The following is a 118,424-nucleotide window of genomic DNA, read 5'->3' as shown; positions in this document are numbered from 1 at the left end:
GAGTGTGAATCTAAATGCCTCGAACTTTGGAACGGGAGAATTATTTCGGATAAACATATATATTTTGTATTTCGCCAATGTCAACTAACTTACTTTTTGCTACACAGTGTACCCTGGGGCAGCATTATTTAAAGATAGCTCGGTTTTTCAAGTAAATTCTTATTTCCTATAGTTTACCTGACAAAGCGGGCTTTCTTGAACTTATTGTAGCACGCAAAGTAGCTAATTGCTGCATTTACTTACTTTTGCCGCACTCCAGTATTCCAACGAAACAACACAAAACAGTGTGCTTTTATTAGGCACGTAATACGTACAAGTTTGAAAATACGTTGGCAACACTTAGTGATATTACGACTACGGTCAGCTGTTCCAGTGTTTCCCATTCGTTCAACACTTGGATTTAACAAATCTATTTCAGTACGTGCTGTAAGCCTAGCTTTTTATTTTGTATCTAAAATCGATTTTCGAACGTTCGTCGAATCGATGTTCGTTGTCTATTTTATATGATATATATTTGAAAAACAAAAATGTTTTCCTACAGTCACCCGACAAAGTTTGCTTCCTTGTACCGGTACTGTTTATAGTACAGAAAACTACTAATTGCTGCATATATGTATACTTTGTCGTACGGTTTATACTTTGGCGCACATCAGGATTCCAACGAGACAACACAAAACAGCGTGGTTCTATTATGCACGTAATCCGTGTACGCTTGGAAATAGGTTGGCAACACTTAAAGATAATAATACTATGAGCAGCTGATTGACTATTATAACTAAGATTTAACCTGTCATTTCGTGTTTGTAGTTGATGTTCTCTTTTCGGTATTTCTGAACTTTCTGGACTTTTTCTTTTAAACGTTTTTAAAACATTCCTACGATCTTAATAAACAAGAAAATACCTTTAAAGCATTGTTTTACTATTTTCTCAAGTCGCGGAGCACATGGCAGGAAAAAATAGCGGAGGGATACGGACCGGGGACTACTTTCTCTAGGTAGGGGGTAGGGCACCTATTTGTGTTGCTGCTGAACCTAAAAACGTGTTGTATGGTGTTTGAAAGACTAATTATTTATATGCCTTATAATGACTGTAGGAAAAATATAATGTGTAACACGAGTGCAAAATGCCTTTACTGCACTGCACTCGAGATCATTCCACTAGTTGACTAGTACACAAATAACTATTCCCTTCCACAGCTCCTTCCCGTTGCGACGGGTATGATTAACGGCTAGTTCCCAAATAAAACTTATGCTTAACATCTTTTACTAAATAAACAAGTAAAATGTACCATGTACCCTAAAATAAAGACAATGAGGAAAAGGTTAATTATAAAAAAAAAACACACAAAACCGGTTTTATAGACAGGGAACCGACGTCTAATGACATCATTATCGTCTTACTGTCTCCAGACCTCTTTGCAGAATGTTTGAAATTCGCAGTCGATGACATGGGATATCAAACTCGCGTATTCTACAAAAATTGTTGTACTTTGATTTTCTTTATGTTCAAGACAAGACGAACGGCAGGGCCAATACTCACAACATGTCTCTTTCAACTATGTACCCGTATAAATGCCTGAAAGTTTCATTACAATCTGTCTAGCGGTTTCGGAGTCCATAAAGGACAAACAAACAAACAAACATACATACATACAAACAAACATACATTTGATTTTATATTTATAGATTTCGACTGTAAGCAATCGCATGTATCGAAAGTATGCATCGATTGTGGGATCGATTGTAGCTTATTGTTCTTTAAATAGTTCAACATATCGATAGTCTGTAATGTGTAGGCCCTACACTAACACAATTGTAATAGACGAAACCATTGAATCACTAATCAGCTGGCTATTTGCATCAGCAGAATTGAAAATAAGCTGGAAGTTTTTTTGAGAGGTTATCTTTACACAACAACAATTATTTTGTTTTCTAGCTTAGTTTGTTAATTAATTATGCAATATGACGAAAACATAGTTCACCACCATCGGTGTTCACCCCAAGGGCAAAAAGTTTCCATTCGCTCATTTTCCGACCTCGGCTTTGCCTCGATCGTAAAACTGTACCTCGGGTCAAAAGGAATCACTACAGTCCCTGAGTAATAAAAATATTACTATTTAGGCGTTTTATTAAGCTAAAATACTTAATTACCAAAGCCAAAAAATGTGGAACGCTTCACGATTTTGCGTGTCATCCTTGCGCAGGGGCCATGCTAATCTTCTCTGTATCGTTCCAATTTTAGTATATGTACTGCCGAAGCAAGTACAGAGAACAGATGAAACGGTTGGGTATATATGCAGCTCATCTGTTGTCATCAAGCGTTCGAGTTGAGGGCATTTTCAGCTGTATATTTTACTATGTTACTGTAATATTTTTACTGTAAAAATATTATTTAAGACTAGCTGTGTACCCGTTCTACGCACGGGGATCTTATAATATTCAGTTGAAACCTTCTTATATAACGAACAGCAGTTGGTTTGCATATTTTAAGATATGCTGGCCAAACTATTATACATAGCTTCATTTTATGTTGTTTTTTGTTGTTCCGGATCGGTATGACAATCAATAAAAGGTTAAATTACCTCTGTGTCTGCCGGTCGATCCTATAACGGTAGGCTTACTTTTATTTTTACTATCTGATCTCGTTTGCATGGCTCAATCACGTCCTGGTTGAAGTTCGTTCGCTACGCTCACTCACCTGTATGTTGGAGCTCGTTCGCTGCGCTCACTTTCCTTCAGGTTAGCTCGTTCGCTACGCTCACTTGCCTTCAGGTTAGCTCGTTCGCTACGCTCACTCGCCTCCAGGTTGCAAATTAGCTGTTGTCATAAATGTAAAAGAAATAATAGTGCTAGTGCTGCACCCTGTTGGTAATCCTTGTAACTTTAATGCTATTGAACATCACAGAACAGAACCAACTTGTTTAATTGAAACAGCTGTTAAGATTCAATAATTTCATTTCTCATAAGGTTAACATGGGCTTCCAGAAATTCCACGTCAAAAATCGACAAAAACTTGATTTTCAAGGGTTTACTGTTAAATATCTAACTGTCTCATATTCGATGAAATACGTCTAAAACCATCTCATATATGTATAGTATTTGGAAAATAAGTTTCAGGCGGGACAGTGCTATAGTTATTGAGGAGTAGTTGTAATAAAGTGCGTATTTTAGCGTTACCAAGAGAATGACAGATAGACAGACAGACAGACAGACAGACAGACAGACAGAAATTGAGATAAGGTTTGATTCGGTTTCTCTGACCTATGAAATGTAAAAATAACCAAAAAGTTCATTATTCTAAGCAATGTACAGACAAAACTCTAATTTTATTTATATAGATTAGATTATTGTGGTCTTAATCGTCTAGTATACAATTTATATATTTTACTTATTTGTAAACAGTTAAATAAATTAAACGAAACTCGTTAGTTCTCGGGTTAAATATCGACTGCGATGGTAGTGCTACCTTTACTCGAACTAACAGGGTGGGGTCGCTGTACACAGAACGTTGCTTTGGAAATAACAGAGAAAGCAGTATCAGAAACGTTTGAACTATTTTTAAACACAAAATTAAGAGTCCGAGGGAGAAAATCCTAAACAAAATACAAAATTTTCGTTGATTGTAGTTTAAACACAAATGCCCTCACAGTTTTGGCAAAAAAAATACAAATACAGCTTAAAATAGTATTAGGGTGTGTCTGGAGTGTCCCATGAGTAAAGTACTGTCCTACACTTCAATAAATGGTTAATATGAGCCAATATAAACAAAAAATCAGGAACGAACATTTTTCAAACTTTTTCAAATCATGTAATTGTAGTTTTCCATCTTTTACACATAGTTTTATTTTTGAAATTAATTCTTAAACCATTTATTATGAAACTTTGTATTTATGAAGGAGGAAGAAGAAAAATGTATTTAAAAAATTATTTCGGAAGAAGAGGCCTCCTTTAGAATAAAGTTCTACTTGTTTCCATTTAAAATTCATGTTGTTTTAGTAATTTTCTCCTTAACCATTAAGCGCGTAACAACTCTTCAATATAATACATTTTTCAAACTTTTTCAAATCATGTAATTGAAATTTTCAATCTTTTACACAAAGTTTTATTTTTGAAATTAATTCTTAAATCATTTATTATGAAACTTTGTATTTATGAAGGAGGAAGAAGAAAAATGTATTTAAACAATTATTTCGGAAGAAGAGGCCTCCTTTAGAATAAAGTTCTACTTGTTTCCATTTAAAATTCACGTTGTTTTAGTAATTTTCTCCTTGACCATTAAGCGCGTAACAACTCTTCAATATAATACATTATTTGTTTTTAAGCTCTACAAAATGGTTTAGAAAGAAATTACGAATTTTTGGGTGAAATAGGAAAACCAAATATTTGCCAAGTTTAATAAAAATATATCCACGAGTATTGAAACTATAACAGTTTACTTATTCTCCATAATAATAAGGTGGGAATTTTAAATTTAATATATTTGTTAACTTTCTCCGTATATAATTAATGCTTCGATTTATTAAATTATTGGGATTTTAAGACTCTCCAAAATTGTTTAGAGAGAAATAGAACAATTTTATGTTTTGATGGTTGAAATAGAAAAGACCAATTAATTGTCGTTGTTTAAACAAAGGGTACAACCATAGTTCACAAAATATATCTTTGTTTATATTACTAAAGTAATAAAAACTAGTGGCTTGTAGGGACATAAGTCCCTAAAAAGCTCAAATGGAAAATAAATTATTGTAATATTTAAACAAACTCAGAATCAAATGATATATGTGTCAGGATAGATATCCCAGTACAACATATCTTTTGTGTAAAAAAAACAAAAACAGTTTGTTATTTGTCTTTGTTTGCTTTTGTTGATGTTATTTTCAATAATGATTCCAGATGTTTAACTGCTAAAGAATAAATATTAGTTTATTAAAGTAGCTTTGGTTTTTTTGGTTAATGCTGATAAAAAGGCTTCCACGGTTGAAATACAGTATTGGAAATTGTCTTCGTCAAATAAGAAAAGGCACAAAATGGTGTGTTGACATAAACTTAGTTCTTGGTCAAAACCGCCAAATTAGCATCCCTACCCTACCCAGTTATTATTTCTAAGTCTATGCTCATTTTGTAAAGGTTTAACAAAATTAGTCTTAAGTAAAGGCATCCCATTGACAGAACTTAACCCTAAATTTGTTTCTGATGAACATTAAAAAAAAACCACTATTATTAGCCTTGTGTAAGTATATGTGGTGGTAATCCTCCTTAAGGTGCGATTGATTTACATATTCTACAAAAAGGGCATAATCAACGCTTAATTACCGTGACCGTACTAACCATTTTGCGACTGGTTAGGGTTCCATTACCCAGTTATCGAAACTAATCACGACATAAATACTTTTTGTTAGTTTTAAGAAACGTATATTACCTCTATGTTTTACTGTTATATATAGGTGCTTTCTTTTCTACCGTGCATGCTAGGCTATTAGAACAAGAGCCCATGAGTGCCAGACCTTCGTTATTTTATCAGAGCTTAAAGTTTCTGCGTATAATAATGGTGAGACAGAAATGTTGTCTCAGCCTCACTCGTTATTCTGTGGCATTAGATACATTTACAAAAAAACTTCTTGAGTGTATAACGATTCCAAAGACTTTTACCATGTGGTATTTTCAAAATTTGACATTTTAATTTTGTGTATGTAAATTAGTACACACCCACAAAGAGTCTGAAATCAGCTGTAAAAATCTTACGAAATTATACAAACACATTTCAATCGTGTGACACTTCAACCTTAGTGCAAGTGAGATAATAGTGTCTTCCACGCAAGAAATTCACTTGTCCAAAGGCGGCAAAAACATAGTGTAAAAAGATGCAGACCCATTAAAGGATGTGATCCTCGACAGTGAAGAATCTCACGGGCTTTAGCGTAACAACTGTCACTCCTGGCGGAGGGCGTGGGAAACCGGTACAATGCAAGGGCGAGGGCGCCCTTCCCTCCAGAATGTATTCGTTAGCGCGCACGCTCCCTCGATATAATTATATTTGTACAAGACCAACGGGCCTGGGAGCAAGTGTAGTCGATAAATGATCATGAATCAACGACACAATAGAAGGCAGTGGCTGCCGCTTGCCTGCTGACGTCATTGATGTCTCAAATCGTGGGAGCAAGTGCGCCGATGTAGCGGTTACTTCCCCAGGGGTTGCTAACTAGATTCTGTATGTAATTAAACTATTCTCACGGCACGTGGGGGAGATTTGCGGCTGCCCTGTCGACTTTAGCCTGCGGTGTTATGATAATTTTATGACTGTTATCAACCCTTGCCAAACATTTGCAGCGCTGTTCAGTGTTATTTTTCCCCTAAGGAAAGGGTGGGATATTGAATTTAGTTAATAAATCAGTTATTCTATGATTCAATATTTCATTAAAGTGGAAATTTCATTTTTAAAGTAGTTAATTTCGGACTTTGCTGCACATGAGAGATATGTTTACGCACGAGCCGCCCGCAAGTGTTGAAAGTTTCTCGAGTGCAACAAAGGCACTTTGCACTCGTGTTACACATTATATTTTTCCTACAGTTACTAAAAATTATATAATTAGTCTTTCAAACACTGTAGAACACGTTTTTAGGTTAGGTTAAATCCAAACATTGAACGAAATGGGAAATGCTGCATCAGCGATCATAGTCGTAATATCTTTAAAAGTGTTGCCAGCTTATTTTCAAGCGTGCACGTATTTCGTGTCTAATAAAAACACTCTGTTTTGTGTTGTTTGGTTGGAATACTGGAGTGCGGCAAAAATTAGAGTGCGGCAAAAGTGATTAAATACAGCAATTAGCTACTTGGCGTACAATAATCAGTGCAAGGGAGCCCATTTTGTCAGGTAACTGTAGGAAAACGTTATCAAACAAAGGATGTAAATGTAATTATGTATTTATACTGATAATATTACTGATTCCTTGTTTATTAAGATGATTACCTTTATTCCACAATCAGAAGGAAACAAGTAAATCTCCGTGGTGAGACATTGTCTTTAAAAATAATTCTATAACACCGACTGACCGACAATCTTAACGTTTGAAACACGATTTCCGTTGATACCATTATCAACCACACTTTGCAATATTATAAACGACAGCGAGTTTATCGAAACATTACATTCATTGACTATACACAAACATAGTTTATATAATCATGGTACATATCACCATAGATGCACTTTTTTATTCGTTTCATGTTTATCATACTGATGGATAAGCTGAAGACAACTTTATTGTTCGTTTACAAGTGCGGCTAGATATTTTTTTCTGATTAATTCAAACGAGTATTTTCTAGCAGAGTTTCTAATGCTCGGTTCCCATGGAGTTAGAGCGCGAGACTTCGGTCCCTGAGGTCCCGGGTTCAAATCCCGCCAAATCACCAATGGATTTCATCTAAGTGATAATGCCGCAACCCCTTGTGTAGCCTGAGGTAATGTGAAAAACAATTCCTGGCTAGTGCCTAGCGTCTTCAAAAAATGCTCGGTTCCCGCAGGGCTAGTTTACTCACTGGTACTGAATTGGTAGTTCATCATAACATATATGAAGTAATATTACATTACTTCATCCATGGTATAGCGCCAATACTAGCGTCGTCGGATCGAGCCTAGGTGAAATTGACAAATTTTAGCGTATTTACGTATATCTAGCTCTAAATAAATATTTCTTCGCTACTTTAAACATATTTTATTAGTCGCATGAAGCGTTACGATTGCCCTACAAGGTCGAGGGTAGTTGCGGGTGTCTAGGCCCAGCAGATGCCGCCCCACCTGGTCCATTGTGCCCTTCTGGGAACCATCTGAATGCGGCCAGAAGCCAACCAGAACGATCAAAGCCTACAAATTCCAGGTCTCACGGGAAAAACACAACAGAGTCGGCACAATTTAGCTCTCTGCTCCACTTTTCTGGCAAACCTTGGGAATTTGGTAACGCTACAAAGTCGTATTTAAGTTATAAAGGGTGATTATTTTTGTTGTGTGGTTTTTGAGTTGGTAGCATTGCTAAACACAACAAATTAAAATGAAACAGCTGTTTAATGTTTATCTTATGTCATTTCAATAGTCGTATTTTTAAGTTAAAAAGGGTGATTTTTTTTGTGTGGTTTTGTTGTGTGGGTAGCATTGCTAAAGACACTGGGCGTCATTTGGGGGGGGGGGCATTTGCCCCCCCCCCCTGGTTCCTAGGCTAGAGAAAAAAATATGCTGTACTAGCTAATATACAAATATTTTCTCCTGGCAAATACTAAACAGCACGGCAGACAAAAATCTGCCTATTCTTCTACAGTAATTTGAAACAAAAATATTTTTTTTTGTGTCTCAGTAGCATATTCAAATTAATTGTGTCTTATTATTTTATTGACAATAAAATTTGATTTGCTTTTAAGTACTTAAAAACCAAATTAAACTGTTATAAACTATAAGCTTTGAATACAACCGTATTCATTGCTATAGGTCTAAATGTTGTACAAGAGAATTTGGTCATAATTCTAATAACAAAAATAATGTTAATACACCATGGAACTATTGATCACGTTTCTTAGATGACTAACATACCAACATATTACTATGTTTCGACCTGTTGTCAATAATTGTTAGTTTCACTAATTTTCTGCTAATATTTAAATAAATTTTACTGATAAATTGTTTTTATTCGAAGTGCTTTTGACAACTAAAATAAGCTTAAACCCCTTTTTTTGTTTCAAAACTGCTAAAAGTTGCCGACCCCAACCATGAATAGACTTACAAAAACTGAGGAAAGTTTGTGAATTGTGCAAATTTATTTTGAAAACCGTTGTTCAGTTCGGGTAATTTACCGCGCACTTCGTCCGATCTACGGACCATGTGTTTTTGTAAATTGTCTACGCTGACAAACCCAACGAGCACATAGACCACAGACTCTAAAATGGTTTGAAAGTCAACTTTCGTTGAGTTCGCTACGTCCTCAGCTGCTGAAGAGGGTGTTATTTAAATAAGTCTGGTTTGTTTAAGATGTTTGAGGATTCACAGAGGATACGCGTCCGGTAACCGTACGTCGATTAGACGTCCGGCAATGACGTCATGGGGTTGCGGGAACCTGGAACGCCTTTACTACAACAATACCATCACCAACCATCGGTGGTCGTGGTGTAGTGGATAAGATGCTCGGCTGATATGCAAGAGGTCCAGGGTTCGAGTCCCATTGGTGACATTAAATTTTTGTCGAAGATTTTGCATTGAATACCATTTATTCTTAACTGTACATCTTTAATTAGAATTTTTGGCATTTATAATTTTCTAATAGAGAAAGAATTTAACCTTAATTCGATTTTTTCATTATCAGCAAGTTTGGTTGGTTAGGTTAGGTTATGACAGTAATTGCCGGACGTCTAATCGACGTACGGTTACCGGACGCGTATCCTCTGCGTTGAGGATTTTTTAAGGCAATCAGACAACAAGACCTAACCAAAAACAAACTCTTCACTTCTACCAATCGTGTTACTAGAACTACAGGGACATCTGCCGAAGAAAGATTTAAAGTCCTCGCCCAACAAATGTCACTTCTAATCTCTCCAACTCTCGTCTAATGTATTTTGGTAAGTGCAGCATTAGGGCTCGTGCCCAGCACAAAAACAGCCATATCCTCGACATCCTGTTATGAATCAGGTAAAAATAGACGGTGGGGGTGCGAAGGATACCAGATGGCCGGAAGGGCACGCGCGTCTAGGGCATCTGCCCCCTGGCTCCCTACAGCTGTAGGGCTCCGCCCCGTCCGGAGCCCTAGGTCTACCTCAGGCAGCATCTGGTCTATTCTTACAAACTGGTTATCTCAGGAGACAATCCTCACTTGCTTCCGTTTTAACAAAAAGCCTGCCTAAATTATTGCAGTGTTCCGGAAATCGAGATTTCATTGAGTTTCATACATTTGGTACCGTACCTTTGTGATGTCCTTTTCCTGCTACCATATTTTTTAGTTATATTTTTTACTAACTGATTTATAATTTTTTACTACTGATTAATCAAAGCAGTTGGATTTTTAGTGTTTTTACAGCTAAATTCATGCCAAAACGTGTAATGCGGTGTGCAAAAGACAGCATGAAGCACTGCATCATGAGGGTTTAAATATGACAAACCCAAAGAAACAGTATCCGAAATTAAAGAAACACATAGGAACGAAAATACATCGATGTATAATAGTTATTATACATCGATGCGAAAATGTAGATTGTGTCCTTTGCGGCTTACATCTTTTAAAGAGTTGCGGCCTTGTCAGATGTTTTGGGTTTCCCCGTACACTTTTAGTTTCAGGGAAATTACCGAAGTTTATTTCAAAGGGACCGAAGTTTATGAAGTCAAGGGCATCATGATTGACTTTGTTTTTGTCAGCATGAAAAACCAATTAGGCTAAGAGTCGTTTGAAAACAAAACCAGACTTTTTCACTGAACGGTTAACAACGAAATGTTATTGTGGTTTATTCCTGCTAGGTTGTCTAAGTCATAGTTTTAGAGGAATTGCTTATACAGTACTCAGATATTTATAATCTTAATCTATATAATGCTTATAAGCAGTAGTTTTCTGTCACGGCCACCTTTAACTCCTTCAATTTTACCAAATATCTATTATCTATACTTATTTAATACGCAAGCAGGTTTTTTGTGACAATTACTCCTCCGAAACTACTGTACCGATTGACATGTTTTTGGTGTCATTGGAAAGAGCGTAAAGTGAAGTTGTGCAGGAAACTTTCTTTTTAGGGAAATAATTAGGGAGTGAGGCCCTGGGGCCCTTTAAAGTTTTGTATTTCTCCTTAAGATTAACATGGGACACAAACATGGTTATGCAACTCCAGCTGTTGTCAGAAATTAAAAGTGAGAAGAAAAACATGTTAATTATAAAATTGTGACAGAGATGTTATGCAGAAAATCTGGTAGTTAATGGTTATTTGGTGCTATTAAAATAAAGACTGAAATTTGTAAACGTACTGGCGACAATGGGTGATACCATGCGGACTACATTATCATTTGACAAGGACCAACATGGACAACCAATTATTGCGGCTATAAGGGGGAAACATTTCTACAATACACTAAAAGCCAGATCAGCTTTTTAAAAATGATAAAATATTTATAATAAATGTTGATTGTATTAAACTGTTAATACATTGTGAGTATTATTATTAGTTACGTAATCTTTGAGTTGACCCTTTTAAACTCATCGGAATTTACGACTTATTGTTCTTGAATAAGTTTTTTTTTGTTTTTAAATAACTCCTTTACTATTGCAATTGCTCGATTTCGAGCAACATGTACACAAATGTAAAGTAATGTTTCATAACACAGTCAATATTATGGTTATTATTTTGCTAATAATTTTAGTTCTTCGTAAGTTGGAAGAGTTCAAACTCTAGGAAAGATTTTTTTGAAGCAAATAAAAGTACACCTTCAGAATAGTAGCCTACCTGCATGTTTATGTCGAGGGATCAATATTTTTCAATAAATTAATTTAATTTAGCAAGGAACTTGAAGATAAAATTTAATAACTTGAAAATAAAAAAATAGCTTTTTAATAAATGCTCAGACAGCCTTGGAGATTATGTATGGATAGGTTGAAGGTATTATTTGAGTACCTTGATCGTTTGTTCGCATTAACATATTTTTCAAAATTTGACATTGACATAGAAGATTAGAAAGTAGGTTTTTGTACTTTCTATGTTGGTATTTTAGCATGGTTTGCTGACACAAGTTACTTCACTTTTTACGATTGGAATGCATGCATTTCTTTGACATTTAATTTAATTTTACCTACTCTTAAAAATACCTTTCCTGATTTTAAAACATCTACCTATAGTCCATATAATATTGTATTTCTATTATACCTGTCAAAAAAATACAAAATTGAGGATGCCTGTTTTGAAGTATCTACACTGACTATCTGTCAATCTACTGATGTTATTATACAAATTTACGATACAAATCAATGTAATCTAAAATTGTTTAAATTAACGTCTACTTTTTTAGGATCCGACTACACCGTAAACTGAAGCAGGTTTCAATCTTTACTTATTCTTAATACTTAATCTAAATAAATGGGATTGGAAAAATGTGTATGTAAAAATCAATATTATGTGGATTAGCGAGTACAGTTTGGTCAAAATATCTTCAAAACTCGAATCTTATTTGTTTAATGGATGTCATGTGCTATTGATAAGAGTTGGATACATTCTACTATTAACATACTCATTTTTTATGTTGCAATTTTTTTTATACTTAAATTATCATGACTTTATATTTTGAAACACAGGATATCATCATAACAATAATACATAGGTACTTTGCACATAGAAAGGCGTAAATGGAGCATTAGTATCTCCTAGTCTAAGTTTAGAACTAAAAGAGAATTAGCATGTTCGTAAGAAACTTCATTTTCGTTTTTTTTAAACATAGGCTACATATGTGTGTATATCACATTTCACATTACCGTCATGGAAATACTTTAATTTCAATTTCTCTATGCGGGTTTCCAGCTTACCCAAGTTGAGAAATGGCAGACATTCCCTTCTTATAAGACATAAAAGTATTAAATTCATTCCTCCGAATAAATTTGATATTTTTATCCAATCCAAATTAAACAGAGAATCCTTTTCTTACACCTACTTCCTCCTGAGTTGCTTTTGTAAACAGTGCGAGTGCAGCTGCCGTTTTCAGTGGTGGGGATAGAGGAAGGATGGGGAGGGGGGTCACGTGATGCTGGTCAGCGCGATAGACAGACAGACAGACAGACAGTCAGAGTGTGTACGTCGTCGCAGGAGGGTGTGTCGGGTAATTGTTTGCGAGTTGGAATGTTAGGTGTGAGTTTGTACAGTTTTAGCTAACTTTTGTATTACACATAGTTCTGCGAGTCAAGATGGAGCGTTGACCTTCACTACTTCCTTCTGTTGGAATTTATTCACGAAATTTCAGGTAAAGATTTATGTTGTTACAGTATTAACCTAAATATACTTTTCATTCCAATCTGCAGTATTTACAGTTATATTTTACAATGACAACACCGTAGTGTATCTAACAGTAATAGGGTAATAGTCATGCGCATTTCGCATCATTTCTGAACGTAATTGGAGCGTAAAGTTTGCAGTGTTCTCATTGGTTGTCTACGTCACCGGTGCGTTGTTAAAACATATATTATATAGGAAAAGAATGAACTGAGCAACCGATGGCAATTGTTAAACTTAACTGCGCACATTGTTCATTCACTTTACCGTCCTGTCATTCCATATAGGTCTTGTCATGCCACTTTCCACTTGTATTTAATACACTAGTTTGTTAGAACATTATTTTAGGTTAGGAAAAGAATCAACTGACCACCGATGATAAGTTGACTGCGCACATTGTTCATGCACTTTACCGTTTACCACCACTGTCATTCCAGAGGACTTCAGCTCGTGCTCGGTGTTTACTTGTTTTACATTTGTTATTCCATGTTATTTTTGCTAGCTGGACTAGCTATTTGTGTATGAGCGCAATGACTGTTTGTGCTCGTAATAACTGTACACAAAAGATTTTTCCTACCACCATAATTTAACTTAAAGCATACGGTATATAATAGCCATAATGACACACAGGATGATATTTTTACATGTAGGCCTACAGTATAAAAAATTAAATTTTGATTTAGGTTATGTTTGCTTTCTTAAGGTTTTCATATTTGATTACCGGTCGTTAACTAACGCAAGCCTGACCTGATCCGTGGCTGAGATTGGTGTTGAGATGACAATTCCGAAATCAGCTGATTAGCGTGCGGGAATGAACCATTCTCGCTCAAGAGCGGCAATGAGCTATTTTGCGTTAGCATACGTTTAAACAGGTGTGGCAATGTGATCATTTCCTTGTAGATCATTACCGGTACCTTTCACAGATTAGGCCTCTCGCCCACTATACGATTTCGGTCGTACGACACTGTGTCGTACGATATTCTTATCATATGTGTGATCCTCGCCCACTTTACGACACTTTGTCGGATAAATGGCCAGTTGCTCGGTAGCCATGGAGGAGTGGGTGTGTTGCGCAATATCTTAACCATGTTTTTTTGTCAAACAATGGATCCGTTACGTGTTGTTGCTATGTGGCTGCTATGGCGTAGAATTAAGCGTCGTAGGGTTAAGCGGAAGTATTGGATTCACCCTATTAATCAAAGTAGGGAACACACAGGATCATTTCAAACTCTTTTTGATGAACTTCGGCATGATGATAACAAGCTTTTCAACTACTTCAGAATGTCTGCTGCATACTTTGATGAATTACACCAGAAAATAAAAGCTACAATTGCTTACCAAAATACTAACTGAGGAACTGCATCACTTCTAAAGAAAGTCTAGTTATTAGGGTACGTTGAGGTTAGTAAGATTACATTTTATATTTGATACGTTTTGTTGGAAGTGGTCAATGTGGGGCTACATCATTAAAAAAGTAATTTTTTTTATGTTTAGATTTTTCCTAAGTTAATGTAGGTTAATGTTAAGTTAATGTTCCTATTTAAAGACATCTTAAAATTATACGAGTCCGTGCCATTTAACAAGTTTTTAACATTACTTATGTTTGTCATATTACTTTCATAGGTTTTGGGATGGTTTTGGTCAAAGGTGTGTATGTTCGAACAGGTTTTGTATTGTTTTTAAATATTAATACTATTTGTTTAAACATATAATCTGCAAAAAGTAATACTTAGGTATCTTAGACAAACTATTTAACACAATATAATTAATAACAATTGTTATACAAAAATTACGGAATAATAAAAGTCGCATTGTTTTATAATTTTGTTTAAATATTTACTTATAAGTAATGCAGTGCATTAAAATAATATGAAGAAAAAATATGAACGAACTGTCAGGAATACAGACAAAATCAAAATCACGCAAAATGTTGGCTGAAAAGACAAAAACTAAGCGATATATCAAACATTATAATAAACAAGTAGCCTATGAATTAATTGTAAAAAATATATGCATGATCAAAATTATGCAAAAAAACTATTTCAAAAGACGAAAACCCAATTTTAAATGACAAAACTTAAATTAGCGAAAGTCATGCGAAGTGAACAGCGTGAAGGCTCAACGCGAAATAGGACTAGGAGGACTTGGGGAGAACGCACGACATACGATAAAAATCGTATAGTGGGCGAGCGCCCATTTGATCATACACGCCACTGCGAGTTAGACAGTCGTACGACAGTCGTGTATCACAGTGGCAGTGGACGACTGCTTCACGACAGTTTATCGTAGTCGTGAGATTATCGTACAGTGGGCGAGCTCTCATAAGATCCAATGGTTCACTGTTGAAATGTTGTCGTTCCGACACAGTGTCGTACGACCGAAATCGTATAGTGGGCGAGGGGCCTTATTCAAATTTTTTTGCAGAGAGATCTTGATGAAGTCTTGTAGAAAATTGAGAGAAAAAAACAGTAACCTTAAATTACCCTAAACTGTCGTGGTTTGTTTTTTAGAGATTCTGTAAATGGGATACACAGTATATTAATGCTTCTGTACCAGCAAACCAAAGTAAGTTACGCATGAAAATTAAATGTTGATTTAATTAGTGAATGTCCAACCAGGTTAACTGCAAAATTGCCTTGCAGATGCTGCAGGATTACTGTGGTGGGGGTATTTTATAATTCGCCAAGCTTTGCAATACCTCGGATAATCTATGATGGCAATGCTCATACTGTATTTATAAAACGTCGAGTTGAGGGGTTATCTAAAACTACGCCTTTCATTTATTAATTTCCATTTGCTAGATCAAAGAGGCGAAAGTTCAACATGTGGTTTCCTTGGGTTATCTGTTGTGGCAGCACTGGCCTTCGACAACTAGCATTTTATCAGCTTTTCGAAGGCGAAGCTAATTTTGTTGAATGTTTCCGTAAGGATGGAAATCCCTTTATAATTTAATCTATAACCTCAAAAGAGAATAAATACTCACCACATGACAACGCTTCACTCAAAGTATCTCCACTGAGGTATAAATTACGGATTACGTTCTACAGCACGTCGTGTCCATTGTCCAGTCAATATCTCATGAGTTATGACCTTCTTCATCATTCGTCTCCATCAGTGAAGCAATTTGTAACGACCGTAACGAATATTAACGCTTTTCTCGTGAGTACACACGTTTGACACGCCGGAAGTTCTTGATCGTTGCCGGATTTCCGGTAGATAAGGACTTTTGACCGTTGTGGCCGGTGCACCATGCGTTATCATGGCGTTATACTAGTTGCGATTTTTTGCTTGAATGTTTTTAGAAAGGTTTTATGGGAGTATCTTGTCGTTGCCACTCCAACTATATGGACCATGGCAGTTGAAAATTAGACATCCTCGATTTTGCTTTGAAGTTGAAACTCATAGCCTTGGTTAGTGAATAGCACTTGTAATAATATGATCCATTGCCGGTGGCGTAAATAATACGATGTCAGTATGACTTTGAACTTCGAAACAGCTGATTACAGTTGCTTACAGTGCAGCTGGTTTATAAATGTTACGAAAAAATAGGCACTTTATTTGATCTTAGTCTATACCCAAACCCAAGATTATTTTGCAACATTTTCAACATTCATGTTTTCCACAAGCAAAAAAAAAACAAACAATCATCCGACCTTTTTTCTAGCTTCAGGTTTTATATTTAAATCGAGTTCTATATACATAAATCAAACAAATTAAATTTCAAAATGTAATTTCAACTCGTGAGATGTTTATTACGTTGAAGGAGTGTGATCGATCCAACTTTCTTAAAACTGTTAAAACAAACAAAACAGTTCGGTATAGCTAATAGCTAAAAACAAAATGGAATCAGTTTTGTCACGAATGGGGGAATGCATGTACTACCCAGGTACTACCCCATCGTGTTTTGTTATTTATTAAAATAAATGGCGTACCGGTAGTTTTACGAATAGTCCACCAAGCAAACCAATAGTTTCTTTGCGAATCTTGATTATATCACAAACATGACCGCTATATTGGAACTTGTAATGATATGAGTCATTGGTGGAGGTATGTGGGTGAAATACTGTATACCATTTTAAAGCTTGAATCGCTCTTTCAATATGTATACTGTACTGGTCGAAGGATACAGCCAACCGATTCTTCTAGCTCAGCCCTTGTTGATCAATCTCTTCAGTTCAGCCGCCCCTAGTCGATTCCCACCCCTTGTCCAACGGCCAGTAGCCCTATAGCCTATTTTGCCGCCTGTTGCGCCATAATTGCCGCGTTCCGCCCTGCGCCCAGCTGTTTATTATTGTGTTGTCAGGTTCGATGCTGCCTATTGTAGCCAACTCTGATCCATGACTTCCCATGTACAGAACACCGGATAAGTAGGCCTGGGGGGTTTGTATGGAGGTATTTTAGAGGGGTTTGTGTTGATTGATCAAATTACTCAGATTTGTTTAGCTGAGGGAACTTAGAACTTTCTGTGTACTGCAGGGGGAGGGTTGTGATTGGTAATCATTGTTGTGGGCCTTGATTGCACAAGTTTAAACACTAGACTCACTAGGGTGGGCTGTGATTCTTGAATGCTTAAAGTGAGTTATGCAGTACGTTTTCTGTGGTTATGCCCATGTAAAGCAGGGGGTTAAACCTAACATCGGTTTAAATTATTTCTCATGTTTAATTACAGTAGGTGCTTAATTATTGTGTATTGTGGTAAAGAAAATTGAATTAATTATCCCATCGGAAAGTTTTTAACAAAATGTTTACTAATTTTCATATTTTTTTATGTGCGTGTGTTGCATAAATTGTGTAGGCGATGATTTAAATTTTACCCCAAAACGTATTGTCCAAACGATCTATAGTCATATTTCGGTCAAGCGAAGACAATTGGAAAGTACACAACTAAAAGGGAAGTACAAAATGTAAATATTAGAGCAACATTTGTAAAAAAATGTGAATATTTACCAAAAGTAATTCAAATGTAAAATTATTCGCAGAGATGTATGCACTGTAATTGTGTTTTCTAACCTTTGACTTTGATCAATGCAAATGTCATATAGCCTAATTTTAAAATCTTTTGGTCATTAGCACGCAACAAATTACCAAACATCAAGACGTTAGAATTATAAACTATATGGCAAGTAGTACTGTATATTTTCACCGTTCATTTTGTTTTAAAAAGCATTACCATACTTTTCCACGATTGAGTGGGGACGCACCCCATTTGCGTATTTTAACCTTCCTTAAAGGACAAAATCGATCTGTTCTGTGGCTTGTCCCGTTACAAAAATGATCGTATCTATTGTAAGCCGTAGAAAAAACACCCTCCAAACCTCGTTATAAATTAAAGTCTGCATACCGTATCCTAATCCTCCTACAGATGCCAATAAATATCTGTCGTCCTAAAGCCAATAGTTTTCTCAGTATCTGCCTCCGCCCTCTAGCAGGCAACCCTTTAGTTTTGTTCTCGGGCATCGCCCCACTGGCTTGGCGACCTGACTCAGTTCTTGGTACCGGTCCAAGACCTACTCGCGTCGTCTGCGCTGAATAAGTGATTACACACAAAATGGCGGAGTCGCACCTAGGTTTGGCCACTCTTTTGTTTTTGGGCTTGGATGCCTAGAGAGAAGGTTACTATTACTGCTACAGTGTTCATGGTAAATCGGGGTTTGTGTTTAAAAAGTGCTTTATCAACGTTTTTGTAGATTTATTTTATTCCCCGGTAAAGGATAGAAGAAATCGGATACCGTTGCAATTTTACTAAGCAGTTTGTCTTGAAGTTTCTACAACGTATTTTGCGCACCCTAAGAAAATTTTAGGCCTATCTACTAAGTAGGTTTTAAGTTATTGGTGTATTTGTAATTTGATAACCCCGAGCTCGTACATAAGTTCAAATTTTATCTTTACAAGACGATATCTTTATCCATTTTTACCCCCAGGATTTTTTACACTCGCTACAATTAAGTAGATTCTATGCAAGAGTCTGCGTGTTTTAAGAACATTCCTTTTAGACGCTGTTTGTATGTAAGGTACCGCTGTTTGTAGGTACCGTTCCAAATCTTGATCTTGTTACAGTATCATCTAAAGTCAAATATTTTCCTAGCATCATTATATAGTCCAATGACGTGTGGTGTCTCTGGTGAAAAATTGACTCCACTTAGAATCAAACCAGCAACCTTCATATATGTAATCAATAATTCAATATACGTATCCCTCCACCCGTCCCATTAGACCTACAGTAAAGAAAATGTTCGTTGTTTGACCCATTGTTATACGCGTAGTACAGTAATAAAATAAACAACGTGCTGCAAGTACACTTTTACATTATAAATTGTGATTTTTAGAGTTTTCATGTGTGTTTCACGTTAGTTCCCATATAATTTCTTCAAGCCTAAGAACCATTGTTCGGTCGAAATAAGATTGTTGCTGTTTTCTCCTGCCTAGTTACAAAGTACAGACCATACACTATTGTGTGTCTACAAAGGTTTGCGAGCGGCCCTGTGCTGATCTGAGTGGGATGTCTTGTAGGCATATCTCGTGTGTCGAGGTCAACCATCGGCGACTGAGGTCTGGGCTATTCTGGCAATAGAAAGTTTCTCTGCGTGAATGTATAGCACACACCACAAAGTCAGGAATAGAATATATCAGTAATTGCTTTGTTCGTTTAATTAGCGCTGTGTTTTGCCATCCTATTGCAATTTCTAAGCCACAGATTTAAGAATTTAACGTTTTCGTCCACGTGGCATTGCCTACTGATTACAGATGGTTTAGTACACAATTTTACATTTGCCTCACTCCAGTATTCCAACCAAACGACACAAAACAGCGTGCTTTAAATCCGTGTACGCTTGCAAATAGGTTGGCAACACGATATTACGACTACGATCAGCTGTTGCAGTGTTTCCCATTTCGTTCAACGCTTGGATTTTAAAAACGTTTTGTATAGTGTTTGAAAGACTAATTATTTATATGCTTTATAGTAACTAGAGGACAAATTTAATGTGTAACGCGAGTGCAAAATGCCTTTGCACACTAGTTGCACAAATAACTATAGTCTTGTATTAGAGACATGTTTTAGACGATGCGATACAACAATAACACTAGTGTTGTCTTGGCTACAACCAACAGGAATGTGTCAGGTATATTTTATAGCTTACTGAATACTTTGCTTCTGCTTATAGAATACTATGAATCACGGTTGTGGGTGTGTTATAGCATTGGCTATAGTCAATGATTATAATCTGTATAGTGGACCCTGTCTCATACCCTTCGTCTGGGGACTAGCCAATGGTTTATGGCCCGAGCCAGTGAACAGGAAACAAGTTCCATCATACCATAGACAACAATAATTAAATATAGATCGTAAGCTGTGTTGCGGTTACCATAGGTTCTGGCGCACACCGTTGGGAGCGCCATGTAGTTACGGCGTACGCGCTACGTAACTACACGGCGCTCCCAGTGGTGTGCGCCAGAACCTATGGTAACCGCATCCACAGAAAACATACTTAGGAGGTGAATTGAATGATCTGCGGTGATTGGGTGAATCTCACAGCGTGAGTCATTCCCAAGGATAATCATCACGAAGGCGACAAATCACAACCAGTCTAGAGCTGACCACACTAACACATGTGGGTACTCACACAATAACACCACTTAGCTAACATGGCCACATGGTCACGTAGGCACTACTGTAGGCAGTAGCACATATAACTTGCTGGCCTGAAACTCACCCATTGACTTTGGATACTGGACGCAAATGCGATTAAAGACCTAGGTGTGCAATTTATTCACTTTAAATTTTACTTTCTCCCTCTATACATGGTATATGGAGAAGGTATTGTTTACGTAAAAATTTTCTAGTTTGAGTTTTGAGTGTATATACCCGTTGTGGGTCCCCTGTACCCAAACAGGTTGTTTTTGAGGTGAGGTCCGTGTATGTGCGGATGTGTACAGAGTCCAACCCTGTTGTCCGATTTTGATTAAATTTGGTATGTAGGTTTTTAAAAATTTTTATTTTTAATCGTGATTTTCCCATGAAACCCATAAAATAACGGGAAAATCGGATTTTCTAAAGAATGGCCCGAACGGTTTTGATAGACATTTTGTAGGTTGTAGCCCTTTAAATTCTGAACAAAATTGTAGAACTCCCCTTTCTGTAAAAATTACGGTTAAAAAGTTATTGTGAATGAAGTTATTTTCCCATAAAATAACATATTTAGTATGTTATAGTCCTTTAAATTCTTAACAAAATGGGACCAATAACATTTCCTTGAAAATTACTGTTCCATAGTTATTGTAACTTATGTAATTTTCCCATAAAAAACCCCCATCAATTAACAAACATCGGATTTTAGAAAAAAAAACCCGGTTTTGATGAAAATGAATGTGTTATGTCCCTCATTAGTCCAGTCAAGGAATGAGGTGTTGAGTGCGTGAGCAGGTAACTAAGCGATTCCTTCAGAAACTTGTTCAGGGGGCTTAGGGTGTTAACATACCAAAAGTCCTGACTCCTATAGTCTGATTTTTACCGGAGTGCGGCTGGAGTTCAGACCTACCTGCGAGGGACCCGACTCACGCACGCACACTCACCACCGTCCTAATTGCCTGAAAGCCCCGATCCCCTATTCACTAAAGAAATATAATATCTGTTGTATGATACCTCAAAATTGCAATTCATTTGATGTTAGATATACAGTAAAATGGTTAGTGTTAGTAAATTTGTTGTTTAATTCAATGAAAAATGAGTCCAAACACGAAATGATTATGACAAGTAGCTAGCTAATAAAAACGTGTTAAAATATTCGTAGCTTTTACACTTTGTAAGCAAAATATATATTGTTTGGTATCATTTTACTAAGCATTTTGAACTGAAGTCAAAAGCGTCACCAGATTTTATAACAAACGTAAAATTAAAAAATTGATATTTTAATTTCCGGGAGCCAGTGATGACTCGCGCGGCAGGACAATAGTCCGCCCCACGTCCGTCCTAATCCCTTGCGTCTGTGTGTGTGAGGCCTGCGTGTGTGTGAGTAGGGTCGACCCTTCAGCCAGCCGCTTTCCGTCAGCAATCACACTATAGGTGGTGAGCCAGGGGGTGGAGGGGGGAACAGGGGGGGGGGAAAGGTACGCATTTTGGGTTTTTTGATTATATCTCGAAAACTATCAACTTTTTGTATACTATAGTAAATTATAAAATTGAAGAAGATTAAATTTTCTACAAGAAAAGTATATAATGTGTTTATTTTGGTTCAAAACAGATAACGAGTTATAACTTATTTAATTGATATCTTATTAAAATCTTCTTCCATAAGAAATACATGTAAATGAGTATGCGAAATGGGGCGAATCCTATCCGCCCAAATGAAATATAAATGATATTCTGGAAATATTGACAAAATGTCCAGTAATTTGACACTTTAATCATTAAAATTGATCCAAAATTAAGGCGAGGGCGAGGTAACAAAATTTCGAGTTTTGGTGTTTTTTTATTGGAAATATAAAAAAAACCTTAAATCATCCCATTTTTAAACGCTCACCCTCGCTTTAATTTTTGACAAAATTTCATGATTAAAGTGTCAAATTACTGGAAATTTTGTCAATATTTCCAGAATATCAGTTATATTTCCTTTGGGCGGATAGGATTCGGCCCATTTCGCATATTAATTTACATGTATTTCTTATCGGAAGGAGTATTTTAATAAGATATCAATTAAATAAGTTATAACTCGTAATCTGTTGAACCAAAATAAACACATTATATACTTTTCTTGTAGAAAATTTAATCTTCTTCAATTTTATAATTTACTATAGTATACAAAAAGTTGATATTTTTCGAGATATAATCAAAAAACCCAAAATGCGTACCTTTCCCCCCCCCTTTTTCCCCCCTCCACCCCCTGGCTCACCACCTAGGAGTCAGGACTTTTGGTATGTTAACACCCTAAGCCCCCTGAACAAGTTTCTGAAGGAATCGCTTAGTTACCTGCTCACGCACTCAACACCTACTTTTGGATCATTCATTGACTGGACTACATCCTAAACAAAATAGAGCAACCCTCATTGCTGTAAACAAGTACGGTTCAATGGTTATTGCAACTTGTGATTTTTCCCAAAATATCATAGTGTTACTCCCACCACCCATAGGTTGTTGACCATCTTATGGGAGAAAGTAAGTCAGATTGCTGATACCGTTTATTTTACTTCGCATTTCAAGAGTATCCTATAACTGGCAATTTTGTTGCGGTCAAACAGATGGTCACTTTGTTGAGTTTTCCGCGTGTTGTGGTACAGCTGTGAATCATCCAAGGATGTACATGAGTCAAGTAGTCCTCATTCACCCCAGATTGTGTTGACGCCGTGTATTTCTATCCAATAACAAACAAGTCGTTAGCTTACCTTATATAACCTGTCTCGCCTTACAGGATCTTGACTCGTCTTGTCGTCTAGTCAAAATATTTTATGTTATGCTATTGCGGGTTGAAATCTGTTGGGTGTGTCCAAATGCAAAATCCAAATTGGGTCAAGATATGTAAAGAGTAGTTTATTTAATTTTATAATTTCCATCATGATATTGTCATATTTCTTATTCAGAATTCGTTTGCAGCATATAGGCCTACAGTCACTGACAATTTTACCTGTTCCAGCAATTGTGTACGATAGCAAGTCTAATCCATTTTTCACTACTGTTATGTTAGGTATCCCATAACGCAAATTTTAAATCGGACAAAAAACTCGTGGTTGTCAGTGCAGATCTCAAAATTTCGTCATATTTCTATTCCTTATGTCATTTTTTGTTGTACTGTAATTTTTGTAATTGATCACAAATTTTCACGATTGAATTATTAAATTTTAATCTCGGATGAAATCAATCACCCTACTTTATAACTGAGAAAGATTGGATGTATGGATAGATGGATGGATGTTCTGGTGACAAGTAAAATCGAAAAATACTAAACCGACAGGGTTGAAATTTGGTATCACATTCCCGATTAACATACAGACATATTCTTATCTCAAAATTCATTTCGGGCTCCTCGGCTCCTCCCAGGGCTACGTCCAAATTCACCAACATTTTTGCAGTCGTTTCTAATGTCCAAATTCACCAACTTTCTACCTGGAGCAGGTACGATATTTCTCCCGGCGGGCGGGTAAGCTGTGATTGTTTCAGGCAGCTTTAGGTTAGGTTTGGATAGGTTAGGTTAGGTTTGGTTAGGTTAGTTAAGTTAGGTTAGGTTACAGTACACTCGTGCCAAGACGAGACGGAGCAGGCGATGGCAAACTATTCGGAGGGAATTCCTTCCCCGCCCGCCGGGAGAAATATCGTACCTGCTAAAGGTAGAAAGTTGGTGAATTTGGACATTAGAAACGACCCCAAAAATGTTGGTGAATTTGGACCTGGCCCCTCCCAGTGGCTCTAGAGTTATTAGATTTGTACTTTTCTATGGTATATGGTAACATTACTAATAAAGCTAATATTAGTATATATAACTCGCATGTTAAAGTTTGCGTGTTTGTTTGTTTGAAGTTCAATTACGCATTAAATTCTGGTCAGATTGGGCTGAAATTTGGTGTGATGATAGCTCACGTTCCCAATTGACATATAGACATATTCTTATCTCAAAACTCCTTTCGGGCTCTGCCCCAGTGGTCCTGGAGTTTTCCATGTTAACCTTATGAGTATTTATATTTAAAAGGAATTAAAGAATTCTGTCAGCTATGATAGTAAATAGCATTAAAAAGTTATAAGGTTCACCAACAGGATGCAACACTATTAATTTGCATTTATGACAACAGCTAATTTGAACCAAGCAGCTACAAAAAGCAACATTATGGATATGGTAGACAAACATTAGACAAACTAGTAACGTGTATTGGATACAATCTACAAAATAATTCACCACAATCATCAATACTAATTCATAATGATTCAACAATAGTCCTCCATCTTGTAGCTGGAGTGGCCTTGAAGCTGGAATGACTATCGTTTTTTTTTTCACTGAAATACTTCATCATTGTCATTGTAGTTTAAAATGTTTCGTACAGTAGCAAGCCTAAAATCCCGCAGTAGTATCAGTTCAATCAACCAGTTTATCGTTTTCAGAAGACTACATTTGATTTGTATGAGAAATTGCTGTTATGGTAGTCAAAGCGCCGAGAGTGCTGGGTACGAGTCCATCCAATCACAAATGGCTTTTAATACAGTACCGGTAGTATGATGCCTAGTGCCTACAATAATGTGTCCGTTAGCCTACCTTGATATTTATATACCAGACTTTAAGGCTGCTAGAACTTTCTCTTCATCAGAGAATCAATACGAACCGCCTTTGGAAATGTGATAATCATCGTTACATTGACAACACACACCTAGAACACACACCTTGCTGAATATGAATACGAGATGGGTGAATGGAGTTGTCACTGGACCATATCTTTGGCCATTATTTATTGAAAGCCTTAAATCACTAAGCTATCCAGCTATCTATCTATATTATTAAAAGAATTTGTTGGATTATTGTGTGCAGAAAATCGACCCCTAAATACTTATTTTTATAGGGATATTAGGTATCAATATAAAGCTGCTCTTATCCTCTAGATGTGCTTTTTGCGGATTTGGACGATATCCCGTGAAAGCCCTTCGTCCTATACAGGGCCTGATTACCCATTAGGCTAATTAGGCTGCAGCCTAGGGCGCCAGTCAGCCAAGTGTTTTAGGGGGGGCGCCAGACAGCTAAGACTTAAAGTTGGGACTGGTGGCGTAAAGGCCCCTTCTAAAGGCCCTAATAAAATTGTTTTAGGCCTAGGTGACAGTTAACTTAGAACAGTTAATTTAGAAAGTACGTATATTATTGTTTGGTTTTTTTGATATTTTACGTTAGGTCTACTTTTAATTTAATACAATCATATGTTGAATAAACTGTAAAATAAATACATTTTTTTAAATCTAAAAGTTTTACATTCCTTGAACAAACGATTTGTTACTATTTTAAGCCTCGTTCGCACTAGTGCATCACGACACGGATTGGCGGCTATCATGGCATTTGTTTCACATTGAACATAAGGCAAAAAATTGCAGGTTGTCCGTTGCCGGCGTCCCTGGGGCTGCCAGCATTTTCCACCATATGTTCAATATGTTTAAAAATTGTGTGACGGCTGCCCGTCTGTGCCGTGCCGCCCTAGTGCAAACGAAGCTTTATAAGGTCGTACTGTGAACTTGGTTTAAACTATGTCTTTACCTTCTGTATCTATATTTGACCAGAATTAATAGTGCCTATGACTATGTCATATTGTTTAGCTCTTGAATTAAAAATATTATCTCAAAAGTTGAAAGATTTGCAGTTTTAAAAGTTCCTAATCAAACCATGCATTAATTTATGATCAGCTTTCTTTTGTTTTTAAATAAACTGAATAGTAGTACCTATAATGCCTTAGGTAATTTTTAATTTTTGAATTCAGAATTAGTATTCATACTTTGAAATTTTGAAAGTGGTGGCAGAGAGGAGGGCTAGCGGTAAGGAGGGGGGGGGGGGGCGCGAAAAAACGTCAGCCTACTGGCGACTAGAGCCAATCAGGCCCTGGCCTATAGGATTTTAAAATTTCATAGTTTTAAAAAGTGCTGAATTCTGTTCGTTGTCAATAATTTGAACTTTTTCAAGTTTACAATTGTTTACATCAAAACAGATGACCATGGTACAATTTTCTTTACATCCATGCGAAAATGGGGTTATCTGTTGTAGTGGTGGTGTTTCAGTGAATGCAAGTAAAATATTGTAATGTTATTTGTGTAAAATGTAATGAAGAAAATTACTTACGTTAGATATTGTGTAGTGAGAGGATTTTTGTGTTTTCATAGTATGTTTTATTAATGTTTTAGTGAATTCAAGTAAAATATTATAAAGTTATTTGTGTAAAATGTAAAGAAGTGTTTCATGACTTACGTTAGATTTTGTGTTTTCATGGTATGTTTCATTACTATTTGTAATTTTCCTAAGATCCCTAGAAGAGACCAGTGCAGCAAGGAAAATAGGGACACAGACAATATAGTTGTACTTTAATGTTTCTGTTGTCTGTGATAGGGATATGATGAGACATAATCGCTTTCACCCTTATCAACTATATAAAATATATCACGGATGTTGAAGTCACGAAGTGACACAGGTTGCTAGTTTTATTATTAATTACAGGCTAAACCACAAATTCCCTGAACAAAAATGATCAGCTCCACCTTACTGATATTGAGAGATGGCCTACATTGTGAAGCATAACATTTGGAACGCGTGTCCGAAACAAAGATGAAGTTGCGCAAACATCTTTGTTTTGGTCCGGTAGCTCGCGTCCCCCTCCACCCTAGGGAACCCGGATCCTGAGGGAAAGCGACCCCCTCCCCCTCCCACTTCCTCCAGGCTGTGGTTTGGTTATGTCACCTGATTGTGGCGGTTATCACGCCATAACCTACAACATCTCTGTTCTCATGCGACATGTTATTTTGGTTTTTGTTTGCTTGCATTGTAGACAATCTTCTCATTGTGCTGCCGGTTAGCACGCTTATCTTATCATTTATGACGACTAGTCTGTTATGACTAGAATGTCTGTGGATTTTCTCTTGCTTGCATCCTTGATTGGGCTTCCAAACGGTTCCCACATCTGTTCTTGAGTTAGTACGCTAAAAAGTGCATGTATTCGAAAAACCTCTTTTAACCCCTTTTATCATGCAGCGCAAATAAACTATAGGTAGCCGAGAATAGTTTTTTTTTTCTTCATGACTCGCCAAAAATTGGATGCTATCTAATAAAAATTCGAGGTTAATAAGACCAGTGGTTGGACGGTTTCTTTTACAATTATGTAAACATTGCCAACGGCGGAAAACATAAATAAAGTCAATATACTTCCAACAATTACGTTTAATAATATATTAACATTATCGTTAACAATAGGATGAGACAAGTCGACTTATTTATATTCTGTGGCCGCTGGTAGGAGGTTTGGAAGGGCAATGAACTATAAGCCAGGTGCCAGCTCAGCTGCCCTCACACCTGCCCTTGCCTAGGTTCTCTCTCCTTCATTAGTAGATAATGTTCGAATTCTTTATTCTCAGAAGATTCATTTGTAAAGATTCGTTCGAATTCTCAACCCTTTTTGCGGTTCTATCGTGTGCGTTTAAAAAGTTCTAAGAGTGTTTTGAGGGAAATTTCAAATTTTAAACTGGGGGTTTCCAAATTGTTTTGGTAGTTTTTATTTGAGTTGAATATTTGTTTTTTTTTTGTTTACCAGCAAAATCGAGGCTAGGCTAATCTCATCATTTACGTGTAAATCGGTTGTATGGATATCTCATGAAGCGTTGTTTCCAAATATAAGTATGTGTGCACAATATTTTACTAAGGATTTTTTCGCGCTCAATCTAATCATAAATAATGGACGTTTACTCCAACTATGTCATTTGCCTCCTCCATTTCAGTGCCTAAAGTCAATGCACTTAAAACACACAGTTTGAACAACTCTTTTTGGGCGTTGATGAGTCGCTGTTTTCATTCTGGATTTACTTAAGCCTTAGTCTGTTAAGGCTTAAAATGTAAAATGAAATATTTATTTCGTTTTATCATGTTAAAACTTAAATCAAGAAGTAGGCTAACTTATTTTGTGGGTTTAAGACCAAGTTAACTAAATAGGTCTCTAGCACTTTAATTATGATACAAGCAGTGAATACAAGGAGTGAAATTTTTGAAAGACATGCAGGTGCGCTGCTTCAGGGGTTGCTTACTGTTGGGGAGTATCAGGTGAAAGTATATTTAAATTTAGCCACCAATTCCACTGCCTTTGTGAAGATTTGCGAACACAGTTATTGATAGTGATCGTAAGATTTGGGTTACGCGATTCTCTGCAATAAACGTCGCGTTGTTTTAATCCTAAATACCTTACAAGCTCTTCTAGCTAGTTTTATACACGTTTGCAGTAAATCTGTTTAAGCCTAACCCAAAGTAATGTATTAAGAACTAGACGGATGAGATATTTAAAAAGCGTGCTACTTTCTAAGTTCTATATTCTCTACTGTTTTTAAACGTAACCAATGGAGTCGTAAAAAATTAGTACAACGGATATATCTCATTTACACTAATCCTTCACTTTTACTTGGGCTAAAAGACGCTCAGTTACACCCCTTAATCAGTTAATTGGTAATATTATTGACAAAAAGTTACTTTTACATGATTAAACGGTCGGTATATGAAAGAACACGACATTTAGCAACACTCACTCGGTGGCCAAAATTAAACAAAACTAGGTACAACTTGTTGGCATGGTTTTTAAATCGTCGAAGTGTAGTCTGTTCCCATAATTTATTATCGAGGTACCTCGATACCGGGTATTTATTATAGTGTGATTGTTGACGGAAAGCGGCTGGCTGAAGGGTCGACCCTACTCACACACACGCAGGCCTCACACACACAGACGCAAGGGATTAGGACGGACGTGGGACGGACCATTGTCCTGTAGGTCCGTGAAGTTGGCGTACCCATATTAGCGTATCCACTTTTGATCATTCCAATCGTTAGTTCATCGTTAGTTCTCGATAGTTCCCAAATTTTGTCGTTAGTTCCCAAAAAATAAAAAAGTTATAGCCGATAATAAGTGGGTACGCTAACTTCACACTTCCGGGTTCTAGCGCACGCCGTTTCCTGATGAGAAATGTTTACATCTATATATCAATCGTTAGTTCTTCGTTAGTTCTCGATAGTTCTCCAATATTAACGTTAGTTCTCAAAAAATAAAAAAGTTACGAGGCATACAAAGTGGGTACGCCAACTTCACAAATATAGAATTTCCAGCGGGCACACTTTTTTGAATAAAAATGCTTATATCTATATACCAATCGTTAGTTCTTCGTTAGTTCTCGATAGTTCTCCAATATTAACGTTAGTTCTCAAAAAATAAAAAAGTTACGAGGCATACAAAGTGGGTACGCCAACTTCACAAATATAGAATTTCCAGCGGGCACACTTTTTTGAATAAAAATGCTTATATCTATATACCAATCGTTAGTTCTTCGTTAGTTCTCGATAGTTCTCCAATATTAACGTTAGTTCTCAAAAAATAAATAAGTTACGAGGCATACATAGTGGGTACGCCAACTTCACAATTATAGAATTTCCAGCGGGCACATTTTTTTGAATAAAAATGCTTACATCTATATACCAATCGTTAGTTCTTCGTTAGTTCTCGATAGTTCTCCAATATTAACGTTAGTTCTCAAAAAATAAAAAAGTTACGAGGCATACAAAGTGTACGCTAACTTCACAATTATAGAATTTCCAGCGGGCACTGTTTTCTGACTAAAAATGTTTATATCTATATACCAATCGTTAGTTCTTCGTTAGTTCTCGATAGTTCTCCAATATTAACGTTAGTTATCAAAAAATAAAAAAGTTACGAGGCATACAAAGTGGGTACGCTAACTTCACAGTTATACAATTTCCAGCGGGCACACTTTTTTGAATAAAAATGCTTACATCTATATACCAATCGTTAGTTCTTCGTTAGTTCTCGATAGTTCTCCAATATTAACGTTAGTTCTCAAAAAATAAATAAGTTACGAGGCATACAAAGTGGGTACGCCAACTTCACAGTTATAGAATTTCCAGCGGGCACACTTTTTTGAATAAAAATGCTTACATCTATATACCAATCGTTAGTTCTTCGTTAGTTCTCGATAGTTCTCCAATATTAACGTTAGTTCTCAAAAAATAAATAAGTTACGAGGCATACAAAGTGGGTACGCCAACTTCACAATTATAGAATTTCCAGCGGGTACACTTTTTTGAATAAAAATGCTTACATCTATATACCAATCGTTAGTTCTTCGTTAGTTCTCGATAGTTCTCCAATATTAACGTTAGTTCTCAAAAAATAAAAAAGTTACGAGGCATACAAAGTGTACGCTAACTTCACAATTATAGAATTTCCAGCGGGCACACTTTTTTGAATAAAAATGCTTATATCTATATACCAATCGTTAGTTCTTCGTTAGTTCTCGATAGTTCTCCAATATTAACGTTAGTTATCAAAAAATAAAAAAGTTACGAGGCATACAAAGTGGGTACGCTAACTTCACAGTTATACAATTTCCAGCGGGCACACTTTTTTGAATAAAAATGCTTACATCTATATACCAATCGTTAGTTCTTCGTTAGTTCTCGATAGTTCTCCAATATTAACGTTAGTTCTCAAAAAATAAATAAGTTACGAGGCATACAAAGTGGGTACGCCAACTTCACAGTTATAGAATTTCCAGCGGGCACACTTTTTTGAATAAAAATGCTTACATCTATATACCAATCGTTAGTTCTTCGTTAGTTCTCGATAGTTCTCCAATATTAACGTTAGTTCTCAAAAAATAAATAAGTTACGAGGCATACAAAGTGGGTACGCCAACTTCACAATTATAGAATTTCCAGCGGGTACACTTTTTTGAATAAAAATGCTTACATCTATATACCAATCGTTAGTTCTTCGTTAGTTCTCGATAGTTCTCCAATATTAACGTTAGTTCTCAAAAAATAAAAAAGTTACGAGGCATACAAAGTGTACGCTAACTTCACAATTATAGAATTTCCAGCGGGCACACTTTTTTGAATAAAAATGCTTATATCTATATACCAATCGTTAGTTCATCGTTAGTTCTCGATAGTTCTCCAATATTAACGTTAGTTCTCAAAAAATAAAAAAGTTACGAGGCATACAAAGTGGGTACGCCAACTTCACAATTATAGAATTTCCAGCGGGCACACTTTTTTGAATAAAAATGCTTATATCTATATACCAATCGTTAGTTCTTCGTTAGTTCGTAAGTTGTGGCTCACGGAAATTAAACTATCAATTTTTTTAAATTTTACGTTTGTTATAAAATCTGGTAACGCTTTTGACTTCAGCTCAAAATGCTTAGCAAAATGATACCAAACAATATATATTTTGCTTACAAAGTGTAAAAGCTACGAATATTTTAACATGTTTTTATTAGCTAGCTACTTGTCATAATCATTTCGTGTTTGGACTCATTTTTCATTGAATTAAACAACAAATATACTAACACTAACCATTTTACTGTATATCTAACATCAAATGAATTGCAATTTTGAGGTATCATACAACAGATGTTATATTTCTACTTAGTGAATAGGGGATCGGGGCTTTCAGGCAATTAGGACAGTGGTGAGTGTGCGTGCGTGAGTCGGGTCACTCGCAGGTAGGGCTGAGCTTCAGCCGCACTCCGGTAAAAATCAGACTATAGCTGACATTCACGCTTAAATCCGTCGTTAATCTGAAGTTTGTAATTATTTTGGACTCTATCGACAGACAATATTGATTGGATTTATAGACAATCTCTTTTAAGTGTGGTTTTGTGAGTGGTTTTACAGATCACCTAAAACCCACTTAAACCGCTTGCAGCAAACATAAACACATCTGAGCTCTATTAATGATATTGTGATAAAATGAGGAAAGTTTTCGGGTTTTGACGTTCCACTTCGATTTTCTTCGTTTATTCGTAGTTGGAAATAATAAAAAGGTTCAAAGTATTATTTACGGCTATTTTCAATAACCGATATGTAAAATGTAAATTTCTCGACGTTTCTGAATTTGAAATCTGATCGCGTACAGTATATAATTGTAATTATAAGCTTCTTATATTGCAGATATTATTAAATGTCTGTATTAATTGGCCACTAAAGCGTATGCATTAGTACAACATTATTACCCTATATATTGAACTAAATTATCTTGTGGTCAGTATTGTGTTGTGTTTATGTAGTATTAATCAACAATCAATCATGTTGTCCATTTTTGTGTTTTCCTCAATCGTTTAAAAAACAAAACTACTACAGTTTGGATGTAGAAATCAAGCTTTCCCAGTTCAATAGAATTTTTATTAGTATTACAATTGTTTAATTTCTATTACTATAAATTTGAATTAGTATACTAATGTAAAACTGTAGTACAAGGTTGTAAAACAATGTCAAAAGAGAATATCCATTTCTGGGTTGATCAGTTCAAGTTACTTTTAATGAATGTTTTTTAACTAACACAATAAATTTGTTAACCCAAATCAAACAAAAACCTGAAAGAATAGTAATAACTCACAGATTTTGTTTGAGTTATATTATTAGAGTTGCATTTAATCTTGGCAACAATATTGACAACAACGCCAACAATATTGAGTGAGAATTCCGAAACACTCTGGAAATAGTTGCAAGAAGACACTTCTGTGATTTTCCTTATCTCAATAACCTATTTATTTTTCTTGTGAAATTCGTGCCAAGAAGCTTAATTTCAACACAGCTTTTTTTTACAAATGTAATACATACTAAGCTATAAGTTGACAATGAAATAATGCATGTTTAAGTGTATTTCACTGTAGGTTATCATTTTACCAAACTTATTAAACAAGCACACTTTGTGAATCGTATGAAGACCCTGATTATGACATTCCTAAAATTATAGGAAAGCTGCAGCCCTTATCAAAGTTTAATGAATGCAAGAAGATAGAGCCTCTGATGTGTGATTGTGTGAAAGAGGCCCAAAAGGAATTCGAGAAAAAAAAACTCATTCGTAGGATGTGCTCCGACATTTGAACGTGTTTGCTGTAGAAGGTGCATCGCAGGCTTTATGTCCGGTGGAATAAGCACAGGCACAATCCTACCTTTACCTAATATTTGAATCAACGTGTGGTTGCCAAATGCTGTTCAAGTTTGAACATTGAATTTGTCAGCTCAAGAGACACTATCTTAGGTGTGTTGGTAGACCAAAACACAGAATGTTTCAGGATTATTACAAAACCCGCTGGAAAACATGTTAGCTGAAAATAACAGAATACCATTACTTTCCCACCAAACATAGCATACGGAGCATTTACGTTTTATTTAAATTTTTAAAGTTAGTTTTTTTTAATATCCCATTTGGGCCCTTCTGACCCTAAAAAGTGGTTTAGGGATGTGTGTGTGGATGTTTACAAAGCTGCAGGCTACCTGTGGTTCGGTTCTCATGCCATTTGGTACTAATCCATGGTATTTCCTGGGTATTTTTTCCTATTTTTGAAATTTTTATTTTCCTGTTAAGCCCATAAAATAACGAAGGGATCGTATCAAAAAAATTCTCGATTTTGACTAAGATTTATTATTTTATGATAGTTTTAACTCTGAATAAAATGGTACAACTTCCAACATTACGGTTCAAATTTTATTGTTATTTTGGGATTTTATTTTTTACCCATACATATATATATATATCATATTTACTTCTACTACTTAATTGGGTGAACCTATGTTTCAGTTTGCTGATACCGTTTTTAATAAAATAACAAAAAAAGACAAAATATAAAAAGAAATCTATTATAAAACTGCACATTTTAGCAACAGTAGAGAAACTAATCCATTACATTATTATGTTACTTTTAACACACCAACGTTTTATAGATTGAAGGCAAAACGATTGTGTTGTTTGTTACCATACTAATTACCGAGATAACCTATCCATTCAGCAACCTTAACATTAATCCAACAAGACGCAATTCGTTGTCGTACTTTGGATAGAATATACAGTTGTTTTGACAAGTATAAGGAGAATCCAAAGTAAAAGCTTTGACTACATTGTGTTTCAAAACCGAAAAGCGCCCTGCAGACGGGGCAATTACTGGCGGCCACAAGTAAAGGCCAGTAGTGGCGGCCAGTTCTACTGGACAGGATGAACCCCTTCAGACGGGGCAAATAGTGGCTTCCAGTAGTTGCGGCCACTACCGGTGTAGTGGCCTCAGTTCTGCACTGAGATGTGAGCACAACACATCGTATACCATGGAGGACGTTGATGTACAATTCGAAAATTCTGTTTGTGAGGTTGTTAGTGAAGTTGTTAGTGAACTTACAGTGTGTTTGAGTGAAGAACTCAAAGATCTGTTGAGTAAGAAAAGATCTTGTTGGGTAAGAGAGTGGGTAGGGCGGAGAGAGGAAATGGGGGCCTCCAGTACAATATTCCGTGAACTTGCAGAGGAGGATCCTCTTGAATATAAGAAAGTTATGAGAATGAGTGTGATGCAATTTAATCACCTGTTAACTTTAATTGAACCAACAATTTCTAAACGTGATACTGTAATGAGGAGCGCAATTCCTGCCCGTACAAAACTAGAGGTCGCTTTACGTTTTTTAGCTACTGGCGACAGTTACCAAAGTCTAGGACTTATGTTTCGTTTACCAGCCAACACCATCTCATATTTTATGCCTTCTGTTCTAAAGGCCATTATTTCTGCATTACAAGATTATTTGAAAGTAAGTATGTAATCCTAACTTATTCATATAAACTATAGATTAGGATTTGTAAAGTAGTATTAATTTACACAGGTTTAGGAATTCGTAAATAAATTGGCATCAGAACTGTATCAGAAACTATAATTTTTAGTTAATTTTTTAATTATTATTCAACATTTTTAATTATTATTCAAGTTGACGATACAGGAATGGCCCATCAGTTGTATACGTTTGTTGGTCTGTTGTATATTCATCATTGTCATCGGATAAATTGCCATATGAAGACTTTCCTGACAACATAGGAGAAGGTGATGACATAGGAGGTTCTGGTGATGCCAGCAATGCCAACCTCTCTTTGGTTAGCATCGACTGAATTTTTTCTTGACAAGTTAGTCGATTCCTCAATGGCAATTCTTTTAATTGTGCTGCTACATAATTCCCGAAAAGGTCAACCTCGTCAGCAGAAACATTGCTTGTTGTGGATGCCCGATTATTGGCTGTTATTTGTTGTAATTTGTGAACCGTTGATTCAATCCTTGCCAACTTTGTTACACGACGTATTTTGGTCCTAGGCTTCTGAAAATCGGCACCGGCATCGGATTTTGATGTGTTTTCCTCATGGGGATCATCAATAGCACCCTCATCCTCTTCAATAGCACCCTCTTCAGTTTCAGTATCTGCAGTAGTTACATTCATTTCCTCCTTTGAAGTAGTTTGATTATCCTGAAAATAAATTTTATATCTTAGATATTACATTATTAAGAATGTTACTTTTTTTTAGGTTCCAAACACTGTGGAGAAATGGGTGGAAATTCAAAGAAATTTTGAAGCTAAATGGAATTTCCCGCTATGTGTTGGTGCAATAGACGGAAAGCATGTAGCTATAAAACGACCGCCTGGTACCTGTTCTGAATATTTTAATTACAAAGGAGGTTACAGCATAGTGCTTTTAGCATTAGCAGATGCTGATTGTAAATTTATTTACATTGATGTTGGATCAAATGGTAGAGCGAATGACTCAACTGTTTTTAGACAGTCCACACTTAAGTCAGCAATAGACAAAGGAGAACTAAATTTACCTACTGATTACTTCTTGCTGGGTGATGAGGCGTTTGCATTGACTCCTACCCTAATGAAGCCATACCCAAAGAAGAAGTTTTCATTAATGGAACGTATATTCAACTATCGGTTGTCACGGGCACGCCGAGTAGTTGAAAATGCGTTTGGGATACTAGCAGCAAGATTCAGAATATTTGGTAGGGAAATTGAAGTTGATATCGAAACTATTGACTTGATTGTGCAATGTGCATGTACGTTACATAATTGGCTGCGAACAACATCCCCAAGTACATATTTTGAAAGAGGATGGGTGGACTATGAGGACATAGACACTGGACTTTTCCATCCGGGTCTATGGCGTTCCAGTGGTACTGAATTACCTTCATTGAATGTTAGTCGTCGAGCAAACTCATATTCCATTAAGGCCTCAACAACAAGACAGCGCCTTGCTGAATACTTCAGCGGAGATGGACGTGTACCATGGCAAATGAAAGCTATAGGCATGTAAATATAGAGGCTAGGGCAACATCTTACTATTAAACGTGTACTTATTTCATATTGTTCACATTAACGTACACATAAGAGTTATGTGTATTATCAAATAACTTAATGTATGAAATAAAACATACATAAAACACATTTTTTGTTGTCAGTTTTTTAATAACTACTAGGCCTACTTCTGTTATTATTATTAAAATACATATTTTGGACATTACAATGTTTTTTTTTTTTTTTGGAGGGGGGGATAAAATGAAACAATAAACCAGATGGAGGGAAAATGCAAAAATGTTGTTTATCTCAACATTATATGCTGTAATTATGAAAAAAGGTTAAATGTATGTGTATTAATTGTTTATGAAATATTTTAGGTAAATTTCCGGCGTTCAATTGGAAATTTGATTATGTGTATATTTACAAATCGCTACAAGTCCATGGTTACATTAAACCTAGATATTTCATTAATATATTACTTACCAAATTAGACTTTGAGTTCCTGGTGATGGCGACCTCCCTCAGAAAACTATCGGCTAGTGTGAACCACTGCAATTTTGGTACGTATATCTCTTCTGTGCTTGCACCAGATTTTTTCGAATCATTAACTTTTGAGAGTTCACTTCTGTATGTTGTTTTTATTGTTTTTATTCGGGCACGCAAAAATGCTAAGTCGGGAACTTCGATTCCGAGTCCTTTCAGTTCTGCCTGTAATTTCAACATTGCACTTGTTCTCTTTGTTTGATTTGCATAATCAGGATGACGCGTATTCCATAATACCTCAAAGTTTATATATGTTTCTAAAAATGTACTGATGTCATCTGCATTCCATTTGACACACTTCCTTTTCACTGGTTCTGGTTTTGCAGCCATATTTTAAACGCACTAGGCACAGCAAATATTACACGCACAACGTTTCTCATTCGAGTCATCCACCCTACTGGCGACTTGGCGACTGACTGGCGGTGGCCAGTGCCTCCTCAGACGCGGCAATTAATGGCCGCCACTAGGTCACGTGACCAGCTATTGGACGTCAGGCGGCCAGTAAAAGCAAACTCGTTTGCTTTCAAGAGGCGGCCAGTATTTCGTTCAGTTTACTGGCCCTTTAGCAGGAGTACAACCATCAGACGGGGCAACTTTAGTGGCGGCCATTAATGGCCTTTACTTGTGGCCGCCAGTAATTGCCCCGTCTGCAGGGGGCTTAAGGCCCCGTTTATGCACCAAGAGCGGAGCGGTAGCGACAGCGGGAGCGATTTCTAACACCATTGAGTTAAATGGGGCTGTTTAAGCCGGGTTTACACTATGTAGCAAAACCTGCTATATAACTTTTGCTATATAACATTGTTATATAACTTTTGCTATATAACATTGCTATATAACTTTTGCTATACAAAAAAGTCACAGACAATTTTAGTGATTCCGGTGCTCGAGCTATATGTTATATGTAGCACAACTTCATTCGTATTCTGTATCGAAAAGTCACGCCGTAGAGGCTGCTGCTCGCGGTAGCTATCACGGCGATCCTTAGGTTTTTTTGGAAGTCAGAGGCGGAAGCAAAGGTTTTAGGTTCGACCGCTTCTTCCTCCGATAAATAAGTACAGTGTAGCAGATTTATCATGGGACCTTAATGATGACGATCACGCTGACGATCCATAATTAAGACGCGAAATAAGGCTACGAAAAAGTAGCCTCAAAAACGTTTTACGTATTACCACAACACCGGTATTCCACGGAACAGTTCAATTAAAGTTTATAATAGTATTCCGATCCCCCGCACTGTCACTTTCCAGTCCTTCCATTGTAAACAAAGATTGCTGAGCAAAAACGTCCGTACACAGGAGGCTACAACTGTGAACTGATGACACTAAATGCTACATATAGCATGTAGCAGATGCTAGACGTAAAATATTTGTATAACATTGCTACATATAGCAATGTAGCAAGTATTAGTTAGATGTAAGTAAGTAGTTAGATGTAGCAAGTATTTCTTTTGATCTTTACCGACTCCCAATGGTTAGCACAATTTTTGCTATATTTAGCAGGATCTGCTACATATAGCAGTGTTATATAGCACTTTTGAAAAGTAACTTTTTCTACTTCTAGCAAATGTTATATAACATTGCTAGATGTTACACAAATCTGCTATATAGCAGGTTTTGCTACATAGTGTAAACCCGGCTTTATGCACCAAGAGCGATAGCGATAGCGGTTGACCTCCCGCTGCGGTTTCTAATTCGCCCGCTGTGTAGTTAGAAATCGCAGCGGTTGCTTGGGATAGAGCGGTTTTCAACTACTGTACATTGAGTCAAATGGGACTGTTTATGCACGGCGGGAGCGGGAGCGGCTGAAGCAGGGTTGCCAACTTGACCCACGCGCACGTGCACTTAGGACAAATAGTTGTGTTAATTATTTGGCAGAGTTTGAGTTGGCAAGACTGTGTCCCCATTCCATTCTCCTTTAACCAACCGCTACCGCTTCGCTCTTCGTGCATAAATAAACAGCCCCATTCACAGCGGGAGCGGGGCGATAGTTGGCCCGCTGGGCGACAGCCACGGCGTTTCCAATTCCAACTATCGCCCCGCTCCCGCACTTGGTGCATAAACGGCGCCTAACAAATACTCGTACAATAGGCTATATACTTCAAGGACGGCTGTACTTCTTCTCCTTTGTACTTCGTCAATGATTGATAAAAGTAAATTTATCTTAGGTTCGATCAACCAAAAACAAAAGTCCAATTAGAGTCACATGACAAAGTGGGCTTCCTTGCACTGACTGTACAGAAAGTTAAAGTTGCTAATTACTGCATTTACTTACTTTTGTCGCATTCTTTTTACCGCACTCCAGAGTTCCAAAGAAACAACACAAAGCGGCGTGCTTTTATTAGGCACGTACACTTGAAAATAAGTTGGCAACACTACGACCAGCTGTTGCAGTGTTTCCCATTTCGTTCAACGCATTGATTTAACCTAAAATAAAAACATCTTGTATAGTGTGTGAAAGATTAATTATTTAAAGATAAGTTAAAGATAATTTAATAATAATTTAGATAATTTAAAGTAACTGTAGGGAAAATACAATTTGTAACGTGGGTGCAAAATGCAGACACAAATATATATTTCCGAAGATATTTATCCTGTTTTGCGTTAATAAACAGTTTGTATTGTAACTTTTTAATACACCGTTTTCTTGTGTACTAGACTACGATGTTTATTAATTTATCGTCCTGTCATTCCATTAGGACTTTTAATGATAATTGGTACAATTTTTTTATAGCTGTGACGATTTCAAATAAAAGTCTACGTCCAAAGATGGGGTTTTCGTTGAACCATGTTTATATTACCCAAACAGTTAGGGGTTTTTCAAGTCCTGTGTTTCCCGCTATCAGCTGATTAGTTTCTGACGCGCCGTCATGTTGTGAAGCCACAGTCGAAGGTCACAACTGGTCAAACCGGCAGCAAAGCACCAACCAGTCCCCAGTCTTGATTCTCGGAAAGTACAGAATATTTAAAATTTCCTAATTATCAACATAAACTATGGTCATATCGGATTACCCGTCTAATATTGCACAAAACATTCAATTAAACTAAGTTACTAATACTGTATGGACATTGTGTTATTCCCTATTCCGCGCACAACCAAATTTGAATTTGGACAATAAAAATTATAAAGTAGGCTTAACGTGGTATTTTGAATGTAAAAACACTGAACACAACAGAACACCGACTTTCCTTCTACGAATTTTTAATTCGACATTTTTAAGCAAAAATAACTCTTCATCACTTGATGAAGATACTGTCTTACTAGCTTGAAATGCAACCTTTTGTTGACAAAATTTCACGCTGAAAATATGTTACTTGTTTACAGCTTTCTTTGTGAACGCACCCAAAGCACCAAAAACTTGGTCTAGACGATGTCCTCTTCTGGACTTATCGTTTGTATTCCAGGATAAAAGGATTACATCCTTCAAGCGTTATTTTCGTCGAGAACAGTTATTCATTTGTTCGGTTTCGCACAAATGGTTGTCCTTCCAAGGACAAACAGTAAACTCTTAAGCTCAACAACAAAACGACCGTTGGCTAGAAGTTGGGTCCTGCATACCTGGAAATGTAAAAGCTGTGTTGTGTTTTCAAAACCTTTTAGCTTTTAAATCTCATTATTTTATTCTAGTTAATCTTCTTAGTTGGTGGAGACAAATTACGGGGTTTCTTAACAACCATAGATTTTTTTAAGAATAAATGGTATACTAATTTAGAAGTTAGTTACATCGATAGACTATGTAATAAGTTTCTCCGGGATGACATTTAATTTTCCGTGAAGTTATGTTGGTAACATTGTTTAACACTTGATGGTATGACCGCGGTTGATCCATTCTCAGAAACCTTCTTACGTGACAGTCTGAACTCGGAATATATTTTCTACTGGCGCTTACTTATCAGTCGTTGTTGTTGGCAGTTGTGTTGTGTTGGCTACCCTGGTACCACTCAACTGACCTTGGACAGTCCACCGCAACTCTTCTGCAAATCTCTGTACATACTTCGTGTACGATTAGTTGTCGCAATTCCAGTAACTATGAAATATTCAACGCATTCAATCAAATATCCTCTATTGAGTGCACATTGATTATATTTTTCTTAATAGCTGAAACGTTTTGGGAGTCAGGATTTTTATTGGGCCACACCATTGCAGAATCACAAATCTGTTATGTGAAATATACAGGGTGTTCAAGAAGGTGGGAGACATAATTTACGTAGTGAATCCTTGGGTCAAAATAAAGAGTAAATCAAGAATGACATTTTTTCCAAAATCGCTTTGTTAACCGCCACTTTGTATTTTTTACATACACAAATTTTTCTCTTTGAAATTTTTCAACCGATCCATATGAATAATATATAGATTGAAGAGGCCTATGTTTGAAAAAAGTTCATCTTGATTCTACTTAAAATTTCAAAATGGCGACCATTTAAATTTTTAAAACTTAAATTACTCAAAAATGGCTGATTTTATGAAAAAATGTCAAGAACACTTATGTTTAGCATTTTTAATTCCCTAAAAAGATAAAATAAGTATAATAGCTGAGATGTAAAAAAAAATTATTTTTAGTTGTAAAATGGGGCGACTATACCTCTCGCCACCCTAAGTTGAGGCAGCCCAGATGGACGGGCAGGGTCATTATCGGCCGGTCCCGCCCGACCCTTTATAATCCGATTAGTGACACTTCCGTGAACGTTCTAGTTCCATAATTGTCATTAACAAAGTTAAAAACCGATGTATAAATTTAGTCTTTTACATTAATAACGTCGATTTAACAAACATTTCCGTTTTTGTCCCATCAAAATCGGACAATGTTTACGGTTTTTGGATTTTGGGATCTACACTACTTTGTTTAGCTCACAAACCGTAAACATTGTCCGATTTTGATGGGACAAAAACGGAAATGTTTGTTAAATCGACGTTATTAATGTAAAAGACTATGTTTATACATCGGTTTTTAACTTTGTTAATGACAATTATGGAACTAGAGCGTTCACGGAAGTGTCACTAATCGGATTATAAAGGGTCGGGCGGGACCGGCCGATAATGACCCTGCCCGTCCGTCTGGGCTGCCTCAACTTAGGGTGGCGAGAGGTATAGCTTAGCCTTATTCTACCACATTTTACTACTGTACTAAACATTCTCGTAAATAAACAAAGTCAATAATAATTGTGGTATTTGTTTGTTGCAGGATGGCAGACCTGATAATACTGTTGGCACTGCTGGTATCAGCTGTTTCAACAATATCCACTGGTCACTTCAATTGTGCCAACTTGTCATCATCTGCCAGCCCATGCAGTTGCTCCAACCAGTCTCCGACACAGTTTGAAATCTTCTGCCCTCAGCTGGATCCCAAGCTCGCTCTACAGATTGATCTCAATTCATCCCCAAGTGTACAGCTCCAATGTACAACAACCAACGACCCAGATTTCTCAATCTTACCGAGTCTTCAGATTGGCGATGTGGACAACTTCTACCTCCGTCATTGCCCTAAACTACCAAACATCTCTATTAGTGAATTGATGTCCAGCTTCGGAATCAAGAGAATCAAAAATCTTCAAATTCAATCCTATAATAGCTATAACAACACACTGAAGAAAAAGCACATGGAAAAGCTTAACTACGTGACGAATCTGAGTTTAGGCAATAACGGACTCACTTCTTTGCCAGGCGACATATTTGAAGACATGGGGAATCTTACTTTTCTAGATATGAAGTTCAATTACGTTGACTTGCCTAAAGAAATATTTTACTTTACACCGAAACTGGAAGTACTGGAACTCGGAGGCAACAACTTGACGTATTTGCCGCCGGGAATTTTCAAGAATTTGGATCGTTTGAGACTCTTGAATCTGTGGTTAAACAGGCTCAATAACCTTACCAGGCCTGTTTTCTCAGGTGTGCCGAATCTCGAGACTCTAGATTTAAATTCAAACCAGATGGAAACCATCAGGCCGGATCTCTTTTCCGATTTGCTTAAACTGACACATCTGAATTTGTATGGCAACGCATTCATTAGTTTGCCTCAAGGGCTATTGTCAAGGAACACCGAATTGAAAGAGTTTCAAATGCATGAAAATAAAAGACCAATTCACTTACCTCCGGGATTTTTGGCGAACCTCACAAAGATCAAGACAGTCAGACTGAGCGGATCCAAGATTACATCTTTACCTGAAGACATGTTCTCTGGATCCATCAACGTAGTGGATTTGCACTTGAATCGCAATTTGCTCACCACATTACCTGATAAGATTTTTCTAGATTTGGAAAATCTTGAATATCTTGATCTAAGTCAAAATAAAATCACAAGTTTACCAGGAGGACTATTCAGTAGAACCGGTAGACTGAAAACATTGAAGCTGTATTACAATCAGATAGCGGATTTACCATCGTAAGTAACTTATCTTGTATGATACTGTCATTAGGTATTTCAAAACGAAGGGTTAATGATTAACATTACGTAGGTCAATGTCAAAACGATCAAATAATAGAATCCTCATTTTATTTCTATCAGTTTTTCAAGTTTTACAATTTTTACTTGGCCTATTACATATTCTTCTTTGCCAATTACTCCAGTTGCAGCAATACAATTAAGCCAGAGTAATATAGCTGATTTAATTTGTATCAGTCTTGGACCCTGTAGTAAACTATAAATATAAATGTTTTATCCTGTGGTCAGATGTTTCATCTGCCAGGTTCTGAAAGCTGACATTTTCCTCTCAAAAACTCTTTAAATTATTTTAAAAACAAGTTATATAAATTGATTTGCCAATATTTTTTACAACTTTCCTCAGAGGAATAGTTTGTAATGTTCCTGTGTTAATCCACCCGCATTGGCACAGTAGGTACCTTCTAAGAACTCGACAAAATATGGACAAGGAGGGTGCTGAATTTAAAAGAACCACGCTATGAGAGGGCTACAAATTAAAACGGAGACTGAACGTAGATATTTTCCTTTTATTTGTCATTTATAGCTAATGTACTCAACACCATACCCCTAACAACAATAAATTTGAATAGAAAGAAAATATATAAACTATTTAAAAAAAATCTTGTTGTGTATCAATGCAGTTTGAAAACTGTAGCTAAAAGTGTGGCAATGTAATCATTTCCATGCATAAAATAATAGTGGTTTAGATACCTTTACTAAACTTATTTCCATGCAGTGGTAGGAAGAAAAATTAATTTGTAATGACGGGTTTGCGAGTTAATCTTCAGTTAAGCGGGACTGACGTGTCCCAGTCTTAAGTAGTTCTAGGTACAAATAGCAAACACGGTGTTTTGTGGTATCCACTAAAGATACCAAGTTCTATAGTTCACCACCAGGAGCATTGTGTTCTGAACAACTTGCGTTCAACTTCCTTTTCGATACCTGAAACATTTGCATTGAAGGGTTGTCAATTGCTGCACTTTTTTAACGACTACTACGAATTGATTCTGTTGTTTTAGCAATAGCTGTAGCCACAATCTATTTATATTTGACTGTTTGATGGTTCCTACAAATGTAAAATCTCAAGTCTGTTAGTCTGTCTGTACTATCTGTCTGTAATACATAAGTCACCATTTTAGCAATAGCTAGAGCATGCACATATCCTATTTCTATATTACTGTTTCAGAAATCTTTTCCTCCAACTGAAAAACCTGGAGTTTCTGGACCTGAGGTTCAACAAACTGAGGGACATTCGAGGGGATCAGTTCAAGACTCTGGACAAGCTGAGGTCTCTGAACATTTCCGACAATCAGTTGACGACTCTAGCGCAGACTTTGCAGCTTGATGACTATGGGACGTACTCGGTGTTGGACAACTGCAAACAACTGGAGCATCTCCAGCTGGCCAATAACTCCCTGACAGAGATCTACGGAGACTGGAGACTGCTCTTTACCAACTTGAAAACTCTCAACTTGTCCTTCAACCGCTTCCAGAAAGTTACGGTGAGAACCTGCGTTATCAGATTTATTATACCCTTATTTCAAATAGAGGAATGAATGAATGAACGAACGAATGAATGAAGTGCTTTATTTTACAAATAAACTTACCTCTTAGAATAATATAAGTATACTTAAAACCAGTGCATGATTTGGAGGGGGGGGGGGAGACAGCGGAACGGAGTTCCAGTACCTCTCATTCGGAAAGATAAAAATATAAACATCAAAAGGTACAAATCACATTATATAGGCTAGGTTACAGTTCGGGCACCTCATTGTGATTGCGGATGATGTAGGCCTACTCGATTGTACACAGACCGCGGAAGACCTTCATGATTTCATTGGGACTACTGAAGACGTTATAAAGTTTTCTGTGACTGCAGAGTATGTTAATTCTTGATTTTACCGTGACCGCGGAAGATGTAAATGGTTTTGCCAAGATCGTGGTGGTGGGTTATGTTCATGATTTCAATATGTTCTCTATCTTGCCTTGCCTACTGAAGGTGTTCTCAATTTTACCTTGACCACGGAAGATGTATAAAATTTCGCCTTGGATATGTACCCAATTTTACACTGACCGCGGAAGATTTTCATGATTTCACCGCGACTACTGAAGTAGATTTTATGAAGTTTGCTGTGACTGCAGAAGATGTTCTTGATTTTACCGTGACTTGCCGAAATTGTGGTTGTGGATTATGTTCATGATTTAATTGTTACTATGGAATATGTTCTCTATCTTGCCGTAACTACTGAAGGTGTTCTCAGTTTTCATTACAGATTTTTCTTTTATTTTGATCCATACAACTAAATCCTAGAGATTTGTACTGTGTGTATATCTAAGCATTATTGTATTCCTATCTTCATGTTGACAATCTATTTTCAGATCTCAGAGTTGGACTTTCTCAGCAACGAGGTGATGATAGATCTTTCCAACAACAAGATCTCTCTGGTGAACTTCTGGGAGTTCCTACTGGTGGCTAACAATCACCTTCAGAACTACACCACATCCTTTGAGCGAGACAGGGTCAAACAGCATAAAGTCAAGCTCGACAACAATCCTTTCAACTGCAACTGCCTTCTTCTGCCTTTTGTTCAATTTTTGCAAAACGGGCTTTCCCCCGAAATTCAGTATCTTTTCAATATTCCCTCCCAAAATTTGAAGTGCTTTGAACCCATGACGTTGGAGAAGCAACCTCTAGCTTTCGTTCCTCAGGACAGGCTGATGTGTGAATTGAAAACACTCGGCTCTTCTCTTACTTGTCCTGCCAATTGTAGTTGCCTTTACAGACCTCTAGATAGAGGCAATGTTTTCAATTGTGAGCACCAAGGATTGACAAACCTCCCAATTTCACTACCTCTGATTCCCAACACTGACCATTCTGAACTGAACTTGGAAGGCAACCAGTTGCACAGTTTCAAACTGCCGAACGGAAGAGGCTATGAGAATCTGACACACCTGTATTTGGCTCATAACAATCTCACAGAGTTCAACATGACTGGAATTTCTCCAAGAATTAAGGTAGGCTAAATGTTTTATGATCATATGTAAAAATGCTTAGTCTCATTGATCAATGTAACTTTATTTCTACTGAAATTGTGAAATAGCTATTTACCTTACAAGTGTAGTAAGAGCGTTTTTACATCACGCAGGTGAATGTTGTGCAACGAGCGGAAGCGAGTTGCATAATTTACCGAAGTGATGTAAACACGCTCTTGCGTAACGTGTAACGTACAAGATTTTACCTGACCCGACAATATACAGGAGGTTACGAACAATATTTTTCATTATCCATTTCACTCATCTCCTAACAGTAACGTTTATTTACAAACAAAAGCTAGGTTAGGAAAATTCTTCAAAACATAACAATAAAATTCAAGTGCACAGCTGATTTCTAGCTGAATTGAACGTCGTTGGCTCCATAGAGGTATATTTTTTAAGTTAAGCACTCAATGTTATTTAAATGGGTTTCATTACATCACAGAGGGAGTTTTTTTCAACTTTACATCACTCGAGAGGTAACGAAGTTATATACATCACGCTTGGGATAGGGAAGTTTAACATGGCGGGTTAGGTAAAAATATTTTATCACATTACATTTTCTATACTACTATATGGCAATTCAGGTACAGTAAATGTACTACAGTAGAGTCCCGCAAACTCGGCACTCGATAACCCGGCAGTCTGGATAACTCGGCCATCACCTGGCACAGAAAATTTGTGATTTTTGAGTCCGAGTTAAACATGGACTCAAGCCAGCTCGAGTCAAATCATTCACAACTCGTACCAAGGATTTGTTGTACTATATCTGATGACTTAATACTGACTTGTAATATAAATATAAATAAAAAAGGCGGTTAAAAATTATAGTGTTTTTATCTTTAACCCTAGTTCTTGATAACCCGGCATTTCACAAACTCGGCACCCTTCCAGTCCACATTACGCCGAGTTTGCGGGACTCTCCTGTACTAACTTACTGGCGTTAAGTAATTCGTTGAGTCTCACTTGCGAGCATTAGTATATCATTTAGTCTTTAGTGGCACTCATTCCGGTTGGCCAACGGTGGCGTGGCACAGTAGCTGAGTTGACCATGGCTTTGCTGTGATGAGTGTTGCTCTGAGGTACATGTGCAAGTTAGATTCCTGTATGTGTACAATTCATATGCTACTAATGTGGTTTAGCTGGTTTTTATGACCCACATTAAATAAACGGTGTCCAGTTTGAATGGTAAGACGGATTTAGTTAGTTTAGTAGGATTGCAAACAACCCCTGTTCTGCTTCTTTTTACATTACTATAAGAAAAGTACACATAATTTTAGGCCTTTTTTAGATTAAGTACAGATATACATATTGTGTTGATAAAACAAAATAACTTTTTTTAAATCCATGTAAATTTATTTCATCTTATTAATTTAATTCATGTGTCATCTGTGAAAAAGCATCTTGAACACCTCTTGTGGCATCGAAAATGTATAATTTTCTTCATTTTTAACATCTTCATGTTCAAAAGTCGTTGTACATTTTTTGAGAATTAATATTGATGAAGCATTGAGCCACCTGCAGAGTGTGCTGACGTAAATTCTGATTGCTGTCGAACACGCCGATTGACAGAAAATATATTTTTGACACTCATTGTGGCTGATTCAACTATCTTCTTTTTGTAAGAATCGTTAATGGTTCTACCATGTATACAAATACACTGAGTATACGTGCATACTCAATGGTTCTACTATTCACATCTCCTTAGATAAAATTCTGTTCGCATGTTCAACAAATTTATGCAAATCATTTGCGATCTTGTTCTTGTCTTCTTGTATTGTGGGTAGCTTTTATCATATAATTCTAAATGTTAACCTTGAACCGATCTGTGATGCAGGTGTTGGACCTGAGCAACAACAACTTGACTGGACTAGCCTCAGAGACAATCACACAGCTAGAGTCAGCTCCAGAACTGATGTATTTGTCATTGCACAACAACCCTTGGACATGCGACTGTGATGCTTTGCCTTTCATACAACTAGTCAAGAAAAGCTATAAAAAGGTAGTTCTGAAATTAAATTCTTTGATTCACAAATAGGGGTCACTGAGTGGTAAACATCTTGAGAAAAGTCACTAGCTTTGGTTGAAAACTGAACTCAGTTGACCTTTCGTAACCAAATAGTAGTTATGTTACGTATTGATAAGCCTGTAAAATCTTTAGCCTAAGTTCTTGGTTTAGGGTTAAAACAATCAGCTCGTTTTCACTTACTCTTATTTTATTTTCCCTTGCTCTTTGTCATGTTTTATCAATAATTCTTGTGACTGCAAGTGTTTCTTTTCGATATAATATTTTGTAATGAAAATTGTATGTTTTATTGGTTGATAATATTATAACTTCAAACAAAACAAAAATTATCCTCGACTTGGTATTTTCCATCCTGATTAAGTTATCATTTGTATTTTTTTTTGCATTTTTCTTTTTGTTCCTACACAAAAACATAACTTATAATAGACCAGCTTTGCATTGCTTAGTGTATAAACCTTATATGCCCTTTGGAAAGTTTTAATCACGGTACGAGTACCAAAAGTAAACACTTTCATGATAATGTTGGAATAATTCTTTTACCTACGACTGTTTTTCTAAGGTAGCTGTTTCAGTTCAGTTCTAAGAATTGAAAAGTTTCACATAACAGCATTGTTTTCTTTCATAACAGCATATTTTTACTCATAACAACACTGGTAACGTTGAACCAATGAGGTTCAAGGATTGAGAGAGAAGAAGTAAAATTGTAATGATTCAAACATCAACTAATCAGCTGTTCAGGCCAATTTAATTGTTGAGTGGTGCAATTAGTGTTTGGTACATGTTTGTTGCATCACTGTCAGTGACAATGAGAGGTTATAAATGAAAACATAACCTCTCTTAGAAGTTATGGGTAGTGATATTTAGTAAATAAAACACTGTCGAAGGTAAAGTAGTGTACGCAACTCGCGTAAAAAGTGTTAACGGCACTCCGTAGAAGTTTTTAAGGCACTTGCCAAGGCTCGTACCTTAAGTTTTCTACTCATGTTGTTACAGTGGTTTACGCAACGATTGCGTAAAGATAGTGTTAACGACACGGCTACTTTACCTACGACGGTGTTTTAATTACTAAAAATCACTACTCATAACTTCTAAGAGAGGTTATGTTTTTGTTTATAACCTCTAATTGCCACTGACAGTGATGCAACAAAACATTGGATCAAATACTAATTGTACCAATCAACAATTAAATTGGCCTGAACAGCTGATTAGTTTAGTTTTGAATCATTACAATTTTGCTTCTCCTCTCTCAATCCTTGAACCTCATTGGTCCGTTACCCGTGTTGTTATGAGTAAAACTATGCTGTTATGAGATACTTTTCAATTCTAACAACTGTACTGAAACGGCTACTTTAAAAAACGGTCGTTGGTAAACTTTATTTTAACGCAATTAAAGTACTATAAAAGTCCAAAAATATTGATGAATTAAACTTGAGGTCCTGATAAGTTTGTTTGTTTAGTAGAATGAAGACAAATCCTAGTGTCTTTAGAATATTTCATCAACTTAAATAGCTGTGTATCTGGGTGCTTAGTTATATCGCTTATCTTATTATCTGTTGGTCACCAGTTTGATCCTGGGTATTTTTTAATGGTTCAAAATAGCTGTCCTTGATTACTTTGCTTTCAATAAATTACTACTGGCTTGTAGAGGCAGAAACCCCTGAAAACTCTGATGTAACATTAAATATTGTAATCATAAATCAAACAAACTAACAAACAAACTCTCTATGTGTCGTGATTTATCTGTAGCCTACACTATAATTTTAGTGTTGGAACATTCTCTTTGGTTGTTATTTTCATTTATTTATTTGATTCCACTTGGAGTTTGAACTCTGCTAAAGCAAAGTTGTCAGTGAGTAAATATTGGTTAAGTACATCCCAGCTATGTCGAAGGTTTGACCTTTTGAATCATTGATGGTAGTAAAAAAAGCAAGTCTTGATTCGAAACTATAGAGAAAAGCTTAAGTTAGTTTGGGATCATACTGTTCATGGTGGACGATTTTACTCAAAGTGCAGGAGGTTCACTTATGGTTGAATTACAAGGGTGTCCAGCCGACCTGTAAACCGGGAATTGTTGGTAAAATTTTATAACAGGGGAAAAATCTGTGAATTTTGTAAAGAATCTGGAAACTAAATTTTTGAATAGTAGCCAAAAATTGGCCCGAATTTTTCTCGTTTTGCATATTTAGTAGAAAATTGTCTTTGCGATTTTCTAGAGGGAAACTAACACGAATAACGGAAGTTGCCGCGATCACAAGAAATGATTAGTCAAAAATCATCACAAATTTAACCGCGATCACAAAAATAGTCACGTGTGTTGAGGTGATCACCAATGTTGCCGCGATCATGTGAAATCATCACAGGTGTTGTCAATATTGTGGTATATAATCACAATTTTGTTTCCCCAATCGTGAAAATAATCAAAGGGGTTGACATGATCATCAGGAAAATGAGTGCATGTTGCTGCGATCGAAAGACATTACTGTATAACCTGTTTTGCCGTGATCATGAGAAATCATCAACAGTTTTGTCACAATCATAAGTAATGAACAAGGAATAGCTGCAATTGCAGAAAATCATCAGAAACTTTGTAGCAATTTTAAGATATATTCACGGATGACCTGTTAATGAAACAGCTGGTCTTGGTCAATAACAACACAAAGCATAACCAACTTCACTCATATTTTGGTTAAAGCAAAATTATACCCTTTTGCACCACCATATTAATTGCGACTGATAATGATAAAAGTAATAATAGTAATAGAGTAGATTTAAATAGTAAATAATTACTAATTCATATTTTTACTTTTCAGGTAAGCTACAACGTAACCTGCGCAGATGGACGTTCAGTAGATAAAGTGCTTGAAAGCGAGCTGTGTACTGAGAAAGCAAGCTTGATCATCTTTGGTTGCATTCTTGTTGCAATTTTATGCTTTGTTGTCGCACTGGTAACCACACTTTACTACCGTTACCGAACAGAAATTCACGTTTACTGTTACTCGAGCGAATGGAAGGCACTTCAGTGGCTGGTGTCCAATCCGGACTATGACAAAAACAAGAAGTACGACGCTTTTGTCAGCTACGCCAACGAAGACCATGATTTTGTTGTCCAGAAGCTAGTTCCTTTCTTGGAAGGCGAGAAGAGTTTTAAACTGTGTTTACACTACAGAGACTGGGTTCCCGGCGATGGCATCCAAGAACAAATTTTGAAATCGGTTCAAAGCTCTCGGAGGACTATTGTCGTGCTGTCTCCGAACTTCTTGAACAGTGTGTGGGGAACTGTCGAGTTCAAAACGGCTCACGCTGAAGCATTGGAGAGTGGAACTTCTAAAGTCATCGTAATCGTTTACGAGGACGTAGGTTCATCTGCCGATCTAGACGAGGGCCTCAAGGCTTACCTTCAGATGAACACCTACCTCAAGTGGGAAACTCCGTGGTTTTGGAAACAGCTGGTTTACGCCCTCCCCCACCCTCCAGAGAAGGGTGAAGATCTGAAGTCCATCTTCGGGCGTCTCCCGAAAATCAGTAGTGACTCTAGGAATCACGAAGTTTTGAAAAATGTGCAGCTAAAGAACGGTGAAGTGCATTACATAACCGAGTCGTCTGAGAAGGTGAATGGGAAAGAAGGGCTTACTTCTCCAGCTAATAACACTACTTTGATGATTGAATCTATGATAGAAGAAACTAAACCTAAAAAAACCTCTCCAGAGAAGCAGAACGGAGCTGCAATGGTAGCTATGTAACCTAAACAACGACCTGGTAAAATTTGAATAGCTTTAGAAATACGAGAACTTTTAATGTCATGACTTCCACGCATCAGAATCTTCATTTTTTTAAGATTATAAAGAAACTGTGTAAGTGTTTTGAGAATGAATGTAATGGAAAACCAAAGAGCATTCTTATCATGTGGAGGAATCTGAGGTTTTATTACTTTGAACTTTAAAAATAAAATGTGATCTAGTTTTGGTTTTACTTTGATCTGTGCTAACCACTTTTGAATGATGCAGTTCATTGTTCGATATCACGTTTATCGGTGAGTCATGAAAATACAACTTTTTTAGACTCAAATTTCAAGATTCTTAGATTTATATTTTGTGAGGCCAGAGCTTTACTAGACTGTCAAAAATCTAAGATAACCTGATGATCTGAGAGATGTATATCTCCCTAATTGTAAATATTGTAAATAATGTAGATACTGTGTAAATACTAAGTATTGTAAGTCATAAAGCAGCCATTGTAACAGGCAATTCTCATTAATCGATAGGATTTTACTCATGTACCCATTATTGTGCCAATTGTTTTAAATCATTCCACTAACTAATAAATTGTAAAATTAAGTGGTGTTTTTAACCAAATACGCAATCTCATTTGTATCAAGAAGTAATATCTGTTTAAAGATCTTTATTACAGCTGTTTGGAAGATGTTTAATTTTTAAACGAAATACCCTAGTAGTTGTACAAAAAATTTTTCCAAGTCTATTTTTTGCTACACTACTGTGAAATCACCTGTTTTCGTTATATATTTTTATCGCCATCAAAAATTCATCATTATATTGTTTAACTTACTTTGCAAAAAAATGTTTAAAATCTTGTTTAATTTTCCGGACATTACAAACATTTTTTATTGTTCCATCAACTGAAATGGACGTGGGAACACGGTTTTAAATAGTATACTTAACCTAAAAAAAATCCTAACTGTAATAAATAAATATTCCAATGTCTGTTTTAAATTTAAAAAATAATTAGTTATTGTAGTGTAGCGAAACAACATGAGTTCAAAACATGAGTGAAAGAGTGTCATTACATATTTGAGACCATTATGTTTGAAGTGCAAGATCGAGCACTTTAAACATTTAATGACTCACTTTCTACTCTTCTTATAAAATATACTATTACAGTAGGCCGTGTATAACAATGCTATAAGTCATTTTGAACTAAGTTACCACCATGCTATGTCAACTTATAAAACAATCTAAAGATCTTTTTTTTACTTCTGCAATTGCTCAACCAACCAATGGCATAACCTAATTAATTAAACATAGACAATGTAGTAGATATCTAGAATAAATTAACATACTGAACTATGTCATCAATGTAGTCATAAAAACTGAGAAAAAGGTACCTCTTTTGTTGTTGAAGTTCATAATCTATAACTCAAAATACAGAACTATATTTAGCACCTATAAATTTTTTCATTGACTACTGAATCGATTAAGTTTGTTTCTGCAGTTTCGTATTCAATTTTAGTTTTAACTCTTATTGCAATTGTAATTGTATTGTTTTCTCGATAATTGGCAAATCTTAAACTTAAATTTTAGCTTTCTTCCATTTTTGTTTCTGATACAAATTATACATTGAACTCTATAAATATCTAAAAAAAAAATATATGAATGTATAATTTAGTTATTTCACTTTGTATTTTTATTCTGTAAATCCAGATAAGAATGTCTGATATCTGAGTAATCTTTACGTCTAATGCGTACATTACTCTTAGTAGAATATTTATTTTTTATTGCTATTTTTTTTACAAAAATATGTTTTGTGTAAATACTCTTAGCATTTTCTGCCCAGAATTTCAGTAAATTGTATTGTGTGTAGTGTTTTTATGTACCAAAACTCAAAATATTTTGCTGTGTGATTTAATTTTGATCTGTATGTCATAACTTCTCAATTTGTGTTAGTAGTTACGCTTTTAACATGTTTTAGAGTGTGATAAATATTTGTCAATTAGACTCTCAGGGCTAAGTTTAGTGACTTTGCCCCTTATTGACTTAGTTTTATCTCTGAACGCAGAGACAGTGATAGTATAACAAGGTTTATCTATACATTTGTAAAAGTTCGTTTAAGCTAAGTGTAAATTCAAACTTTGGTCAGATTAATTTGTTAAGACTGATAGTTTTAAGCGCCAAACATAATGTATTTTGTACTAATTTTTGTATGCAGGTGAATACAATATTTTGAACAAGATTTTTGTTTTAGTTTTTATAATTTTTTCCTTCACATTCCCCCCCCCCCCTCGCTCTTTAAGTTATAAAGTAGGAATACTGCTCACATTATTGTTATAGCCTAATTAAATAGTTAAAATTACAACTACAAATTCAATCTACAATTCACAAGACAACAACTATTTACTAAATATCACTTGAAGTCAGTATTTTTTAAAAATGATTTTGGAAAAGTGGATACATATCTTTTTTGTTCCTAATATAATTGTCAAAGAACAAAATAATTTGGAGATATGGAAATTTCCATAAAATAATTTATTAGCTAATACCATGTCTACTTCTTTTAATCTATGCTAATACGGATCTAAACTTTCGAGAGTCGCATACTTGAATGAACTCTTGATGTGAAACTTTCCTGAAAAATATTAGTTTTTTGTCAAACCCTCTGTCCCGCTCCAAAAGACAAAAATATCATGTTTGTAAAAAACATGTTCTTTGCCAGATTTTTACATGCATTTTTGAAAGTACGCATTTATTGAAAGTAGACTACGAAAGTAATTTATGTTTAAAGACTTCACATATAAGCCCCAATTAGTATAGCCTACCGAAATTTATTTCAAAACAAATAGAAGTTTGCTAATAAGTTGACTATAATTTTTTTGTGATGTTTTGCCACTGCAGTGGAAGGCCCCTGCTTAGTGCTTGGAGTCCTCCAAATGCGGTTGGTTGGTGTTCTTTCTTAGTTGTACGCTGTTGCAGTTCAGGAATATCTTGCTTTTCCTTGTGGCTGGATAGTTAGTTATGAAACTAATCAAATGACTTTAAAGTTATCGGTGGATATTTAAAATTAAAAGACACCAATTTAGTTCTTCACTGGGTGCTAGCGACTTAAGCGGCGATTGCGCAAATTACCATCACTAAACTGCTTATGTAGATGGATGGGAAATTCAGATAGGTGGGCACGTTTTCCCTAATACGTTTGTAGGCTAATTATATCGACCAATGAATTGTCAAACCCATGATGTATTTTGCTGTCATTTTAACATAGCCCTACACAAAAAAACTGTATTTGCTGTATTTGTATATTTAAGATATGATAAGCCCAAATAGGCTACTGCAAACTTATCAACAAAACAGGTTTCTAGGATAAGAAGTCTGCTTGATTCAATTTCCAAAATCTACGATTAAAATAAAATGTCCCTTTTAGGCCTAATCAAGATCCAAGTCCTGTTACTAACTGTTTTAGCCATATATATATTTACTTTCCGCAAATTTAATAACACGTACAATGCTGATCAAGAAATTATATAATATTTATACCATATTTATTATTTATAGCTACCATAAATAATAGCTATTACTGTTGCCTCTGAAGTTGTACATGAGACTCAAAAAAGGATAGTTTTGAACAGTTAACAGTTTTAATACTTTGTCATAATTTTACCTAGCTCCTCAGAAAACATGCATAAATTATTAATTCTTGAACAATCAAAATTTATATATATACTCCGTTTACAAAATGTTGTATGCGATTTTTTTATCTATTCCCTCCACGTCTTGATCCAAGGCCACATTAAAAAAAGTTTTTTAGTGTGGCCTTGCTTGATCCTAACATAGCTTTAGCTCAACAGCCAACAGCTGAGAACTGATATTTTGTCAAAACGGCAATCAGCTGAAAAATAGACAGAAAAAGTGGTAGAGGGACCTCCTCTAAAACCGCCAAAATTTTGACACTGATTATAGTAATAAAATTGAATATTTTTATACTTTTGTTTGACCTGACCAACCATAACAAATGCACAATACAATAAGTCATTAACGAAACTCGGGTACAGATGCACGGCATGAACACCAACTACAATGTTAACAAAATGTTAATGCCTTCAATAACTGAGACACTAACTGTGCAGTACATCTAAGATCAGTTGTTGCCGTTCAAAGGCTCGAGCGCAGAGATTACAATCCATCTATGTTTTAAATTTAATAAATAGTTACAGTACTAAGGTTATAAGGATTTTCTTTTATGCTAAACCATAGACCTTAGAATACACAAGATAGACATCACCTATAGAGACGACCTTGTCACTGGCTAGGGGATTACAAAATTTGTACAAACGAATTATGCCAATATTTAGTCCACAGGTCGTTTGATCGAATTCAAACACAAGGACATGGTCAAAAAATTCAATGAGAGGCACGATAGTTTTTATTGAAGGTACTAAATTGAACGAAGTAGGTGCTAAAAGAAGACCAAATTCAAGCATTTTCATAACTCAGTTCAGGTAGAGGTAGCCTACTATTTTTGGTTTAAGGTACCTACTAAATAGACGTAGTTAGATTTTTGTTGGCAGTTTTAATTGCAGAAAAATCATTTTAGGCTAGAAATAAATTATTATTAACAACATTTGAAGGAAATAGTCGAAGCCGTTTTCGAGATCTTTGTGCAAGCATACAAACATACAAGCACACCTGGCGACCAAGCCTAGCCTAGCATTTATGGGGTAGCGGATTTTTATCCCCCTGGAATTTTCCCCCCTGGGCAAACGTGACGTCACAAACCAGGGGGTAAAATTCCGGCCGCGAACTTTTGAGTTTCGCGACATCAGCTCGATGGATTAAACGCGGAATTAAACATATATTTTCACGGTTGTGAATTTAATCAGAACAAATCAAATTATAAAAACCTAGAATGTACGGCCCGGATTTTTACCCCCGGAATTTTACCCCCTGGCCAGATATATAAATTAGTGAGAATGATTAATTTTCTTCATTCAGTTTTAATTTAATAGTTAACATTTTATTATTAAGTAGCCTATCTTAATTTATTTGTAACATTAACTAATCGAACAGGTCTTTAATTTTAATTTTGAGATTTGAGTGTCAGGATTTGATCTTTGAAGCCAACTGTTGGTTAATATGATCAAAATAAAACAGCGAATTCTGTTTACTTAGTTGAGATTACAAAATAAATGAATAAAGATAGGCTACTAAATAATGGCATGTTTACAATTAATTAAAAACAGAAATAAGAAAATCAATCATTCAATTTCTAAAATCGGCCAGGGGGTAAATTCCGGGGGTAAAATTCTGGGGGTAAAATTCCGGGGGGTAAAAATCCGGGGGTAAAAATCCGGGGGTAAAATTCTGGGGGTAAAATTCCGGGGGGTAAAAATCCGGGGGTAAAATTCCGGGGGTAAAAATCCGGCCCGTGCATCTTCAGTTGTCTAAACGCTAGTTATATGGACAGGGGGTAAAATTCCGGTTTTTATCGCTAATCTAATTAATCACGCTCTGACTATTTTCATTAGACTTCCAAATCCGCGGGGGTAAAATTCCGGCCGCGAACAAACTTTTGGCCACTCAGGTTACTACGTCATAATCACGTCAGCATTGCCCAGGGGGTAAAATTCCAGGGGAATAAAATTCCGGCGTCCCGCATTTACCATATCAAACTCACTTTCAAGAAACAAATGGATCAGTGGAAGACAATTTTAATTCTCATGTATGTTTTTGTCCATTAAAGCTAGAGTGCGAGTGCTTTTTTTATTTTTAAAGACTATTGAAGACACTTTATTTATGTATTATTACTACTTCAAAACTACAACTGCTTGTTTCGACTAAATCCCAGTAGTAAAGCTGAGGAGAAACTTTAAATTTACCTGAAACATGCCACCAGAATTGATATACTCAAGCGATTTTATACCAAAGACAAAAATAATTAAATATAGACCATCAGCTGTGCTGCGGTACCATAGGTTCTGGCGCACACCGCTGGGAGCGCCATGTAGTTACGGCGTTAGCGCTAACTGCACGGCACTCCCAGTGGTGTGCGCCAGAACCTATGGTAACCATGGTAACCGCAGCACCACTGACAGTCAATATTAAATTCTTTTGTCTATAGTCATACATAGTAAACCATAGTTCCGAATAATAAGGCAAACCATCATGATGATAGAGTAGGTAGTCTGTTTGCAGTATCAAAATTCATTGCCAGTTTTCTTCTCACTAAAACATTAATGAAAGAACCAATATACATAACATTAATAAGATATGCAAAATATTTAAGAATTTCATCACACAATAAATTAATTGTTAGGTCACTTAGGCAATTTGGTATCTACGGCCAAGGACACGAGACCTTTCCGATAACAGCTTGCACAAGTCGCGATATAAGTAAACTTAATTGACATGACAAGAAAAATAGTCTTGTAAACAAAACAAAATGTAAAAACAAAAACTGTTCCAATTAATAAAAAGTACAACTACCTATAAACAGTAAAGTTAAATCTCTTTTGTCAATGAAAAACTAAAATATTTAAATGCCTAATTTAAGTTACTTTTCTGTATTATTTCGATTACTGATTACTACATACCCTGTTTTCGGTCAAAACAAAAATCAATGAGCTGCCGGAGCCTTCAAACCTAATTAGGTAGATCTATTGTTAGGTTTGGTTTGATCTGGGTATTTGCATAGGATATAATTTTTTTTTATAAGAAAATTAAATAACTACCCGTTGACTAACCAGCTTGCACTTAACGGAGTTAAGGATAGTTAACGAATTCTAATCCAATTTCATAACTATCTTATGAAGATTAAACAAGAATTTATTCTTACATAAAATAAGCCTACAACATTGAAAAACTATTTGCAAAAATGCATTGTCTTTATTTGAATTTCATTTTTACATTCGGAAGAGTGAATGGGGTGGAAAGGGCTCCACAGCGAACGTGGGAGGTGCAACGACCAAGGATAAGGCAGACCGAGACCCATCTAATGACAAACCATAGGAACTTTAAACGAATCCGACCTTGCAGACAATGTCGGAGGCCTTCTGGACGTCCATAGTGGCGAGGATGATGGGCGATGGAGGGAATCGTTGGTTTGGGTCTAGGAGGATTAAACATTAAATTAATTAGGATTATTGGATTAACAGTTAATCCTCCTAGGTTTGGATGCATATGCCATTATCTATGATGACGATTCACCGAATCCGATCGTACATGTTACCATGTTACCATGTTACTGGAACCGAAACTGAAGGCGCGCAAGGGAGGAGGCAAAGGAATTGATAAAGTTGGGGATTATTTTGGAGAGACTTTTCAAAGAGTTTCGAAATTTCAGAGGTGAGACTGATTGGTAGTTTGATGGGTTGCGACGGTCTATGTGGGGAGGTTATGCCGTGGGCGGGGGTAGCGGATTTTTATCCCCCTGGAATTTTACCCCCTGGGCAAACGTGACGTCACAAACTAGGGGGTAAAATTCCGGCTGCGAACTTTTGGGTTTCGCGACATCAGCTCGATGGATTAAACGCGGAATTAAACATATATTTTCATGGTTGTGAGTTTAATCAGAACACATCAAATTATAAAAACCTAAAATGTACGGCCCGGATTTTTACCCCCGGAATTTTACCCCCGGAATTTTACCCCCCGGAATTTTACTCCCCGGACTTTTACCCCCTGGCCAGATATAAATTAGTGAGAATGATTAATTATCGTCATTCAGTTTTAATTTAATGGTAAACATTTTATTATTAAGTAGCCTATCTTAATTTATATATAACATTAACTAATCGAACAGGGTTTTAATATTAATTTTGAGATTCGAGTGTCAGGATTCGATCTTTGAAGCCAACTGTTGGTTAATATGATCAAAATAAAACAGCGAATTCTGTTTACTTAGTTGAGATTACAAAATAAATGAATAAAGATAGGCTACTAAATAATGGCACGTTTACAATTAATTAAAAACAGAAATAAGAAAATCAATCATTCAATTTCTAAAATCAGCCAGGGGGTAAAATTCCGGGGGGTAAAATTCCGGGGGGTAAAATTCCGGGGGTAAAATTCCGGGGGGTAAAATTCCGGGGGTAAAAATCCGGCCCGTACATCTTCAGTTGCCTAAACGCTAGTTATATGGACAGGGGGTAAAATTCCGGTTTTTATCGCTAATCTAATTAATCACGCTCTGACTATTTTCATTAGACTTCCAAATCCGCGGGGGTAAAATTCCGGCCGCGAACAAACTTTTGGCCACTCAGGTTACTACGTCATAGTGACGTCAGCTTTGCCCAGGGGGTAAAATTCCAGGGGGATAAAATTCCGGCGACCCCCAATATCTCTAGAAAATTTCAGTGTAATTGTGGGGTTCACAATTACACTGAAATTTTCTAGAGATATTGGGTATACAAACTCCTTGTCCTCGTGGTCATGCATTAATTGCGCCAAAGAGTTCCTTAATTGCGCTAAGCCCTCAAAGGGTTCCAAAAAGATTTCCTTAGTTCCACCAAGCTCAAGGCAGATAGGGATGACTTGCCGGCAGAAGGAATGTCGTAGTTTACGTGTCATCATAACATAACCTAACTTAACTTAACCTAACCTAACATAACATAACATAACCTAACCTACTGAATTATACAGTCAAATAGGGCCGCCACTTGGTGCAGTCAAGGAACGTATCGGGTGGCTCCCTGGAGTAGTTGGCGCAATTCAGGAATACCTGACTACCTGACTCAGGTCACTTGGCGCAATTAATGCACACCCATCCTCATCACTCTGCCCACAGCCCTCTGCATCTCCGTCCTCTCCTCTTGCTAGGCTACTTCAACAAAGCCTGTTGTGTGGGAGCACGCCCTCGGGGTCGCCGGAATTTTATCCCCCTGGAATTTTACCCTCTGGGCAAAACTAAGGAAATCTTTTTGGAACCCTTTGAGGGCTTAGCGCAATTAAGGAACTCTTTGGCGCAATTAATGCATGACCACGAGGACAAGGAGTTTGTATACCCAATATCTCTAGAAAATTTCAGTGTAATTGTGTTATCAATCATTAGATTCGGTCGCCTCAAAGCATTGACTACGCCCATCATTATCAATGGTCGAAGTTACACTAATACCGAAGACCTCTTTGTCTTCCACTTGCACTCTTCACATCTCATTTACATTGTGTTAACACGGTTCTGACGATTGTCCTTTGTTCTTCTGATGTGGGTCACCTCTCTTCCGCCGTACAACTTCCTCCTTCGGGTGACGAATTTTCCCGTGGTGGTCCTTGCTTTGATTTCGAGTCTTACTTTTTTACCTGAAGTATTTGAGATGTGATCACTAAGAGCGATGAATTTTGTTTCGATTTTTTTGTATTTGACCCCCGGGTTAAAGATATATCGAAAAATTCGCTTTTTGCCTAGAAAACTGCTTATTGTAAGTTCAAAAATGTGCAAACACAGGGAATATTTCATACAAAGATTAACTATTGAAAATACCCTAAAACCCCAAATTAAACCAATAAAAAACATTAAACACAAAGTACTTAGCCAAATGCAGTCTCTCAAACTTGCACTTCCAATATTTATTTGGGAGAGCGTTCAAAAACCAAATGGTAGAGTGGAGGAAGAATTCGCATGCAGGCATTCAGGGGAGCATGACAGCCAACTAAAACGTTTGTAAAAGAAAAGAGAGATAATAATAAAAAATAAAACTGCATTAAAATCAGCGTATACTTAAAAAAATACAGTCAAAATGTTATATGGGTTTGCGATTAGAACTCGAATTTCCAAGAAAATTACAAATAAAATGACAATTTTTGTCATTTTATGAATTCGATATATCGGACAAAAAATGTCGTTGTCTCCTATACTATCGGGATGAATTTGTCGATGGTGATATATCGATATAACGGGTACCAGAATATCGATGCATAAAAAATATCGATATATCGTTGCCATCCCTAACTAGGTCCCTAGGTTCAACTCCCTTTAGGTGAGCACAGGTTCCGGACCAAAAGGGAAATTTTGTATGAGTATTTTGGGTAAAAAATATTCATTATGCTGTGGCTGTAAAGAATGACCATTAACACATGACAGGACCACTAAGCAATACCTATTGTATTGCATTTGATCACTCGTCGATGTATTGAATTCGATATTTTGTATTGCTCGTCAGTATATTTCATTTGATCACTTGTTAATGAATTGCATTTTATCATTTGATCGCTTGTCAATATGTATTGCACATCTTACATCAAACACGATCGCTTTCACCACACCTCCCCCGTTGTTTGTCTCTGTCTCACTCTTGCCCAAGAACTACTCTTGACATTATTTGAGGAGGTTACGACACCGGTCTATGCAAAGAGGTCTTTCAGCGACTCATCACGCACAAGCCACTCTTGTAGGATCTGTACGGTACATATTTAAAATGCCCCCCCCACAGCAAACCTGCAGACTAAGCGAATTTCCATTTACATGGCTGGATTTCTACTAAAATATTCCATAACAATTGTCAGATTTATTTCCCGTTTAAAAAAACATTAATTTTAGTGAGTAATTAGGTTTGCTGCTACAGGTAAGATATTGAGGTGTTTTCATTGCAATGTTGATAGCTTAGTATGAAATAAACAAAATTTCCAAATTTGATTGAAATATATCCATAAACAAGGAAACTAAAACAGTTTATTTATTCACCTTAAGAATAACATGGGATTTCTAAATATACAATTTTTTTAATTATCTCCGTAACCGTTGGGCATACAGCAACGCTTCAATATACAAAATTATTTCTTTTTTTAGGCTTTACAAAATGGTTTGGAAAGCAACTTATGAAATTTAGATTTTTTTAGGGTAAAAATGGGGAAAAACAATTTTTGCCCCATAATCCCCCGTTTCCATAGTCCGATCATGCTGGCTCGTTCGAATAAACGTAGGTTTACACGTTTGTACCAAATTTCATCAAAATCGGATCACTTTTGCTCGAGTTATCGCGCTAACGGACATATATATATGAATTTTAACTGATGGTGTTTTTGGCCTCTAGGGACCTCAAAACGAAAAAAGTAAATCGGTCCCGTGTCCAGGTCTTACCATGAGACCTACGGTAATAGCTTATTCCCTATATGGGAAATTAGCTAAAAGATGTGGATAATTTATGATTCATTTTTTTATTTAGTTCCAGAACAGAGTAAAATTGACATGTATGTTGTAGTAGATAGTACTAGTAGTACTAGTAGTACTAGTTGTGGTAGATGAGTTGACAGTCTCGGTTCCAGTACGTATAGTATTTTAGGTAAATTATCAAGTAAAATAAAACATACCTTTTAAAATAGAGTTCTTAATTACAGAATAGATATGGGTACTCTAAGATGATTGTTTGGTTTGCATTCTAGAATTGTATGTACAATTTTGGAATATTGTGTGTTCCTGCAGCCATTGATGTATTCTGATTGTTCACTAAACTTCAACGTTCTATTTAAAATGAACTTTGCTCTATGCTCTATTGCTCAAAACACCTATTGTGTAATAACCTACCTTTTTTTTTTAACAAGTATTTATTTACAATCTATTCTATACTAGAATAATAAGTAAATTGTATAACCATTTTAACATGGGTTAGGTACACTCCATCAAGTGCACTAACATACAAAAACTTTTAAAAAGTTTAACTAAAAACGATTTGGAAGGTCTATTGGATTAATTTTTTTGAGCCTATATGTAGCTTCACTATTGTCGAGGAGGTTGACTGCCAGGAAATTTGGATGGGTTTCTAATTTTCTTTGGTATTTTTCACTTCGTTTCTTTATTTCTTCTTTAACATAGGGTAATTTTGTATCTTGATGAATTACTTTATTAGTGACAAACCAAGGTGCTTGTAAAATTTTTCTCAATGTTTTCGATTGAAACCTTTGAACTATTTCTATGTTTGAGTTGGAAGTGGTTCCCCAGAGTTGGATACCGTAGGTCCAAATAGGTTTCAATATAATTTTGTATAAAAGTAATTTATTTTCAACAGATAATTTTGAATTTCTACCAATGAGCCAATTTAGTTTGTTTGTTTTTAAATTTAAATGAAGTCGTTTGTTCCAAATGTGTGAATGCCATGTAAGCCGTCTGTCGAGATGCATACCAAGGTACTTAACTTCGTTGGATTGTGGAAGCATGACATTATTCAATGTTACTGGGGGACAAGTTCTTGTAGACATAGTAAATGTAACTTGAACGGATTTTGTTTCATTTACTTTAATTTTCCAATTCTGTAGCCACTGAGACAAATCGTCTAATGCAGCCTGAAGTTAAGTACCTTTTGTTAAGTACTTTTTGTGTAATAATCCTATTTATATATTGTATTTTTAAAGCATATGTTGTATTTCAAATGCAAAACAGTGTAACCTCTTGTAACCACTAATACTTGTGTTAATTTTTTTCTCTCTCCTCAAATTTCAATATTTCCATTTCTCAACATTACTCTCTTGCCCTTCGAGTATTTCTCATTTGCCCTTCCTCATTTTAATCTCTTTTATCTCTATCATTAAATTTATTTTCTTGGAATAAAATGGTATTCCCTTCTTTACAATCATCCATTGGTACTTCAAGCATACCAATATTGTATACTCCTATTCTGAAATCATTCACTAATTATATAGATTAACATACATTATATCTCCTACACAGTGGCCTAGCAAGCTATATATTGTGTATATATATATTGGTTGTGTATAAAAGATTTGTGGTCAGATATATACATAAAATTGTACATACATGTACGAGTATATACATGAATAATCTTGACTATATAGACTACATCGATGTCTGTAGCTTAAGGTGAGCTCTGGACTGCCGGGTCACCGTAATGTCACAAAGCTAAAATTGTGTTAAGCTTATTATTTTGTGTTTGGCGGAATTCGAATGTCATTATTGTAGAATAGTCCTGCTCTCTGATCACTACACCACACCCAGGAGTTAGATTTTAGGCCCTCATGTTGATGTAATAGAGGGTGGTCATAAATTATTGTACACATTTTAAGATTAAATACACACATAATCAAGCAACTTAGAAACATAGGAATGGTTTCATTAAATATCAAATTTAAATGAGTTTTGTACATTAACTGCAAATAAATAATAATAATACCCCCGCCGCAGCAAACCTGCCGTCTAAGCGAATTTCCATTTGGCTGAATTGATTTTCAATTGATCTATTTAAATAACATTAGGTTTAACGAGTACCTAGGTTTGCTGCTACAAGGAAACTAATAAAGTGTGTTTTTAGTAAAATATTGATAGCTTACTATTAAATAAAAAAAATTGCCAAGTTTGATCAAAATATATCCATAAACAAGCAAAATACAACATTTTACAATATTCTCCATAAGAATAACATGGGAATTTTAAATTTACCATTTTTTTTAGTTTTCTCCGTAACCAATAACCGTACAAAACACTTTGATATACTGAATTGTTTGTTTTTTTAAGCTCTTTAAAAAGGTTTAGAGAAAAATTGGGAAATTTTGTGTTTTGAGGGTCAAATATGAGAAAAACAAATTTTTACCCCATAAAACCCCCCATAAAACCCTGTTCCCATAGTCCGATCATGCTGGATCGCGAACTCATTCAAGTTTATCCCGCCTTACACCTTCAAACCAAATTTCATCAAAATCGGATAAAAATTACTCAAGTTATCGTGTTCACGGACACATATATATATATATAAATCTATATATATATATACATATATAAAAATTTGAACGAATGGTGTTTTTGGCCTCTGGGGACATCAAAATGAAAAAGTAAATCGGTCCCGGGCCTAAGTCTTACCATGAGACCTACGGTAATAGCTACTTCCCTATAGGGAAATTCGCTAAAATGGTCCTCAGTAATTATAAAAACTGATTATAAAAATTATTTAAAAATGACCTAACTATTGTTGTAAGTTATTATCTTATATGAGGAGAGGGCCCTTTAGACTGTTAGACACTTCCCGTTCGTTCGAACTGTATGCACCACCATTTTATAGAATTGTTACTCGGAGAATTACGGTCATACTCTAAACGAAGCCTCCTTCGAACAGTTCTTACGAATCTGCTTTCATGAAACCAAATAACACACTTTGCTTTTTCTTGCGCACTAGTCATTTTGATTCTTAGGTCAGTTTGATGTTTGATTCGTAAAATGTCATGTACTGTATACAGCTGGTGTAGAAAGGTCCATTGTTGGCCAGCTGACTATGCCACAACACAAGTCATTGAGAAGAAAACATAAATTACACTCATAGTTTAGGTGATTTTCACAGACTTTTTATAAGCACAATTACTGACATTTTTATAATTTTTTTTTTCAGTTACTGAATAAAACTGCTTTAAATGTGTCATTTCACTAAACAATTCCCATGTTTGGTCATTTATGTATTTAATCTTAAAATGTGTACAATAATATATGACCACCCTGTATTACCATGTGTTGGGATATCTGGTGTGGATTAACGTCCGCACTAGTGAGTACTACGATTATCCGCAGTACTATCCTGATAATTAAACCAATTCTTTAATACCAAGGCAAAAATGTAGTTCGGATTCCACTATGAACTGTAGTTTCCTTAGTTGCCATTAGCTGTATGGGCTATTGATTAACAGCTGTATCTAAGGAATAAGTCGGCCTTAGTCACTAACACGACTACAATATCACGCCACTCATCCTACACTCATCTCTATTCATACCTACTTTTCCGTTCATACCTACGTTGTAAGTAGGTATAAAAGTACCTTTAAGAGAGTATTAAAGTACGAAGCACGAAGCAGTAAACTCGTGATATTTTAACCCATAAAGACCCATTAACATTTTCACGGTTACATCACGTTCAGTGATGCAGTTGACAATCGTACTCTACAACGTGATATATAATACACTATGTTATATTTTGCATGATGAGTTCATCATAATACTGTTATGCAATGGAATTCAACACCGGATTAGCGTAGAAAACCCCGTAGCAAAATTGCTTACATGTTTTTACCCAGATAAGATATTTATCGCAAGTGTTCCATCATAATGATCCCACGCGCCGCGGGTATAGAATGTAGCGGAATGAAGTGGGAAATTCTGTCTATCTAGTATCTATAAAGAATCAAAATAGTATTTGTATTTCATTCATACGTTGGCCGTCCGATCGGCGTAACATTTTCAGAAATTGGTACAAACAGTCCACGAGAAGATTTTTTGTCGAATTTCTCGCACTCTGCTCCTGCGGACCAGAGATAAAGGAACCTTTTTAGGGTTCCAATACGTTGTGTCCGGACTCAAAAAGTTTCATGTTTAGTTTTTTAGAGGTATTTTTTTTCATGGACGCGGACAGTAAGAGCGTTACTTTGTTTACATTTGCTATGTATTGTCACATAGGTGATTAACACAAACCAGACCAAATATTTTGTAAGACTATGAAATATGTCTTTCTGTTGATTTATAGATTGTAAATAATAAAATGTGAAATCATAGGTGTACGTTGCAGTTGTCTGTTTGCAATATTGAACGGAGCGAGCGTATTAATCCCATAGTTTTGGGAAATGTAACCACGAAATGATTGTTCCCTATGTACATCAATGGGATGTCTACTTGCAGTATTGAAAGTCAACGCTACATTTGTTTATCGTAAATGAGATGTATACTTGCAGATTTTAAAGGTATTGAACGGAACATATGATTCGCGTAAATGGCATGTTTAATTACAGTGTCCAAAGTCAATGCTACATCTAGTTTGCGTAAATTGAATGTTTACTTGCAGTATCCCAAAGGCGATGGTACATATGGTTCATATAGGCCTATATGAGTAAATGGGATTTATACCTACTTGCAGTTTTCACAGTCAACGGTACAATGTGTTTCACAGGATGTCTATCTGCAATATCTCAAGACAATGGAGCATATAGGCTCTAATTACTTTTTCATTTTGTAGTACAGTATATTATGTTCAACGGAATTAATCCGATCGTTCTTTCATTTTGTACTGTATTTGTAATGTGCTTGTATAAATTGCCTGTAATAGACATAAATGATAAGACTCTTTTGTTTATACTTTATTCTTATCTTCCAAACCCTGTCATGGCAACCAATCAACCCACAAGGCCCGTGGTAAATTTCAAGCTTCAATTCCCGTAGGGAAAATCCCTGTAGTCATGTGAATGGTTACGATTATTATATTACTATCACATACATAAAAATATTGTTGTTTAGTGGGTCTTGAACCCTTGTCTTCAGCACCAAAGGTACGTACTTCAACTACCCCATATCACAACACCTGGTCAGGTTATAGTAACATTTATTTATGTAATGTTGGTCTTACCCATTTCCCAAGCTCCCCTTTCACCTAAGCTAAATAAAGATAGATTCATAGGATGACAGAAAGTGAAATGCGCCCACTACCGAGCATATGAGAAAGTTGCAAAATATTGTTATTTGTTTTGATGTTTTGATGGTACATTTTGCAAGATTACGATCAACAGAATTTAATTAATGCAATTTAGGATTTTGAAAACATAATGAATCAATTCTTGTTACATTAAGGAGACACTGAAATAAATTGATCCATACAACTATACTATAATAGTAGAATTCCTAATAATCATAAATAATAATCCCAATATGTCCTTAATATTCTAATAAAACATTTCACAAGGGTTCTAAAAAACACAGTAATTAATGCAAGCATTATTTAAAAGCAGCAATTAATTGCCATATTATTTAAGTAAGTACTGTACATGTTATTTTACAGGAATTGCAATTTTTAACCGTTTCGTGTTTTTCAATGGAAGCTCCTAAATTTATGAATGAAAAAGCAAAGAAATAGTAGTTTTTCATATATAGGTAATTTTAAACTATATAGGCCATTTTATAACTAAAACTAACTAGTTTAACACCTATGTTTGTTAATACTAACTTCGTTCCACCCTGTATGAAGTGAAGTCCTAGGCTATAAGAATCTTGAATGCACAAATTTCGTGCAAAACAATTGAATAATTTGTTAAAAACATAATTTGTTCATAAGATTATTCTTTTAAAATGAAGGATAAATAATTTATCCAATCTTATGTTCTGATCATCGAACTATATAACACAACTATATAACACATGTTGTTTTATATACTTCGATGGTTCTGATGCGTCTTCGCTATCAGAAATACGGTAGTCTACATGTAGTGATATGAGCGCAGCACTTCTGTCATTAGGTGCCCGGGTTCGAATCTCACCAATCACCAATGACTTTTAGCTAATAATACCGTGACTCAGTGGCTTGGAACCCATAATGTGTGTCCGAATATCAAGAAAACTAACAAAGTATAACTATCACTACTAAAAAATTGGTTCGCCACCGAATAATAAATTTCTTGATCAGCATCGTACGTGTTCTTAAATTACCTGAAAGTACCATTGGACACTCCAATCGAATTCGATCACCACTTACCATCTTTTATACGTATTTACCATCCTGTGAGTAAACAGTTTAAGTGGAAATATATTATTACTAGTGTTATTTGACATATTTTGGTTAATCACTTCTTTATCAGCATTGTACGTGTTATAAAATTACCCGAAAGCTCAAAAAGTACGTCAAATAACACTTGTAGTAATATATTTACACTTATACTGTTTACTCACAAGACGGTAAATACATATAAAATATCTATTCATATAAAATAATCTTCGCCTATGATTGGAGTGTTCAATTGAAATCGATCACCACTTACCATCATTTATATGTATTTATCGCCTTGTGAGTAAACAGTATAAGTGTAAATATATTACTACAAGTGATATTTGACGTACTTTTTGTGCTTTCAGATATTTTTGTACTTTCACACCGAATGTAAAAAAATACTGCAAAACCTAAGAACACGTTTTGCTGAAAAGTTAGGAAAGTTTTATGTTGATAACTGCCATTCCCGGATCAGGGATCTAGTTATAATTCATCCTCGGGAATTTTGTTATTAGATCTGTTATGTTTTACAAATGACAACCAAGAAGAAATCGTCAAACTTGGAAACCCCAGCCAATATGTTTGAAATATATACTGCTATATTACCGGAAGCTGTATGTGGCATAGATAACTATGCATGTCTCAGTATAGAGCATTTTTCGTCATACTACAGAACTAAATAACTTCATTCTACTGTATCTAGTGGTTAGAGCGCGGGACTCCGGTTCCTGGGGCCCGGGTCCAAATCCCGCCAAATCACCAATGAATTTGATCTAAGTGATAATGCCGTAACCCCTAGATCTAGCCTCCAGTAATGTGAAAAACAATTCCGGGTTCGTGCCAAGCGTCCTAGGAAAAAAACTGTAACTATGTTACAAAATCAGCTCAAGTCGAGATCATTACAGGTTATAGTGTGATTGAAAAGTCCTGGAACGGTGTCAATATATTTTATACTATTATAAAGGAATGATACTTGGTAAATCAATTATAGCCATAAATGTATGGTCTTTTAACCTAATGCTACTGTTTTATCCCTTAAGGGGGACGGCCTACGGGGAGTCAGACGAAAGTCTTAAAGCAGCATCAATCGAGTACGGTATAAAATTAAAGGACTCCATTAGTAAAACACAATGTCACAAACCTAAACTCAAACGGACAATGTAGTCGAAAATAACAGCTGCTCAAAGTTTCCTTGAATTTGCAATGCTTTCTTGAGGGGCACCCGCTAGAAGTCGGAAGAAAATCCTAAACATAGGCATCGGTCCATATGCACATAAGATTTAAGATCTTTATTAGTAGAATACAATGCCACAAATTTGAGCTCAAAATAACAACTGGGTAGAAAAATGGCAGCCGGTCAAAGATTCAAAATGGGGCAAACTCAAGAAATATTTGAACGGCTGTCATTTTTGACTCGGTTGTCCGTTTGATTTCGGGCTTGCGGCAATGTGTTTGACTAAATAAGACCTTTAATTTAAAACCAAACTCGACCTAGGCCTATGCTGCTATTTAAGATTTTTTTCTTACTCCTCGTGGGCCGTCCCCCATAAGAGGTAAAAAAAGTAATACAGTAATAGCTTAAAAGAGTAGACATTTATGGTTATTATTGATGTACCAAGTGCTATATTCCTATGTGTGTGCTATATTCCTAATGCTATATTTTTTTACTAATTGATCTATAATGGTAACAAATATATTACTCCGTTCCAGGACTTTTCAATCACACTGTATTTTGTTTACTTTCAATCCTTGATTGTAATCAATCGAATGTATTGAGAATAGTTTTCGATTGCAATCGATTGTAGATCATTGCTACATTGTTGACGACTGGATTCTATTGACACTTGTTTCTTAGTGTAAACTAACATAATAGTTTACAGACCAAACAGTCATTCCTCTATAACAGGTGTTCGTTATAGCAAATGTGGATTTTCCAATAATTTAATAAGGTAAACAATGTACACTTTGTTAAATCTACCTTTAAGAATGGTAGATTATGACAAAAGACATAGTTCATCGTACGGGCCAAAAAATATTACTCAAGCTTTTTTCCATCTTTAGTTTCGTCTCTGATGCTTAATTATCTTGTGTCTTTAGGCACTGTCACCTCTAATACACCTCTAATGTATTAGAGGTGGTTGTGCTTTAGGACCTGCTGATAAAATATACTTTAGGTAGTTTTCTTTTCTTTTTGGGTACTTAAAATGTAGTAAACTTTAATAGGAAAAGGTCTCAGATGTGCCATGTGAATATGGGAATGAGAGTCAAATAGTAAATTATTTATTTACCTTTACACTGATTATAATTTTTGAGTTAGCTAGACTCCACAAACAAAACCCCCAACAATAATAATAGTTATAATAATAATAATTAATAGTAATTATAGTTAGTTAGTAGGTTGTATTGTTGTATATGAAGCCGCGCAAACTTGGTAAGCTGTTGCATTTGGATTTTGTAACGACAAAACCAGAAGTTATTTGAATTTTAGGGAATTTCCCATATAGGGAATAAGTTATTACCGTAGTACTCATGGTAGACCTGGACCCGGGACCGATTTACTTCTTCGTTCTGAGGTCCCTAGAAGCCAAAAACGCCATCCGTTCAAATTCATATATATATGTGTGTGTCTCCATTAGCACGATAACTCAAACAAAAATGATCCGATTTTGATGGAATTTGGTATAAACATGTAAACATACATTTATTCGAACGAGTTCACGAACCAGCATGATTGGACTATGGGAACGGGGGTTTATGGGATAAAAATTGGTTTTCCCCATTTCTGACCCAAAAGTCATAAAATTTAGCAAGTTATTTATTTTGTAGAGCTTAAAAACAAATAATTTAGTATATTGAAGCATTGTTGTATGCCTAACGGTTACTGAAAAAATCACCAAAAAGTGTAAATTTAAAATTACCATGTTACTCTTATGAAGAATAAAACTGTTGTAGCTTGCTTGTCTATTGACATATTTTAGTTAAATTTATTTTACTTCATAAGCTATCAATATTTAAATACAAAATCTTCTATTTTCTTCCCTATAGCAGCAAACCTAAGTACTCATTAAAATTAATGATATTTATAGAGGAAATAAATCTGACAATTTTAAGGGAATAATTTAGCGGGATTCCAGCCAGATAGATGGAAATTCGCTTAGTCTGCAGGTTTGCTGCGGCGGGGGTATTATAAAATTTAATTTGATTTTAAAATTACCACCCAGGTTACTCGACTTACATTGACATCGAATAGTGCAAGAATACTTCTTAGTTTATTGTAAAATGTCAAACATGTCTGACGTGTGTTTCATGTTGTTAACGTCCAGTGTGCGCTCACGTCGACTAGATTAAATGTGTCCCTCTTAAAGGGTAGATTTTACCACTGTGCTTTACTAGTTGGTTATAATACCACTTGACAAGCAACTAAACAAGATTAGATAAATTTATTTGTTTAAATAGTTGTTAAATATGCCTAAGTACAAAAAGTAATCAACATAAGGTCATCTAATGGAACAATCGTTGATATTCCTTTAGCTAAACATTTAGATAAATCTAGAAAGTATGTTTAATATATGCTTGTAAATATGTCAGAATATGGATACAGTTAAATATAAATTAAAAATTGCGAAAATAGCTTGAAATTTTAGAAAATAAGTAGGTCATAGTCCAATAGTTGTGTACAAAGCCACTAGGCCAATGCCTTCCTCTTCGTATTTTATCCACAATGTTAAAAAGTGTTAAACAGATTTTAAGAACACTAACACACAATGGTATAATAGTAACACCATTGACTATACACCTCTACGAGTAGAGTAACACCGTTATAAAGTACCAAATATTTGCTTAGAATTAACAATTCGGAAAAAAATAAATATTCTGAGTAATAGTCTTCAAGCGAAAATGGGCAAATATCTGAAAGTATAACCAAACAAACGGCTTACAATGAAATCAGCTGATTTACTTCCTTTTGAGTTACAATTCTGTCTCGAAGTTCGGGTAAATTTATCCTAAGAATAAGCTTTTTGATATTTTGAAATTGAACCCAGCATTCCTTGATCGTGGCCAAAGAAACAGTTGTCTCATGCACAAAGCTACATAAGAAATCCCAATTAAGTATCATTTTTTACTCATATTTAGGTTAAAATACGTAGCAATATGTTCCTGGCTCCAACAAATGATGACAATTTATTTTATGGCTACTGGACTCCTTCTGTGTCAGAATAGACTTTTTACGTCTGTAGCCCAAAACTTTACCAAAAATGCAGTTTAATATTTTTGGTGATCTAGCATTAATAACTACATTAGTATGTTACAAGTAATTTGTCTTGATGTTTTGATGCAAACCTTGAGCCTAAAACGTTCTGTTTGCAACGAAACGTGTACAAAGCCTCTAGGCCAATGGCTTCCTCTTCGTATTTTATATACAATGTTAAAAAGTGTTAAACAGATTTTAAGAACACTAACTCACAATCGTATAATATAAACACATTTATAAAGTACCACATATTTGTTCAGAATAATTTGGAAAACACTAAATATTCTGAGAAATAGTCTTCATGTGCAAATATCTGCAAGTAGGCCTATAACAAAACAAACGGCTAACAATGAAATCAGCTGATTTACTTCCTTTTCAGTTCCAATTATGACGCGAAGCTCGGGTAAATTTATCCTAAATATAAGATACTTATAAGAATAAGCTTTTTGATTGTTTGAAATTTAACCGAGCATTCCTTGATTGCAAGGCCGTAGCCAGGGGGGGGTTAGGGGGTCAAAACCCCCCCTGAAATCCCGAAATTTATTAGTAAACATTAATACTAAGCTTAAAATTAAATTATAAAATTTAAATCATAACAGAGGACCCAACAACATAACAACATTGCATGCATACTAATATTTTAGATTTTTCAACTAAAATACAAGATACAAAAATGCACAAGTATAAATATCACATGGATGCAGTAGGTTACTGCCTTACTCCCTGGTCTTTGCCGTGCGCTGCGTGACTGTGGTGTGCGCGTGCGGTGCGATCCAGAATCTAGGGGGCACTAGGTACAGGGATGTTTTCTGTGTACAGGGTGCAGGTGGCAAGACACCAACCAACACGTGCTGGCGCCGCCGTCTAGGTTAAGGTCGTAAATTGGGAAATGGGAGGTTTTGCACACAGTTCTACTAGACGTTAAAACTGGCTGTAGAAAGTCACCCAACGGCTTTTAGGAGGGATGGCCGTAGTCTACAGTGTGTTTTAAAATTCATGAATGCAACCGTCATTGTTTAATTTTTTTAATGTCTATTTGCTCATGACCAACAACAGGTGAAATGGGAGTTTATATGGACAATTGGGCACGGTTTTAGGTGTTAAAAATGGCTTTAGAAAGCCACCAAATGGCTTTGAAAATTCCAAATTTTCCCGGGGGAGGACCCCCAAACCCCCCGGTGGCCACCCTCTTATCAAGGTCCTAAAACCGACATGACCCCCCCCCCCCCCCCCGAAAGTTTGTCCTGGCTACGGCCTTGCTTGATTGTGGCCAAAGACACGGTTGTCCCGTGCACAAAACTACATAATAAACCCCACTTAAGTCTCATCCTTTACTCATATTTAGGTTAAAATACGTAGCAATGTTCCTGTCTCCAGCAAATGATGACAATCTATTTTATGGCTACTGGACTCCTTCTGTACCAGAATAGACTTTTTACGTCTGTAGCCCAAAACTTTGCTGACAAAATGCAGTTGAACATTTTTGGTGATCTAAAATAAATAACTATAATTTAGTATGTGTTACAAGTAATTTTTCGTGGTGTTTCGGTATGCTGCAAACCTTGTGCCTAACAACGTTGTGTTTGCAACGGAATTAATTGGCAGTTTTTTGGCGAAAATGTGCACTACCCCTTAGTAAGGAGCCAATTTAAAGGTTTTTTTGATAAAAATTATAACGACCCTACTAGTTAATGCAACAAAATAAATTTGTTCATAGTTTATTTATTTAACGATTTTCTTGTCACTCCATTTCACTCATAATTCACTGTATTTATATCTCCTTCATTTTTTTTCTATCTAATTTATCAAATAATAATTTGCTTGGAACATCTTCAGTCACCACACAAGCTCGCTACCAATGTCGGCTTATTACATAAAACGATTCAATTTGCGCATAACATTAATGTTATGTGTAAGGTAAATTGTATTTACCATACTATTAATTTCAATTTTTTTGTTTACCCCATTGAAAATTATGTAAAATTCATGTATTCATTCATTCAACATATCCTAAAAGGTTAATGTACGTAACAATATACTTTTCCTATAATTGTCCACACTATGTATGCCTACTGATGGATTCTTAAATCTCAACAGCACTTAACACACACAAACAAATGCAGTGTGTGAGTTTATAAGTCGGTCGACACCGGAATGTATGTAAGTGCTGAGTGTGTGAATATTGGTTAGTTGGTTTGTAGACAGTGACAGTGCTTACAGTGTGTGTGACGCCTGAGTACCTGCTGGGATAGGACAGTCCACGACCACATCTCGCTAGGCAAGCACCTAGGCACCTAGGAGTCGCTACTGATCAGGTATGTACCCTAGTGAATATAAGCAAATGTACAGGGTGTCCCACGATAGGTTTAAACGTTTTTTTTTTATTACTTTCCCATTTATGATCCGAACATTTTGAAACTTAACACACTTTATAAAGTTCGTTTAAAAAATATTCTGGAAAAATGTCAGCTCCCTACCTCTTTAAAAAAAATTGTAGCATATTAAAAAATTATGTATTAAAAATTGTGTTTTTGGTTTGTAAAATATTTGTATTATCACATTTTTGGGAAATGAGGCTTTTTCATCAGGAAATTAGAACATAGCCTAATGAAAACCCTAACAGTAGAGTCCAACATTATTAAATCTGTAATCCATCACTAGTTAATAAATAATAATTAATTAATTAAATAAATATAATTATTTAATAAAAACATTTAATATGCCACCATTTAGTTTCTACGAGGGTTAGGGAGCTGAAATTTTCACTGAATATTTTTAAACCCTACTTCATAAATTGAGTAAAGTTTCAAAATATTTTGTCTATAAATAGGCAAGAAATATAAAATCAAATAAGGGGGTGGTGATGGGTGGTTTAAACCTCTTCGATGGACACCCTTGTCCATCTATTATTATATCTATCTATTATATCTAAATTATTATATCTATCTATTATTATTATCTATTTCACTTTACATTCTATTCCTGTATTTAAATGGTAACATTATACACGAACAATAAAATGTATTATGTGGATATAATATTTAATTTTAAGTCGAAAAACCTATTAACTTGAATTTTTAATATATGATTATTGAAAATGGGATAAATACTTATGTAAATACCTTGCGTTACATCTACCATGGTTTCGGACACGTATTGTAACCATTTTCAGGCTGGTACATTGGATTAACTGGTTGGTGAACGGAATTTATGGGATCAAGCAACTATTTAACTAGTGTTGGTATATACTCTGCTTTAATATATAGGCTTTACCGTTATAAAATAGGTACACGCTTGTACTGTGTTTATTAACATTTATTCAAATAAAAAAATTGGTACTATGATCATGACGAGTTAAAATTATAGTCAATAGAAAAATAGAAAAAAAACTTCTCTTGTTTTTTCTATTATTACCTTCAGTAGCCAATTAGTAAATTTTACTCCATAAAAGGTTGTAATGCTATAAAGTAGTCGAATTACTTAACTATGATGCTTAACAGACTTATGTTCACCATTATGGTAATACACTTTTCGCAAAGAAATATAGGAATTTTTCTCCAAGTATCATAATATGTTGATACAAATTTTGCAACCTTTGAAAATAACAAATCTGTATAAAACACACTGTTATACTGTACACCTCTACAAAATGAAATATGTGAAAAATTTCTTAAATAGGGGTTTTAAATAAAGAATTGTGAAGTGAAGTAAGTAGAATCAAATATATGTGTGAGAAAATCCAAAAGTACTTTCGTCGATGGAATATATACCTGAATCATTTTAGACTATCCTACGTTTCTATTATGCTTATGTTGTGCCTATGTTTTCTGGTTGCATACAACATAGTGTCATTTTTCTTTTGATAATGTTGTCAGTTTGACAGTTTTTTTTTTCTGTTTGGAAGTTTTATTTTTGCAAATGGGTGGTTTGATGAGTGCTAAAAAGGCTTTTTACTCCGAAAGGGATTAAAAGTGCTAATTTAGTCCGTACGCGTGTATTAAAAACGGCTGATTTAGCTGCTAATTATTTGTTCTCATGTTTAAATTGTACTAAAATTTGTTGTCTTAAAAAAAAAAAACAGGCTTTTTAATAAAATGGGAGTACAATTATTTTTAAATACTCCCACCGCAGCAAACCTGCAGACTGCTTAGTCTGCAATTTCCATTTGTATGAATTAATATACAATTAAATCTATTTAAATAACATTAGGTTAACAACTACCTAGGTTTGCTGCTACAGCGAGGCTAATAAAGTGTTTTTTTAGTAAAAGATTTAGTAAAATATTTAGTAGCTTAGGAAAAAAATAAATTTGCCAAGTTTGATCAAAATATATCCATAAACAAGCAAACAACATTGTACAATATTGTCTATAAAAATAACACGGGAATTTTACATTTACAACTTTTTGAATTTGCTCCCTGACCAATAATTTTACAAAAACACCTTGATATACTAAATTATTTGTTTTTAAGCTCTTTAAAATTGTTTGGAGAGAAATTGGGAAATTTTGTGTTTTGAGGGTCAAAAATTAGAAAATCTATTTTTACCGCATAAAACCACAGAAAACATACTACTATTTATAGTACATAGTATGTTTTCTGTGATAAAACCCACCGTAAAACCCCCTTCCCATGGTCCGATCATGCTGGTTCGCGAACTTCAAACTAAATTTCATAAAAATCGGACAACAGCTTCATCCCTATAGGGAAATTTGCTATCAAGACATAATCTTATTTCAATAAAACAGAGTACATTTTAGTAGTTTAAGTACTATAATTGGTTTGTTTATAGGAAGGCCAGGAGACCGAGCGTTACTAGTGGTGTTTAATTAGTTTTTTAGGTGAAAAATAAAACATACATAAGTATGATACAAATAAATAGCTAATAAATAAATTGAAAAGTAAATAAATGTATTAAATAATTCGTCCTCACGCTCAAAGCAATTTTCAGCTAGAGCAGTTTTTACGCTCATTCCGTTCGATTTCTAGAGAGGTCGTCATTTTGTGTCTTTTAGTTTAATGTATTTTACTTATTTTACAACAATTTCAAACCAAATTATCTAATTACAAACAGTTGGTTAAAATATTGTATGTTAGTGTTGTAGTGTACATTTAGTACTGTACGTTATAAATCAGGCATTGACTATGGATCCTGACTTGATCATATCCATGTCAGCTAAGGGAATTAATTCTTTCCGTCCAAAGAACATAGTTAAAATCTATTATATTTTGTATTGGATAATTTACTGTTACAGTAGTTGTCTTTTAGTTTGACATAGTTCAAATAATGAAGTACGTAAGAAAACTATTTGACAACAGCGCCCTCCTTCAAGAACTCTATGCAACTACGCTCGCACCTGCTACAAGAAGTACCTAATCACACATAATTCATACAAATAAAAATTAGTCCCTTTTTTATGGTTTCCATAACTCGAGAATGAGTGCACCGAATTGGATGATTATTTTTTGTTGTGTTCCTTAGTGCCAGGGGGAGTTTTTTTTATGTAAGGCAATGTATAATTCATCCAACCGTTATTTAGCAATTTGATTTTACATTTAATTAAATTGCCTTTACATTAGCTTAATCCCTTCAACCTGGAGGCGAGTTAGCGTTGGGACAGCTAGTACACACATAATAATGACACAATCAGTACATTTCATCCATTTAAATCATTAACGGTGACGTCATGGATAAAACATACTCCCTCAGTAGATTTCTCATCCTTATGGAACAGCTGAAGACAATTGTATTGTTAGTTACGTCCGGTGCACTGTAGATGCCGTGTTTGTTTACAAATTTGTTTCTTGTTATTTACGCCATATAAAACCTCGTTTGACCAAATAAAACGATCTAATCATAAACAATAACTGGTCCCCTAGTAATATAACCAAACAGTAAAGCAAAAATCATGGAATTAAACCTAAAATAATAGAAACAAAAATCTCATAGACCCTAGCGATCGGTGCACCGGACATGAACTAGACACGAAAACGAGCTTCAAAATTTACAATGGAATGAGAAGTCTACTTGTGTTGGTTAGTTTATGGTGACGTCTGCAATGGACTTCGATTCCCTCAAGGAGGGATTAAATTTCGTCAATTATATTTATCATTTTATTTTATTATATTATTTTTGCCGATTAGCTTTGTCTTTTACTTTTATCTATGTGCAAAGATACATTTACATAAGCCCCAGACATCCATAAAAATGTAGCTAGGACAAATATTACAGTTTAAAAATACGTGAGCTGAATTCGCTTTCATCCAAACTACCGAGGTCCTATGTACAAATTTAACAAGTCTAACAAATTTAACATGTGAAAGGCCTCATGACAGTGTTTTCGCTAAGACATACATCCCAACAACAACTTAGCACTGAAGTAGTTTTTATGACTAACACATTTTTAAGTCAATGAGTTATACCTAATGTGTGTGCGTAAGAGAGAGGGTGCAAATATAGCAGATGGAGGACAAATAAGTTTACGTCATAAGCTAAGCTAGCAAATAAAACAGCTGATTAAGTAAACACACGTGCAGGCTTGAATCACCGCGTAGCTTCAATATGGTCACACAATCCGTTGTTAGCAGATTTCCCATGGAATAAGCTATTGCCGTAGGTCACATTTTAAAACCTACACCCGGGATTTACTTTTTCGTTTTGATGTCCCCAAAGGCTAAAAACAAAATCCGTAAAGTTCATATACCTATACCTATGTATATACAAAATATCCAGTAAGTGAACAGCTAATTTCCGAGAAATGGTTTTATGGGTCAAAATAAAGAAAAAAGAAATGATTTTTTAAAAAAACATTTTGTAAACCAAATATCCGCCATTTGTTCTTCTTACATAAACATTGTTATCTATCCACTTTTCCCATCTTTATGAAACTTTGTTTGCACGTTAAGGTAGAAGAGACCTATGTTAGAAAAAAACTTGGTCCAATTAAACATTTCAAAACTGCTGCTATTTTTTTATAATTCAACTACAAAAAATTGCTGATTTCATGAAAAAATGTTAGTAACATTTTTATTTAGCATTTAAATTGTCCTATCAAACAATACTAAGTTCAAAAAGATAAGTTATAATGAGACGCACCCTGCCCTGACCAGATTAGCGTTATTTGCCTTGGTAGTTGGTACCATTGTTGGTACTGAACTTGGTATGTATTTAAAAGATACCTATGATAGGAAAAAATATTCGGTTCGTCCAATTTGTAAGTTTAAAATAGTGGTCATTTTGAGTTTTGCTACTTAAATTGTCAAAACATCCACTAGTGCGTAATATCCGACCAAACATTCATTATGATGAAAACGACATGTGAACCATCCGTCTCTGACTACATAAGATTTTACATAGTCTTGTTGCAAAACTTTAAGCCAAGAAGGATTTACTTAAGACTTTCCAAGTACCGGAAGTTTCACTAAACCTTTCTCCACATATCACAATAACTAAACTGTTTACAAACAGAAATGCTGCAATGCTGCAATAAGTTAAGATATATTTTCGGATTTGTAACCATTGTATTTACCGTATTATATAACTTTATATACGGAGGTGTCTACGATCTTCAAGTTTAGAAAGTAAATGAGTCATTTGAAATACTTCACAAAAGTTGGATTCTGTTTTGCTTACTGTTATGGAGTACTTAAACTAATAATCAGCCTACAATGTTATGTTTGGTAACAATTCAGTACGTTTGTCTTCTCTTTATCTATAGGTATTTTTATTACTTTAGTAATTCACAAAGATATATTTTGTGAACTATGGTAGTACTCTTTGTTTAAACAACGACAATTAATTGGTCTTTTCTTTTTCAACCATCAAAACATAAAATTTTTCTATTTCTCTCTAAACAATTTTGGAGAGTCTTAAAATCCCGATAATTTAATAAATCGAAGCATTAATTATATACGGAGAAAGTTAACAAATATATTAAATTTAAAATTCCCACCTTATTATTATGGAGAATAAGTAAACTGTTATAGTTTTAATACTCGTGGATATATTTTTATTAAACTTGGCAAATATTGGATTTTCCTATTCCACCCGAAAATTCGTAATTTCTTTCTAAACCATTTTGTAGAGCTTAAAAACAAATAATGTAGTATACTGAAAAGTTGTTACGCGCTTACCTTTTACCTTTTACCTTGGTCCTCTTCTCCGTAGTCGTAGGGACTAGGGAATCGTCATCTTCTTTTTTTGTTGTGTTATTGTAGTGTTAATGTGTGTGTGTATGGTGTAAAGTGGGTTTATTTTAAAGCCTATCTTTGTGGTGAGCAGTGTGCTCTTCAAAGAACTCATCTAATTTGTAGAATGGTTTCTGGACTAAATATTCTTTGAGTGATTTAAAAAAAGGTTTTGGAGATTTGATTTGTTTTATATGTTCTGGGAGAGTTGTTGGATATCGAAGTTTGTTTTTGTGTTTCTCAAGCTATATTTGTGGCAGTTTTCCCTAAGCTTTGGGGGGTTTAGTTTTAGGAGGTTTACAACTTCAAGGATGTATAGGTTTGGAACGGTAAGGATTTTGTTTTTAACGAAGTATGGTTTACAATGCTCTTGTGGTTGTAGGTTCTCAATGATTCTTAATGCCATTTTTTGAAGAATTTGGATTATGTAGATGTAACAATCCGCCGCTGTCCCCCAGGCTACTATTCCGAAGCGTAAGTGAGATTCGAAGAGTGCGTAGTAGGCTATTTTTGAAGTATTTTTATCAGTTATAGAGCGTATTCTTCGTATGGCAAAAAGTGAGGATGATAATTTTTTCCCAAGTTTTTCCAGGTGGTTATTCCAGGTCAGGTGTTGATCAATGGTTATGCCCAGGAAAGTTGTATGAGTTGCTGTTGTTATCAATGCTTCTTCGGTTGATAGTTCAGGTTGTTTACTTGTGGTGGCGAAGTTAACATTTAAAGTTTTGGATTTATTAATTTTGAGGTCCAGGGTTTTACAGATTTCTATTGCTTGCTCAATTGTTTCTTTTATGTCTGATGATTCCTAGCCAATTTTTGTGGGAAAGAGGATGGTTGTGTCGTCGGCGAAGATAATGCTGGTCTTGTCCATTGGTAGAAGGTCTGGTAGGTTATTTATGTAAATTATGAAGAACAGAGGTCCCAGTACCGACCCTTGGGGAATACCTCGAGTTGTACGTTGTAGTGTTGATTTGGCTTTTAATTCTGTGTTATTGTTGTAGTAGTTTATTTCTACCTGCTGGAAACGGTTTGTAAAGTAGCTTTTTACCCAATTTAGGGCATTCCCCTTTATATTCATTTCATTAAGCTTGTTGATGAGGATGGTTTGATTTAGGCTATCAAAAGCTTTTTGGATATCAAGAAAAATTCCAGATACATTTTGTTTTTTCTCCCAGTAAGAGGTGATGGTTTCACAGAGTTGATTTAAGGCTGTATTTATGGACTTATTTTTGCGGAAGCCGTGTTGATTAGGCGAAAGAAAATCAATATTAATTAGGTGTTCCATGATTTGTTCGTAGATTACTTTTTTGAGGTATTTTGATAGGGTGGGAAGGATGGATATCGGTCTGTAATTTGATATTTTTGTAGTTTCATTTTTTTTATGTTTTGGGTATACTGTTGCTATTTTCATTTTTGTCGGTACTATTGCTTGATGAATTGATGCATTTATGATGTTGACGAGGGGTGACAGTAGCTCTTGTTGACAGTATTTAATAATTTTATTTGGTATTTCGTCGTATCCAGAAGAATTTTTCGGAGGTAGTTTTTTAAAGATTTTTGCCAGGTCTTGTTCGTTTATCGGTTTGAAAGTTGTTAGGTTATGGGTATAGCTTTTGGGTTCTTGTTGGAGTGATGTAGGAGTGGTGCTTGGGTTTTTATCATCGGGTGTTCCTTGATCTACAAAGTATGAATTTAAGGCATTACTTATAATTTTGGGATTGTCGATGAGCTGATTATCGATTTCGATGGTTAGATTTTTACGTGTGTGCTCTTTAGGCTTTCTTTCCTTATTTATGGTTGTCCATATCTCCTTGCTTTGATTTGTTGAGTTAGAAATTTTGCTTAGGGTGTGTTGTGATTTTTTCTTTTTGATTTCCAGGTCGTATGTACGTTTTAGGATGGTGAGGGTCTGCTTGTCTTCTTCTCGTCCGGTGGTATTGTATTTGTTTTGTGATGTTGTTAAGACAGCTTTCAGTTTTTGTAGGTTTTCGTCCCAGAAGTATGATTTATTTTTAGGCTTAAATATTTTTTGAGTTCTTGGCATAATTTCATCCATCTCTCTTCTTATAATGTTGATAAAATTATTGTATTTTTGTTCCACAGACTGACTCTCATACACTTCTCTCCAGGTTTCTTTACTAAGTCTCCTTTTTATTTCTTCTAAATTTTGAGGTGAGATAGGCCTAATGATTTTTTTTAATGGTTTTGTTAAGAGAGTTTTAAAGTTTTTTATGTTACATACAATAGATTCGTGGTCTGAAAGGTTGTTTTGGCTGGTTTTTGCATTTATTTGGGAAGTATTGAGATTTGAGGCGCATCCGTCTATTGAGTTTTTTGATGTCGCTGTAATTCTAGTATGAGGTGTGTCGATAAAATTTATATTGTGAGATCCTAGTATGTTGATTATGTTCTTAACCTGAGTATCGTCTTTATTCTGCAACTTGAGGTTAAAATCGCCGAGAATAACTATATCTTTGTTTTTACTTGTATGCAGTTGAAGTAAGGTATCTAATAGTTGTATAAACTTATCTATGTTTTCGCTTGGGGAGCGGTATAGGCCTATTATCAGAAGTTTTTTATGTTTGTCTTTTAGTTCTGCTGCTGCAAATTCAGCTATACATTCTTGGCTATTTTTGATGGTATTTACAGATAGAATATTTTGTTTTATGTCATTTTTTGAGAAGATTGCTACTCCTCCCCACTTATGCTTAGTGCGGGAGAACTCTGACGTCAGTGTATAGCCTTCGATGTTTATTTGTTTTATTTGGTCAGAAGTATGGCCATGTTCAGTTATAATTATAAGATCAGGTTTCAGGTTATTAATTTCAATTATTAGTTTTTCGATCTTTTTTTGGAGGCCTCTTTGTATGTTTACGTAGTAGAGTGTCAGTCCGGTTTTTTTGTCTAGGATTTTGGGATTTGATTTGGGTTTTTGAAGTTTGGGTCAGCTTGGAGGGGTTTTTGGTTTTCTTCTGTGTTGGCTTCAGTCGGGTAGTTGTCATGTCCGGGCTTAGTTTTAGGCTGGTTTTCATTTTCGGGTTTTTTTGGATCTGGAACATTGGATCTGGGAAAATTACTAAAACAACATGAATTTTAAATGGAAACAAGTTAGTAGAACTTTATTCTAAAGGAGGCCTCTTCTTTCGAAATAAATTTTTTAGTACATTTTTCTTCTTCCTCCTTAATGGTCAAGGAGAAAATTACTAAAACAGCATGAATTTTAAATGGAAACAAGTTAGTAGAACTTTATTCTAAAGGCCTCTTCTTTAGAAATAAATTTTTTAGTACATTTTTCTTCTTCCTCCTTCATAAATACAAAGTTTCATAATAAATGGTTTAAGAATTAATTTCAAAAATAAAAACCTTGCGTAAAAGATAAAAAAACTACAATTACATGATTTGAAAAAGTTTGAAAAATGTTCGTTCCTGATTTTTCGTTTATATTGGCTCATATTAACCATTTATTGGAGTATAGTACTTTACTCATGGGACACACCAGACACACCCTAATACTATTTTAAGCTGTATTTGTATTTTTTGCCAAAACTGTGAGGGCATTTGTGTTTAAACTACAATCAACGAAAATTTTGTATTTTGTTTAGGATTTTCTCCCTCGGACTCTTAATTTAGTGTTTAAAAATAGTTCAAACATTTCACTGCTTTCTCCGTTATTTCGAAAGCAACGTTCTGCGTACAGCGACCCCACCCTGTTAGTTCGAGCCTCCGCCGCTAGGTAGCACTACCATCGCAGTCGATATTTAACCCGAGAACTAACGAGTTTCATTTAATTTATTTAACTATTTACAAATAAGTAAAAGATATAAATTGTATACTAGACGATTAAGACCACAATAATTTAATCTTAAATAATATTTTTACAGTAAAAATATTACAGTAACATAGTAAAATATACCGCTAAAAACGCCCTCAACTCGAACGCTTGATGACAACAGATGAGCAGCATATATACCCAACCTTTTCAACACTTCTCCGTACTTGCTTCGGCAGTACATATACTAAAATTGGAACGATACAGAGAAGATTAGCATGGCCCCTGCGCAAGGATGACACGCAAAATCGTGAAGCGTTCCACATTTTTTGGCTTTGGTAATTAAGTATTTTAGCTTGATAAAACGCCTAAATAGTAATATTTTTATTACTCAGGGACTGTAGTGACTCCTTTTGACCCGAGGTATAGTTTTGAGCGAGTGGACACTTTTTGCCCTTGGGGTGAACACCGATGGTGGTGAACTATGTTTTCGTCATATTGCATAATTAATTAACAAACTAAGCTAGAAAACAAAATAATTGTTGTTGTGTAAAGATAACCTCTCAAAAAAACTTCCAGCTTATTTTCAATTCTTCTGATGCAAATAGCCAGCTGATTAGTGATTCAATCGTTTCGTCTATTACAATTGTGTTAAGGCCCGTTCACACGGGGCGAGTTTACAAGATACACGCCAGCGTGTAAGCCGGCGAGTTGGCGAGTGTGCTTGTATTCGTTCACACGGAGCTTGTAAACTCGCCCCGTATGAACGGGGCTTTAGTGTAGGGCCTACACATTACAGACTATCGATATGTTGAACTATTTAAAGAACAATAAGCTACAATCGATCCGACAATCGATGCATACTTTCGATACATGCGATTGCTTACAGTCGAAATCTATAAATATAAAATCAAATGTATGTTTGTTTGTATGTATGTATGTTTGTTTGTTTGTTTGTCCTTTATGGACTCCGAAACCGCCACACAGATTGTAATGAAACTTTCAGGCATTATTAAGCATTATTCAAGGATGGTTTTTGTGAAGTTTGGTTCAGATCCGTCAAAAGGGCTCCGCCCCAGTGGCTCTGGAGTTTCCCATGTTAACCTTATGAGTACTCATATTTAAATGGAATTAAAGAATCTTAACAGCTGGTTCAACTAATCAATTTGATTCTGTGATGCTCAATAGCATTAAAAAGTTAATAGGTTTACCAACAGGGTGCTGCACTATTATTTTTTTTTTTTTTATTTATGACAACAGCTAATTTTCAACCAAAAGGTGATGAGCGTAGCGAACGAACTTCAAACTGGAGGCGAGTTAGCGTAGCGAACGAGCTAAGCTGAAGGCAAGTGAGCGCAGCGAACGAGCTCCCACGTAAAGGTGAGTGAGCGTAGCGAACGAACTTCAACCAGGACGTGATTGAGCCATGCGAACGAGCTCATCTTGAAAATGAACGAGCTTTTGACATTAAACCACATTAGGACAGGACGACGTCTGTCGGGCCAGCTAGATTACAATAAAAAACTATTCATAATCAGTAAATATAACATGTGTACAAATCCGTTACATTGCCACCGACTAAAGGACCTCTTATTATGTTATGTTGATTCGTTGACTTATAATCAGCTGGTGTCCGGTAAAACAGTACAGTACAATTATAGCACGTACCGGTAATGAAACCCAATTACATTAAGCAGGCAGCAAAAGCGGGGTTTTAACTAATTTCATGCGTGGACAAGTTTATTAAAATAGTGTAGTGTGGCAGAAAAAGCCTTTAACGAATTTCCCTATAGGGAGGTAGCTATTAGCACAGACAAGGGAAACAAAGAAAACCAACTTTTCTTTCCTTTAGTCAATGCTATTAGTTACCGTAGGGGGCACGGTTGCGAACGCTGAGAACTACACGGTAATACTGTATATGGAAAATTCGCTAAATATAATCCCTTTGTATAACTAGACGTATCTGGGGTTTAGTACTCACCTTCAAATTTGATGGTTGCTGGTTCAATTAGTTCCAAGCCCGATTCATTTTTTAATTTTACTTCTAATAAAGTTCTTCGAAAAATGTAATAACAGAGACTCTATACATCAACAACAAGATTAAATAACTCCTTCGAGTTAAATAATACTACAACCACATCTAACTGTAATGCTTTAGGTTTCTCTGTTGCGAGAAGGCGTTTTGTACTACAGTAACTTTTTAATAAAACAAAATATGTTAACTTGAAATTTTCTTTGTCTATGTTACACTCTGAACAAAAATTTCAACTCTTCTTTCTATTTTTATTGAATAATTTAAATAAAATATATGCTAAAAGACTATCATATTGTTTTATAGTAAAGGGAGAGAATAAGTGACAATAAACTTCATACAAAGAAAGAGCATACCATAGTTGAACAACGAACATAAAATAGAACACTGTGGTTTTTATCTATGAGAGTAAATTGTTAACCTTTTATTTACGTAACTCATACAATTCGATTTGGTATTTTACCCCCTATAGGTACATGGTGAAAATATTTTTTTGTCAACATTTTTAAGATTGAGTTTTGGATCGATCCGTTTTGGGTCCCCTGAACCAAAATAAGTGTTTTTTGAAGTGTGGTCCGAATTTGATGGTATTTGATATGTGGGTGGAATGCATGCTATCTCAAGATGTGTTTTCTCTAATTTTTTTGAAATTTTGATTTTCAATGGTAATTTTTTCATAAAAGCCATATAATGAAATTTTCACAAAGCAGCCTGAACAATTTTGATTAAAATGTAGTACTGTATAGTCCTTTTAACTCCAAACAAAACGGTAGAACCCCAATTACTGTAAATTTACGGGTCAAAGTTATTGTAATTTATGTGGTTTCCCATAAAAGGTTAAAAAAAATGGCTTGACCGATTAAAACAATTTGGTATGTCTAGATCGTATGATTCTAAGCAAAATGGTACAGCCACCCTGCTGTTAAAATTACGGTTCAAAAGTTATTGCAGCTTTTGGGATTTTCCCATAATTATAGTTACTCCCATACCGCTTACTCAAAGGTTGTTGACAAGCTAATGGTAGAGAGTATGTGTCAGATTGCTGATGCCATTTATTTAACTTTTTCCCCTTTTTTTCCTCAGAATGCCACCCAACAATGATGCGCAGGTTGACTCCCTGCTGGGTCCCGTGGACACGGAGGTAGAGAGATCTTGTCCCTTGGCCGCATTACCTGACGAACACTGTAAATCCGACAATAACAACACTCCACCAAAACCAACAACATACCAGCCAAAGATCATCTGGTCCAATGTTGTCTTCATTTCGCTCTTCCATCTCGTAGCTCTCTACACGTTTCTCTTCAAGTTTCTCCTCTTCAGATTCCATATTCTCTCAGTTCTCTGGGGTAAGTGAAATTTTTAGCATTTTGAAGTTTCTAAAAGTAAAAGACGAGGTCTTCCTCCGATGGGTTGTGTAGTGAGGTATTCCTTTTTGGGTAGGACCATGTTTGTGAGACAATATATCAAGTTTATTGATAATTGAAAATCCTAATTGATCTGGTACAAGTTTTGGATTACAAGTAATCAACGTAAAACTAGTTCAACTACTCCTGGATTTTGAAGGTGATTTTACAAGTTTCTAACAGGAAATATTTGAACAGAATTCAGTATTTTAAAAGATTATTTTTTGGTTTTCTCATTTGTCGTTTTCCTTTTGTTCAGTGTTCTCTTTTATTCCCCAACGTTAATTATATGCATAAACTATGCATTATTTTGTACACATTGAGCGATAAGACCTTACAAGGTCTAGAGATAATTTATTTTTAAGTTGAGTTTGTTTTAATAGGGGCAATAACTACTGGTCCCATTTAACTAGACTTTTTAGAGAATTGTCTTATTTGGGGGGGGGGGATGGATAAAAGAGGAGCCAAAAATGCACAAATGCTTTTGTCAACAGATTCAATAATTGTATTTATGACACCAACACTAGTGGACTATTGTGTTTTATTCAAAAGATGAGTAAATGTTGATAGCTTATTTTCTGACTTAATGAGATCAGCTGGTGCTACAGCCAGGACCAATTTAAATCTCAAATGATCAAGTAAAGGGCAGCTTCAGCTTGTCCAGTTTTGAACCATCAAAAAACCTTTGTTATGATTTAACTGGCATCAAATAAGTGTACACTCTATGTTTGAAGGTATTGACATGTTATTTCTGTTGCAGGATTTTTCATAGGCGGTGTGTCAGGGTTTGGCGTGACGGGTGGAGTCCACAGGCTCTGGGCACATAGAGCATACAAGGCTAAGTGGCCTCTCAAAGTTATCTTGCTGGCGTGTTACTCTGTGGCCGGACAGGTCAGTACACTCTGAGTCTTATGCTCCTTTCACACGGTTAAAAACCAGGTAAATAGTTTTAGTATTGTAAAGAAGAAACTGAGGGATTTCACACTGCTGTCACTAAACCAGATGGTTGTCACGCCAAGCCGTGCTTCAGTGGCGCATGTACAGGTTGGCCGAAAAGTCCCTTAAACTAAAGGTAAATTCAATTGTTAATTAAAACCATAGAAATCTATTTTAATCAGAAATTTATTGTGGATTATACCAAGTGAACATCATTTTTAGTCCAAAAAATCGGCATGCATACCTCCATTGTCTCGGCAAATCTTGTCTCGACGCCAAGTTCGTTAGCTAATTCGTTTCAGCATTTCTGGGTGACTCGTGCAAAGGCCGCCCTTACTCTCTACTGGGTGTCGCCACGTTCTAGGGCTGTGGTGGTGGTTGGGAAGGGAGAGTGAGGCTTTATTCTTTCCCCACACTGTTGGCATTACTACTCACGTTCGAATATTTGCTGATCAGTCGTGTTTATAAGTGTAATACGTACTGCAATATTGTTTAAAGGGACTTTTTGGCCACCCTGTAGTTAATGCAAGCTTTCACACTGCATGGTTTTTAAACAAACGGAAGCTCACCAACCAGTATAGCAATGGCTGTTGCAATGTTTATCATTACAATCTGACCAGTCAATTGGGCCCTGTTTGTGTTTGTCTTGGTTTTGTACCCCAGTGCTGAAAAAAAATTCAGTTCATTCTTGTACTGTACCACAAGACCTTCAGTTTTGTGATGTGTCTGATGATGCCAGCATAGCTGGCGAAAGGCCTCATAAAAATTAAAAATTCAGAAATATTGGCAAAGTTGTTATTTCAAATTAGTACCTCTTGCTTTGCTGGATACTTACCAACGCACATGCCTAAAGTACCTTTTACAAGGTGAACATAAGGTAAGCTCAAAGTTAAAAGACGCCACTAACATTTTTTACATAAAAAAGAGAGAATAGGAGATTGATAAGCTATTGACTTTATCTTTAGGTATAGCGTAGACTTATAGACTTCTTGCGTTTCTTCCATGTTTAAATAAATGGTTTAAACATCATAAACCCACTATCAAAAACAATTAAATTTAAAATAAGAACCTAATTTTATTTCATAGTGATTGGAAATCCTGTTATATACTTGTAGAGGTAACTAGCCCATGTTATGCAACTCTGTGATGGATGGTTTGTTCCACAGAACACAGTGTTTGACTGGGTGAGAGATCACAGAGTTCATCACAAGTTCTCCGAGACTGATGCAGACCCTCACAACAGCAACCGAGGTTTCTTCTTCGCCCATGTCGGCTGGCTCATGCAGAAGAAACATCCAGAGGTAAGGAGGAGCTACAAGTATTGTAAATGTCTGAAGGTCCATTCAGAGTAAAATATTCTGTGGGCAAATGATTTTATTGTTGTGTTTTGTGGAGATTTCACCACAATCTGCTTATAGAATAGTGTTTTTCCAGAACAGGATTAATATGAGTAAAATACTCATACGGGTAAATACCTCATTCTAATACAGATTTCTCCTGCTTGTATCTGAATCGCAAAACACACATAAGTGCTGAGAAAAAGTGAGGTTCATGGTAACAAACAAAAATAATTCAACTGACAAAATTAAATCGACAGGGAAGAATCAAACAGGAGAACCAAAGGATCTGTTTCAACCACCAGATTGGCTGCTAAGCCATAAAGAAGACATATTCAATCGGCTGGATGGAAAAGAAAGGGGATAGAGCTATAGTAAAAACTTAATTAACTTAAGAGGAAGAAAACCTCTTAATGCCCAAATAATAGGTCGAAGTAGCCAGAGTTATAAAAATTTTACAAGCTGATGAGGAAGAAGCTATAAATAATTGTAAGAAGTGAAGAGAGTGAAATATAAAAATAATAATAGATGTAACTCTTGAGTGATCCAGATAAAGTTATGCGACAATGGTCTCAATACTTTCAACTCATTTTCAAGCAGGAACCAATATGTAAACCCTAATTCCTCTTCATTGTTGTCACATATGAACACACAGACACAAAAACATTTTTAAACGCGACGCAGATCTAGCCACATTATAGTACTTGTGTGAACTTGTAATTTTTGTGTGTGTTTATTACAGTTTTCATTAATAATTTATTATCATGTGTAATAATTATTTTTGGAAACATTCGTGAAACTTATATTTAATTATGTTGAAAGGTCCTGAGAAGAGGAATGCAGGTAGACATGAGTGACATACTTCAGGACCCTCTAATATCCTTCCACACCAGGTTAGTACTTTGTCTGATAAAGCGTTAGATAGAACTGTATATCATATATGTAAACAAATATTTTTACTGAAAAACTTGACTGATTAATTTAGTACAATAATGGTACAATCGTACAATATTCAGAACAATTATTTGTTCCTTCAAGAAGAAAAACACATGAAGAACAATTATCTACACACATATGGTTGTATATTTATTTATACCATGTTAAAAAAAGTATTATCCGTTTGATTTTATAACAGCCGTACCAACACTACATACATCGCTACAGAACACTGGTTTGCAAGAGACACAGATACATTACACTATTGACTTATTTGACTTAGTTTCTTTCTTCCCGAGGATGTAGGGCTGCAACAAAAGCCTTCCACCACACTTGATTTATCTGAGCCATCCTCTTTACTTCGTCCAAGCTCTTGCCTTCATTTTGATTTCTTTCTGTTCAAATCTTCTCCAAGTAATATTTGATCTCTCCTTCTATTTCTTTGAGGGTTCCAGTCAAGGGCTTGTTTCAAATTTTTGTCATTTGGTCTGCTTAGGGTGATATTGCCAACCCAGCTAAACTTACTTGTACATTCCATTGTCACTGCAAAATAAATTAAAGTTGCTGCATTCCCAAGAAACTGCACTGCAATGGAGCATTGGGAAATATTTTCTAATTTTTCAGACACACTAAATTGAATGCTATATAACTGCTATGAATTTTTGCTTCAGAGCAAACTTTGATGAAAGTTACTCTTTGTATTTCATACTATGCGCAACAATATTGTGGACTTGTTCGTTCAGTTCAATCCTGAATGAACGATATTGTTCATTCAGTTCGAAGGCTTTAAAGTATCGCCGGTCATTTAGCTCTTTCACTGTTGCTAGCGGCTATCTGTTTTACGTCTTATCTTTATTATTTTTCCTGTCACTTCAAGACTGAATGAAAACAACAACCTTTGCGACTTGCGCTACACTATTTATTAATGAGAATGTATTGAAAAATAAGGGATTGATCATATTTATACCTACTCACTTTTAGAACCAGCACAATGATTCACTTAACTTCAATAATATTTTTGAGTTAACACTATCTTAAGTTGGTTTTTACGTTTTCCAGACATTTCACCATTATCAAGCTGCTGTTGTGTTTCGTGTTCCCCATCCTAGTACCAGTCTACTGCTGGGGTGAGACGTGGACGAACAGTATCCTCGGCATGAGCTTCCTACGCTACATGCTCGGCCTTAACTTCACCTGGTTGGTCAACAGTGCAGCACACATCTACGGGTACAAGCCCTATGACAAGTGAGTCAACATAGTCTAGAGAAAAACTGAGAAACAATAGTGTTGGGATGGATTTAAAAATCTGATCTCTTTTCAATTATCAATGATGGACAGATAGATGCCAGATGGATAGATTTTTTCTGACATTAAACATAACACATGAAATAGATTTCAACATTTTGCAAGCAGAATAAGTTACGCTACCTACCTTCTTAAGGGAAGCTAGATATCGGAAGAAGAAAATCATAAATGATAGCATAGATTGATATGCAAATCAAATGTCTTTATTGGAAGAATACAATATCGCAAATTTGAGCTCAAAATATCAACTAAGTAAAAAGGCACAATATTTAAAAATTTAAATTGGAGCAGGTCCAATGGAAGGTATGGGGGTTTAGTGAGTGGGAAAAAATTTTGCGCCGTTCCAGCCAAACCTCGCATGCGGGGTTGGTTCGGCAGATTGGCCACAACCTAAACCCCAACTCTCACTTGTTAGCTGCGGAGAGCTACCTTCTGCCACTGGGTGTTGGTCCACCTACAGAACCAAGTGAGGGGGGCCCTAGACTAAGGTGTAATGCGATCCGTGCCAAGAGTCTTGTGGCACTGGGGGCCTAATATTCAGTGTCTTAACGGAGCCTTCTGGGAACCAGGGGTAACCCAGTCGTACGCACCCCTTACCTCTCTAATCGGGTAACTGGGGAGGTGGACTTAAATACCCGGTATTCGTGAGAACAATGTAGACAATCTGACCCAAATGGAGGAGGAAGGTCTACTGAAATCTGACGATGACGACAAGCTCGCTGAAACCGGAAAGGAACAAAAAACGACTTTCCACGGGCGAGTTGTAAAGATGGAGGATAGCGGATGCTTTAGCCAAAGACGAAAAGGTGCTATCCAGAAGTGAGAGGAGGCTGGTGTGGGCTGCCAAGCACCCTAACTCTGCTGCCTGCAAAGCCAGTTCCTCCGGGAACTAGGATGCTGGGAAAAAGCAGAGCAAGGGTGGTACCCCCAAAGCTGACTCTAATGAAGCCTCCAGGAAGAAAGGTGGCGGCTGTGCTGACGCAGCCACAAAGGATTGGCTGGTCAAGCAAGTTCAGGAGCTGAGTCCATTCAGGGAAATCTCGCTACGGCTTGCCCCAGCCAGAGACCTTGTGAAAGCTGTGAAGGTATATTTATGTGCCCAGCCCTACAAGGTCTGCGTATGAGATCTCTCGTACGAAAAACGACTTTCCAGGGGTGAGTTGCAAAGACGGAGGATAGCGGATGCTTTAGCCAAAGGCGAAAAGGTGCTATCCAGAAGTGAGAGGAGGCTGGTGTGGGCTGCCAAGCACCCTAACTCTGCTGCCTGCAAAGCCAGTTCCTCCGGGAACTAGGATGCTGGGAAAAAGCAGGGCAAGGGTGGTACCCCCAAGGCTGACTCTAATGAGGCCTTCAGGAAGAATGGTGGAGGCTGTGCTGACGCAGCCACAAAGGATTAGCTGGTCAAGCAAGTTCAGGAGCTGAGTCCTTTCAGGGAAATCTCGCTACGGCTTGCCCCAGCCAGAGACCTTGTGAAAGCTGTGAAGGTATATTTATGTGCCCAGCCCTACAAGGTCTGCGTATGAGATCCCTTGGCCTATTGATGGGAGATCAAAGGGAAGAACAGGTTACCATAGTCAAACGGCTCTCACGGTTCACCAAGGACCTGGGATTTGACGGAGAATGAGGACCTGTGAACGAGGGTGCACAATAAGCTGTTCTAGCTGCGATGCAATCCCATGGTAACTTGTAAGCCTGGCCCTCTGTTAAAAAAAAAGGTCCAAGATAATTGTGAACGGCTACCATATTTTACTCAGTAGTCAGTTTGAGTTCAGATTTGCGGCATTGTATTCTACTAGTAAAGAACTTTAATATCATGTGCACATCAACCTATGCTTACGTTTAAGATTTTCTTCTGACTCCTATTGGGCCATCCCCCTGAGGTGGTATAGTGTATCACTGAATAATGTGTTCAAATAATTTTTTGGTCCAGTAACTGTGTACAGAGTGTTTGTAACTCTATCTTCATTATTTTTAAACATATTTAACTGTCCCAAGACTTTATTCTACCTTTTATAGAAAGTTCTCCTTGCCTCCTTTATTCTTTCTTATTTTTTTCCTAGGAAAACTACTATGTCAATGTCAAGATTTGAATCAGGATCTTAAAGATCTTGCATTAGTCATACTGACAATCAAAAATCACTAATGTACTATACACTATATTAGTATATTGGTGTGGGCTACCACTAAAACTTAATAAATCATTTTCTCTATTCACTAAGAAAAAATCTTTATGTTTCATGTTTTGCAGGAGAATCCGTCCCGCACAGAACTTGACGGTTTCGATCGTAGCGATGGGAGAAGGATGGCATAACTACCACCATGTGTTCCCATGGGACTACAAGGCGGCCGAGCTCGGCAACTACAAGTTCAACCTGACGACCGCGCTCATCGACATGTTCGCTAAGATCGGCTGGGCATACGACCTCAAGTCAGCTTCGCCCTCGCTCGTGTCAACAATGGTTAGTAAACACGGGGATGGATCATATGAGGACCACGGCCACATACACCAACATTGACAGAATGTTGGCGAATTTAAATCTTTCAGGGATTGTAGATAAACAGAAAGTTGCACAGGAATGTCAAATTTTATTATATTTTGAAATTCTTTACATTTGGTATTTATATTGAAGTTCTATCTAATAACATAGGGCCAATGAAATTCACTTTTAAAATATTTATTTAAAATTCCATACCATATAAGGACCATAATGACCTCTCTAGAGGTCAAAATGACCATAAGGACATTAGTTATCCTAGCTTTGAAAACATTTAAAATTTAGAAAAAGTATACAGTATTTTAGTTTGTAGAGCACATTTTGCACTTGTTACTAGATGTTACACGAGTAGTTTTTTAGATACGGGTTAATTTTTAAATATTAATCAGCAATAAATGTTTTCTCACATTCTTAAGTAAATCATACAGCTTTTTAAAGTAGCGATTTAAATAGAAGCTTATAAGGGGAGGTTTTCTTAAAACAAAAGCTAATTAAAGAAATTACACTAAGAACTTTTCATCCTCATATTGTAGTTTTTGTCAAATTTTTTCATCATAAGTTGTTTTGTTAGCTTTAGCATTTTATTGTTAAGTTTTGTTTGTATATATTGAATAAATTGTATACACTTACTTTTAAATGGTGTTTTCTCCTAGTTTTACTTCATTCCTCAATATTACTCCGTGAGTTCATTAATACTGTAGAATATATTTCTCACTTCAATCCATGAAAGTGTCTTGATTGCTCAGTTAGCGACATCACTTAACACTTTCATAGAAGAACAGATCCACAAAACAACTATATGAACGCTATATTGATAGGTTGTCATAGGTTTCACCATTTTTAGCTAAACTAAAGATACATTTAATCCTTTTTAAATTACATATCTTATTAAATGTGTTATTACCAGCCTCGGCAGACGTCTTTCTACATCTTCGGAAGATGTCCCTGACGTAGCTCACTTAATTAATCTATGACAAATCAAAGTTTAGGTTTAAAGCCCCTTTTATGCATCTGCGGCAGCCGCAGATGACTGCAATTCTGTAATTAGATTGACTCATATGGGTGCTCACTGCGGTGCAGCCTGTACAATAGTTGCGGCCCACAAGTCCAGTGCGGCAGACCTATAGGAAACGCAGTTTTTCTTTGCGGCTGTAGGTACATTGAGTCTTATGGGAGCTTTTAATGCACTGCAGCGCTGGTAGCAACCGCTGTCAGTGCTACCAACCCTCCCCAGTTACTTGCACTGACGGAACTGACTAGTGAAATTAGTTTTGGCAGCACTTTTTTCTCCAGAGTTGATATAAAAAACCTGCGGCGCCGCAAGTTCCAAACCGCATGTGAATTTCGCAGCTGCATGTTTTTAAATATAAAGACCTTAGACAGACTCCTTTCAGCATGACACCTTTCAAAGTTTCGTTTTCATTCTTGTGGTGATATATCACAGCGCAAGAGTTGTGAAAGTTATAATTTTTTTATCACTCCCTGTATGTAACACTGGTTACTCATGATTTACACACTCAATGTTCACAACTTTATCTTTGCTAAGGTCATGAAAGTCTGTTTATCAATATCATGCTTCCTCTACGTGCCAATACGGCACTGACCATTATTAGTGACATTTAAAATTTGTTTGAATACAAATCTGTTTTGGCAAACGAAAATAAAAACAATGTACGTCAATCAAACTTACGGACTTTGAGGTATGGAGGGGAGGGTCAGCTAGAAGATACTGCATACCAAAGTCGAACTTCAAAGTCTTATGTTTATCATTAGTTCATGACCTGCCAATTGCCACACCTCCATATTCTGGAGGTGAGATGACATGATGCTCATCACGTACGCACATAGAACAGTGGAACTTTGGTAATTTGAAATTGTGTTATCCAAAACTGAAGTAGAATAGTTTTAGGGGTGAAAAACCAAGAATGAGCAGTAAAAATGTGTAAGAGTGTGCATTGACATTTTTTATATACTAGGGTAGAAATCCCACCTATATGTAATTCAGTTAATTTGTGTTTTTACCAGGAAAGTTTTGGGGTAGTTTTGATTTTTTCCATTTCTTATGTATTTTGGGGTGCTGAATCCGAATCTGAGGTTTGCCAACAAAAGTTCTTGACGCAACATTGACAAAAATGAGAAAAATATGGAAAAAATTATATTTTTTGTAATATTTAGCTTATAACTAAAAAACTATCAACTTTTTGTTATTAGTCTATATTATAAAAATTAAAGAACACAAAATTTGCTACAAAATGCACCCCTAATGTGGTAATCTCCGATGAACCGTTTAGGCTCCAGAGCTATTTGAAAATTGGAACATTTTGTGTTAGTTTTTAAATTTCTCCAATTATTCTGTCAATGACATATATTCATTGTATATGCCCAGGCAAAGGTCTTATATAAATCCAAAGTGTTAAAATTGATTAATTTTGTGTTACTGAACCGTTGACTTTTTATTTAGTATACAGAAAAGTTACACGAACTGTTGCCGTTTAAATTATCCTCACTCAGAGGGTTGTAATGAGGCAGGTTCTGGCAAACGTTTCGATGCATTATTTGTGAGCATTCTAGCTTGTTCATCTGGGCAATTAAAAAAAGGTTAAAAGTAAAAAAAATTACACATAATAATAAGTGATACCAAAATCAAAACTATCAAAATTAAATAACACCAATCTATTAATCATGTAATATCTTATGCACCTGATGACGTGATATTAAGTTATACGTAAATAATAAAATGTTATGTAGGCATATACTGTTGCTAAGCATTTACATTGTGTGTAGATTTGATAGATTGTAGGTCCTAGGGTGTAGGGCATAGGCCTACATGAGAGTGGTAAGGGTTAATTGACTTAAGATAGTCAATACAAATTTTGGCTAGAAAACTAAATCCAACGTTGCCTCACTGCCCCCAACTCAAGCAGCTTTGTGGACATAACTCGCTTAGAGTTTACATTTACATTCGGGTGAATGAATGGGGGTGAAAAAATTAGTATTGGCCTATGGTAACAGTGCCAATCACTCTAAGCCATGCATCGGTCTTGAAATTTTACACAGAAAATTTTATAATGGGTGGGTGCCAATACGATTGAGGATGTACAATGGACTGTGATGCTAGAGTCTAAGTAAGTAAGAAAGTAAGTATAGTACCAAACGCACATTCCTTTATTTATTAACTTGTTAAATCTACACAAAATATAAATGCTTAGCAACAGTATATGCCTACATAACATTTTATTATTTACGTATATATCTAAATATCACGTCATCAGGTGCATACGATATTACATGATTAATAGATTGGTGTTATTTAATTTTGATAGTTTTGATTTTGGTATCACTTATAATTATGTGTAATTTTTTTAACTTTTAACCTTTTTTTAATTGCCCAGATGAACAAGCTAGAATGCTCACAAATAATGCATTGAAACGTTTGCCAGAACCTGCCTCATTACAACCCTCTGAGCGAGGATAATTTAAACGGCAACAGTTCGTGTAACTTTTCTGTACACTAAATAAAAAGTCAACGGTTCAGTAACACAAAATTAATCAATTTTAACACTTTGGATTTATATAAGACCTTTGCCTGGGCATATACAATGAATATATGTCATTGACAGAATAATTGGAGAAATTTAAAAACTAACACAAAATGTTCCAATTTTCAAATAGCTCTGGAGCCTAAACGGTTCATCGGAGATTACCACATTAGGGGTGCATTTTGTAGCAAATTTTGTGTACTTTAATTTTTATAATGTAGACTAATAACAAAAAGTTGATAGTTTTTGAGTTATAAGCTAAATATTACAAAAAATATAATTTTTCCCATATTTTTTCATTTTTGTCAATGTTGCGTCAAGAATTTTTGTTGGCAAACCTCAGAATCGGATTCAGAACCCCAAAATACATAAGAAATGGAAAAAAATCAAAACTACCCCAAAACTTCCTCGCTATGAATAAATTTAAATACAAATTTACTGGATTATATGGATTAGCTGTAACTGATTTATTATATGCAAATAGAACATTGGATGATACCATGACATGACAGGTCAAAATTATATTTTTATGATTTTTTAAATGGCAGTGAGTGGTCATTTTAGGTTTGCTTAGTTAAAAATCGATGCACACAACAAAACATAAGTAATCAACAACAGCACACTCTACTGGTTGTTCAATTAAACATCAATTTTTATTTTAAAACTCTAAAACTTTTTACATGGGAATGGAATGTCTCCTACTCCCCTTGGTATGTATAAGAAGATATTACGACTGTACACAGAATAGACTTCTCATGTAATGTAAAAATTTGAAGCAAAAAAACATGGACAAATCTGTTGACATGGTCACCAACTTTTATATCAAATGGGAAGTCTATTCTGTGTATAGTCAATGATATTACACATAAAAATAAAAGTATGGTGCTCAATGAGACAGAAAATGGGTGATGAACAAAACAGCAGAACTATTTTCCGGTTCAAAACTATTTTTGGTTTATACATCAGTCAATTTTTTGGTCGATGAGAAAAGCTCTCAACTTTACCGTAATGCCTCGGAAACAAAATATTCTCTGTCAAAGGGGGAATATTGTTTCTCATAGCCTACATCAAGTGGAGAATCCTGTGAATTTGTCTTCATATGTTTCACCTTCAATCTTGTCTCCATTTATAGTTCTTTCAGCTATCATCTGCTCATCGTTTATAATTGTGTAATGGTCGTCAGCTGGTTCGCCGGAAGACTGCCCCCAGGAAAACTACCCCCCAAGCAGGTTCCTACGTCATGTTGATGTCAGGGATCGGGGGAGGGCGGCAGTTTTTTAGTCACGGACACTCAAGTTTCGTTGTTATACTGTTCTAAACTGACCAAACAACCTAATAACTAACATTTCAAAATTCTGTATGATATTCCCCATTCCCACATGCCTTTTCTTTTATCAAATGGAATTTTGATATAGGCTAGACAGTCAAATTTATAGACTGTCAGCTCCAGCTGTGCTGCGGTTACCATAGATTCTGGCGCTCACCGCTGGGAGCGCCATGTAGTTGTGCACTACGTAACTACACGGCGCTCCCAGCAGTGTGCCCCAGAACCTATGGTAACCGCAGCACGCCTGACAGTCTATTTGATTCCTTTTGTCTATGGTTATACACACATCAAATTAATGGTCTTTATTAGTACTGTAGAATACAATGCCTCATATTTGAGCTCAGAAGAACAACTGAATTGAAAACTACAGCCATTCAAAGATTTAAGATTCCAAATTCAAGAAATCTTATTCTTAATTTTGAGAAATTGATAAAGACCGTTGTTCGTTTAAGTTTAGGTTTGGTTTGCGGCATTGGATTCACTAGTTAACACGTTTAATTGATGTGCATATCAACCTATACTTACATTTAAGATTTTCTTCTGACTCCTGGTTGGCCGTCCCCCTGAGGAGGTATAGGGCAGAGCTGAGTAGTAAAATAGATTATAATGACCAGTGCAGCTTAATTCCAAGTTTTTTGTTTTATTTTTATTACTTTTTAAAAATATCATCTGCCGCATGACTTTTTCCTACCTGAATTTGTTGGATTATGGACATCTAGTGATTCAACTTTTGATGTTGAGCAATTAAGTTGCTCAATGTCTCCTCTATTTTTATTTTTGTATTAAAATTGACAAAACTTGATAATTTATTGGCCGATTTCAACAACAGTGTGTCGGATTAGAGTAATTTGGATTTTAAAATGCCTTAAATTTGATGCTGTAAATTGTTCTGATTCAGACACTTGTTTACATATAGAATATTAATGTAAACATTTAAAATTGGCTCCATTTTTAAATTTTAAATTGAAACAAGTTGAACATTTTCTAAAATATGCCTCTTCTTCCTTAACATAAATACAAAGGTTCATAATGAATTGTTGAAAAGGTTCAAAGATAAACACTTTTGTGTACATACAACATTAATTATCCAATTTATAGGGGGTTGGGAAATGATTACTGATTTTTTTTTAACCCATTAATAATTAAAACTTAAATACTATTTCATGAATTAAATCTGTATTTGTTTTTTTTACTAAAACTATTACTACTATGAGGGTAAAAGGATTTGTGTTTCAGGTATTGAAAATAAAAAATGTTGTGTATTAAAATAATTCAAACATTTTTTGACACCGTATCGATCTCTCCGTCACTTCCAAAGCAACGTTCTGCGTACAACGACCCCGTCCTGGTAGTTTGAGTCTCCGACGCTAGGTAGCACTAGCATCAAAGTCTGTTTATAACGCGAGAACTTATGAATTTCGTTAATTGATTTTATTATTTACAAATTAGCAAACGATTATGAATTGTATACTAGACTATGAAGACCACAATAATCTAATGTTAAGTAATATAATTACACTAAAAATATTACAGTAACATAGTAAAATTTACCGCTAAAAACGCCCTCAACTCGAACGCTTGATGACAACAGATAAGCAGCATATATACCCATCCGTTTCAACACTTCTCCGTACTTGCTTCGGCAGTACATATACTAAAATTGGAACGATACAGAGAAGATTAGCATGGCCCCTGCGCAAGGATGACACGCAAAATCGTGAAGCGTTCCACATTTTTTGCTTTGATTCAGTATTTCAGTATTTTAAGACTAGTTAAACACTCTTTTTTGCTGTCATAAGGCCATAATTCTTTCTCCAAGACTACATTAATAAACTTATTTGTCCCTATAGTTTTATGATAATTTTAAACTAATGATAATAACGTAAAAAAATTTAACATTTTAAACGGTGTCAGCAATCTGACGTACTTTCTCACGTTAGCGTGTCAACAACCCGAGAGTAACTTTCATAATTTATTGGTAAAATCACAAAATTTGCAATAACTTTAAAACAGTAATTTTTACAGCAATGGGTTGGGTACCATTTCGTTTAGAGTTCAAAGGACTGTAACATAAAAAAAAATTGAATCAAAATTGTTCAAGTCGGGTTTTTAACCCGATTTCCCATGAATTTGTAGGTTGGTTATAGTAGTACGTTTTCTGTGGTTTTTAGTACGTTTTCTGTGGTTTTATGGAGAAAATTAGAGTAAAACATTTCAACCAACATCAACGCACTCAAATGACACCAACCCATACAACGACGGTTGGCGTTTGTACATTCTAACCGGCTTCCAAGTTCCAACGGGATGATAAGTTTATTGCACTGTTTAAATTCTGTGGTAAAATCGTATGTTTCTAATAGCCTACATATTTATTTGGTCAATGTGCTATTTAGTAAAACAATTGTTGATTTAAAATTGCAGCAATGAAAAAATGTTGATCAATCAATTGATTGCTAAACCAATCGTTAGCGATGAAAATATGAAGTTCAACCAACTCTAGGAGTCAATTCATTGTTTTAGTCCTTTGCTAAGGGGCTGCGGGTACAAGTACTGTACAATGTAACTATAGTATTTAACACGGAACCTCATTCGAATAACCCCCCCCCTCATTCGACTAGCCCCCCTCATATGACTAGCCCCCCCCTCATTCGACTAGCCCCCCCCCCCCACGATGCACGTAGTCAAGGAATAAACCCAATTATACGGTTGTTTTATTTTACGACGGACCAACAACACTTGTAAGTTTCTTCTCGGTATCGGTTTGGTTTAGTCCTTCACTGAATATGCAAGTCAGGCTTCTTCTATTATCAAGGTGAAGGTAAAGCCAATTTCGCATGTTTTTGCGTTTGGCGACTCATTGATTAATGATTTGGGAAGATACGTCATACTACGCAGCATGAGTATGGACACCAAAGGCATTCGTCAAACATCACTCAATCATACTTAAACACTAATTAGCATACACACCACTGAAATTAACAACATTTTTCAGCATTTGTTGTCACTTTGCACAAAGAGTTGTTCTGTAGCTATACTAATAGCCCTAGTGGGCCATTGCCGGTTTCGAAGAACAAACATTTTAGACACATCAATAGTATATTAAATATACTATTGATGTGTCTAAAATGTTTGTTCATTTATACTAGTATAATTAAACAGTATACTGACTCTTTTTCATTATATCTACACACATACTGTAAACATTTACAAAACTGTGAAAATAAAATATGTTACAAGGGTGATCGATTTCGACTAGTCATCATCAGTTATCATCAGTCATCTCCAGTTATCATCAGCCTCCATCAGGGATCTCGTTGTACCGCCATGCCGTCTAGTTGTACCCACCGGTACATGATGTGACCTATTAGGGTGACACAGATCACATGTTTATATATTGGAGGGTCGCAAAAAGTTGCACTTGTACGAAGAATGCATGATATACGTGGTCTGGTTACAGAAAATGATGAAATTGCAAGATTGACATCTCGATGACCAGAACAATGGTCAGCCTTATCACTCGTGGCCGTACCTAGGTCAAGGTCATACTGATAAGGATTTCCTTCTAGACTATTCTATGGTGCAATTAATTTTCAAGATATTTGCACAATTTGAACATGTCAGATTGCTTCTGTCCTTGAAGACTTGGAATTAAATATAGCAGTTAGCTAATAATGTTTAGCTCTGTGATAGCTAATACATAAGTATAAAACACGTGGGTCGATTTTGAGTAATACGATTTTAAATGTGTTATGGTAGCGTTATGGTAATGATAGGGTGGGGTTAAAAAAATTAAAACGTGACAGGGCTTTTTTATTTCACGATTCCAAATCAACCATTTAACCATAAACCATATGATTTTTGTGTTAGAAGAAAGATAATTTTGAAAGGAAGAGTATGTTCCAATTTTAGGGTTTCATTTTTTAGAAATTAAGTTTTAATGTAAAAAAGTCTAGCAGCAAATGCTAACAATTTAAAGTCGATTCAGTGTTGGTTTAAACAGTTGGTTTCAAACTGTAATTGGAATGTTTATGTAACAAGTTATTTATTACAAAAATATTGATCATCGGTGTTTGTCTGAATACTAAAGTATTAAAGATGTATTGGGCTACTTAATTTGGCTCTTTCTATTTTCTACTCCCAAAATCAAAGGGGTAAAATTCCGCCCCGTACAAACTTCAGAATACTTAGGTTACTTCGTCATATTAATGTCAGCTTTGCTCTGGGGGTAAAATTCCAGTGACCCTTTGCTGTTGTCCACCGAAGTCGAGGCATAAACAATGGACAAATATGTTATTGGCGGACAAGACAGAGTTTTCCCTTGGACTGACGGACTTTGCTTGATCAAGAGTTCGGCAACGTATAGTCACAGAGTACAGAAATACAGAGTACAGACACACAGAGTACAGAGTACAGACACACAGAGTACAAAATAAGGACTTACAGTTGTTTTCTCAATCCAGCCTAATTGGTTAACAATCAGAGGGGCAGCGGAATTCTACCACCGGAAATCTACCCCCCCCCCCCGTGGTCGGCTACGCTACGTATCGGAAGATTCATTGTTGTAGTTGATTTTATTAATTGGTATATGTAAATCAACGGCTCTCCGGTTAATCATTAGTTTTTAATATCTTTTACTATGTTATGTTGGGTTAGGTTACCAGTTAATAAAATCAACTATAATATATACAACTATGAATTTTAACCGACACGTAGCGTAGCCGACACAGGGGTAGATTACCGGAGGTAAAATTCCAGTGTCAGTTTTATTGGGGTTTTGACTAATTACAACTGTTAAGTAAACTGTTAAATGTGAGTTGATTGAAATAAATAATAATTTATCCATCCTAAAAGTTCGTGACTGATAGTCTACCCCCAGACGTCAAAATGACGTAGGCGTTTTTGGGGGTAGATGTCTGGGGTAGAATTCCGGCAACCCCAATCAAATTAGTCCCTGCAATGAAAGCTGTGGTTGCAAGGGTAAAAATAATGTAAAACTTTGTAAGCCCACAGTTCAATGTAAATGTACAATTTCCCTCAACTAATAACTTTAACTAATAAAATAGTTAGTAATTAAACATCAAAATAAATTTGTTGTATCTATCCTAGCTCCTAGCACAAATTTTAAATCGTGTTTGCTCCGCTCAACTGGCTTCCACCCTATCACAGCAATCGTAGTGTACACTAACATAATCGTAAAAGACTATACCTCGTTTACAATATTTAGGTGGTTTAGGGGAAGCCATCTATCCACTCCACTGGACCCCCTTGAACAAATAAAAATTAAAATAATACCTATAATAATAAGCCAAGTAAATAAAAAAATAAACCTCAACAGCTGATTAAGCATTAAATACAAAAAAGTGGCGAGGGAACTTCCCCTCTAACCGCCTAAGTATTGTGAACGAAGTATAAATAGTTGAATAACTTACTATATAAATAGCTGCTTGTTTTCATTAGCAAAATTGAAAACAAGTTGAAAGTCGTTCTGAGATGTTATCTTTACATAAGAACTATGTTTGTGTTGTAACTTAGTTTGCCTAAATAATGGTGCTATATGATGAAAAATATAGTTCATCATACGGGCAAAAAGTGTCTCTTCATTTCTCACTAATTGTCCGACCTCGGCTTCGCCTCGATTGTAAAACTTGAGCTCGGGTGGAAAAGATGTCACTTTACGCCGTAGTTATGTTAAATGGTTAAATCTATTTATATATTAATAGGCGAGCACGTTTCTTTAAAACCTTTTTCTCAGCTCGTGTTCATCGCAGTAAAATCTACGCATACTGTTAGAAAGATATTTTCCTAGAGATGTGAAGAATCCATTCATAAATTAAAAGAGGCTCAAAAATAAGCACGAAAAATAAATTTAAAAAATAACATGGGCCTCATAGGTTGCCATGCTGGTGAAGAAATAACAATGCAATATAAACAGAAAATCAAAACAAATGGAAGAAATCCAATCACATGTTTTATTTAAAGCGTGGGGTGAAAATAGAGAAGTATGTACATTACATAATTTTGGTCGAGTTTTCGACCACTGGACGACCTCTAGTGTTGTTAATTCTGTAAGTGATTTTGTAAATCAAATTTGTGAGAGTTTGACAGCTCGCAGGATGATGGGAGGTCTTGGCCCTAGGGGGTCGGGTAAATTTACCAGAAAATTATAAATAACTAAAAATGTCTTCCATTTAAAATGCATTAAGATTGAAAAACGGCTGCTTTGTTTACAGTTAACATGCGATTACAAGCATTATCATTTAACTTTTTCTACTTTTAATTCTGTTAGAGTGTGTGAATTTCGTTTACTAATCAACAAAATTTGTTGATTATTTCATGTAAAGTATTTAATAATTTAGATCAATTCTGCTTTTACTAAAGTGATCTAAAAATGAAGGAGCTGCTGTATGTAAGATCATTTTAATCCTTAGTTTGTATATAACAATAATTTGTTTAGCATTTCAGCTATTTAATGTCCCTACATGCCACTAGTATACTACTAAGTCTACAGTATTTAGTCTAAATAAAACAAAAATGTGAACAATGTAGAAACTATATGTTAAATTGAAAGTCTGTGTATTTGTAAAAATTAACATGTTTACAATGCAATCCCCTATAGAATTAGAAAGTCGACTAATGCTTACTTTAATGAGTCCTACCCAATTGAGGGGAAATCAATGCCGTTGCCTAAACTTTATAATTAACATGTGATGTAACTCCTACTTGCCATGAAATACAATTTCAAAATAGCAATTTACGTCATTTTGAAAAAAATCAGATAATCATTCGAAACTGATACGATTCTGCTGAATGACGCATCACAGAGCAATAAATGAGCTGAAAATACGTCAGTATTAGCGTATTAGGTTTTGACATTGGAAGTAAAATAAATCGATTTAGTAATGTGTTGAAAGGTAAAATAAATAGAAACTCAAATATCCTATTAAATAAATGAACAAATATTAATTTTCATCTAAAATATACAATTCGTGTGTTTTTTATTGTAAAATATTAATAGCTTAGTATAAATTAAAGAAATTGGCCGGGAGTGATCAACATACATCAAGAAATCAGCAAACTACAACCGTTTACTTATTCTCCGTTAGAATAACATGGGGATTTTACATTTAATTTTTTTTGGGATTTCTACGTAACCGATAACCGCACGAAAACAATAAATATATGGAAACCCTTGGGGCCTCCTAATCCCTCAGGTGCCACGGCTGTTTGAACGGAGTATATTTGTTTTGTAAGGTCTTTAAAATCGATTTGAAGAGAAATTGAGAAATTTTGTGTTTTTAGGAAAAAATATTAGAAACATAAATTTTTACCCCATAAACCCTCCCCCCTCCCAAAAGCCCCGTTACCATGGTCCTATCATACTGGTTCGTGAACTCATTCAAGGTTATCCGGCCTAACATCTTCAAGCCAAATTTCACCAAAATCGGATAAAAAAGTTATCACGTTCACAGACACACACACACACACACACACATAATATGTCGCCATTTTGGCGTTTTATGACTGTCAGCGAATTTCCCTATAGGAAATTCATATACCATTTTGAACGGATTGTGTTTTTGGCCTCTGGGAACATCAAAATGAAAAAGTAAATCGGTCCCGGGCCTAGGTCTTACCATGTCACCTACGGAAATAGCTACTTCCCTATAGGGAAATTCGCTGACAGTCATAACACGTCAAAATTCATAGTCACAGGTTTGCTACTCAAGCTAAAATGACTAGTGTAATTTGAATTTTGTTTGTAAATAATTCATAGAGTTCATTATAACATGCATTTAAATACTAAATCTTTAGCAAGGCCAGGCGTATTGTTAAGCTACAACATACGCAACCATAGCAACACAACATATGCTAGCAAAACCATTGCTTGTTTGTGGTTTTGTGTATTTTGCTGGTTTTTGTAATGCAACAATTGAAATACAATTGGCTTTGATGTAAATAAACGATTGAACAGTAAAGACGGATTTGCCAGCAGTCTGTAAATTTTCAAGATATTTCTGAAGATATGAGTCGGGAATAGTGAAATATTTATTCATTTATTAAAAAAAACTTTATTTTGGAAAATGAATAAACCAATTGTATTGATTAAACTATGTTTTTTAAATGTTTTGATAAGTTAGATAGTTACCAGGTTCTATTATGACCTCTAATTTAAAGTATGTTTAAAATGGGAACCAGCTTGAATCGATTTTGGTTAGGAGTGTTGTACACCAAAGTTATAATAATTACAACCACTCACCCACCCACCATGATCAATAAAGGACAAAATTATCTACTACAACACTTGGTTAAACCATAGATTATTACAAAACGCTCAAGTATTGTTGTTCTACGGGTCACCATCGAAGTTGTACACAGGCAAGGCGTGCCTTACTTGGTACACAGGTATCCAAAGAATGGACGATTTGTTGTCTAACAAAAGATCGACGTTGGAGATTACTAGTAGGGAATAACCTACTAGTCTCAGTCAGAAACAAAAATATAATACCATTCATAAAATATTTATTCATGTGACTTCACTTTTAAACCGTGCAAAGTTCAATGGAATCTTAATACTTTCTTATGAAATGGCGACCATACTAATTTAGGCATTTTAAGCCAAGTATGAATGGGGATGAGTGTAGGATGAGTGGCGCGATCTTGTTGTCTTGTTAGTGACTCCGACATATTCCTGAGACACAGCTGTTAATTAATAGCCCATACAGCTAATGGCCAAGCTAATGGCAACTAAGGGACCTACAGTTTAGTGGAATCCGAACCACATTTTTGCCTTGGTATTAACTAATTTGTCTAATTATCAGGATAGTACTGCGGATCGTCGTAGTACTCACTAGTGCGGACGTTAATCCACACCAAGGAGTATCGCATACACAGTGCATGCCTATAAATATCCACAGTTCGTGGCCTTCTAGTAGGTGGATTACAGGACGACGTCTTAGTCAACATTTCAACGTAGGATACTGAAAAGACAAGGGCTTAAACTGTCCTTACAAATAAACTTAAAAACACCAATACACATATCTGGCGTCAAAACACAGAATCAAAACAAGACCTGAACATTCCAGAAGAATAGTTGCATAATCATTGCGAAATTCAAATCGAGCAGGTTTTGCTGTGTTATCAAATTTCCAGACTAGTTCCACTTCCACTTCCGAGCCTGGACGAGTGTCCAGAGGCTGCGGAACTCCGCGACCGCACTTTCACTTCCCAGACTCGCGGGTCCTTGACCCAGAGACGCTCTGGGTACACAGGTCAGTGATGAACTGGGGTCTTGGGTATGGAAATTGGTCGTCAAGCCCAAGCCAGGTATGGGTGAGTTGCAGACAATGTCCTTGTTTACGTGTCATCCTAACTTGACCAAGCCTATCCTAACCTAACCTAGTATATCCTAACCTAACCTAACCTATCATATCATAACCTAACCTAGTATATCCTAACCTAACGTAACCTATCATATAATAACCTAACCTAACCTAGTATATCCTAACCTAACCTTACATATCTTAACCTAACTTAACCTAACATATATTAATTTAACCTATCCTAACCTAACCTAACCTAAAATATCCTAACCTAACCTAACAGAACCTACTCAATTATATCGTCAAAGAGGACTATCGGGTGGCTCCCTGGAGTAGTTGGCGCAATTCAGGAATACCCGGCTACCTGACTCAGGTCAGTTGGCACAATTATACCCGCCCTGGAAATTCTTCGTGCGCTGGGTTAACATCGTACCATTGTGTCAAATCAAATCATACACTATTTAAGTTTTATTTGAATTTGCCAACGAGTAAAAATATGCTTGTCAGCAGGTACATACTTGTACAACTCCCGATATTTACTAATTCGCCCGATATCGTCAAGACTAATCTATCTTGCACACAAGCAACTGTAAGTTCACTTGGACAGTTTTGCGATAAAGTCAGCTCAGTGTCAAGTCCGGTGAGTGGTGTTAAGACGGAAGGCAGAGGGAACTTTTACAGCACTTATTAAATACAGTACGATTTTGTATGTTGTAGCCCTTTAAATTCTGAACAAAATGGGATGACAACCATTTCTGTAAAAATTATGGTTCAAAAGTTATTGTAAATTATGTTATTTTCCCATAAAAACCCCATAATATAACGAAAAATAGGAATTTAGGGAAAATCTGGTTTTGATTTAACTTAGTATGTTATAGTCCTTAAAAGTTTGAACATTTTTTCATTTTTTTACATTTTGAATTTTAATGGGGATTTTCCCATAAAACCCTATAAAATAGCAGAAAAATCTGATTTTCTCGAAAATGGCCCGAACGATTTTCTTAAACATTTAGTATGTTATAATCCTTTAATTACTGAACAAAATGGAACAAATCCCATTTCCGTAAAAATTACGGTTCAAAAGTTATTGTAACTTATGCTATTTTCCCATAAAAACCCATATAATAAAATAAATCTGATATTTTTAGAAAAGCTGGTTTTGATCAAAATTAATATGTTATGGTCCTTATAATTCTAAATAAATAATGCAACCCCCGTTACTGTAACAATTATGGTTCAAAAGTTATTGCAACTTTTGTGATTTTTCCTACAAAATTATCATAGTTACTCTCACCGCTTACCCATGATAAAGGTTGTTGACAAGTTAAGGAGAAAGTATGTGTCAGATTGCTGATACCATTTATTTTACATTAATATAAAATTTCCCGCGATTTTGAATTTAAATACCGGTATAGAAGTCTTTGTCTTGCACAAACACAAAGAGAAAATTTTGTTTTGCAAACGAAGTTCGTTGAGCAACTAAGGAGAAAGGTATATTTATCCATCTACCTTACTGAATGATGCTTTCTGAACAAATGAGGAGAAATAATCACTATAATCACTATGATTGTGTAAACATAACGTGCAGTTCTTCCCTGGTTATATTAAATTTTTAATTTGTTTATGTATTACGTTACACGCTTCATGCTTGAATTATGTTTGAAATTTAATTTTTTTCTCCTAATAAAAAATGGCGGTTTTTAGCGGTCGCATTGAACTTCAGTTCCCAAAGTTTATGTCACAAAGTACTTTCGTGTCGTGTTGAAAATATTAATATTTTTTTGTTTACAAAAGAGTTACGATATCTATCTGTACTATATTAAGAGTAATAACGTTTGCACACAATGATTTCGAAAACGGCTCCTATGATTTCTTCTTCCAAATTGTTAGAAATATCTTAGTTTTAGGCTAAAAACAATAATCCATGCTAGGCTCTGTTCTGGGAAAATTCGTTTTTCGTTAAAAACTTCAAAAAAAAATTTAATATTTTTAACATTTTAGTCTTATGGACTGTCAAATAGCAATGGCAGTTTTACTAAAATGTAAAAAAAAATAATTGTAACATAAACGGTTTGTAACAAATCATCTACAGTACAGAAGAAAATTACAAAATACAGTACAAAGGAAAAGGAAATTCCTAAGAATGCTATTGAGCATTGATTATATAATAAATTTGGGTTGTATGATGTCTTGCCAACCAAAAGAATAATTACGACTGTTCAAAAAAGTTAAAGTTGTTTACGGCAAAACATTATACACTAATATTGAACCAAAAGTCTAGAGGAAAGCCAAAGGACGTTTTGTAGTTTTCGACGATGCGCCACCGGAATTGATGCGTTGTTAGTTTAGATGTTCCACGATCCCAGTGACTAACGCAATAACGGTCAACAGATGATATAATCATGCATGAGTTTCAATATTGAAGTTTAATGTAGAACTTTTCAAAATAGATTGCTCGTCCACATGAAAAGTGTGTTAAGCAAATTAAATTCGAATGACTTTACAGAAATTTTATCCGAAAATTAATTGACTTTACAGCTTAATTATTCGTAGAAAAACTTATAATATTCGTAGACTTATAGGGTTTTATTTTTTAACCTCTTAAACAAATCAAACGCCTCGAGCAATGCTCGGTCCCCAGGTACTAATCATAATATTATATTGAAGCTAAAAACGGCAACATTATTTTAGCAAGTGGTTACGTACAAGCACTGGAATGTTCTAAGAGTAGATAGACTATTGCTTGTTGCCATGTACAAAGAGAAAGCATGTCTTCCACACCGCGGTGTTTGACCCAAAAGCCAAGTTTACACTCCAAACATCAAGTTTCTTATCGATGTATTCTTAAACGAGGTAGCCACCTGTTTTAACCCCCCTTATGATGTTGTATCCTGATTTGAAAATAATTTATTAAAGATACTACGACGACGACTAAAATCAGCTGTTGCAGCTGTTTCCCATTTCGTTCAACAATTAGATTTCCTAACCTAAAACGTGTCGTTTACTGTTTGAAAGACTGATTATTTCTATGCTTTATAGTAACTGTGGGGAAAATATAATGTTTAACACGAATGCAAAGTAACACTACATAGTTAAACAATAGTTATTTATTTATACACAATAGGTCATTTGTGGAAAGTTTCTCGAGTGCAGCAAAGAAGGCAGTTCGCACTCGCATTACACATTATTCTTCATACAGTTATTAGAAACCATATAAATAATTAGTCTTTAAAACACTGTACAACACGTTTTTAGGTTAGGTTAAATCTGGTTAAATCCAACCATTTAACGAAAGGGAAACGCTGCACCAGCTGATCGTAGTGGTAACATCTTACGGATTACGTGCATAATAAAAGCACGCTGTTTTGTGTTGCTTGGTTGGAATACTAGTGTGCACCAAAGTAAAAACTGTGTGCCAAAGTAAGGCTTTCTGTACTATAATCTGTGCAAGAAAGCCCACTTTGTAGGGTGGCTGTAGGAAAATAACCATTCTAGTAAACCGAGGCAATCACGTAATCCTATTTTCACCAGTTCGTTGAATGCAAAGTTTGAATGCATCACGTCTCCTTCACTCTTTCTGACGATGATATAACACCAGTTGTAGTCGGTCAGTGGCAGAATGATGGTAGAGTTATCAGCTGATAAAATATAAAAAACGTTGCGCACAACAGCTCTACGTGGACCCGAGGGAAGATTGCAGAAAAGCAAAAACTGTTAAGATAACACATGACCTTGGACTCGACCTCTTATCGTACGTAATCATTGGCCAACCAGTCTTTTGAGACGTTGTGTTGGGTGTTTGAAAATAATGTTAGCAACGTCATAAATCACCATTTTTCTAAAGTCACCCAACTTTCTTGCACATATCCTTACAGAAAGCATTACTGTACTTTGGTGCACAGTTTTTACTTTGGCGCACACCAGTATTCCAACCAAACAACACAAAACAGTGATTTTATTATGCACGTAATCCGTGTACGCTTGAAAATAAGTTGGCAACGCTTAAAGTTTCCCATTTCGTTAAAATTGGATTTAACCTAACCTAAAAACGTGTTGTACAGTGTTTGAAAGACTAATTATTTATATGATTTATAGTAACGGTAGGGAAAATATAATATTGTGTAACACGAGTGCAAACTGCCTTTGGTGCACTCGAGACCGTTTCCACAGATCCATTTCTCTCGTATCCCACATAAATATAAATAACTATTGAATTTGCCTTAGTGGCCGTTGATTTAGGATACAACGTATTTCTCGTACTTTTGTAAAATATTAAGTCTTTTCAGATACGCTTGAAATTGATTCCCTCGTTTAAGGATAATTTAATGAGATTTTTAATCTTTGGTTACAAAACAAAGAATACGAATCAGATTGCAAATATATCGTTCTATTTTGTCGTATTAATTTAAAATCGTAAAATGTAAGGGAAAATTTGAGACATCAGTACACCCAAACAAAATCGGACAAAAAAACACATGAAATGTATCTTCAGTGAATCCATAAGTATTAGGAATATTAGAAATAAGCAAGGGAATGTGATTAATCTAGCCACTGTTATACTGTACTATCTATCTATCTATCTAACTATACTATTAAAAATGGATGTGGTGTCTGTCTGGGCACATTTTTATATAAATATACATATCTATCAATTTGAACGGATGGTGTTTTTGGCCTCTGGGGACCTCAAAACGAAACAGTAAATCGGTCCCGGGTCCAGGTCTTACCACGAGACCTACGGTAATAGTTTATTACCTATATGGGAAATTCGCTAATAAAGAGAAAGTGAAATCAAACACGAAACATAAGAACACCGTGTTTTATCATTGTAAATTCTTATCATCATCTGCCGAGGTGTTTTCAGCAATGTTTACAACCTATTAAAAGCAAGACGCAGTAATTCAGTCACAAAACAACAATAAGCGATTGTGTACGTTTTCAATCAATACAGTGTGTAGTTTTCGTTGTAAAGACCAGGTATGTACTCATATTGGTGTAAGAAATAGCTGCATATCAACTGCATTCAACTTCTAATGCACTCCACCACTGTAAAGATTTGCATTTCATAACCTATACATTATACTGTTGAGGTTATAAAGTACGCTGAGTAATTAGAATGTCACCGTTTCGATACTATAAATAATCGCAGTAGATTTTTGATATGTTTATTCTGTGCTAGCTATTTTAATAGTTCAAAACTACTGTACTATACTTGGTTCCCAATATTTATGCAGTTTGAGGTTCCCCCACATTTGTTTTGTATTTAAATGTATGTATGTATGTATACATTTATATAAATTTTAAACACACTATTTGAACTGCAAGACGAGGTATGTTTTAGTTTGGTCTATACTAAGTAGTTCAGGGGCTACAAAATGGAATTTAAGTCCTATAGTGAGATACTTCATGGCTATTCACATAAAAAGTACCATTTTATGAGTTGTAAAAATACACTCTTTCTCCCATTCAAAAAGAATATTATATTGAACATGCATTACTATTAGCCTAGATGAAAACAGTTTGGAAAAATATAATTTTTTAAAACCTAAAGTTTGGCAACACTGGTATTACAAATTTATTCTAACTACAGTAGTTAACCGCCCGTGCTCCGCCACGGGAATATTGTCAGCAATAAGAGACATAATAATGAACAAATACCGTTTATCTTTGTATTTTATTTAGGGGCTGCTTGATTTTTTTTTCATGAAATAGACCTGATAGTTGGCTTGTATAAACTATTTATGTTAATCAATCCGATATATTAGTTTAACCAAATGAATGTTTTATTTTAATTTGAGTTTCGTTTGACAAATAAATAGTGTACGAACTGCGCAATGCTGATAACCGGGAGAAAATTTGATCATGTATATTTCTACATTCGTTGTTTATTTTTTCATGACATTCGTTGTGTGGAATAAAGATAGTAACTTAAATCACGCATCAGCAGTTGGAGGTATTTTCCATTTTTATAATGTGGAATGGTATCTTAGGAATTCAAATACTATGGTTACAATAAAAATTTGGTTAGATATTTTCCATAACAAATATACTTGTTTCGTCCTACTAGGACTCAGTGACCGAGAGGGTTAAAGATTTGTTGACGACGAGTTCATGAATAAAGTTTAAGTAAGCTATTATGACATTCTTCAATTATCTTTATCTTTTGTAAATACAAGATATCAGATTTTCCTAATCTTGTTATTGCTCTATTTAATTATTCAGCTGTTAGCAAACATTAAATTGTTGACAGTTCTTATTTCTGCTTTATAAACATGATATATAAGCATATATGGAGCTTAAAATAAACTAGAGGACCCATGCTGCTCCGCAGCGTTGAAATATATAAATTTATGAGAAAAAATCAAATTTATGATTTTTGATTGAGTAATAGAGTATCTTGAACTTAACTGATTCAAACTATCAATAGCTCAAATTAAACCTGATAATTTAGTGATTATTTTTAGGCTAAAACATATGAAGCCCCATAAACAATACTGGAGCTATTGATTATTAATCATATAAAGACTTAAAAAAAAAATGTATGTCAATTTTTCACATTGCGTTTGCTTGAAACTTGTCCGATTTGAATAAATTAGCTTAAACGGAAGGCGGTATTTCACTGAAGGTTCTTAGACCGAAATATATAGGATTATATAATTATAACTGGTGAAATACATTTAAATTGTATATTTAAATACATTTAAACTGTACATCTTAAATTGAAGTAAGAATTATAAAATAAATCAAATTTTTGTTTTTTTGTTCGAGTAATACAGCAGATAGATGTATGTCGATGCGTTATGTGAAATCTGTGCGTGCATACCTTCAATTTGAGACCTCAATCATGAAAATCGGATGGTTAGAAGAGCCAAACGAACTAGGAAAAGAAAAACCAATTTTTTTTAATACGTAAGATATATACAGGGTGGTAAAAAAGTCCCAGGACAGTTAAATATTTTAAAAAATAATGTAGATAGAGCTACAATACTTGGTACAAAGTTACAGAACATAAAACTCTATTTTAACACATATTCAGTGATCCAATAACTCTTCAGGGGGGCGGCCCACAAGGAGTCGGGAGAAAATCTTAAATGGAAGCATAGGTCAATATGCACATAAAATTAAAGGTCCTTTTTAGTAGAATACAATGCCGCAAACCGCACTTCAAAAGGTTGATCCTGCGCAAAATGACAGTTGTTTAAAGATTCATTTAATTTACATCTATATAATTAATACGCTACATGAAACTTTGTCGGTTGAACTCCTCCGCCATTTCTTAACCGATTTTATCCATTGACGTCTCATTGGAAAGAGCGTATCGCGTAGATTTGCAAACTGGTCTTACATGTTTGAAAAAAGTCCCTTGGGCTCTGCCCCAGTGGTTTTGAAAGTTCCCATGCTATCCTTATGAAGAACATAATTGTTTAAATTTTGATCAGCTGTAAATTGCTGTTATTTATTTTTAAATTCAATAAAACGCATTGCGTACGTTTATTTACTATTTGAGTTTGTGTAAACATAACCCCCAAGACGGATCGTGTTAGTATGGTTGTATCTTAAATTTTTGTGTATTTATCGTTGTTTTGTGTCGC

General features: G+C 35.5%; 3 protein-coding genes and 3 non-coding genes across 6 annotated transcripts; 4 read left to right on the top strand and 2 right to left on the bottom strand.

Moving 5' to 3' along the window:
• Positions 1 to 2,158: 2,158 nt before the first annotated feature.
• Positions 2,159 to 2,265, bottom strand: LOC128991192 (U6 spliceosomal RNA). Its single transcript, XR_008490614.1, has one exon. It is a non-coding gene; the product is annotated as a U6 spliceosomal RNA (small nuclear RNA).
• Positions 2,266 to 12,798: 10,533 nt separating this feature from the next.
• Positions 12,799 to 54,787, top strand: LOC128989598 (protein toll-like). The gene is made up of 6 exons (XM_054411531.1): positions 12,799 to 12,961; positions 42,526 to 43,725; positions 44,951 to 45,266; positions 46,144 to 46,779; positions 48,635 to 48,799; positions 51,634 to 54,787. The coding sequence occupies exons 2-6, from the start codon at positions 42,527 to 42,529 to the stop codon at positions 52,561 to 52,563; spliced, it is 3,246 nt and encodes a 1,081-aa protein (XP_054267506.1). The 5' UTR covers positions 12,799 to 12,961; position 42,526; the 3' UTR covers positions 52,564 to 54,787.
• On the bottom strand, positions 35,439 to 41,335 carry LOC128989250 (uncharacterized). The gene is made up of 3 exons (XM_054411124.1): positions 41,294 to 41,335; positions 37,287 to 37,511; positions 35,439 to 35,975 (listed from the first exon to the last, which is right to left on the bottom strand). The coding sequence occupies exons 1-3, from the start codon at positions 41,333 to 41,335 to the stop codon at positions 35,439 to 35,441; spliced, it is 804 nt and encodes a 267-aa protein (XP_054267099.1).
• A 21,662-nt stretch (positions 54,788 to 76,449) lies between the features above and the next one.
• On the top strand, positions 76,450 to 97,209 carry LOC128988360 (acyl-CoA Delta-9 desaturase-like). Its single transcript, XM_054409583.1, has 7 exons — positions 76,450 to 76,562; positions 89,318 to 89,580; positions 90,398 to 90,528; positions 91,740 to 91,874; positions 92,733 to 92,803; positions 93,906 to 94,091; positions 96,400 to 97,209. Exons 2-7 carry the CDS (start codon positions 89,319 to 89,321, stop codon positions 96,665 to 96,667), a joined length of 1,053 nt encoding a protein of 350 aa, XP_054265558.1. The 5' UTR covers positions 76,450 to 76,562; position 89,318; the 3' UTR covers positions 96,668 to 97,209.
• LOC128991191 (U6 spliceosomal RNA) lies at positions 86,426 to 86,532 on the top strand. The gene has a single exon (XR_008490613.1). It is a non-coding gene; the product is annotated as a U6 spliceosomal RNA (small nuclear RNA).
• A 5,933-nt stretch (positions 97,210 to 103,142) lies between the features above and the next one.
• Positions 103,143 to 103,249, top strand: LOC128991190 (U6 spliceosomal RNA). Its single transcript, XR_008490612.1, has one exon. It is a non-coding gene; the product is annotated as a U6 spliceosomal RNA (small nuclear RNA).
• Positions 103,250 to 118,424: the final 15,175 nt, after the last annotated feature.

This window comes from Macrosteles quadrilineatus, unplaced genomic scaffold (assembly GCF_028750875.1).
Source record: "Macrosteles quadrilineatus isolate MER2022 unplaced genomic scaffold, UCM_ALF_1.0 Scaffold_3__2_contigs__length_128488019, whole genome shotgun sequence".
In the NCBI taxonomy this organism is placed as follows: Eukaryota; Metazoa; Arthropoda; class Insecta; order Hemiptera; family Cicadellidae; genus Macrosteles; species Macrosteles quadrilineatus.
This window is presented reverse-complemented; position numbering and strand designations above follow the sequence as displayed.

Excerpts from the sequence above, each read along its gene's own strand:
- LOC128989250 (XM_054411124.1), bottom strand. The coding sequence starts at position 41,335 with ATGTACAGAGATTTGCAGAAGAGTTGCGGTGGACTGTCCAAG. Across the intron at positions 37,512-41,293 it reads GTTGCGGTGGACTGTCCAAG|GCAGAACTGAAAGGACTCGG; the intron begins GTCAGTTGAGTG and ends TTGAAATTACAG. Across the intron at positions 35,976-37,286 it reads GGAACTCAAAGTCTAATTTG|GATAATCAAACTACTTCAAA; the intron begins GTAAGTAATATA and ends ATTTATTTTCAG.
- LOC128989598 (XM_054411531.1), top strand. The coding sequence starts at position 42,527 with ATGGCAGACCTGATAATACTGTTGGCACTGCTGGTATCAGCTGTTTCA. Across the intron at positions 43,726-44,950 it reads CAGATAGCGGATTTACCATC|AAATCTTTTCCTCCAACTGA; the intron begins GTAAGTAACTTA and ends TTACTGTTTCAG. Across the intron at positions 46,780-48,634 it reads GAATTTCTCCAAGAATTAAG|GTGTTGGACCTGAGCAACAA; the intron begins GTAGGCTAAATG and ends TCTGTGATGCAG.
- LOC128988360 (XM_054409583.1), top strand. The coding sequence starts at position 89,319 with ATGCCACCCAACAATGATGCGCAGGTTGACTCCCTGCTGGGTCCCGTG. Across the intron at positions 92,804-93,905 it reads CTAATATCCTTCCACACCAG|ACATTTCACCATTATCAAGC; the intron begins GTTAGTACTTTG and ends TACGTTTTCCAG. Across the intron at positions 94,092-96,399 it reads GGGTACAAGCCCTATGACAA|GAGAATCCGTCCCGCACAGA; the intron begins GTGAGTCAACAT and ends CATGTTTTGCAG.